The following is a 139,561-nucleotide window of genomic DNA, read 5'->3' as shown; positions in this document are numbered from 1 at the left end:
AATTTTTGATTTGTCTTTCCATGTACCCTTACTGATCATTATTTTTATTGCATTATGATCTGAAAAGTTTGCATTTATTATTTCTGCTTTTCTGCATTTGTTTGCCATGTTTTTATGACCTAGTACATGGTTAATCTTTGTGAATGTACCATGTGCCACTGAAAAGAAGGTGTATTCCTTTCTGTCCCTATTTCTCTCTCTCTCTCTGTCTCTCTGTCTCTCTCTCTCTCTCTCTCTCTCTCTCTCTCTCTCTCTCTCTATATATATATATATATATATATATATATATATAAGCTCTAATTTTTCTAAGATTTCATTCACCTCTTTTACCTCTTTCTTATTTATTTTTTGGTTTGATTTATCTAAATTTGATAGTGGTAGGTTCAGGTCTCCCACTAGTATAGTTTTACTATCTATTTCCTCCTTCAATTCCACTAGTTTCTCCTTTAGAAATTTGGATGCTATACCATTTGGTGCATACATGTTGATTAGTGATATTTCTTCATTTTCTATACTTCCTTTTATAAGGATGTATTCACCTACCCTATCCCTTTTAATCAGATCTATTTTTATTTTGGCTTTGTCAGATATCATGACTGCGACTCCTGACTTCTTTCTATCAGTTGAATGCAAATAGGTCTTGCTCCAACCTTTAATTCTGACCTTGTGAGTATCTACCCACCTCAGGTGTGTTTCTTGTAGACAACATATGGTGGGATTTTGGATTCTAATCCACTCTCCTATTTGTTTACATTTTATGGGTGAGTTCATCCCATTCACATTCAAAGTTATGATTGTCACTTGTGAATTCCCTAGCATTTTGATACCCTCTCCTAGTTCTGTCCTTTCTTCTTTTGCTATATCCTTTTAAACCAATGGTTTGCTTTGAATCAATCCCCCTGATCCCCTCCTTTGATATACTTCCCTTTCTAACCCCTCCCTTTCTGTACTCCCTCCCTGCTACTCCCCTTAGTTTTCCCTTCTCACTTACCCTGTAGGATAAGATAGAATTCAAGACCCCAGTGAATCTAGATGCTCTTCCCACTCAGAATTTATTTCACTGAGAGTAAGTTTTAAGTATTACCTATTAGCACTCTCTTCCTCTCCTTCTTATAAGAGTATTCTTCCCCTCCCCTTCCATGTGTATCTTTGTGTAATAAAGATTGTCCTATTTATTTTATTCTTCAAGTATCTCTTGGTGCCTTCTTTGATTCCCCCCACCCTTTTTCTTTCTTTTGCACATCATCTTATAGCCCTTAATGCCACAATCTCTTCCTGTGAGTGATTCTTCTAATTACTATAGTAATGAATACAATTTTGAGAGTTATAAATAACATTTCCATATATTTATATATATATACATATATATGTATATATATATATATATTGTTACAAGGGAATCACTTTAAAAGACTGATATATATTAATTTAAGGTCGCCAAGGAATTCAGCTATGTAATTCCTAAATGAAAACTCAAGTCAGCAGTAAATTTTTTATGGAGTTTAATTACAATAGGAGCAAGAAAGGAATTAGAGATAGAGAGAGAGAAAAAGGGAGAGAAGGGAATAGGGCTTAAATACCCCTTCTGTTTAGGCTGGGCCAAAAGGCCCAAGCCCTTAGATAGCTGGGGCAAAGAAAAGAGATCAGTCCCTATCACTCACGTGACCAAAATGGAGAAACAGTCTCAGAGGCCCCCACCTTCAGCTTCCTTCAGAGCAAGCTTCTCAGAGTCCACTGCAATCACTCCGACCAAATTCCTCAACCCTCCTCAAGTCTTCAGACCCTCCTATCTTTAAGGAAACCATCCAAGTTCCTCCCCTCAGTTCTCCCATCTACCAATCACTGTCCATCAATTTCCCTGTGCCAATGGAGGCTCTAGCTTAACCCAGGACCACCCAGAGGCTTTGCACATGTCTGTTGAAGGTCATATTTTCAAATGATTAAATCTTTGCTCCTTTGCTACAGCCCTTTCTAAATCCTGTTAACCTGAGTAGGGTAGAGATTGGAATAATTAAATTTTGATCTAGGCTGCAGCCCTTACTCAATCCTGTTAGGACTGAATAGGGTGGAGATTGATTCCAAGTATCTCCATTGTATCAATTCTAAAATCAATCATGACTCAAAGAAATTCCTGTTCTATGCTTAAGCATAGGTCAAAGTCCTTTCCATTGTTCAGCAAAAGGTTTCTGTCCTAAAGTAATCTTAAGAAGGGAAGAGAAGGAACCTCCCATGCCAATGGGGTTCCCATTCCAATAGACTATCAGTAAGAAATTTTCCAAGTATGAAATATCCCAATGGTGAAAATTCCAACATTTATAAGTCTAAGGAATTTTAAGGTTTACAATCCCCCCTGATGATCATTGGGAGACTAGTCTCCCCATTGATCATTTAACATAATCATTTTGTAGTTCTAAATTCACTTCTAACTAAAGATATACACAATATTCAATTTTCTAAGAGAAATTAGAATAGTGAAAGAGGAAATAGAAAAGAAAAGAAAGCAAAACCAATGTTTGCTAGGCACATTGACAGAAAGCCAAATTAGGGGCAGTCCCTTTTGGCATAAATGTGTACAGTTACAATAAATGTTCAATCAAAAGTTCAGTCCAATCAATCACATCCAAAGTTCATTCTTGATCTTCTTGATGAAGTGTATATATATAATTTGATCTAATTGTAGCCCTTAAAGAAGAGAGTTTGAATAAAAAATCATTTCCCCCCATTTTCCCTCTTTTTCTTATTTACCTTTTCATGTTTCTCTTGATCTTTGTGTTTGGATATCAAACTTTCCACTTAGTTCTGGTCTTTTCTTTACAAATACTTGGAAATCTTCTATTTTTTTGAATGCCCATACTTTCTCCTGGAAGCATATAGTCAGTTTTGATGGATAGGTGATTCTTGGTTGAAGACCCAGTTCTCTTTCCTTTCTGAATATCATGTTCCAGGCCTTGTGGTCCTTTAGTGTAGAAGCTGCCAGGTCTTGTGTGATCCTGATTGGTGCTCCTTGGTATCTGAATTGTCTCTTTTTGACTTCTTGTAGAATTTTCTCCTTAGCTTGAAAGCTCTGGAATTTGGCAACTACATTCCTGGGAGTTGTCTTTTGAGGATTTAGTGTAGAGGGTGTTTTATGAACTCTTTCAATGTCTATTTTGCCACCTTGTTCAAGGACATCAGGGCTATTTTCTTGGATGATTTCTTGTAGTATGATGTCAAGATTTCTGTTTATTTCTGGCTTTTCAGGTAGACCAATGATCCTCAAATTGTCTCGTCGTGATCTGTTTTCTTGATCTGTCATCTTGTCAGTGAGATATTTTATGTTTTCTTCTATTTTTGTCAGTCTTTTGACTTTGCTTTATTAATTCTTGCTGTTTTGCAAGATCATTGGTTTCTAGCTGCCCAAATCTGGTCCTTAAGGCCTGGTTTTCTATTATAATCTTTTGGTTTTCTGCTTTAATATTTTGAATTTCCTTTTTGGTTTGGTCTATCCTGGTTTTTGTGGCTTCCAGCTGTTTCTTCAATTGGGAATTCTTGTCCCTCAAATGGTTATTTTCTCTTTGAACTATTTCCCACTTTTCTTGCCAGAAGGCTTCCATCTTTTGGATAAGCTCCAATTTAAATTCTTCAAGAGTTTGTGGACAATTTCCATTTTTAAAAAAAGTTTTGGCTTTGTATGAATTTCCTCCTGTATTTCCTCTATAGCCTGGGTTTTTCCTCTGTAAAAATTTTCGAGGGTCAATGCCTTTTTTTTTTTTTGGTGGTAGATGGAGGTTGTGGCTCCTGGGCACAATTTGCCATCACTGTGGAGGTTTTTTCCTTCCCTTTTTAATCAGAGATCTGAGTGAGATGGGCCGGCTCTCTGTGTATGGAGTCAAGGAGCAAGGTTTTTGCCTGAGGCAAGCTCTCGAATCTCCCCTGCTTCTGATGTTCGCTGCCCTTCTCTATGCCTCCTTTCTGAGAGCACCCACAGTCTGAGCTCCCCCACCCACTGGGGTTTCAGGTGTAGTTGCTCTTAGGGGTATATCCTTGGTGGTTTTAGTCAGCTCCCAAGGATCTAGAGATGCCCCTTGCTCACTCCAGAGGTGTCCCTTGAATTTGGGTTTTTTTAGTCTTTTGAGGTGGTCTATATATTGGTAGGTGCTGAGGAGAGGAAGCGTCCTGCGTCTAGACTGATGCCATGCTTACCCAGAAGTTTGAGTAATGGTTCTTGTTTTCTGTATCTATGTCAATTACCTTGTGAAATGTGAATCAGACTTCCTTTGTCTAGCATTAGCAACTTTTAAATTGATCAACCAAAACCGAAAATACCCCTACTTAACACTTTGTAAGCCATCAAGTAAGAGAATTCACAAGTCACTTACTTGGAGAAGTAAGAGAATTCACAAGTCATGTATTTGGAGAGCTCCACTCTTTTAACCCAATCAATCAGAAACTTGTGAATCCTATGATAAGAGTTGACACCTTCACAGGATGAGAGGTGTGAATCCCATAAATACTGGCCCCCTGGGCAGTGCTAGGCAATTAGGAAGCTGTGATTGACCCCTGGGAAGAGGGGAAGGGACAAGGAAGGACTATAAAAGTCCTGAACTTCTTTGGCTGAGGGTCATGGTTGTCTTTGGTAGTAATCTTTGACTGATGACCTGACTCTTGGAGGTAACTTGGGCCTTGGACTTCTTCTTGGGTGTGTGAGTAGTTTGCCTTCCTTTCCTGGTGTCTGGAGAGAGATTGGTTTCAGAGAGGCCTTCCTTTCTTGGAGGAAGCTTGTGTGAGTTCTCCAGTGGAGGGTTAACAAGCCTTCCGAGTGAACAGTAGCTGACCTCACACTGGAAGAGCGAGGTGAGAGTAATTACCACATTTATGTAAGCAAAAGTAATTATTTTTTCTTTTATGACTAATCCTATCCCTTGTTTGACTATTGATCCCTTAAAATAGGTAAATCTGAAAGCTACTGATCATCACCTCATCCTAGAAATTCTTTCTTTGACTTTCATTACACTGATTTCTCTCTTGGTTCTCTTCCTACCTGCCTGCAAACTCCTCAGGCTTTTTCATTGATTAATTGTCTTTTTTGTACTCCTTAAGTGTAGCTATCTCAAAACTCTGTCCTGGACCATTTCTTCTTTCTGTGCCCTCTCTCCCTTGATTGTCTCATTCCCTTCTATTGGTCCATTCATCATCTATATGATTGCCTCTCAAATCTATATATTTAGCCCTAATGTTTCTCTTGAACTTCAGGGCTGCAACATCATGTTAAACATTTTCCTGGGTTGTCCTCCTGTATGACAACTCTATCATGGCATGCTTGCATGGGTTCTGGATAATGAAGAATGCTCTTTTGCTTTTCCAGGCACCAATGGAGTAAAGCCAGGTTGTGTGTTTGTTCCCATGGTTTTTTAAAGCCCTTGCTTTCTGCCTTAGAATTGATACTATCTGTTCCAAGGCAGAAGAGAGGTAAGGGTTAAGCAATGGAGCTCACATGACTTATGCAGGGTCACACAGTTATGCAGTATCTGAAGCCAGATTTGAACCTAGGATCCTCCCCTCCATCACCAAGTCTGGCTTTCTATCCACTGAATCACCCAGCTATTCCTCTCATGCTTTTTAGTATGATCTTTTCAATGATGCTATTGGACACCATCAATAAAAATGAAAATGACATCAGGGTCAGCCACTACACTGATGGTAAATTACTTAACTTGAAGAGGCTACAAGCCAACACTAAAGTGGAGGGATAGCTGGCACATGACTTACTATTTGCACATAACTATGAACTTAGTGAAGCATCTGAGATTGAGGTGCAACAGAGCATGGATCAATTCTCTGCTATTTGAGCTAATTTTGACCTGACAACACAAAGAAAACAAATTCTCCACTAGCCAGCACTGCACCATCCACAGGTAGAACCATTGGTTATAGCAAATAGACTAATTTTAAATGCTTTGGATAAGTTCATTTCCCTTAGGAATCTACTTTCCAGGGATATCCACGTAGATGATGAGGTTGATGCATGCATTGCCAGAGCTAGTTCAGTGTTTGGAAAGCTCCAAAGGAAAGTGTGAGAGAAAAGAGGTATTGGCTGCCTACTAAAATGATGGTCTATATCTGTTGTGCTGACCTCATTATTGTATGCCTGTGAAATCTGGACAGTATTCCGGCACCATTCAAGCAAACTGAAATGCTTCCATTTGAAATGTCTTAGGAAGATTTTGAAGATTGTGTGGCAAGATAAGGTCCTAGACATTGATATTCTCTCTTGAGCTGAACTGCCAAGCATTCAGACTCTACTACAGAAAGCACAACTCCAATGGACTGGCCATGTTGTTTGAATACCAAACATGCTTGCCTAAAATACTATTTTTTGGAGAACTCACATAAAGAAGTCAGAAGAAACTCTCAATACAAGGACACTCTCAAGGTCTCTCTGAAGAACTTTAGAATTGTGAGACATGGGAGACACTGGCACAAGACTATCTGGCATAGTATAATCAAAGAAGGTACTGTGCCCTATGAACTCAAAAGAATTAAAGTAGTTCAAAAGAATGTGAGATGCTCACATTTAGAGACCCCCTATACCAAGATAAGGTAACAAAATGATTTAGACATAAAGGATGATACTATAAGTAAATTAGGGGAATATAGAATAGTTTACCTGTGAGATCTATAGAAAATGGAAGAATTTATCATCTAAGAAGAGATAGAGAATATGACAAGATGTAAAAATAATAATTTTTACTATAATAAATTTAAAATTTAAAAGGTTTTGTACAAACAAAATCAACATAACCAAGATTAGAAGGGAACCAAACTGGGAAAAAACATAACAAAGTTCTCTGATAAAGGATTCATTTCACTGTCATATAATGGGGGCAAAATAGCTCCTAATTATTGCTTTAATTTCATTTCATCTTCATTGGTGGTAAATTCACTCTTTTAATTTTTTTGGTAAACCCTTACCTTCTGTCTTGGAGTCAATACTATGTATTGGCTCCAAGGCAGAAGAGTGGTAAGGGCTAGGCAATGGGGGTCAAGTGACTTGCCCAGGGTCACACAGCTGGGAAGTGTCTGAGGCCAGATTTGAACCCAGGACCTCCTGACTCTAGGCCTGGCTCTCAATCCACGGAGCCACCCAGCTGTCCCCTCACTCTTTTCATTTTTGATACTGGTAAAATATGATTTTCTTCTTTCCTTTTAAAAATAAAATTAAATCAATAATATGGAAATAGGTCTTGATCAATGACACATGTAAAACTCAGTGGAACTGTGCATTGACTATGGCTAGGGGAGGGAAAGAACATGAATCATGTAATCATGGAAAATTTTTCTTAATTAATCAATAAAATAAAATTTAAAAAATTAAAAAAATCAAATTAACCAATGCTCTATTACAAAAAAATAAAACCAACTCCAAGTCTTATCAGTTCAATAGTTCTCTTACTTTCAGTTTTATTAATTTCTCTTTTGATTTTTAGGATTTCCAATTTAGTCTGCAATTTGGGATTTTTAATTTGTTCTTTTCCTTGTTTTTAGTTGCATGCATTAATCTACTTTTTCTCCATTTTATTGCATTAATGAATAGCATTCAGAGATATAAATTTTCCCCAAAGCATTTCTTTAGCTGTATCCCATAAATTTTGATATGTTGTCTCTTCATTGTCATTCTCTTTAATGAAATAATTGTTTCAATAATTTTTTCTTTGACCCACCCTTTTTTAGAATTAAATTATTTCATTTCCTATTAATTAAAATTTTTTTCCATGAACCCTTGGTGATGATAATTTTTATTATTATGAAATATAATTATTATGAAAGGGATGTATTTATTATTTTTACTTTTCTGTGCTTGTTTGTGAAGTTTTTATGCCTCATCTGATGCTTGTTTGTGAAGTTTTTATGCCTCATCTGCTGCTGAAAAGAAGGTATACTCCTTTTCATCCCTAATCAATTTTTGTCAGAGATCTATTAGCACTAAATTTCTAAAATTTCATTTGCTTTCTTTAGTTCTTTCTTGTTTATTTTTTCATTAGATTTATCTAGATCTGAGAGGGGAAGGTTGAGGTCCTCCACTAGTAAAGTTTTACTGTCTATTTCCCCTCAAGCTCAAAAAAATTTGCAGCCTGTACCATTAGGTGCATCAAGTTCCCTACTTCTGTTGATGGTATCACCATCTTCTTATTTATTCAGGCTTTAATCTCAATCCATCTTTGACTCTTCTGTCTTTTTCACCCTCCACATAAAATCCATTTCCAAATAGGGTCAAATCTATTTCCACAATATCACTCAAATATGTTTACTTCTGCCCATGCACATTGATCACCTTAATCACTTCTAACTAGTACTATGACACTGGCCTCCTATTTGGTCTCTTTCTCCAGTCTCTCTCCTCTTCAATTCATCTTTTACAGAGCTTCCAGAATCATCTTCTAAAGTACCATACTATTCTCCTGCTCAAAAATCTTCAACTCTTTCCTATTGTTTCCTTAAAACACATACTCTCACAAACACACATACATGCACATGAATTTTATTGATATCTTTTTATTATTTGTTACCTAGATTTCCCCTTGTATCCTCCTGTTCTCCCTTCCTAGAAATCTGTCCCTTATAACAAATAATTTTTTAAAAATTCTTGATTTCTGTCTTCGTATTAATTCTAAGACAGAAGGAAAGAACTTTAAAAGAAATTAAAAATCCTTTTCATTAAAAACTGGTCTTCAATTACAGGTATGTAGATGTGCACTACATCTCTGATTTCACTGGTAGAACAAATACAAGACAGGGAAATAACTCCAGGATCTATCCACCATGCTACCTAGTTGTTTCAATAAAGAAATAAAAAAGGAGTCCTCTTTATTTCTAGTATAAAATATGAACTTTACGCGCATTTAAGGCCTTCTATAAAATTCCTATCATATAATAAATACCGATCTGTCTTTCCAGACTTCTCTCAGATAATTGACCTTCATTTATTCTACATTTCCTCCAAATGGAATAGCAGTTTTTCAAACTTGACATAGTGTTTCTCAGCTCTGTGCATTCCTGTAGTCTTGTCCCTTTTCCTAGAATGGGCTCCCTTCTGTTCCCTGGCTTTCAGAATCTTTATCTTCTTTCAAGGGTCAATGCAGGTACTTTCTTTTATGTAAAATTATTCCACTCCTTACCCCCCTGCCTCCAGCTGAAAGTAGTCTCTTTGTCTTCAGATTTTTCTATATGTTTTGTCTGGAATTCCCCTTTATTTTCCTAACTTGTTTTTGCTATAGCAATGAAATCAGAGATACAGTGTTCATCTATATCCTTGCAGATGAAGGCCAGTTTTCTTTTTCTTTTTCTTTTTTTTAAATCCTTACCTTCTGTCTTGGAATCAATACTGTATATTGGTTCCAAGGCAGAAGAGTGGTAAGGGCTAGGCAATGGGGGTTAAGTGACTTGCCCAGGGTCATATAGCTGGGAAGTGTCTGAGGCCAGATTTGAACCTAGGACCTGTCTCTAGGCCTGGCTCTCAATCCACTGAGCTACCCAGCTGCCCCCATGAAGGCCAGTTTTTAAGGAGAGAGACTGATTCACTTTTTTTTTAACCCTCACCATCTGTCTTAGAATCAATACAAGTATTAGTTCCAAGGTAGAAGAGAGGTAAGGGCTAGGCAAATGTGGTTAAATGATTTGCCCAGGGTCACATAGCTAGGAAGTGGTTGAGACCACATTGAACCCAGTGTAGCATCCCAAGCATATTCACATCTATACTCATACTCTCCTATCAAAGGGAGTATCATAGGGATTGCCTGCCCTATCCAACCACTGACTTGTCCATGTCTTTCATTTCCACCCTGGTTCTCGGTTCCTACCTCTCCTTGAGTCCCATCACAAAGGTGAGCCCCTTCCCTTGTGGGACCCTGCTGGTCAGGGAAGTCCATTAAGGAAAACCCCACACCCAGGACCTCTCATCTCCAGGCCTGGCTCTATTCAATGATCCATCTACCTGCCCCTCACTTTTCATTTTTGGGCACTCCTATGTGCCAGGCACTATATGAAGCTTTTTACAAATATTTTCTCATTTGATCTTCACAATAACTCTGGGAGGCAGGTGTTATTATTATCTGCCTTTTATGTTTGAGGAAACTGAGTCAGATAAAATTTAAGTGACTTGCTTGAGAGCAGATAGTAAGTGTCCAAGGTTGGATTTGTACTTAGGGTTTCCAAATTCCAGGGTGCTGGAGATAAATAATAAAGTTTATTATGAATACACATGAGAAATAAAAATAATGATTAATTTCAATTGGATAAGATAGTTATTTGTACCCCAGGTTTTGGGGACCCCCTGTCATAGAGAATTGCCTGGGTTTCTGAGAGGTTACCCAATCAGCAGTTTTCAGAACTCCATGACAAGCCCTCTGACTCCTACACCATAATGCCTCTCCTTAAGATATTATTCTCAATTCCATCTGGAAACCATGAAGAAGGAATTTGGAGAAAAGTATTTTCCTGGTGATTGTCAATACACAGCTGAGTTTCTATACTGATTAGTTTTCCTTTTCAAGAATCAGCCCAAAAGAGCCCAATAGCAGCTCTTTTAGTGACAGCAAAGCAATGGAAATAAAGTAGATGCTCATTGATTGGGGAATGACTAGACAAATTATGGTTTGTGAAGATTAAATTTAATTTTTTCCTGACTGTGATTATTAAATTGTGACCCCTGCCTATTTTTAGATTTTAATTCTACCCCTAGTAGCTGATGCCTCTTGGATCACAGATTTAGAGTCTTGGATCTTGGCGATCACAAAAACTGAAACCTTTATTTTACAAAAGAGAAAACTGAGGACCAGAGAAATTAAATTATTTGCCCAGCGTTATACAGGAAGGGCTAATATTTGAACCCAGGCTCTCTGATTCCAGAGCCACTATTCTTTCCATAATATCTGGCTGCTTTCTCAGTCTTGCTCCACTTATTATCTAATCTGTGCCAGCTAGGTGATACAGTGGATAGAGTACTAGGTTTGCTGTCAGGAAGATCTGGATTTAAATTCAACTTTAGACATTTATTAGCTGTGTAACTGAGCAAATCATTTAGCATCTTTCTTCCTCTGTTACTCATCTGCAAAATGGGGAGAATGACAGCACTTACTTCCCAAGGTTGCCATGAGGATCTTATCTGTAAATGCTTGGTAGTTAAATCTTTTTCTTTTCTATCTCACACCCCTATTTATGGGAATATTATTATTTTCCCAGTTTAACAGAAATGTCTCCTACTTCAGTTTCTGGCCATTGATGGTAACGGTGATAGGAGTCATAATTAGTTAATTTCAGATTTATTATGCCTCCCCTCTGTGCAAAGTATTATTTTGGGTTACAAAGAGGAATAAGACAGGGCAGCTGACTTAGGTAGAAGGAAAGCTAAGCCTTGGACTGAAGTACAAGGCAGCAGAGGCAGTCCCCAACTTGTAGATGCCCAATTTATTCACATTCCTCACATACCAGCAGCTATTTGAGAATGTGGCCCCATGGCCACAGGAACTCACTTTGAGTTCCCTCCTTGCTACTGTTAGCTGGAACTTTCTTTCACGTCTCCCTTGCTCTTGCCAAGTCTGATGTCATTTGTACCCCATCCCTTGTAAATCTTCTCACCTGGCTTAAGGGACAATCTAAACCAAGATTTGTAATGACAACCGTGGCAGGGAAGATGAAAGGGAAGGAGAAGGGGTAGAAGATACCAGGATTGAAATCTGAGGAACTGGATTCGAATTCAGACTTTAACCCTCCCTGACTATATGGCTCTGGGCAAATCACTTAACTTCTGTGGGCCTGTGTAGTCTCATCTGTAAAAAGTGATTGTAATAGCTGTCATTTCTATATCACAGACTTGCTGTGAAATAAACATGGGGTAAAACCTAAAATGCTATAGAAATGTGAGTCACTATTCTCCCCTCATCCCCATTACTGGCAGTGTCAATAGCTCCTGTCTCATCTCCTCAGCTACACTACAAGCCCAGCCCTGCTTTTAGCTTCTAGAAATACCCCAACAGCCAAGATTAAGCCCCAATGTGTATGGGCATGCTTTTAAATTAAACACTTATTTTTACTGAGTCTTGTTTATTTCTAATTCTACCTTTGACACGTATAACATCTTTCTTTATGGGGGTCTAAATGAAAGAGAGATAGACAGAGAGAAACAGAGAAAGAATATACAGAGAAGAAACAGAAAAATTTTCCTTCCTTTCTTCTCCACCCTTTCCTGGCGTGGTCACCTCTTTTTTGTTGATACTGAAAGGAAAAACCCTGAGGACCCTTTCAAAGATCTATGTCCTTGCTGAAGGAACAGGGAGAAACTGTGAGACTATTATAGCTCAGAAGTTAAATATCTCGGGACATCTAGTCCACCCTATCCATTTTATGAAGTAGAAAATTGATGTTCAGCAGTTTAAATGCCTTACACATAGGTCAAAAGCATCAGAGGCTCAGATTTTATTTTATTTTATTTTTTCAGATTTGGCACTATACTGTTTTATTAATTTAAAATTATTGTGAGAGGATGTGTTTTTGAAAATATGGCATAGGGATGGCAGAAAGGATCAGAGGCCTTAAAACCATACCCTCCAACCCTTTCATTTTATATATTTCTTTTTAAGTTTTGGGAAATTTTATTTAATTAATTAATTTAGAATATTTTTTCCATGGTACAATATTCATGTTCTTTCCCTCCCCTCCCAATTCCTCTGTGTTTTACATGTGTCATTGATCAAGACCGATTTCCATATTATTGATGTTTGCACTAGGGTGATCATTCAGAGTCTACATCCCCAATCATGTCCCCATCAACCCATGTGATCAAGCAGTTGTTTTTCTTCTGTGTTTCTATTCCCACAGTTCTTCAGAGGCTCAGATTTTAGATTCATGTATGTCCTCAGACTTCACAGCTGGATCCTTAACTACTACATCATATTGTCTCTCCTTTGTCCTTTAGTGATTCAGAGAAGACCTAAATCAGAAGCAGTAGGGGCTAGCTACTATTGGATGGGGAAAAAAGGAAACAAAAAGGACAGACTTCTGATTCTTATGTCTGATTCTTTTTTTTTTTTTAAAACCCGTACCTTGTGCCTTAGAATCAGTACTGTGTATTGGTTCCAAGGCAGACGAGCAACAAGGGCAGTTAAGTGATTTGCCCAGGGTTACACAGCTAGGAAATGTTTAAAGTCAAATTTGAACTCTTGGACCTCCCATCTCTAGGCTTGGCTCTCAATCTCCTACCTAGCTGCCTTTAGCATCTGATTCCTTGTAGCTCTTTATGCCTCCATCCTAGAGCCTCATCACCCTTTCTACTTCATCTCATCTCCCCATATTTCTCCATTCCACCTCCAGTCCCTGTCCAAGGCCAGGAGAGCTGTCTACCATCAGTGGCGCGAAGCCCTTGTCTTCTCTCCTTTTACTTCCATTCAAAAGGCTAAAATGAGTACAGATGTATTCCTGATTTCCCAACTTGGAACTCTGAGCACACATCCCCATGGAAACATTGCTATCCAGCAATATTATAATGGTGATCAACTGTGAAAGATTTAGCTCCTCTGATCAAGACGACAATGATCCAAGACATTTCCAAAGGACCCATGATGAACAATGTTCTGCTCCTCCAGAGAGAGAACTGAGGGATTCTGAATGCAGATCTAAGCATACTTTTTTGGCTTTCTTTCTATTTTTTGTGTTTTTCTTGTCTGTTTTCTTTTGCAACATGGCTAACATGGACATGTTTTGCATGACTTCACCTGCTTGCCTTCTCAACAGAAGGGAGATAATTTGGAACTTAAATTTAGAAAATATGTTAATATTTAAGGAAGAAAACACATACTGGGGGGAGGAGGGAGGGAAGCATTTCTTACTCATGCTGGTTAGATTGTATAGTACTTCATACTTCATTGTAGCAAATGCATTATGAGTTAAAAAGGGTTTTCTGACTTGGCCCAGGGAAACTAGTAACATAGTTTCTGTGGAAAAAAGTGTCCCAAGTTCCACAGGATCTACTTGTAGCAATCTAGTTCAGAAGCAAAGGACAATCTGTTCTTTTACATATGAGTAAAGAGATAGGCAGATAGATGTAACTCTTGCTCTAGGCAGCTTTCCCTTTCCCTAACCCCACTCCTCCCAAAGAACTGTGGGTTTTATGGCCAGAGCTCGGTCTAGGGGGTGGGGTTACTCCAAAGGGATCATTATGAATAAAGCTTAGTAAATAAAGCTCGTATTTATGCTCACCCCAAAGTAGGTGACAGGGTACTGAACACCACATAAGCACTCAGTGTAATATGGGTTTATAGCTGGGGGAAAAGGTGTTTGGGAATACCAGAAGGTGACGTTTCAGTTTTCTTTCCTACAGAACTGCTTTAGTAACTGAAGTCCCTGCTGTGATCCTGCCTCAATTTGTTCACTGTTCTTTGGGGTTCAGGAAATGCCAGGCACTGAACTTCTCCAGGATCTTTCTCTTGAGAGGATTTTGTGTCCCAGTTAACAATTCTTTTTATTTTATTAGTGGAAAAAACTTGATGGAATTGAAGTTTGATGACATAAGTTCAAATCTCAGCTCAGCTGTTTACTATCTATGTGACCATATACAAGTCATTTCATCATAGTAAGCTTCAGTTTCCTAATCTTTTCCAACTTGGGATCCTTTGATTCTTTGTGTATAATTCCAAGAATACTGAGCATTTGGAGATTGTTTGAAGCTTTTGGGGGATCAGAGGGTTGAATGTTAAGAATTCTTTAAAAAAATTTTTTTTAAACCTTTACCTTCTATCTTAGAATCAATATCACATATAGCTCTAGAACTATCACATATAGTTCTAAGGCAGAAGAGTTCTAAGGGCTAGGCAATGGGGGTTAAGTGACTTGCCCAGGGTCACACAGCTAGAAAGTATCTGAGGCCAGATTTGAACCCAGGACATTCTGCTCTAGGCCTGGCTCTCAATCCACTGACCAGCTGCCCCCTAAGTATTCTAATAGTAAAAGACCTGCTCTAGCTTTATCAGTAGTCAGTAGGCACCATTGTTCTTAAAACAGGGTGCTATATGGGAGCATCATATGATGTTACTGTTGTTCTCCTTTGTTTTCTAAGAGGACCAATGACATCTTGGTCTTGTTTATGATTGGATTTAAGTGAGGCAGAGTTGTCATCAGCCTCAATCTCTCTTCCACAGACATTAAATCCAATGGGAGACGAAAGTCAGGATGGCTGTCTGGGATGCCGTGGATGATCTTAGCATCTTTTATGTCTGAGCAAGCACTCCACAGCACCTACTTCAGCTGCCTTCATGGTCACTGGAACAAAATGTTTTCATCCACCCATTCTTCCACGGAAAGTCTTCACTTGCTTGAGGTAAACCTCTCCCTAAATTCACCCATGAGTTTGAGGTCTGTTGGTTACCCTCGACCTGGTTTAGTCCTTATCTGCCCAGATAGTTTTATTGGGGTGGTGGGCACTAAGCATGCTACAACTTCTTGGAGCCACAGGTGAGAGTTGGGTGAGCTGCCCTGAAAAGGATGCAACAAGCCTTTAGACCAGAGGTATCAGTCCTCCCTGAATACGCCCCATGACAGGGCAAAGGTAAGTGGGAGAAAAATTCACTAATATTCTTTCTCTCCTCTTCACAGCCTTGAAGACAGTGTTGCTTACTGAGGAGAGCAAGACTGAAGTAGTGGGAGTTTAGCATTGGAAACAGAAATAAAGGCCCAATGATAAGTTAGAGAACTTGGGGTGTGGTAGGTCAGGAGCTGATGCTATAGGAATAAATGATTAGAAGATAAAGTGGCAAGTATTAATAATAATAACTAACAGTTATATGGCACTTTAAGTTTTGCAAAGCACTTTATATATGTGTATATATATATATATATATATACACATATATCTTCTTATTTAATCCTTACAATGATAGGAGTCAGCTACTTTTATTCTCCAAATTTTACATTTGAGGAAACTGAAGCACTCAAGGGTTAAGTGACTTGCCCAAGGTAACTTGGCCAGTAAGTGTATGAAGCTGGGTTTGAACTCCTGGTTCCTTGTTTTTGCCCCCCTTTCTTTTGACTTTGTATACCCAAGCCTAGTACATTGCCTTGCATATAGTAGACATTTATAAATAATTGGTAAACTAAATTTGGTTTTCCCTGGTGTGTGTTATAGCACCTTGACTGGGGCATCTTGTAATCCATTCTTTTTTTAATTTATTTTTTATTTTTAACTCTTACCTTCTGCAAAGTTTAAGTGATGCAGCTAGTGTCAGAGACAGCATTCAAATTCAGCTCTATGTAATTCAAACTAACCTGCTTTTTCTACTACAACAATGAATGGATCCAGGCCATAAATTGAGGTGAAAGCAGAAGTTGCTGTGGAAGCAGTCACATTTCAGGCAGGAGCTGAAAGGAAAGAAGTATCTGGTATCTGACTCTTCCTACTATAGTTACTGACTTGGTGTCAGGCAGGGGTATGTTAGTAAATGTATTCTCCCCTCAAAGTGTACCTGTGACACTTAAAAAAACCCAACCCTTACCTTCCATTTTAGAATCAATACTATGTATTAGTTTCAAGGCAGAAGAGCGATAAAGGCTAAGCAAAGGGGGTTAAGTGACTTACCCAGGGTCTCACAGCTAATCTGAGGACAGATTTGAATTTAGAGCCTCCTGTCTCTAGAACTTCCTGATTCTTTTGAACTAGAACCTCATGACTCTCAATTTGCTGAGCTACCTAGATGCCCCGACCTGTGACCCTTTTAAGTTTGATCTGCATTATTAACATTTTCCTCATCACTCTCTTAAGTCTAGACATCCAGCAAAACAAAAAGAAAAAAAAAGTCCACCCTGGTCTGCAATGTGTGCTAACTTCAGAGGCATAAATATTCAAGGAGAGAGTTTAACAATTTGCTCTCCCTAAGTAAGGCCTGACTCTAGTGTATAAATGGAGATTTTGAACCTTTGACTTCATTCCCCAGAAGTCCTTAGTATTTCCCAAAATTCCCTATAATCTCTCCTGCATCTCCACATTGGCAGGATCACATTATTGGTATTTAAGTGACTGTATGCTCCTCCCACATCCTCTTTTTGGGCAACAATTAGCAGTGATGGTGGTGAGTGGGGATGGCTGAAAATGGCTAACCAGCCACGGGCATGTGGTTTTTATTTTTTATCCTCTTTATTCCTTGATTTCTAATGATCCTTAATAAACCTCATAAAATATAATCTTTTTATTATTAGAGATTATAAATATAATTTTTACACTAGCACACCTCTGGTTGTGACCTTGAGCAAATCATTTCCCCTGTCTTATTACTAATCAATCTCTTCCTTTGCCTGCAGTCCAGTCCAAAGTGATAGTATCAAGGGCAGCTAAATGGCTCAGTGGATAGAGTCAGGCCTAAAGATTGGAGGTTCCAAGTTCAAATTTGGCCTCAGAAACTTTCTACCTGTGAGAACCTGGGCAAGTCGCTTAACCTGAGCCCTTACAGTTCTTCTGTCTTGGAACTGATACTATAGATTCTAAAATAGAAGGTAAGGGTTTAAAAAACCAGCAAAACCACAAAGTGATTTGTGATTGATGGTAGAGCCCTTGAAGTTCTACAGACCTGATCAATGACTGGTTTCTATCTGGGTAACACTGAGACTAGAATATTTGGAAACCAGTTCTTGGAGTATCTGTGTCTCAGGATAGGGAGAAATTGGGGAAATTTCTCCTTTCTGGAATATAATTTCATAGTGTTTTGAGTTGAAAGGGATTTATAAATCATTTAATTAAACATTCTCCCTTTACATATGAGGAAACTGAGGCTGGAAGAAGGAAAGCAACTTTTCTAAGATCTCACAGTTCATAAGAAGAGGTAGGTTTTGAACCCAGGTCATCTGACCCATATTCCAGTGCTCTTTCCACTATAGCATCAACAATAATGCCTACTCATCTTTCCTTTCTCATAACTTTTTTTAACCCTTACCTTCCATCTTAGAATCAATACTATATATTAGTTCTAAGGCAGAAGAGTGGTGCGGGCTAGGCATGGATGATAAGTAACTTGCTCAGGGTCACACAGCTAGGAAAGTGTCTTAATAGCTGCCCCCTCCAGTTATATCCTCTTGCCCAAATGCAATGATTTTTAAGTTATCATCTTCTTTCATGTTTCAATTGTGTTTGATATTATTGAGCATACTTTCCTAATTCTCCCTTGAACTTTATGACCCTATTTACTGGTTTTCCTAGTTCTCTGACCAGCACTACTCATTTCCATTTTGCTTCTCTTAGTTTCATGTTTTTCTCCTGCTCTGCCACTCCTCACTTCTTCAAATCTCATTCTCTGCCCTCTGAAAATCTAAATGTGAAATTTTATTCATTTCCAACTTCCCTGTGACTATCAAGGGATCTACCTTTTTTATTGGCTCATTGACCTACAACCTGGAAATTTACTTTGAACCCAACCAGATTTTGCAGGCTCATCATCATTCATGTTCTACCCTTTAGGAATAGGGGCAGCCCAGGCTTCTGGGCCAGCCCCCTTCATCTGTCTCTACACTATCTTTGATGATTTCATCAGCTTCCCTAGATTTAATTATTGCCTTTAGGCAGCTGTCTTCTGAATGTGTATATCCAGCTCTCATATCTCCTGAATTCCAGTTGACACCTCCATCTTTCCCCCTGAACTCACTCTTTGTCCTAACTTTCTTATTTCTGTTGAAGGCACCATTATTTTCCCAGACATTCACACCTAGACATCATTCCTGCCTCTTCTGTCTCCCTCAGCTCCTGTATCCAATGATGGGCCAGAGCTTGTCAGTGTTTTATATTACAATATTACATATAACATATACAATGTTCCATAATATCTCTTACCAGTTCTCTTCTTCTCTACAACAAGCCTCAATACCACTTGCCTGGACTATGATATTAGCTTCCCATTTCATCTTCCTGTTTTTAGTCTCTCTTGTCTCACTTCATCTTCCATACTGCTGCCAAAGTGATATCCCTAAAGTACAGTTCTTACCCTTCATTCCACTGCTCAAGAAGCTTCAGTGGCTTAGCATAAAATGGCTTCTTTGCTACTTAAAGTCTTTCACAATTAGGCTCCAATCTATCTGTCTTTTCAGAGTGATTGAACACTTCTCCAGAAATCTAAACTCTAGGCCAGCGGTTCTCAACCTCTCAATTTGTAGCAATGAGAACACATAATGCATATCAGGTATTTACATTCTGAATCATACCTGTAGCAAAATTATAGTTTTGAAGTAGCCACCAAAATAATTTTTTGGTTTGAGGTCACCGTAACATGAGGAACTGTATTGCGGGGTCATGGCATTAGAAAGGTGGAGAACCACTGCTCTAGGCAAACTAACTTATTTACCGTTTCTTTTTTTGTTTGTTTGTTTTAATTTAATTTTATTTCATCAATTTAGAACATTATTCTTTGGTTACAAGGATCATATTCTTTCCCTTCCTCCCCTCCTCCCACTCTTCCCATAGCTGATGCACAATTTCATTGGGTATTACATGTGTCCTTGATCAGAACCTATTTCCATGTTGTTGGTGTTTGCACCAGGATGTTCATTTAGAGTCTACATCCCCAACCATATCTCTTCAACCCATGTGTTCAAGCAGTTGTTTTTTTTTCTGTGTTTCTACTCCCAGTTTTTCCTCTGAATGTGGATAGTGTTTTTTCTTGTAGATCCCTCCAAGTTGTTCAGGGTCACTGCATTGCCACTAATGGAGAAGTCCATTATATTCGATTGTACCACAGTGTATCAGTTTCTGTGTAAAATGTTCTCCTGGTTTTGCTCCTTTCTCTCTACATCAATTCTTGGAGGTTATTCCAGTTCCCACATGTAATTCCTCCAGTTCATTATTCCTTTGAGCACAATAGTGTTCTATCACCAACTGATACTACAATTTGTTCAACCATTCCCCAATTAAAGGGCATCCCCTCATTTTCCAATTTTTTGCCACCACAAAGAGCACAGCTATGAATATTCTTATATCTGTCTTTTTCCTTATTATCTCTTTGGGGTACAGACCCAGCAGTGCTATGGCTGGATCAAAAGGCAGACAGTCTTTTATCACCCTTTGGGCATAGTTCCAAATTGCCCTCCAGAATGGTTGGATCAATTCACAACTCCACCAGCAATGCATTATTGAACCAATCTGCTAGATATGATGTGATACCTCAGAGTTGTTTTGATTTGCATCTCTCTGATTATAAGAGATTTAGAACACTTTTTCACATGCTTATTAATGATTTTGATTTCTTTAACTGAAAATTGCCTATTGATGTCCCTTGCCCATTTATCAATTGGAGAATGGCTTGATTTTTTTAAAAACTGATTTAGCTCTTTATAAATTTGAGTAATTAGACCTTTGTCAGAGGTTTTTGTTATGAAGATTGTTTCCCAATTTGTTGCGTCCCTTCTAATTTTGGTTACATCGGTTTTGTCTGTACAAAAACTTTTTAATTTAATGTAATCAAAATTATTTATTTTATATTTTATGATTTTTTCTCTAACTCTTGCTTGGTCTTAAAAATCTTTCCTTTCCCAAAGATCTGCCATGTATAGTATTCTGAGTTCACCTAATTTACTTATAGTTTCCTTCTTTATATTCAGGTCATTCACCCATTCTGAGTTTATCTTAGTGTAGGGGGTGATATATTGATCCAAACCTCATCTCTCCCACACTGCCTTCAAATTTTCCCAGCAGTTTTTATCACATAGTGGATTTTTGTCCCAAAGTGTGGGATCTTTGGGTTTATCTTAGACTGTCTTGCTGAGGTACTTACCCAAGTCTATTTCACTCATCCTTCTTTCTGTCTCTTAGCCAGTACCATATAGTTTTGATGACCACTGCTTTATAGTAAACTTTGAGATCTGGTACTGCAAGGCCCCCTTATTTACCATTTCTTATATTCAACATTCCATCTCCTGCCTCCATGCCTTGGTGTAGGTTGTCTAACATGGCTGGCATGATCTCTTGTCTCACTTCTACCTCTTGGAATCCCTATCTCTGACAAAGGATCTGCTTAAGTGCTTAAGAAGCTTTTCCTGATTCCCTCTAGTTTTTAATGACCCCTTCCTTCCAAATTACTGAATTTATTTGGTATCGAACCAATATGTACTTATCTGTGAGCAACTTGTATTTCTTCCAGTAGAATGTAGGCTCCACGAGGGCAGGGAATGTCAAATTTTTAAAAAATTTTCAGTACCTAGCACAATGGTCTGGCATACAGTATGAATTAGTACATGGTTGTTAATCAAGACCTTACAGGTCTTAGGTCTTTCCATTTTGCATTTTGATTACCCAAGATGCCTTCATGTTTTTTGTTTTGTCTTTTTGCCTATTGTAGAGAAATTTGTTTATCCAAATCTCCAGCAAAACATATATCAGAGAAAGTATACATGGGAGAATATATACCAGAGAATATAAAGAAAAGACATTCCCTCCATTGGGAGTGAGGTAACAGTTCAATCCTTGGTTGAGAGAGTCCTAGATCTCACTCAAAGATAAATTCCTCAAAGTCTCTCCTCCAGAAGCCCTTACCATTTATTTTAGATTTAATACTACATATTGATTCTAGGGAAGATGAACAATAAGAGCTAGGCAATTGGGGTTAAGTGACTTGTTCAGGGTCATGCAGCTAGGAAATATCTGATTTGAACCCAGGATCTCCTTTCTCTAGGCCTGGCTTTCTATCCATGGAACTACCTAGCTGTTCCTCTTTTTGACTTCTTCCCAAAATTTTATTTTCCCTTCAGCAATCTGAAATGGGGTCAGTATCAAACTTTTTTACTCCTTTTTTTGATCCGATTCTTCCTGATTCAGTCCTTTCTAGCTACTGATAAACCATTTCCATGATGCCATTCTATCTCCACCCAAGAATCTATGGTGATTATCACCTATCAAACCCAATCCACAATTCTTAATCTGGCACTCAATGCCCTTCACCAACTAGCCACCTACATCTCTTACATGTTTCTACCATTCATTCTCACTGGTGGCCAAGTTAGTCCCTTCATCCCCATGGGTCATTCCCTTCTTTCCATCTTGCCACATATTATTTATTAATTGCCATTGTAGACTAGTGAGTTCATTAGCATATGCATTTCTCTCTCCCCTTTCTACAGACCCATGTCCTTCCCTCTCCCCTTATAGGGAATTTTCCCTTGATTTGGTTCACTCTATTACTATATCTCTTCAGTGTTTTTATACAGTTTGTATCATATCATGATACTGATGTGCAATATTACTTATTTCCCCTTTCTGTTGCCTCATTTTCAAAGCAAAAGTCTGGATGAGATGATCTCAAAGTTTGGACTATTAACCATCTTTTGGTTCTTTCTTGCATTTGTCAAAATAGTCAATCAACAAGCATTTATGAATGTGCCAAGTATTGGGGTACAAAAGAAAAGGTAAATTCCTCTGACATATTCTAGGAGAGAATTCAATTCAAACATTTATTGAATGTTTACTGTAACAGACCAAGAGTTACACTGAGGAAAGTTAATAAATTAACTAAAATAACTATTTATATTTTAATATTAACAATAAAAATAAAAGATATTGCAAATATGGACCTTCTTCATCCTAGTCAACCCATAGTGCCTTCTCCAAGGACCAATGGGATTAGTTCCCTCCTTTGGTGTCAGCTCGGGCACCAGATTGAGTTTTTTAGACTGTGCCCTGTCTCTATGTTGCTCCCAGGAAACTTTTATGGGAACCATGGGCTGCTTTTCATACAGGGTCTCTTACTTGCAAAGGGCAGGAAATGTAGTGCTGGTGATAGAAACTTAGCACCATAGCAACCTAATGAAAAAGTGTAGGTTGTGAGGAAATATACATCTCTTTAATGTAAATAGAGGGCCTCATTGCATTTTGGTTTGTTCTCATGGATATATTGCCTTACAACTTTTTTCGAGTTGTGTCCCGTTTCCCCAAATGGATTATAAGCTCTCTGACGGCAGGGACCAGGACAACTAGTGCCTCAGATGTGGTCTGAGGCAGTGGGATACCCACTGGACTTAAATCAGGTTAGATTCTAGTCTTGGCTTTGCTTGTTGTTGGGTGTATGGGGATGACCCTTCCTCTGTCAGACCCTTGGTTTCCCTCATCTCTAAAAATGAGGATAACCTATCTACCTCATCTACCTAACAGGGTTGTTGGTATTAAAAAATTATGTGAAAAAAGTCAACTCAATACATGTGTGTGAAATGATTACTTTGTAACAAGTGCTACCCCTTCCCCCAGCAGTTCCCATTTCTGTCTCTTCTCTTCAAGTTCCCTTGCTCTCCCGTAGTCTTTCAGCCTGACCTGAACTGCTATCATGCTTTTGATTAGGCTTTAATACAAGGGGACATCTACTATAGTCCTACTCTGAGGCCTTATTTTGGCGCAGAGGTGAGACTGGGTTCTTGACATTCTTGATACCAGTGTAATTCATTTAACTTTGGCAGGTCTCACAGATTTCAGTGCAATCTAACAATCCACCAAGACTGTTGCCCAAGAACCAACCTAATTAAGTGTAGAGGAGTTCATCATCCAAAGGTTGACAACTAGGTGAGGCATATTTTTGTGAGGGGCCACAGAATTGTCATAGGCATGGGTAATTTCTGAGCTAAATCACTGGAGAGAGCACCTAGAGCACTGAAATCACAGGGTTTCTATAGAATGTTTAGCAATCTGAAGGAATGTAAGTAACCAGAAAGGGATATCCTGACTTGCCTGTTTTCTTGGCTTCAAGTGAGACAAGGAGTTTGAAGGGAGGACTAAAGGACCCTTGGAAAGTCCTCTAGTCAATGTCTAGTGACCCCTAGGGAGGAGGGAGATCACACTGACAAAGTTGGGGATAGCTCTTCTGAGGCAACCCAGAGGAGAGGGTTCCTGGTGGCCACCAGAGCATCATGAGGTCAGAGAGAGAATTAAAGGGACGATGGTTAGTTATGGAGTGCAATTTCTGGAGGTGTTCTTGTGGTCTCTCTGTATTCCAGGAGGGGATCATCCCGAGTATTCAGTTCATCTCCCCAAGGTCTCAGAAAAGACCAGTGATTCCCAGCTATCCCTGAGACAGCCTCATCCAGCCTCTTAGATGGAGAAAGGTGAAGGGGGGGAACACCTCTCTACCCAAAAGGAACAGATTGCTTACTCTCTTTTGGGGAATACTCTTCCTTGGGCACAGGGAACCTCACCCACTCCAGGCCGGAGATACCGAGGGTGCTTAGGGGCTCTCACTCCACACATTGGCAATTTTCCTCTTTGAGGAAAGCCAAGAGAGAAGACATTTGAACCACAAGAAAATGGTTGCTCTGGGAGTCACTGGTTAAAGAGATGGCTGAAGTCAGACTCAGTTGCTCCAATCACAGGCCCTAATAGGTCACTCTGGCTGAGATAGGGGTTCAGTCACTTGGGGAGCATTTCCAGATTCCTTGGGGGATTCCTGGCTTATGGCAGTTGGGGAAGTTGCCTTGATTGTCGGCACAGGGACTCCTCCAGGCCCACAATCCTCATCTCCATCCTCCCCACCATGTGTTGCACGGTGCCTTAGCAGGTGAGAACTACGGGTAAAGCCTCGGCCACAGTGCTCACACCGGAAGGGTCGGTCTCCAGTGTGGCCTCGGTAATGTTGTGCCAGGTTGGAGCTATAGCGGAATCCACGCCCACAGTCTGGGCAGCGGAAGGGCTTCTCCCCAGTGTGAACACGCTGGTGCTGGACCAGCCCTGAGCTCTGACCAAAGCCCTTGCCGCACTGACTGCAGCGGTAAGGTCGCTCCCCACCATGACCACGCTGGTGGCGCCGAAGGTTGGAGCGGTGGCCAAAACCCTCCCCACACTGGGCGCATCGGAATGGCTTCTCACCACCATGCTGGGCTGCCCGATGACGGGCCAGTGCCAGAGCCTGAGGAAACAGTAGACCACAGTCTGCGCAGGAGTGAACCGGAGGAGGTGGGGGCGGGGGTCCCATGTGGTGGGCTTTTCGGTGTGCCACGAGGCGAGGGTGCTGACTAAAGCCACGGCCACACTCCCCACAAAGGTAGGGCGTTTCTCCAGTGTGTGTCCGAAGGTGGCGGGCAAGATTGGCGCTCTGAGTGAAGCGCTTGCCACATTCCTGACAGGGGAAGGGCCGTTCCCCGGAATGGGATTTCTGGTGGCGTATGAGGCTAGGGTGGCGGCCAAAGCCTCGGCCGCAGACAGCACAGATATAGGGACGCTCGCCTGTATGGACAGTGGCATGCTGCAGGAGCCCTGAACTCTGGGAGAAACCCTTTCCACACTGGCCACATCGGTAGGGGGGCTCAGGAAGATGTGTACGTCGGTGCCGGGCCAGGTGGGAGCCATGGCGAAAACTTCGGCCACACTGACCACAAGAGTAGGGTCGGTCGCCTGTGTGGGAACGTAGATGCAAAGCCAAGTGGGCCCCCTGGGCAAAGCACTTCCCGCACTCGGGACAAGGGAAGGGGCGCTCCCCAGAGTGGATCAGCCTGTGGCGGGAGAGGTGGGAGCGTCGAGAGAAGCAGGAACCACATTCCGGGCAGGAAAAGGGCTTCGGGGGTGGGGGTGGAGATGCTGGGGGCGGGGGCAGGGCTGTGCCACAGGCTGTAGCTGGTGGGGCGGAACCATCCAAGGCAGAGGGAGGATCAGGGACTGATTCTGCCTCCTCTTCTTCCTTGGTCCTTACGCCTGTGAGACAGTGATGAAATGATGAATAAAACGAAGGAATCACAGAGGAAGATGGTTCTGACAGGAATAAAGGAAGAGTATGGGCTCAATCCCTCTGGAAACTGCTCTCCTTCACTTCCTAAGAGCATTTCTGAAGGGATCTGGAGTGGATCTGGGCACCTCACAATGGCTCTTGGTATCCTTAGAAGCAAGAGGAGGAAGGAAGTGGGTGGGGGGCGGGACACAGAGGTTAGTTTTCTCTACTGCAAGAGAAGACCTTTGGTGAATCCTGCCACTTACTGGGGAGCAAAAGTAGCTGAAGATGGTGAGGTGTGAGGTAGAGCTCCATCTTGGGGGCAGACTGATAAAAGGGGAAGACTGGATTTGACTTTGAAGAACCTCACTCATACTCTTGACTCCTGCAACTTTCTAGCCATGTGGCTTTGGGCAAGTCAGTTCTCCATTCTAAACCTCAATTTCCACCTCTGTAAGATGAGGTTGGGATAGATGATTTCCAAAGCCCTTTCAAGCTCTAAATCCTGAACCTGGTGATCTCCACTCTTGAGGTATGAGGAGGAGGTGAAGGGTAAGGGCAAAAGACTCTTCCCTCCTGGTTACTTACTTGGGTAAGGATCTCTGGGGTCTCTTTCTTCTGACTCCTGAGGCCCTGGACCCCATGGTTCTGCCTCTTGCTCCAGATGAGTGATCAGTTCTGGTTTGGGGATTGGAAATCCTGGAGGAAGAAAAAACAAGCTTCATTATTCTGTCTTAAATATGTCCCCCTCCCAGCTCTCCCTCTAGCTGAATCCTAACAATTCTTCAAGGCTCAGCTCAAGTTTCTTCCTCAGTGGAGCCTTCTTTGATCACTCTTGATTGCTGTGATTTATTCCTCACATGTCCTAACACTGTCCTACCATCTGCTGCCTGGTATAGCTGCTATATACACTGCTCTATATTGTTAGCTAACTTTCTGTATGTCTCATCCCCAAATAGGCAATAAGATGCCTAGTGTGTGTTCTTGTATCTCTATATCTAGCACAGACACTTGCAAAGTAAAATAAATATCTGATTCCTTGGTTCAGGAGGATGCAGGGGATGGGGAAGCAGGGTGCCTGGGGGTGAAATGGGAGGAGAGAGGTAGTGACCTATAGGAGGGGCTGAAATGCTGGCATTCTACCTGAGGAATTCATAAAGGTCACCTCTCAATTTAACAATTCGGTTCACTTCCACCTCTCTGTAAAAATGAATGTCAGAATCAGGGTGTTTTGTTTTGAAGGGAGAAAGGTCATCTCTACTTACCCAAGGAGATGAGATTCCGGTAGCTCTCCCACATGACATCTCCAAAATATACAGCCATGTCTGCAAAAGTCACTGGCATAGGGACTGGGGGATCAAGGTGAAGTGCAGAAGACAATGATGGGGAAGGGGGAGAAAAGTGAGAAGTAGAGAGGAGAGGAGGATGGGAGGATGTAGGTGACATAGGAGTTGGAGAAGGGGAGGGACAGGGACATGGGGAGGAAGGGGAAGGGCAAGGGGAAAGGGTAATTGTGGGCTGAGCCAGGATGGAGTAAGAGGAGAGGGGTACCAAGAAGAAAGGAAGGGCAGTGGGAAATTAGGTCTGATGAAGAGGGAAGAAAGATTTGATGAGAAGTGGAAGAAGGATACTGTCTCTGGAACCAAAAGAGAAGAGATAAATTCTACCAACTGTCTCCTCATGCTTCTCTAATTCTTTTTTTCTTCTACACCCCCCCCCCTTTGGAATTTATTCCATTATAACCACAAAGTTAGCAAGATCAGACTGCTCTAGAGCACCAGAATTAGGCTGAGCAAGCAACACCTCAATTCTCAGACCAGTCCCATCCTCCCTTACCGAAGCATGCCAGAAAAACCACACCACCTAGATGAGGGACAGAGGAAAAGAAGACAAGTTGGGGGAGGCAGGAACAGTATGCCTGGGGAGGTAGAGAGAAGCCAGTTGCAGAATTAGAGGACAGGAACTTGGATGACTTGTTAGGAAGTCAGGGGACTGGGGAGGTGCTGCCTGGGTTTGATGTTGGGGGACTAGGAGTTATATGTGGTTATCAGAGAACCTTCACAGCTAGAGAAGAGATATATAGTATTTCAGGGTTCCAGGAACTATAGAAATTGGTGGTATTATGGTGGAGTTTGGGACACTGGGGCATTTGCAGGGGCTACAAGAAGAGCCCATGGGCCTGGGATGGTTCCCTGGCATTTTGTGTGTGTGTGTGTGTGTGTGTGTGTGTGTGTGTGTGTGTGTGAGAGAGAGAGAGAGAGAGAGAGAGAAAGAGAGAGAGAGAGAGTTATGGCTTGGTTTTCATACTGAGGAATCCCATAGACTGAGGGAAGGCACAAAAATCTAGGGGGAGATCTACAGTATTGAGGGTCCCAAGGGTCTTAATAGGGTTTTGGCATTGTGGGGCTCTCTGGACTGTTGGAAGATTCCAGTAAAGGCGCTGTAAATCCCTTGTGTTGAGAATCTGGGAATAAGAGGATTCCTGATATTGAAAATCCCCAAGGGCTGTGGAAGTGTCAGCAAGCAGTAAGAAGATGCCTAATATTGAGGTCGGAGGCTGAGCGAGTCCTTAGTATTGAAAATTACGAGTCAGAGAATGGGAGGGTATTGAGGGTCTGGCATATGTGGGAACAGAATACTGAGGGTCGGAGACATGTGAGAAGGGGCAGGGGCGGGTCTCTCGTACTGAGGGTTCCGTGGACTGGGGGAGTCCTCGGTACTAAGGGTCCGTAGGGTGGGGTCCACAGAATCGAGGACCTTTGGGTTCGGGAAGAGTCTCTACTATTGATGGTTCAGGAGCTCTGGAAAGGTGCCTGGTATTGAGGGTCCCGGGTGCGTGAGAGGGTCCGGAGACTATAGGAAGGTACCTGATATTAAGGGGTCCAAGGACAGTGGGAGGGTCCAGGGTATTAAGGATCCCGGGGATGTGGGAGGGTACAGGACAGTGGGTGGGTACCCAGTAAAGGATCTATAAGGGTGGGGGTCCGTGGGGTCTATAAGGGGGGAGGGTCCACCGTATAGAGGGTCTCGAGGGTGTGAGGAAGTCCCTAATATTGAGGATCCCGGTGGGGTGAGAAGGTCCAGGGGCTGGGGAGGACAGACAGCTGGGGTCCGGGTATTAGGGAGGGGGGCCGGGCGGGCCAATTACCTGCACCACCGACTCGTCTGCCAGCGAGACAGCGGACTGAGCTCAGCCACAGGAATTTTTTTTGGGGGGGGGGGATGAAAGGAGCAGCGGAAACAGGAAGTGAGGGGCAGAGTGCCCGAAGAAGGGGCGGGGGGCTCTCGATCCTTCCCGGCGCCGTCCCCCTTCTCCTCTCGCTGGACTTCCCGAAATCAGAGATCTACCCCTAATATCCCTTCCCAGCCCCCTGCTGGCCAATCCGTGTTCCGGGGCCCACATTCTACCCACCTGGTGGGAGGGAGAAGGAACGGATGATTTCCACGCCCCTAACTGTCTGGGGAACCAAAAACTACAACTCCCACAGGCCTTCTGAATGGCAGCATTCTAGGGCTGGCGATGCCCTGCCCTGAAGCCTCATGGGAACTGTAGTCCTAGGTCGGGCCCCCTCTTAGACGGTGTGGGAGGCGGAGCGCCGCGGAGCTGGAGCTGCGGCCAAGGACAAGGGACCTGAAACAGCGGCGCAGCGGCGGTTTTTGCTTGCTCGCTCTGGATTATTGGGGAGCTATTTGTATCTCTTCCACTTTGCTCCTTCCAGCTTTCAAATTGTATGTGACCTGATGCAATCCCCTCCCCCAAAAGAAGAGCGATTTTTCTCCATGGAGGTAGCAATCAAAAATTTTCATGGTCGCTATTTCTCCCCTTTCTTCTTTTCCCAATTACCCCATCCCCTAACACATAGACAGACACAGATTTGGAAGAAAAAAAAGCAAATGCGTTGTTGTTGGGGTAAAGGGGGGGATTTCCTCCCTCCACGACTTCCCCATTACAGAAGGGAGGTGACTGGTGAGTAGAAAAGGAAGGAGTTGGGGATGCACACCCCACTCTGTACAATATAGAAGAATCTGATATAGACACTTTGTATAAAAGCCACTTGTCCTCATCGGTGTCCTCTCGCCGGCCCGCCGGGCAGGGTGGGGGTTGGGAGTTGGGGCACAGATCTGGAGGCAGACTTAGGACATACACACAGAAGCCCTATGACCCACATCCCCTTGGGTCACTTGGGGTCCTTAGTGGGGGCATAGCACAGCTCCAGGGGTCTGGACACCTTCCAGAACTTCTCATTCACCAACTCCAGGGTCAGTGAGCCATTCAGGGTCTGGGGATATGGAATAAACCAGAAAGAAGGTAAAGGGGAGAAAAGATTGGTATCAGTAGGGAGAAAAGAAAAAAAAAAGGTAACAGAAAAGAGATATGAAGAAAAATATGCAAGTATATCAGGAGAAGGATGGAAGGAAAATAAGAATAAAAGGAAAGTGATAGGAGATAAATGGGAGGACAAGGAGAAAAGTGAGAGAACAGTGGACAGAAAAATTGATTAGTGGCAGGGTGGATGGAACATATTTTATCTTAAACTCTTCTCCTGTCCCCAATTCCTCCCCCACAATCATTCCCTTCCATCCTCTCACCGTGAAAGCTCCTCCCCCAGGTGCGATGTAGATGGTGTACTGCTTCTCACTGACACCCTCCAGGCTGGGCAAGGCTGGCTCCTCTGGGCCATCAGTTCCTCCAGTTCCTGGTGCCTCCCCCCCACCTCCCTCAGGTCCTCCAGCTTCTGGGACTCCTCCACCTGGTGCCCCAGGCTCTCCAGCCTCTTGTTGCTGCCTCCGCTCAAGTGCAATCCTTAGAGCTAAGTACTTGGAGAGGTGGTCAACTGTGGCATTCCCTGTTGTCTTCACATACCTGAAGAAATGGGACAAATGATGAGTGAAAAAAGAAAAGAGCTGGAGAAATGGGAAATCTGATATCTTGAAAGGGCCTAATAGTTTATCAGGGGATTTTTCTGTTTGGAGGCAATCATGATTTTGCATTAGGTATGTTTCTGAGTTGGAGGGAATCAATTACTAGATAGAATCACTGCTTCAGTTATGGAAAGGAAGCCCTTTGCCTTTGGCATATTACATTTGGTCCCTGGTTCCCCAGTTTTTAGGTTGCTAGTAGGGATATCTTCTTACCTTGTCTGACTGTATTCTCCTTTTTCAACCAGCAGAGGATGGGGCCGGAACACAAGCTCAATCTCTCCTCCTGGCTCAGGAGGACTGGGGGCCCCAGGTGGGCTTGGTGGACCCAGGGTCCCCCCACCCAGGGGAGCACCACGGTCTCCAGAATCTTCAGAGCCTGCTCCCCCACCCATTCCTCCAGTAGCCCCTCCCCCTGTCCCTCCACTGCTACTTCCCACAACCCCTGGTCGGGGTCGTTTGGGGGCAGGTCCAGGAGTGGAGTCCGGGGCTGAGTCTGAGCTAACATCTTCTCCATCCCCATCTCCCTCTCCCTCACCAGGCTCTCCCTCCCCACCACTCATTGTTGTAGTCTGGTCTGACTCTGGCATTGGCCTCCTTACACGCTGGGCCCTGTAGAAGCAAAGAACACCAGTTAGAAAATCAGTGGGTAGGAAAGTTAGGAAGTCAGAGGTCAAAGGTTAAGAGATAAAAAAAATCAGAAAGTGAGATTCATGAATTTCTGCCTTTTATATATGAAGAAACCTTCTAGAAATCAGCACCTAGCACTTCAGTATCACTACTTTCATACCTGTGCATTGCCTGCATTCGGAGGCCCTCCTCAATGCTGGAGCTCAGTGCTTGCTGGTTGTGAAGGCGGCTAAGTCGGATGAGGACCCGGTCCTGATGTGCTTCATACTCCTCTCGACTAGGGTAAATCTTGGAAATCAGTGCATCGAAGTTTGGATCAGGCCGAAGAGACCTTTTTGACACTAGCTTCTTCCTACAAGTGGGGCACTCCTTGTTCCTGAGTCAGAGGACAGAAACCACTTATGATATTAACTGGTAATTGGGGGTTCTTAAGTTTCCTACACTAAAACAGGACTAGGAAATTATCCATGAGGTTATAAGATCTCCACATGTAGCAAAGGCATGGAACCTATTTCTCCCTCATATTCCCCAACCCAGCACATGTCTCTCCAGATACCCGCTTCGAAGAGCAGTGACGATGCAGTCAGAGCAAAAGCGATGGAGACACTCTTTTGTAGTCATTGTATTCTTCAGCATGTCCAGACAGATTGGGCACATGAGTTCTGAATGCAGGGATCGAGGGGAAACAGCGATTTCTGTGCCATCCATAATGGCTTCCTGCAGGAGGGGAGAGAGAGAATGACATGCAGGGAAGGGGTGAGAAGGGCAGTGAGAGAAAGAGTTGAAAAGCATAGGAAAGATGCAATCTTTGGGGCTCCTAGGAAGGTGGTAATTCAGGTACAGGCAAGATGGACTCACAGGAGATAGTATACATTTCAGGGATGGAAGGCATGGGAGAGGGGTCCATGGGAGGGATTCCTCACCTGTGGGGTCCGATGCAGCTCATAGAGACTCAGTTCCCACGTTTTGCTGGCGCTCTGTGCATTCGCTGGTGTCGCCATGGTGACAAGGAGTCGACCACCACCCCCGAGATCTGGGGGCAGAGAGGGCCACTAAGGAGTAGCAAAAGGAATCCTGGGGGTGGGGATGAAGGGGGGGGGGGGAGTCAGAGTCCGCCCCGCTTCGCCCCGCCCCTTCTGCACGCGCCCCTCTCTGAGGTCCCGCCCCCTTACGTTTCCTTCCCCTCCCCCTCCCCTCCTCCTTTCTCACACCCCGCCCTCCCCCAGCCGCGGGTTCTCTTGGCGGGATCGCCCCGCCGCTGGCGACCCACCCTAACCCCGTGCCCCGGCGCCGTGTACCTCCCGGGCCAAGCTCACTCAGTCCCCGGTCCCTCCCACTCAAGACCCTGCTCCCGCCGCCACTGCCACCGCTCCCGCCGCCGCCATGGCCGGGGCGCTCGGGCCCTTGCGTCACTTCCGCCTCCCCATTCCCTCCCCTGTCTGACTCGGAACGATGGTTACGTCACCAGGCTGGTCGGAACGCGGGTGGAACGTGGAAAGAAGGGGGTGTCCCCCCCTCTTTCGCACACGTGACACGCCCTCCCCACGTGAGGGGACGGGCTAGCGCGGTGCTCTCTCCATCCACGTGGGGCTCCATCCTGCTGTTCCACGCGGGATGGAGACCGGACGGGATAGGGTGCACCATCACTGGCTTCCTGCATCTAAATGCATTGGGGGTGTGAGCACGTTCCTTCCCATCCGAGAGGCCTCTTCCTCCCGGAGTGGGCTGGAGCCTGGGTATCACCTGCCTCCCGTGGGAAGAAAGCAGAATGACCCCAGATTGCCTTACACGGGGGCCGAGAATTAGAAGGGCCGCCCGCCCCAAGCGCCAAGCCCTCTTGGCATTCCCAGCATATCCCCCCACCTTCATCCCCTTCGCCTCCAGTCCCTGAACCCAGGGTTCAGGAGCCCCCAGTCCCAAGGGCACGCCACCGAGTCCTCACTCCCAGCCCGCCCGCTTCGCCTTAGGGACTCCCCTCTTCTGAGTCAGGCTTCCTGAAGTCCCCGCGTCAGCCCTCCTCTGCGAGGCGTGGGGGCCGCGGCTCGGGATGTCCAGACCCAACTCTCGAGGGCCGGAGCCACGAGAATTGCGTTTGGACAATCAGGAGCCGCGGCCCGGGCCGGGGCCGGAGGAGGAGGAGGAGGATGGTTACCCGAGGGATGGAGAGTCCCACCTGTGGAGGGCCGGAGAGAGCTGTGACTGGGATAAGGGGGTCGCCCGGGGAGCTGATGGTACAAAGGGGAGCTGATGGACACCCGATCATATCTGGGGATGGGAGAGAGAGGGAGATGATGGGGAGGCAAGAACAAGGAGGGGGTCCAGGCTCTCAGGAGTGGGAGCGAGAATTCCCCAGGAGATGGAGAGAAGCTCGGCGCCGCGCCCGCCGGAACAGGTATACATGGACCAGAAACCTAGCAGGGGTTGAGTAGGGAAGATAGCTGGGGACAGAGCAGGGAATCCTTTGAGAAGGTGGGGGAGTTGTTTCTTCTTCCCCCACCCCACCCCCGTAGGCCACCCTTTTCTCCTCCCGGTTCCCCCTCCCTTCCGAGCCCCCCACTTTCCTGTCTTCTCCTTCCGTCCGTGGCCAGTCCTTAAGTGGGCTCCAGAGGCGATTCGCCCCTGGCCCCCTCCACTCCCCTCCTCATTACCCCTCCCTTCTTTTCAACTCCCCGGCCCCTCTTTCATCCCCTCCAGCCCCTTTCAGAGGCTGCCCCCCTCCCCTAATCCTGGCCACCTCCCCTAATCCCCCACCCCCCACCCCGACCCCGGGCCGGCTGCACTATTGTGAAGAATTGAGAAGGCGGGGAACAGGAGGGGGGACTGAGAAAAAGGATGAAGGTTGAGGCACCTGTTCCACGTTGTCCCCCTTTCCCAAGCCCAGAATTAGAAGTATGGCCAAGTGGACATCCCCTCCCCTTTCACCCTTGTGGGATACAGGGTGGGCTAAAGTTTGGGGGGAGGGGGAAGAGGACTGTGGATGCAGGACACTGGCCACAGGAATGGAGCTAAGACCCCCTCCTTCTGTCGGCACTGTATCCCACACTCTCCTCACACCCGGCGGCGGGGGTTGCCCGGGGAAACGAGCCAGTGAATGGGAACAATCCCACCAGGAGAAGAAGGGGAGGAGGAAATGGGGAGGAGTCTGAAGACTTCGACACAAGAAGGAGCCAGAGGGGGTAGGAAGATTTGGAATTTATTAGGGTCACAAACACTCTTTTCATATAACTTGTCTTCCCAATTTTCAATCGCTGGTCCCCCACCCTTTAACTGAATCTTCCTTTGCCAGACCATAGAGTTGCTTCAGGGAAGGGATGAGTTCTGGATCCTGGGATCCCGTGGGAATTACATGAAGAGACCTCCTGGGAAGGTCAGACAAGGGAGAGATAGAGGTATAGAGAAAAAGAAAAAATACTTGGGACAGGGATTTCTCTAACCTCCCACATCTTCCCTAGTCCCTTCAGACTTTCCCAGTCCCTCAAGAATTGTTTCAGAGTTTTCCATTCACTACCCCCTTTATTGGGTCCTGTTTCCAATTCTTTTTTCATCATACCAGTGACTTCCAGAGTGGCCCCTGTGATATATCTACTGCCATCTGATGCTAGGAATGCCACCACATCTGCCACATCTGGGGAGAGGGTTCAGAAGTCTGATCACTGCTGCCCTATGAATCCCAGGAATGTTCCCCACCCCAAACATATCCAAGGCAAGGAACACCAATAACATATAACTCCCACAATCTCACAAACATTCAAGATTTGGTACCTAAGGGCCTTTTTCAGTCTCCACTTGCTAGAACCCCAATTTCTATCTACCTCATCCACTCAGGGTTTTCCTCACTCTTGTTTCCTTACCCTCAGGAGCCCCCATATGGCCCATCGGGATAAGTGGAGTTATCTGAAAGTAGACACAATGGGAAAGGAAAGATTTTTTTTTAAATGAAGAAGTGGTTTCTCTGACTTGAACTTCCTCTCCAGAATTTTCCCTATGATAGGGCTTAATGGGGAGAAGGGGGAGTGTTAGATGACCCCCTACCTGATCCAATACTTTCTGTGGTACTTTTTCTGTCATGGGTGTTTTGATGAACCCTGGAAGGATGGAGTTGCATCGGATTCCATGTCTGTGAAGAGGGAGAATTACTACTAACCCTGGTAATTACTAAGCTGGATATCAATCAATTTACTATTAGATGATATGGAATCAAGCATTTCGAGGGACTTTGGTTACTTCTAAGGCTGTAAAATCTATTCAGTTTAGTGATCCCTCTCATCTCCCTGGCTAACCTTCCAAGTTCTCGGGCCACACTCCGGGTCATTCCATCCACTCCAGCTTTGGATGCTGCATAGTTCACCTGCCCCAGGTTCCCCACCTGTGAATGAGTCAGTCAGACAAGAAAGCCTCCCCTTTCTCCCATTTGTCTGACTTCTCCCAGACTGACCTTTCCTACTATGCTGCTGATGTTGATGATGGAGCCACCAAAGCCACTTGATACCAAGGCTCTAGCTGCAGCCTGAGTAATCAAAAAGGTGCCCTGAAAATGAAGGGAAAGGGTAGCAAAGGTAGTGGGTAGTCCCAGCAGTACAAATTTCCCTTGCTTTGGGCACTCCCTCCCATTCCCTCCTAGGCAGGTAAATCAGGTTGGAGTCAGGATGACCAGAGGACTTGAAAGATTCAGGGTCAAGACCTTGAGGTTGATGGCAATAACTTCATTCCAGTAATCCTCAGGCATACGGAGCAAAAACTCATCCCGAGTGATCCCGGCACAAGAGACCACCACTGACGGTGGGCGGGAGAAGTAGGCCTGAGGGAGGCGGGAAGGAAGCGAGGTTATTCTCTGAACACAAAAATGGACTGTGAGAAATAAGGCACACGAGAGCAAATAGCTTCTCCCTTTCCCACGTGTGGACTGTATAGTCTCATTCTCACCTGGATTTGCTCTATCAGCCCCTGCGCTGCTCCGGCCTCGGCCACATCAGCCTGGAAAGCAGCGTGACACCCGGGGCCAGTCCCAGTCTCACCCCCCATCCCCTCCAGCAGTCGTATTGTCTCCTCTGCTGCTGCCCCATTCCGGTCACTAGCAGCCACGAGGGCCCCTTCCTTGGCCAGGCGCAGGCTGATTGCCCGGCCGATTCCGCTGCCTGCACCTGGGCCGGGAAGGAAGGAGGAAACACGCCGAAATTATCTCTCGGTCCCAGAGTGCGGGCAGGAGCCGGAACACTTCATGACCCAACATTGGACACTTGGACTTAAAAGCCAGTGCAGAGGGGATGGGATCACAGGCATCACAGCTCTTCCCCGCGAAGCTCGGCTTCGTGCAACCCTCACGTGAAGTTATTCCGTCTAAAGTGCCTTTTATGTTCTGGGGTAAGTAGGTGGGGTGGGAGCGATCCCTAACCTGTGACCAAGGCGAGCGCGGAACGGAGCCGAAGCTGGGCGGCCATGGCAGGGACCTAGTGAGGGCTTCGGCTCCAGCCAATGGGAACAGAGAAAAGCGGGGCTGAGAACTTAGTAGCCAATCAGAAGTGAAGGGATGCGCAATCGCTCTTCTGGGTAACCAACAGGAATCCCGTAGGACCTAAACCCCAAGGTAGAGACGAAATTCTCCCAGGTCTAGAGGCCGGGAGAACATGTTCATCTTTTCTCCGAAATTAAGACGAGAGACCAGATAGGGTGAAAGAGCCGGGCCTTTATTTCCGGTCACCACCCATTTCCACCCCCCCCATGATATAAAAAAAAAAAAGGGGAAAAAACTAAACTTTTAAGATAACGACTTCCCTCCCCCAATCACTACACACGATTACCCTTTATCCTGACCCCGCCCCCTTCCACTCCCTACGCCCAGGCTCGGGCCTTTAAGAAAGGCACACTCCAAATGAGGAGAGATGGGGGGCGCAGCTGGGGGCAGCTTGGTCCCTTGAGAACAGGTAAGGTGGACACAGGTAACAGGAGTCCCTATTATGTGGCTCCCTCTTCCTTTCTTCTTGGGACCCGCTCTTACACCATGGTCACATTTAGCCTCCACACCTAAAACCCAACTCCATTGTCAATGAATTCTCAGTACTAAGGCCATTCTGGCACTTCATTCTCAAGCCTACTGCTCCCTGAGACCTTCAGGTCTGTAGGGCCAACTCAAGTTCATTGTCCCTCTAGACTTTTACCTTTCTGGGACCTGGTTCCTCCTTCCTTTGGCTAGCACCCCTCTCCTCATCCAAGTCACCCCAAACTACAGGGTAGAGAGGGAGGGGTCTCCCACCTCTCATTCGAGGTAGGCAATCAGTACCATCATAGCAACTCCACCCAACAGCCCTAGAACCTCCAGCAAGGACTGCAGGGGAGAAGCCTCCCTCAATAGCTCAGGCAATACAGACACTGTTGCTACATAGATGAAGCCACCAGCTGTAAATGGGAGGACCCATCCTGGGCCACTGCTACCAGCAGCACCATTTCCCTGGGACCCTCCTTCAGCCAAGAGTGCACAGGTTGTGCCTGCCAAGGCCCCCAGTGCAGTCAGCAGTTGAAGACGCATCGCCTGAAGTGGGGTAGGGGGTTTGAGGAAGGGAAAGAAAAAAGAGAAACCTTCAATATCACCCTTGGTAAGGAATAAAATGCAAGTTAATAACTTGGGGATTGTAGCATTAAGACAAGAAGAGAGACTGGAAGCAGTTTTTTCAGTCTACAGAGGCCAAAGAGGGAGAAACAATTTCTATATTAGTGAGAGTACAGACTCCTGCTTGAAACAAGAGACAAAAGAATATAAGGAAGCTAATTTCTTAGGGTTTTGGGGAGGTGATGTGGAGATGTGGGATTCAGAGACAGTGATAAGAAATGAGGAGCTGAAGAGTTCCAGGGGCACCTGGGAGGAAAGGATACCTGAGGAATGTTCATAATTCTCCCAATCACTGACCTGTCTCTTGCTGCAGCCAGACTGGACAAGGATGGCAAAATCCCCAACTTCATGGGGCACCTCATGCAGCAGGACTGTAAGTGTGGTCAGGATCCCTAGTCCCCGGCCCCCTCGGAAAGAGGCCCCAATTGCTAGACCATCCGTGAAGTTGTGAGCCAGGTCAGCAGCTAGGTTCAGGTATCCAGACACACGTAAGTCTGGACAGAAGCAGGGAAGGTGAACTGAGTAAGATTCTCCAAACTCCCTCAGTCACTTCTATAGCTCCCAAGTTCACCCTGAAATGACTTTTAGATAAACACTATCTAATCACAGTAACTGAATATTATAGTAAATAGACCCCTTCTTCCCTCAAGCAGTCTCCAAACCTTGTTGAGAATGTTTCAGACACTGTTCCTGGTCCCTCACCTGAGCCCCCTTTCTCCTCTTCAGATTTAAGCTGTTTCACTGGACCATCATTGGGTTCTCTGCCTGCTCCTCGCCTCCGCCTTGCCCCTCCAATCTCTTTCTCCTTTTCTTCCTCATCTGAGCTCTGTTTTACCTTGGAGGATTCTAAGGAAAGAAAAGAGTGATCAGAACATGGAGAACATATCTCGATATCATTCAAAGATAGAACCTAATCTGAGCCAGGAAGATTTAAACCCTTACCTTTCACCTTAGAATCAATACTATGTATTGGTTCCAAGGCAGAAGAGTGGCAAGGGCTAGACAGTGGGGGTCAAGTGACTAGCCCAGGGTCACACAGCTGGGAAACGACTGAGTGAGGTCAAATTTGAACCTAAGACATCCCGTCTCTAGGCCTGGCTCTCAATCCACTGAGCTACCCAGTTGCCCCAATTTCTGTATTTCTGCAACCACTCGCAAGTTCCCAAGGCAGTAGAATACATTATAGGGAAGAAGGTATTCTGAAATTTTACCATGTTGTCCATGATCATGTCCGTGTCCGTGCCCATGTCCATGTCCTCCCTTCACGTGGGTCACAAACTTCTCCACCACAAGAAAGGCAACAATTCCACCAAGAACCCAGAGCCCAACAGAGAGAATGGGGCCCTGGTCTGAGGATAGAGACAGAAGGAGGATACTGAGATAGAAACATAGTCCTTAGTCTTCTCCACATTCTCTGGCATGAAGTTGGGGGACATGCGGGAAATGGTCAAAAACCCTCCCCTCTACCTTGGACCCACACTTTGCCCCATTCCCTCCTCACGGTTATGGGAGTGTCCGTGTCCTGGCCTTTCCTCAAGTTGATGGTCCACATCTCCATGATGAGAATGAGGTTCTGAGGAATGAAGGTCAGAAACACAAAGCATGTGATATAAGCATTACAGCTAATAGAGGGACTCAAAGTAAGAGAGAGAGTAAGTTTGAAGGGAAAATAAGATTAGGGGTCAGAGGTCACTTACCCAGGGCATGAGGTATAAGATGAAGGAAGGCATCTCCCAGAAGTCCCCCTGAGGCAAAACTGAGCAGGATTTGCAGGAGTGATCGGTGTTGGGGGGAATTGGATTCCACAGGCACAAGGAAGAGGATGAAAAATGGAGCGGCTGAGATCAGCACCGTTGCCCCCAGAGCCTGATAAGTATAAGTTTGGGGGTTAAGGAAATAAGTCATGTGTGTGTGTTAATTATTATTTAATGATTGGATCCCATACCCCACAACCCCTTCCACTATTCCCACTATTCTCTGGGAACTCACATAAGCCCAGAGACTGACAGTGTCCAAGTCCTGCCCACTGCCTAGAATCTCAGAATCCCCAATGCCTCTAGGGTTTTGTCCATGATCATGAGTGTGACCTCTGTGGCTGTGTCCATTTCCTTCATGTGAATGCCTTTTGGGCAAGGGATCAGGATCATGATAAAAGCTCTCATGAGTGTGGCCATGGTGTCCTGGTGCATGGCTGTGACCATGATGGAAATCATCATGAAAATGTTCATGGCCATGATGCTGGAAATCTTCATGTGAGTGCCCATGGCCATGATGGTGGAAATCTTCGTGCAAATGTCCATGACCATGATGGTGGAAATCTTCATGTGAGTGTCCATGATCATGATGGTGGAAATCTTTGTGTGAGTGCCCATGGCCATGATGGTGGAAATCTTCATGCATATCTTCATGCAGGTCTGCGTGTTCCCCAAGTCCAGACACCAGCAGCTCGAGGGCAACCCAAGTCACCAACCCCACAGCTGCCCAGCATCTGGCCCCTGGGGCTCCTCGGGCCATTGCGATTATCTAGAAAGAAAAGAGACAGTGACCCTTCTCGGACCATCTAAGGGGTCTGTTGCTCATTTTAACCCATTATGGTTGCTTTCCCATTCACCCAAACGAGTCTCTCGTCACTTTCCTTTCAGATGCCTTCTCCCCCTCCTCTCCAGGCTCTCTGGTCCCTGGGACAGTCTTGCTTATCTCTTAGTCTCTCGGCTTGGTGTTCCCTCTGGGCCACCGTCTCTATGGTCCCCTGAGGGTATAAGGAGACTGGGAATGCAAAGGAAGGATGAAAACTCACCGGCACCGAGGTCTTCTTTCTCTCCCGGGTTCCCACGGACGGACGTGGCACTCCCGCGTTCCCGCTCCCGCGAGAAGAGGAAGTTCCGCCCTTTCTCCACCCCTTTCCTTTACTCGGTCAGCGGCTCTCTCAGCTGCAGTAACGGGGCACTTGTCCCTGATACGCATGCGTACACGGAGGAAGTGAACCAGCCGGAAAGAACGGAAAGGCCTCCTCCACCTTAGTGAAGGGCGGAAGATAGCTCAGCGGCTTCCTGTCTTTACCTAAATGGCTGCCACCATGGTGTTGCCATCTTGGTATAGGGCAAAGTGAAGTACCTTGTTCCGCCAGATCTGGCGCCCCATTCCAAGACCCAGGCAGTATCCTGCCCTCCTCTCCCGACCCCAAAGCTCTGTAGGTATCCTCCTCCCAGTCCTTCCACACCTCCTCCTAGGGGCCATGCCCTTGGCAGCTTTGCCCTCTCTCATCTATCCTTCTCCAGCTCCCATGCCGCGGGGCAGTGTGGGCCTGTGGGGGAGCGTGGCGCGAAGCATTGTGGGGCCGGGACCCGGTGGTGGCGGCGGCGGGTGGAGGTGGCGGCCGGAGAACAACAAGCCCCGGAGCCGGAGCCGGGGGGAGCGGGACGGGACGGGATGGGCGACAGCGGGCGGGGTGAGTGGTCGGCAGGGTAGGGCCAGGGTGGGCGGGCGAGCGACGGTGTTATCTGCATGTCCTCTTCCCCTTCTACATCCACCCACGGGTGTCTTTGCCTACCGCCTCCCCTCCCCCTTCCCTGCCAAACGCCCAGCTTAAGGGTAATCCGCACGCCGGAAGGGTCTTGCTCCTCATTAAATCTGGAGTCTGGAGTGGGTCGAGAAAGCATGGACAGCACTCTTCTTTGCTTGCCTCGGGAGGGATTGGAGAGAGGGAGGGCTGGGGGGCGGAGCACGTGTCAGGGAGGGGTCAGCATCTTCCAATCTCCCCCTCTGGGCTACCCTGACCTCGGAGTTTAGGCTAATATTGCTATGATGGAGGACTGGTTCGTTTACAACTCTTATGACCCCACCCACATTGAGACTAGGTAGGCTCTGGTCACTCCTAATGAGTTCAGATCCAAATGTCCATGATCATTATTCTATATCACCCATAGACTATTCTGCTGCTGTCTCATGCCTCCAACTCACCTCTGGGGAAAATGTAGTGGAGAGAGGAGACCTGGGTTCGAATGCTGGCTTCAACTCTTTCCAGTTGTGGGACGCTGAACAAGTCACTTTTCCTTTCTGAGCCTCAATTTCCTCATTTGTAAAATGAGGAAGGCTCTAAGGTCCCTTCAAGTTGAGTCCAAAATCTTTTCCCAGTTTAAGTAGAATAGACCAAGAGTTATCATTTTCCCCAACTTGGGCAAACAAAAATGATTAAAAGCAAATAAAGTGGCTTTACTTGGGTTGGAGAAAGTTTAAAGTCTCATTTTATCTTTGTACCTTCAGTGCCCACAATAGGGTCTTGCCCATAGTAGGCTCCAAATAAATGTTTGTTGAATTTGAATTGAAATACATAGTTGATTAGCTGAAAACTGATTATCTCTTTCTCTCTTGTTTTTGTCTCTACATCTTTGTCTCTATTTCTGTCTCATCTCTCTTCATACCCCAAGACTGTAGAAGCCCAGACAGCTCCTCCCTGAGCTCATCCCCACAGCCGCCTCCCCGGGGGGGCCCTCCCTCTTCTCCTCCTGGGCCCCCCCTGGCTCCCCTACCCTCTGCAGCTTCATCTCTCCTAGGAACAGGGGGCCCACCCCAACTCCCACTTGGCTCCCCCTTCCCTGTCATCAGCTCCTCCATGGGGTCACCTGGGCTTCCTCCCCCTGCACCTCCTGGACCCTATGGCCCTGTCAGCAGTCCCCAGGTGAGCTGTTGTGATCCCATGACCTTCTTGAACTATATGTGATCCTTGATCCTGGTTTGAACTTCCATATAATCTGGTGATCTTTCATGACACCAGACCCTGGTGTGAGCCTCTATTCTTTGTAACTTCTGATGTCTTGGTCCATGATATCCTTGGCCCTTTTTTACCATGATGAATAACCTCTGAGTCATTCTTCTAGAGTCAGTGATTGTACTTTTTTCCTTTGAGTTCCCCTACCCATCATCCTTAGACCTGTATTCAGTCTCCTCTCCCCTCTTTGCTACCTAGAGATAAAGATAGATAGAGACATATATCATAGAAGAGGTGGAGAGTAGATTTAAGTCCTTGTGACTATTGTCACCAGCCCTTCCAACAGGCATCCTTGTAATATCCCCTCAGATTAACTCCACAGTGTCACTCCCTGGGGGAGGGTCCGGCCCCCCAGAAGATGTGAAGCCACCAATGTTGGGTGTTCGAGGCCTGCACTGTCCACCTCCTCCGGGAGGTCCAGGGGCTGGCAAACGTCTTTGTGCAATCTGTGGGGACAGGAGCTCAGGTACGGTGTCATTGGGTCACTTGAAGCTCACAGTGAGGAACAAGGAGAGGGGCCAGGCCATATCTCACTTGTGGCAGTTGGAACTTAGATAAGTGACTGGTGGTTATCCAAGGGCAAAGAAGGGGCTGGGTGAGAGCTGGGTGAATGGGAGGATACATCCCACAGGTTACCTGTCAAGGTTAAGGAGGGCAGAGGAGAGGCAGCATGATGTATCTGGAGGATTGGGCTTAGAATCACTTGAGTTGAATTTGAAACCTGGTTCTATCACTAGCATTCTGAGTTGGGGCATTGCGCTTTCCCTGTATGTAGAGTCTATGTAAAATGGGCGTAATTGAATTGTACTTGGTTGTAAGCAAAGGGTCGATGCCCCTGTGTCCTGGTTCCTGTTCCTGTTTTAGGCACAATGAGGTGCATGTTTGCAGGGATTCAGAGGGGGAAGTGATTAGTCTCTCCACCCTGGGGTCTCTAAGCCACTTTATGTTCCCTTCCTCTTCTTCCCTCCCCATTCTAGGCAAACACTATGGGGTGTACAGCTGTGAAGGCTGTAAAGGCTTCTTTAAGCGCACCATCCGAAAGGACTTGACTTACTCATGTCGGGACAACAAGGACTGCACTGTGGACAAACGGCAAAGGAACCGATGTCAGTACTGCCGATACCAGAAATGCCTTGCTACTGGAATGAAGAGGGAGGGTAAGAAGTCAACTTTCTATATCTACTGAAGTCCCCCACCCCTCACCCCATCTGTTGGCCTTCTCTCTGACTTCTCCTTCACTGAGGTTGTGTGGGGGAAGTAGATTGAAGTACCCACTGGCCCATACCATACAACTTTAGAGTCAAGCCAGAAAGAGAGAAGAGAATCAGAATAAGGAAACCTTCCCATCTGCCTTTTTCTTCCTCCTTTGCCATGTGTTTTCTTTCCTCATTTCCCCTTGCAGTTGATCTCCCCCAAAGGTTCCCATCTGGCTTTTCTACCCTCTCTCAGTAGTTCTGTAGTGGTCTGTCTATCTCAGATTTAGAACCCCTTTGGAACCTGTCTTTGGCCCTTTCTGTGAGTCTGGCCTTTGCCACTATATAATTTATGGTCATAGTCTCTCTGACTTTCTTCTCCACTCTATGGTCTTGTTTCTTCTCTGGCCTCTAGTTCCTGACTATTTGTCTGTGATTCAAGGAGGAGCTCTCTCAAGCTTTTTTACGATGTTTAGGGGATTTTTCTATCCCCATGTCTCAATATAGGAATCTAAGTATGTCAGAACTGGAAGGAACCTTAGAGATCATCTAGTCCAACCTCCTTATTTTTACAGATGGGGACAAGTGGCTCATTAAGGGGCAAGTGACTTGCCTAAGGTCATACATTCAGTAAGTTGCAGAGCCAGAATAAGAACCTAGATCTCTTGAAAACTACAAATCTTCTAACATTTTTTTTCCCTATACATGCTGATCAAGGTTTAACATTTTTATAAACAGTACCAGGAATCACATACCCAAGTTTTAATCCTGGCTCTACCACTTACCAGCTACATGACCCTGTTCACTTAACTCTCAAAATGCTGGGCCTTAATCTCTCTGAGACTCAGCTTCATCCCCTATAAAACTGGGCCAACACTTGTCCTCATCTACTTCAGAGAATTATTGTGAGGACCAAATGAGATAATGAATGTGGAAGTGTTTTGTTATGATCTACTTAAGATTTCTCCGACCCTTTAGGTGACCCCTGTTTCTTCTTGACCCTCTCCTTCACCAAGTTCCCCACCCTAACTTATCTATATCTTCTAATTAATCACCTTGGTTCTTGGGTGTCATAGTCCCCTGCCATCCCCAAGAATATGACTGACCCCTGTGCTGATTCTCCCGTGAGCCCCTTCTGACCTCCCACCCATTTTTCTTTTCCCCCCCACCTCCCCAGCGGTACAGGAGGAGCGTCAAAGGGGCAAGGAGAAGGACGGGGAAGGGGAGGGGGCCGGGGGGGCCCCTGAGGAGATGCCTGTGGACAGGATCCTGGAGGCTGAACTCGCCGTGGAGCAGAAGAGTGACCAGGGCGTAGAAGGGCCCGGGGGGGCCGGGGGCGGCGGCAGTAGCGTGAGTGACCAGGGAGAGAACTGTCCTCTCACATGACACTGGGGGGAGGGAGTTCTTAAATATATGCCCAAGGTCCCCCAGCTCCCAATAATCCAAATAGTTATAATTGAAGCAGGAATAGTGTCCAAGGCAGGAATGCCCAAGACACATAAACAAGCCCCCCTCTCTTCCCTTACCCCAAAGGTAAGGGCCTTCCCTCCCCTCCCTTCCCAATAATCCCTTTCCCAGCAATAAGGGTTGGAACAGAAATGTAAGTGATGGGAAGACTCTACGCCCCCACCCCCCTTTGCTTCCCCCAGGGAGGAAGGGATCTGTTGGGAGGGGAGTGGCTTTTTCCCATAAGAGAGAGGGAGTGGGTCCTAATATTTCCCCAACCCTGTGTATCCTCATTCTTCTTCAGCCAAATGACCCTGTGACCAACATCTGTCAGGCAGCAGACAAACAGCTGTTTACACTGGTTGAATGGGCAAAGAGGATCCCGCACTTCTCCTCTCTGCCTCTTGATGACCAGGTCATTCTGCTTCGAGCAGGTTAGTGATTTCTGGCTTCTGGCCTAGGTGACCTTTTGACCCTGACCCAGCATGACCTCCTGGATTCCTGGAACCCTCAGTGACCTACCCTGAATCACCTCTAGGTGGACAGACTTTCCTGAGCAGGGAAGCTCACTGCCCCTACCCTTCTTCCCTTCTTCAACTCCAATAACTCCCAGCCTGGTCTCTGGCACCTGACCGAATGGCCTCTGCCTCTTAGGCTGGAATGAGCTCCTCATCGCCTCCTTCTCCCATCGTTCCATCTCCGTCAGGGATGGCATCCTCCTTGCCACAGGGCTCCATGTCCATCGAAACTCTGCTCATTCAGCTGGTGTTGGAGCCATTTTTGACCGGTCAGTGTTCCCTGGGGTACTCAGGGACTAGGTAGTTGGCTGGTGTAGAGGACAATGTGGGATGATCTTTTGCTGGTTAGTTTCCTGAGCTGGATAGAAGTGTGATTTCCATGCCTTTCTCCAGGGTTCTGACTGAACTAGTGTCCAAGATGCGTGATATGCGAATGGATAAGACAGAACTCGGCTGTTTAAGGGCTATTATCTTATTCAACCCAGGTAAAGGAGACCTACTTCTCTTTGAGATACCCCTACTCACCCCATATAACCCAGAGATTTCCCAAGTGACTGAATGACCTCTCCCTAAATATAACCCTCCTATTATAGAAGACGTGGAACACTACTTGCAGTAGTGGGAAGAACTTTGGACTTCAGTGACCAGTGGTCTTGGGTTCAAGTTATGACTTTACCAGTTATTTGTTGTATGACCTTGAATAAGGTCATACAACTTCTCTCTGGACTAAAATGATTGGATTAATACTAGATGATCTCCAATATCACTTCTATTCTCTAACATCCTCTATCCTTCCAAACTCACCATCTTAGTTTGGCATAGGAGTAGATATCCTGTTTCATAACCAGAGACTTTTTTTCCCCCTAGTGTCCTGGAAAGATAAAATACTATCAACACATGCAAAACAATGTTAAATGTGGAAATAGAGGATTCTTCCTGGGTTGAGAATGATGGGAGGTTGTAGGGGGGAGACCCTTGACTTTATTACTACTCTTCCTCTCATTTTCCTTTTTCATCCAATTGTTTTCTTCACCTAATCCTCTTTCATTCTGCTTCTTCATCCCCTCCTGCAGATGCCAAGGGCCTCTCCAACCCAGGGGAGGTAGAGATTCTGAGGGAAAAAGTCTATGCATCTTTGGAGTCATATTGTAAACAGAAATACCCTGAGCAGCAGGGACGGTAAGATGGGAGGGGGACATGGCAGGGAAGAGCCTTGGAAAGTATTTGTTGGTGGAACTAAAACCCTGGGGGTGGGGATGCGGGAAGACCTGAGTGATACCAGTAATGAGTGGCTTTGTGTGTGTGTGTGTGTGTGTCTGTCTGTCTGTGTCTCGTCTCCCTCTAACATCTCTGTCTCAGTCTCATACACACACATCACACAAACATATTTTTATGGAGGGGTTTCTGAAGTTCTCCTCTTATTTTCCTTGACCCCCTTCTTCTTCTCCACTCTCCCTCCCTCCTACCCCAGGTTTGCAAAGCTGCTTCTTCGTCTCCCTGCCCTCCGCTCTATTGGCCTCAAGTGCTTGGAGCATCTGTTTTTCTTCAAGCTCATCGGGGACACACCCATTGACACCTTCCTCATGGAGATGCTGGAGGCACCACACCAGCTTGCCTAACACTGAAAGATAGAGGGGGGAGGGTGACCTGCAAACTTGGATGGAGGCCTGGAGGGAGGCTGGAATGCAAGATGGGCCCCAAACCTTGGGAGATGAGGGTGGGGAAGAAGCTTCAGGACCTTGGATAGAGGACAGACCTAAACTGAAACCCCCAAGGGGTTTATACCAGTTCGTCTGATGCCATTATCAGAGGAGACCCTAGAACCCTAAGAGGGATGGGGTTGTCTGTTCCAGTCCTCGGCTCGCCTGGTTCTCTAACTTACAGGGGCTGCCCAAGTTTTGAACTGAGTTCTCATACTGGTAAAGGATTCCCCTCATCCTCCCATCCATTTCCCTCCAAACAGCACTGGGGATCTGCTGTGCTTCTCTCCCAGGACCCTGTTCCCTTATCTGGGAGCCATGAGCTCGTTCCTCTTCCTCCCCTCTTTTCAGATAAGACAGTTGAAATGAGGGCTCTGTTCTTCACCCTAAGAAATGGACTTTGGGGGGCAGGACCCCTCCACACAATGATGGACGTTGGCCATGGGGCTCACACCTCCTTCCCTATCAAGACATGGAAAGATTGTGGGAGATGGTAATAGTGACTGGGAGAGGAATCACTCTGAAATCTTCATAGCCTGGTTCTCACATAGCTCTTTTTATGGCATCTCCCTTTTTAATCAGACTGAAGGGGAGTGGGGTGTGTGTGAAAGGACAGACTGGCTTTCTCCTGGCCTCCAGTGTGCTGAGGGTTTACTGGGAAGAGCCAGAGTCTTAGTCTTAAGAAGAGCCTTAGTCTCAAGGGTCTTCCCACTGGTGAAAGAGAACTGTGTTAGAGGAAGGGTATAGGTTGCATCTATTCCTGGGGATCCTCAGCCTTTTATCTGCCCAGTCTACTTGGGCAACCAAGCCAGGGAGAGGGGTGATTTGGGTAGGGAGCTGTTTAAGAAGAGAAGTGCTTTTGAGATGATACGGTTATCACTGAAGCCGCCCCCTCCCCCTTCCTGATTACACCACCTCCCTCCATAATCATGTCTTCCTAGTACTCACATAAACCTTTTGCCTTGCCCTCCCTTGCTAGGGAAGCTCCTAGTTTGAGGAGGCAGGGTTGCTGCAGGGACTGGAGGTAGGGATCAATCCCAGGGAAAGGGGTGGGGGTGTCTTCTGGGGCCTGCATGATTCTATAGGTTCCAGCTCTCCCATAGAACTTTTCCAAAAAAAAAAAATGCTTTCAAATTAAACCGCTGCTTTTCTGGATGTGGGGGTCTCTGTGTGGGGGGTGGGTAGCAGGGGCAGAGGGAAAGGGTTACTGTGCTGGCTATATGTGTTGACTTCAAGAATGGGAGGGAAATGCCGCTCAGACTCCCCTGACGGTGCGACGGTTCCCTGGGGCTTGAGGGGCCGGGAGGACGTTTTGGGGGGGGAACTACAAGGAGCGCTTTGTCCGGGGGGGGGGGGGGGGTGTCGGTCGGAGGAGTGGAGGGTGTGAGTGTGGAGAGCCGGCTTTCAAAGGCTCCTTGTTTCCTTGCCACCTCCACCCCCCTCTCCGGCGGAGGCGGCGGGCGGGCGGGCGGGTGGTGTCTGCTCAGTCCCAGCTTTTCACCCGCTGCACCGAGGGCTCCGAGCAGACCCTGGGACTGCGCACGTCTAGTCCATGCGGAAGATTCAGGACAGCGGCACCTGACCACAATCCCAAATCCATTTCTCCCAAACTGGTTCTTCTCTGTCCTCTCGTGCCCTTCCCCCCCCCCCCCCCCCCCCCCATCTCTTCACCCTCTCGAGGTCCTGGAGCTGTGTGCCTGGCAGTTCTACTCTGCGGCTCTCAGACTTGAGTCCTCCGTACTTTCCATCCCTTAGTATCCCGGATTCCTCGGAGCCTCCGTCCCCTCCAGGGGCCCGCCCATCCCTATCTTTAGCCTCTTCTATAAATACCTGGACTCTGTAATTACCTCTGTGGGGAGGGGCGGGGGTGTGTATAATTATGGATAACTGATTATAGGGGAGACCCCTCTCCCGCAACCAGGACCCCGCCCCAAAAACTAGGGACTGGGAGTAGAATTCCTGGGTTCTCGGAAAGGAGAGAGAAGGGGAAACTGGCCACCTTGGAGTCCTAGACTCCATGATGGGGATTAGGGGAAGAGGACAAGATACCTAGGTCCTTTGAGAAGGTAAGGGTAGGATACCTGGGTCCCCGGAAGGCCCTTGTCCCCTTGGGCGGAGCAGGGATTTCCCCAGAGAAGGTATTAAAGAGGGGGGTGGGATTTTCCTTCTCCGGGTGCGGGAGGGGCGTGGGAGGCTGGACCGGGGGCGGGGTCGGGGGTTCTTGACTGGTAGGGTGGCCCGGGACACACAAGTGGCTGCAGCAGAGGAGGGAGCACCAGCCAGCGCAGGATCACTGACACCTTCCCTTTGGTGCATGGAATCTTAGGACTGAGAACTGCAGAGGTCCCCAGCCCTCAGCCATCCTCCCCTCTCCAGGGGACTCGGGAGTTCGAGCACCAAGAGCCTGCTGCTCCTTCTCCCAGAGTCAGGTGTTCTAGCACCTCCAGCTGCTCTTCCCTCCCTCCTTCCATCTCCGCTCCTTGGCTCTTCGGGACCGGGGCGTCCCGGTCGCCCAGCCATGGAGCGGTGCAGCCGCTGCAGACGTCTCCTTCTGCTGGTCCCGCTGGTGCTGGGGCTGAGCGCGCCTCCGCCAGTGGGAGCAGGTAAGTGAGGCCAGGTTATCGGACACCAGAGTTGGGAGGATGGGAGGAGCTTTGGATTTGGGGGAATCTGGCAGGATAAATCCCTGGATGGAACGAGGTTAGCATCTGGTGAGGATGGAGAATCCCCTAGGATTTCGGTCCCTAGATTTGGGTCAGAATACAGTGGTGTGTGAGGAGACACTTGGATCCGTGTCAGTATCCCTGGGGACGGGATGGGACATTCCTGCCCTGAGGAGAAGAGACAATGAGATTGAGTCTAGCTTTCAGGACTGAGAGGAGGGTGGACAGGGATACCTCTTTTACTGTCTCAAATTCTAACTAGCGGATGTTGGAATGGGTGAACAGGGTGGGTGCGTGCGTAGGTGGAGAAACTAGTCTAGGAGTCTAAAGACACCTGTGTTCTTAGAAAGGGAACGGAGAGAGACATCGCGAGTCCTCATTTAGAGACTTGAAAGTGGAGGCTATGAATGGGAAGTTTTAGCTAGGGGAACCGACTTATCCTGCTGAGTGGGCACGTCTTCTGGTATTTGGGAGTTCACGAACACCAGTGGGGGAGTCAGTACCTGCCTCAGTGCTTCTCTATTTTTTTTTTTCTTTCTCCTCTTGAAGTGTGGAATGAAGGTGAGAGAAACTGGGGAATGAATCAAAGTATCAGGGGAGCTTCTGTGATACACCCGTGCTCCATAGACAGTTCTCTGTTCCTATTCTCTTCCCGCACTGGTCTCCCCCCCCCCCCCCCCCCCACCTCTTCCTCCTGTGCCCTCGCTGCTGCCACGCGGCTGGCTCTGGAGAGCGCTGGGGCCTCTGCCAACGGCCCAGCCGGACGGGGCTGGGATCAGGTGTCTGAGATCGGAGCCAACTCTCTGCATTCCTGCCCCTCCCCTCCCCCGTTGCGGCCAGGCTTGCTCCCCTGGGACCCAGCATCCAAGACCCCAGCTCTCTCCCCCAGCTTTCAGGAGATGAGAATGTTCTAACCTGAAGGACCCACAGTGAGGGGAGGTATCTTTTCCCAGAAGAGGAGCCTGGATAATAGGACTCCAGGGTCCCAGGTGGTGGAAGGAGAACTAGGATCCCCTTTGAAGAGATTAGGTATCATTTGCAGTCAATGTGCATATTAACTTATTCTTTTTTCCTTCACTCTTTTTCCAAGAAGGAAAACAGGTCAGAAATTGCAGCATGAAGGATATCAGTTAGAGTACAGTAGTAAGACCCCCTCAGACACTATAAAATATGTGGTTTGTAAAGACCTAGTCATCTAATACAGTCCCTTCCATTTACAAATCAGGCAACTGAGGCCCAAGGAGATGAACTGTTTTGCCCAAGATCATAGATGATAATCATCAGAGGGAGTTTGAACCCATCTTCTGATTCCAGAGCTTTTAGGGATAGGGAATTTAAAGAGTAAGTTTCCTGTCCCTATCATTTAAGGAGTAAAAAAGCCTGCTTTTTTTCAGGATAGCAAGGAGAAACTGAAGGAGGGCCTAGCTGCCATGGAGAGGAGGGGAAGTCACCACACATGTGTTATGTATATATATGAGGTGCTCTACTAAGAGCCTGAAGTGGGGAGCAAGAAATTATACAGCTTTCTCTAATCATGGTTGCAATGGTGGGGTCCATAACAGCAGAGGAAAAACATTTGTAGTCTGTGAGGCGTCTATGGGGACAGACATGGGCAATCAAGGGGGGGGGGGAGAAGGAGAATCCCTGAGGTCAGCTGTGGGATGTTTGTAGAACCAGAAGTAGGGAGTACATAAGACAAAGGTAGTAATAAGTTTGTAGGAACATGTAGGTCAAATGTGAGGAACCCAAGGGACCAAATACAAGGATTCCATGCTTGTAGATATGAAGAGTCTCTGGCCAGATGTAGAGCATCCAATGGAATAGAACAGGGTTTTCCTGGGCATCTCTCTCTCTCTCTCTCTCTCTCTCTCTCTCTCATGCTGACTGAGAATCTGAGGTCTCTTGGGCTTGGGGTCTCTGTATGTGTCTCTGTCTCCCTCTGTCTCTGTGTCTGAAAGCCGCCCTTGTGAGTTGGTGTTTGCGGAGCCGCCACATGTGGGGGCCGGGGAGGGGGTGGGCAGTCCGTGGTTTCTCAAGCTCCAGGACTCAAAGGGCCTTTTCTCTGCCCCACCCCGCCCAGTCCAGCTCTCCTGGGCACCTCTCTATGTCTCTATGTCTCTCTCTGTGTCTCTGTACCTATCTCTGTAGTCCTGCCAATTTTGTTGGATCTATTCTAGGACTTTTTTCAATCTTGAGTCTGGAATGGATCAAGAGAAAGGGAGCAGGGAGAGGTGGTGTTTGTCTTCCAGGAGAATTTTGACAGCAGGAGCCTGAGTCTAGGAGCTGAAGGGGCTGGGTAGCTGGCTCCTGCATTTGAAGCAAGATACTTAGGTCCCAGGTATAAGGGAGGGAAAGCAATGGGCCAAATGGTTCCTGGGCAAGAACTCTCTGATCATTTCTGATGGGATCCCCAGATGTGTGTGGCTCAGGGCCCTGGATCAACTCAGACTTCATGTGGCAGTTCCATCGCCCCCCATCCCTCCCCGAGTCTTCCTTGTCTCCCTCTTCCCCCAATCTTTCCAGCATTGCTTAGAAGTGCCCACTCCCACGTCAAAGTGCAGAGTCCAAACAAACTCCCAAGACCTTTCTTTCTGGGCAGCTCCCTGTCCCAATTTCCAATGCCCCCTCCCCTCACACACATGCACACCTCCCTGTGCCCAGACTGATCGATTCCCCAGATGTTGTTTGTGTCAAAGCTGGGATAAAGGCCAGAGGCACAGAAAGAAAGATATGGAGAGGGGGAGAGAGACAGAAACAGAGGCAGAAAGAGGCAGAGAAAGAGACACAGAGAAGCAGAATGATAGAGATGGAGACAGAAGCAGGAACTAGGAGACAGATATAAATAGGGAGAGTGAGAGACACAGAGATAGGGCCTAGTGAGAAATAGAAAGAGATAAAACAGAGTGGGAACTTTTAATACACATTTATTAGATTGAATTGACAAGGAGAGGCAGAGATAGGGACAGACAAAGAGACTGTAACACATAAATGGAGACAGAAGGAAATTGAGAGAAAGGGACAACTTGGGAGTTTTGAGTCCAGGGAGGAATGCTAAGAACAGATCTGTGCTGATCCAAGTTATTCCCTCTCCCATCCTCCCCCTTCCCTGTGGCCTGTGACTCTAGAGCTAAATTATCCTCTCCGTGGTCATCCCTTCATTGGTACCCTTCTCATTGCCTCCTGATCTTCTGTTACTTCCAGCCGGTGCCCCTGTGGATGTGCTCCGCGCCCTTCAGTTTCCCTCACTCCCTGATGGTGTCCGGAGAGTTGTTGGTGTCTGTCCAGCTGATGTGGCCTATCGAGTGACCCGGCCTGCCCAACTCAGCGCCCCGACCAGGCAGTTCTTCCCAGGTATGGGTGTGATGGAATCTGAAGTTATTGGAGGTTACAGAAGAACCAAGGGCCAAATGTCCTAATGGTAGAAAACTCAGGCTCTGTCCGATAGAGATGTACTCTCTTCCTCGTTGTTCCTTTTCTAGGTGGATTTCCTGCTGATTTCTCATTGCTGTCTGTGCTCCGACCAAATCCTGGACTTCAGGCCCCTTTGTTGACCCTCTACAGTGCCCAGGGTGTCCGGCAGCTGGGGCTAGAGCTTGGCCGGCCCCCTCGATTCCTGTATGAAGATCAGACCGGGCGGCCTAGGCCCCCTGCTCTGCCCGCCTTTCGAGGAATTAGCTTGGCTGATGGCAAGTGAGTCACCGCTATCGCCCGACTCTTTCCCCCTCTCTGATTCTCTGGCTCCACTGACTATTGTCCTCTCTCCCTGGCCTGAAATGGACTACTTCCCTGACCCTCCAACTCCTCAGAGACTTGCCTGCTTGGACTCTCGGAGGCATTAAGCCCTTCCTTGCTCATTCTTCTCCTGTTGCTTCCTTTCTAAAAACAGGTGGCACCGCGTGGCCGTGGCCGTTAAGGGTCATTCTGTCACCCTGATTGTTGACTGTAAGAAGCGGGTCACCCGGCCTCTCCCCCGGAGCGCCCGTCCTGTTCTGGACACCCGTGGAGTCCTCATCTTTGGGGCCCGTATCCTGGACGATGAAGTCTTTGAGGTAACTGGGCGACGTGAGGCATTTCCTGCTCCCAGGTCCAGCGGTCCTCCTCTACTTCATGCCCCAGAATTCCCCTTTTGGCCTCATTGCCTTCAGTTCTTATCTCTAGGGCCTGCCCTATACCCCAGGCAATGCTGGTGATCTTCTACATGGTATGCCTTGGGGTTTATTATTTGGTCTTTTCTGCCCAAATACGGGTTCAAAAAGATCTGCTGTCACCTACTTTGTGAAATACATCATGAGGGAGGGAGGGTCAAAGATGAATAGGATGTGGTATGTTATCTAGTAGGAGGGTGAGTGCATTTTGAGTCTGGAAGTAATAAGTTCAAATACTGCCTCAGACATTTACTGTGTGATCTTAGATAAGTCATTTTTTAAAACTTAAATGTTACTTTTACTTTAGCATCACATAGCAAAATATAAAGTTAAACATTACATTTTATTATTTTTATTGGAAAATTTTATTTAATTAATTAATTTAGAATATTTTCCTGAGGTTACATGATTCATGTTCTTTCTCTCCCCTTTCCCCTCCCCCCATAGCCCACACGAAATTCCACTGGGTTTCAATGTGTCCTTGATCAAGACCTATTTCCATGTTGATGTTTGCAGTAGGTTGATCATTTAGAGTCTACATCCCCAACTATATCCCCATCAATCCATGTGATCAAGGAAATTTTTTTCTTCAGTGTTTCTACTCCCACAGTTCTTCCTCTGGATGTGGATAGTGTTCATCCTCGTAGATCCCTACAAATTGTCCTGGGTCATTGCATTGCTGCTACTAGAGAAGTCCATTACATTCAATTTTACCACAGTGTCTCAGTCTCTGTATAATGTTCTCCTGGTTCTGCTCCTTTCTCTCTGCATCACTTCCTGGAGGTTGTTCCAGTCTCCATGGAATTCCTCCAGTTTATTATTCCTTTGAGCACAATAGTATTCCATCACCAACATATACCACAAGTTGTTCAGCCATTCCCCAATTGATGGGCATCCCCTCATTTTCCAATTTTTGGCCACCACAAAGAGCGCAGCTATGAATATTCTTATATAGGTCTTTTTCCTTATTATCTCTTTTGGGGTACAAACCCAGCAGTGCTATGGCTGCATCAAAGGGCAGACAGCCTTTTAGCGCCCTTTGCAAGTAGTCATTTAATCTGTTTTTTCATTTCTAAAACGGTGTCAGACTCTGTTATCTCTGTGGTTTCTTCTAATTCTTAAAGCTATGAGTCTGTGATATAAATATCTCAAAAGGCCAAGTATGATAAATGCCACCTGAGTAATGAATCTCTTCTGGCTGTGGGGATCCGAGGAGGCTTCTTGGAAGAAGTGGCATTTAAGCTGGATCCTGAAGGAGGGACAGCTTTTCTAGAGGCAGGGATAGAGGGGAAGACTCTCTAAAAGAGAAGATAAAGGCATGAGCAAAGTACAACATAGCCAGGGAAGCCTAGGATTTGCTCAGGGGACACCAATAAAATGTAGAAAGGAGGAGGGGACCAGATTGGTACCAGATTTTTCAAGGCCTCGAATACCACCTGGAAGAGGAGCTGGATGAGTAGTGGACGGCCTGTTAAAGATCCAGCACTGACAGAGGCCTGGCAGAACCGTATCACTTGGCTGAAGCAACTGATTCCTATTCTGGGAACGTTTGGCATTTGGCTTTTTACATTTCCCAGCTTTCTGGCTTGAATCTGGAGTCCCCAGTGTAGACAAAGAGCCCCTAGGCCTTCCCAGGCCTTCCTAGCCCCCAGGCTCTTTTTAGGGGTCTGCCTGAGGGGCTAAGGATGTTCAGTGCACTAGAATAGCTAAAGACCTCAACTGTCACTTTCTCTTTTTTCAAACTCTGGCTTTGTCTTAGCATCATTTCCAAGAAAGAAGAGCCACAGAGGCTAGTCAGTCAGGTTAAGTGACTTGTTGGAGTCACATGACTAGATAGCTGGGACTTTTTTTTTTTTAATCCTTCCCTTTTGTCTTAGAATTGATTCTAAGGCAGAAGAATGGAAAGGTCTAGTCAAATGGGGTGACACGACTAAGAAGTGTGTGAGGTCAGATCTGTACCCAGGACCTCCCCTCTCCATGCCTGGTGGTTTCTTTCTCCACCGTGCTATTACTTAGCTGTCCCTAACCAGAATTTTCTTATCCAGACCTAGTCTAGTCCCGTTCTAGGCTGTAAAGAAATGGGAACATCCGGTCATCTTCCCCCTGTTGCTTTACTTCAGATTTCGCATGTTCATTTTTCTTTGGGAGAGGAATTTGAGAAAACAGTATTTGTGGTCTGTTGTGCGGAGAGAGAATGTGGAAGTAGAAAGATCAAAATGGAGGCTGGAAATGGTTCTGAGATCTGTGGCAGGAGGATCAAGCCTGGGAGATCTCTGAACCCAGAGAACCAAACTGGTTCCGAGGTCAGGGTCAAGAAAGGTTAGGAAGGAATATGGAAATATATTAATATGTACAAGTGCCTTCTTGGGAAAGAGTGGGAGGGAGAGACAGAACATAAGATTGCAAAATATCAAAAAACAAATATTAGAAAATTATATTGACATGTAACCTGGGAAAAATTATTATTATTATTATTTTCTAAAAAAAAAAAAGAATGGTTAGAAAGTGAAAAGGGCCTTAATGTTAAAGCTGAGGGGGCAACTTGGTAGCTCAGTGGATGGAGAGCCAGGCCTAGAGACTGGAGGTCCTGGGTTCAAATTTGACCTCAGACACTTCCTAGCTGTGTGACCCTGGGCACTTGACCCCCATTGCCTAGCCTTTACCACTCTTCTGCCTTGGAACCAATATATGGTACTGATTCTAAGATGGAAGGTAAGGATTAAAAAAAAAAGTTAAAGCTTCCCTGGACAGACTCTGGGAACTGTAGCTTGAATATGCTTTTGGCTCCTGACCTCCAAACTAAAAATTTTTGAGGAGGTAAACAATATAATCAGAACAATGCATGCGGAAGTTATTTGGACAGATAGATTGGAAGAGAGAAACTGAAGAGAGTAGGGAGGCCAATTGGTAACTATTATAATGATTCAAGCAAGAGATGAGGAGGGAAGATGAACAGAGAGATACCAGAAACCTTGCTGTCATTCAGTCATTTTTCAGTTGTGTCTTCATTTAGGGTTTTCTGGGCAGAGATACTGGAGTGGGTTTGCCATTGCCTTCTCCGACTCATTTGACAGATGAGGAAACGGAGGCCAATGAGGTGAAGTGACTTGCCATGGCTAGTAAATGTCTGAAGCTGGATTTGAACTCAGGAAGACAGGAAACCTAGAATGCCAGAAACAGCAGCCGTAGAAGGGGCTTAGAGATAATCTAGTCCAATATTGTCTCACTTTATAAGGGGTAAAACTAAGGCCTAGATAGGGCCAGCGACCTGTCCAAGGCTACACGGGGAGCGCTAGGACTCCACTTCTGTGCCTCTCCTTCCGCTGCCCTTTGCTGCCTGGGTAGAGAAAGGAGGAAGTCCTCAATCCCATGGCGTCTGACCTGCCCATCGCAGCCACTGACTCTTTGGTGAGAGGAGGGCTTATTTCAGGAAGGCTGCTGGGAAGCGGTGTTTGTGCTGTCCAGCTGGCTAGAACTGAAGAAGGGCTGCTGAATTGGGGAGCCAGAGACCAAGGAGGGCTGAAGAGGGGAGGAGTCTAAGCTCAAAGGGATTTCTCTGGCCTACTGATTAGCTCTCCATCATTTGGGCTCCATGAACCTGGTACAAAAGGTGGAAGTTGAGATGAGGCCTGAGTATGGGGCGGAGGGGAGGCAGGTGGGGAGCTGGGGTGAGGTGACTTGTTTCACAGTTTTCAGCTAGCCCTGTCCATCTTCCTGGGATAGAGTGCTGGGCCTGGAGCCAGGAAGACTCTTCTTCTAGGGTTCAAGTCTGGCCTCAGACGTTTCCTAGCTGTGTGGCTGTGGGCAAGTCATTTAACTCTGGCTGTCTAGCCCTTGCTACTACTCTTTTGTCTTAGAATTGATATTAAAGGGGGCAGCTGTTGAGAGCCAGGCCTAGAGTCGGGACATCCTGGGTTCAAATCTGGCCTCAGACACTTCCCAGCTGTGTGACCCTGGGCAAGTCACTTGACCCCCATTGCCTAGCCCTTACCACTCTTCTGCCTTGGAGCCAATACACAGTATTGACTCCAAGAAAGAAGGTAAGGGTTTAAAAAAATTGATATTAAGAGAGAAGATAAACATTTTTAAATGAAAAAATCAGAAGGCTTCAATTTTAGACTGGGCTTCTGATATACTAGCTATGTGACCCTCTATAAGATTTCTGATCTCTCAGTGCATCTGGACCCCTCTCTAAGGCGAGATGTTGGAGAAATGGTGATGATTTATAACTCCCAGATAGGTAGATAGATATTAATAGAATGTAGAGGTACCCATGTGGAAGAATGGAAAGAGTGGTCCTTGAGTTATCTTTCTGAGTTCAAATCTGGCCTCCAATACTCATTGGCTGTGTGACCCTGGTTGAGTCACTTCACCCTGTTGGCCTCAGTTTCCTCATTTGTAAAACGAGCTGGAGAAGGAAATAGGAGACCACTACAGGTATCTCTTTCAAGAAAACCTCAGATGGAGTCATGAAGAGCCAGACATGCCTGACTGACATCTGTCTTACTTCTTGTTCCAGGATTCCCCCTCCTACCTTCCTCTCTGTGCACCCTCACTTCCTCTTCCCCCTTCTGTGAAAGAGACAACAGGTAGGAGGGATACCTTGCTTCCTGTCAACATGCTTCTCCTCTTTCCTGTCCCCCACTTCCCTAGGGTGACATCCAGCAACTCCTCATCGTCCCCGGGGCCCAGGCCGCCTATGAATCCTGTGAGCGAAGACAGCTGCAATGTGAGGGGAGTCATGTGGAGAGACCCCAGAAACAAGAGCCCCACAAAGCCCGCAGACCCCAAACCCGGGAAATACACAGACTCCATAGGCCCCAAAATCAGGAACCACAGAGACAGGTGAGCAAGAAACACGGGCATCTGTAACCTACAGCAAATCCTGGAATGGGCAACTCCAGGCCTATCTCTGTGGAGTTTTCATCCAAACTGTCAGACACCCCTCTTGGATGAGGGGTTTCACTCCTGCCCATCCTGACCCAGCTTCCAATTTTATACTGTTATTCTCTCCTCCCTTAGCTGTAACATTCCTTCAAAAAATCTTTTAATTTTCATTTAAACATTAAAATGATTTTGCATTGAAGGAACGTGGAGAAACTGGAGGGTGAGGGCTACTTATCCCATCACCTTTCATTTCCTTCTTCTAGTTGAACACGTGCCCCTACCCCTTCACTGTGCCCTCACTCCCAAATTAAGAGATTGAGGGGGAAACTGGGTGGCTCATGGGATAGAGAGCCAGGCGTAGAGGCAGAAGGTCCCAAGTTCAAATATAATTTCAGATACTTCCTAGCTGTGTCATCCTGAGCAAGTCACTTAACCCCCATTGCCTAGCCCTTACCACTCTTCTGCCTTGGAACCAATATACATTATTGATTCCAAGATGGCAGATAAGGGTTTAAAAAAAAAGACTGGGGGAAAGAAGAAGTTGAGAGAAAAAGAATGGAGATATGGGGAAATAAGAGATGGAGAACTAGGGAGAAAGAAGCGGAGATGGGAAAGCACACATCCAGAGATAGTGATGGTGTTCGAGGGGCCTGAGGAGATGCGGATGAAGGGGCCTAGGTTATATGGGCCTGGAGATGTACGGCCAGATGAGCCTAGGAGGGGAGGGAGGGGAGCTGTAGCAGAAACTGAGGTGAGGGATGGTTAGGGCGAGGGTTCTGATAAAAGGTTGGGTGTTCAAGTGTTGGATCAATCTCTTAATTATGTTTGCTTCTGTCCACATGTGGACTCAATCTTAACTTACTTTTCTACTTCCCTTGCCACCTGCCTCTACCCATCCTTCCCTCCCCTTCCCCTCCCTTACTGCAAATGCCTCTTCCTTTCCTCACTTCTTCTAATTCCCCCTCCTTTCTTTTGCCCTCTCTCCTCATAACTTCCACATTCCCATCCCATCTCCGTCTGGCTCCTATTCCCTCCTGCCCTATTCTCAGTCCCCTGATTCTTTCTATTACGACTATGAGCCCCCCTATTATGACGAGATGACCACAGGGGCCACCCCTGATTACCAGGTAACCTCCCTGCCTCCCCCAGCCCTCTTTCTCACACTATTTACTTTAGGACTTCCCTCCTGAATGTGGTAGACATTTTGTATTGGGTGGTGGGAAAGCTCACTCACTCACACCCCTTCCCATGTCTCTTTCCTGCCACAGAGGCCTCAGAGACCCTCTAAGAGGGCTCCCCCTGCCTCCCTGGGACGCAGGGCACCCCCTCGCCCTCGCCGGCTTTCCCGGCCTTCCCCACCTGCCAAGAGACTTTCCCCACCTGCCAAGAGGTCAGCGGCCCAGAGGGCCTCCACCTCACCTGCCCGGCAGCCTCCCCGTGGTAGGGGTGCAGGGTCAGCAAGGGACCATGTTCCCCTATCCCGACGCCCTGCTCGACGGGCAGCTACCCCACAAGTCCGGGGTCCCCCTCGGACCAGAGGCAGCGGTTATCGGCAGGTAGAACAGGGGGATCCAGATCTCTGCCCTCTCCAATGATCTAAATTCACCCCTTCAATACTCTCTCCCAGAGGGGTTGCAAGATCTGAGATTTACCCCCACCCCCCAGCGCGGATAGGTTTTTCTAGGTGTATGGGGCCGGGTATCTGTTGCTTTGCACCCATCTACATTAATCTTCTTCCTCCTCTGCTTCTGGCTATGCTCTTTCTTCTCCCCCTCCTTCCCACCCTTCCTTGGAGGTCAGGACCCTATCCTAGGTGAAGAAGATGGGACTCAGGCGTCCAAACCCCTGCTACCCCCTGAGGAGGTAACTATCCCTGTCCCACCTTGGTGCCTAATCTGGACAGCTCTGACACTTCCCCATTTCATCTTGATGAATCATTTTCTCCTCTCCTGGCCAGAGGGCTATCAAGTATCCAGTTGTATGTCCATTCTTCTGACTACTTTAGGTCCATTTTCCTAGCAGCTTCTGAAGCTACATCTATCTTTGTCCATAGTCCCCCATATCTCTCACTATTTGTTGACTACTCATCCCTTCTACACCCACCAGGGTCCCTATTCATCTTTCTTGGCCACTTCCCAGACCATGGGATCACCCTTTCTTGATGTTCAGCCCTCTGACCACCCTGCCCCCTCCGTCTACCCTCCTTATAAATTTTTTCCCATTTGAACTCCCTTTCAGTTTCTGGTGGCTGTCCTTGCCCTTACAACAAGTGCCATTGACCCTTTAGAGGGGGGCAATTCCTTCCTCCGATGGCCCCAGACCCCATTAAGTGAAAGCCTTTATCCATTCCCTCTCCTACCCCCATCTTCTTGGTCAGATTCAAGAGGGAGAGGGCAAAATGTTCTTAGCTGCCTCCTCACTGTTTCCCCTCTACCTCCTCTTCCCATCCTGGGAAGGAGCAGACAGACCCCCAGGGTCCCCCCACCGCTGGCAGGTTTCGAATTGAGGAATATGGGGAGGGGACCACAGATCCCCCTCCAGGTCCCTACGATTACACCTATGGCTATGGGGATGATTATCGAGAGGAGACAGAGCTCGGGCCAGCCCTCTCTGCTGAGACCACCCACTCAGGAGCCGTAAGTGACGTGGGTCTCCTCTGCCTCTTCTCCATGAACCTCTTCCAGAGTTGTGAGCACCACTTCATGTTATTAATGCATCACTTCTTGTCATTATTACATTACTTTCTGTTGTTAATGCATCACATTCAGTTATTGCATCACTTCCTGTTACTAATGCATCATGTCCTCTTGTTAATGCACCACTTTGTTGTTATTGCATCACTTCCTATTGTCAACGCATCCCTCCCTATTGTTAATGCACCACTTCCTGGAGTTATTGCATCACTTCCTGTTGTCAATGCATTGTTTCCTATTGTTAATGCACCAATTTCTGGGATTATTGCATCACTTTCTATTGTTAATGCATCATGTTCTGTTGTGAATGAACTACTTTCTGGTGTTACTACATCAATTCCTATTGTTAATGCATCATTTGCTCTTTTTAACATATTACTTCTTGTTGGTTGTGAACTACTTCCTTTTGGTAGTTAGCCATTTTGGGGGAGGGGAAGGCCTATGTTGCTTCAGAAGCTCATTTCTATTTTCCATTCTGTTTGTCTGACCTGATGGAATTATGCATTTCCTTCTGCCTAGGGTGGCTGGGTTCTTTTTCTCCTGGGTCCATTTCCTGTTTGTTTTGGACACTTTCTGTATGTTTAGGCTGATGCATTCATGTTGTTCTGGGGAAATAAGCCTCTACTTTGTTACCAATTCCCAACTACTTCTTTATTCCTATCTTCATCAGTATCAACAGTTTTAACTTTCAGTGTCCTGTCACTTTTCCCTAGACCCATTTCCTGCCCAATAAGTCACTTCCTGTTTGTCTTAGTCATGGCATCCATCTTTATGTTGGTGTTGGCCCAAGAGCTACTTCTTGTTTGTGACTGATCATTTCCTATGTGTTCTGGCTGTAGTACCCATCTTGTCTCTTCCGATTTCCAGTGAATTATCCATTTCTTGTGTATGCCAGGCATTGCTAGTCCTGACGCTCTTGTTGTGAGTCTTACTCTTTGTGACTACTTCTTATGCATCCTGTATTTTTCTTAACATTTTTTCTAATACATTTTCTCCTCTCAAAAGGAACCATTTCTTATCTATCTCATATAACTTCCTTTTTCTCTTAGCTGTGAAAGTCGTATTCTGCCTAAAAAGCATCCCAAAGGCTCTTACTTCAATGGCAGCTTCTAGCCTATTGGTGTCATTTCCTGTCTATCTTGGCCACTTTCTGTTTGACTGAGTCATGACATATGTGTTTCTGCCAAATATACCTCCTTTTTTTGGATGTCTCTAACCATTTTCTGTCTGTTTTGGTTACTTCCTTTGTGTCCCAGTGTAGCCTGTTTATTGTGCTATTGGTTTTCCTTTGGGGCTACTTCCTTTGTGTCTCTTACTCCTTCCCTTTTGTTGTGGCTGTATCCTCTGTCCTCCTATTTAACATCATGGTTATTGTCTAATATTTCCACCTGTAGCTCCCTACTACCCCTTGCTTCCTCTGCTTTTGTCTAGTAATTGGGGATATACAGCGGGCTGGGAGAGTTTGGTCAATTGACCTTTACTATTTGTGAGGGAGAGAACTATTTGTTCCTGGGAATTCTGAAGACCTTGAAGGGGGCATCCAGTCTGACCTACTATTATTGTAGGAGTAGAATTGGGGAAGGAATTTTAAACAAAGACTGTGGGAATGGGAGGACTTAGAATAGTATGGAAATGGGTTGAGGTTCTGGGTTCAGAGTTGGGGTAATACACTCAGAGATTACAGGTACTGATGGAAGATGAGTTATGTGGGTTGTGAGGTAGTCCATACAGAAGGTGAGGAACTTGGGTCAGGGAACCTGGGAAAAGCAGACTGTGTGGGGCCTGAGTTTAAGGGATTGGTTGTCTCAGAGGAATTTGGGTTTGGTGGTCTTATGGGGTTGGCATTAGAGTAGGAAAGGAATCTGAGACATAAGATAATTTTTGTTGTTGTTGTTCTTTTATATGTTCCCAAGGAAGTAGAGAAAACTATTGGAGAAAAATCCTTGGGTAGAAAATTTAGGAGGATTGAGTTTGGGGAAAGATTGAGGAGGCCTAGGTGGGTCTTGGGGTTTTCTAGTTCAAGCCATCCATGCATTAAAGGATGTAGATGGTATTAGTGGGGATCTTTTTTGGGGTAAAGGAGCAAGGGGGCTGAGGATATCCTTGGGGTGGGTCTATTTGAGGGTGTTGTGGGGGGTTGTTGATGGGTATCTGCTGCTCACAGACCCCACTTGGGGTTACATGTGTGTCTCCCTCAGGCTGCCCATGGAGTCCGGGGGCTGAAGGGAGAGAAGGGGGAACCTGCTGTCCTGGAACCTGTAAGTCATTGCAGTTGTTGGCTCTACCAGGATTACTTGAGTGATAGGTTCTTGGGGGTCCTGGAGGGCAGGGGAAGTTATTAAGATGATATTGATCTTGACCTCACCTTCTCATCACAGGGTATGCTAGTGGAGGGGCCACCAGGCCCTGAAGGACCTGCGGTGAGTCTAGGCTTAGTCTTTCCTCTTCAGATCCTCCTCCTTTCCCCCATCCTTCTGATAGTCTTCCTTACCATATCCATTTACTCATTTTCCCCATATCTTCATATCTTCCTGTTAAAACCCACTCCCATAGTCCTCACTTTATTCCCATCCATCCCGTGTTGGATTTAAGGCAGGAAAAACTGAGTTTGAATCCTACTTCTTACATGACTTGGTTGAATAACTTCTTTGAGCCTCAGTTTCCTTCTCAGTAAAATGAGGATAATAATAGCTCCAATATCTACTTCACAGAGTGGTTAGGAAGCTTGAGTTAGATAATAAAAAATACTTTGTACAAAGTTTGCATATATGTCACCTACCCCTTTGAATGAAACCTGGGATCTCTTGAGAATTTCTTTGAAGATCCCCTTTGCTCCAGACTTGCCTTTCCTGTTCCACGTCTACCCACACCCCATCTTCCTGAACTCTTGCTCTCCACTTCTACATCTGAATCTCTTTCTTCTTCTGTCCTCACAGGGACTGACTGGCCCTCCTGGAATTCAGGGGAACCCTGGTCCTGTTGGTGATCCTGGAGAAAGGGTAAGAGAGTGGTCTGAGTAGAAGGATTGAGGTTTAGGCCCTGGGATACCCTTGGTATATACCTGTGATGGTGAACCTATGACATGTGTAGCCATTTTCGATGACACGAGGCCGCATGCGGGTCCACATACAGAGAAGTATGGAGCCACATGCCAAGAAGGATGTGAATATTGTGAAATTATGGTTTTTTTCTCAAAGTGACACATTACCAGTTATGCTGGTTTTTTGACAAATTTTGACACACCAAGCTCAAAAGGTTGCCCATCACTGGTATATACTATAAATATTTTCTGCTTTGTGCATTGATAAGGGAGATAGGATGCTTATCACCTGGAAGGGAAGATGAAATTCATATTCAAGGAAGAGATGCCTGGTATTTGCTGCCTAATTTCCCTTTGTGGGGGCTGGGAAGGGTTTGGAGGACACTTCATTTTATTTTATTTTATTTTTTTTAAACCCTTACCTTCCGTCTTGGAGTCAATACTGGGTATTGGCTCCAAGGCAGAAGAGTGGTAAGGGTTAGGCAATGGGGGTCAAGTGACTTGCCCAGGGTCACACAGCTGGGAAGTGTCTGAGGCCAGATTTGAACCTAGGACCTCCCATCTCCAGGCCTGGCTCTCAATGCACTGAGCTACCCAGCTGCCCCCTTGGAGGACACTTTAAAGAATCTTCTGACCCTTTTATTTAATGGTGGGATTCTTAGGAGTGATGTTAACTTTCCCCACCGTATCTCTGTTTTCCTTTCTCCCACCCTAATTCTATCCTTCTTCTCCTGTTTTCTTCCCTTTCTACCAACAGGGTCCCCCAGGCCGTGCAGGGCTTCCTGGCTCAGATGGAACCCCTGGGCCTCCTGGAACATCACTTATGCTTCCCGTGAGTTCTGTTTTGAAAAATCAGAAGATGGTGCTATTGGTGGTGGGCTAGCTAGAACCCAAGATATCAGGGACCCCAGGGGACATAACGGGGAAATTGAAAACAAGGAAGGCTAAATGGGTGTGAATAATCTGAAGGAGGAGGAATCTAGGCTAAAAAGGATTTCTCTAGGGGTAAGATTGGGATAACATGGGTCATCTAGAACCAGGAAAGAGATAATTTATTTAACAGAGAGATCCAAAGAAGAATGTATCCAGAGGAAAGATGAATATGACTGGGACTGGGGACAAATTGAGTCCAGGGACCCCAGTGTTGTTACCTAGAATTCAAAGGGATATTGAGGGGCAGACTTGGGTATTTAAGTGGTGTATAATCCTGGAGATTTTGTAAGAATGGCCATTTGGGTACCCTAGAATGGGGGAGAGGTGATGGATGGGTGGCTTCTGAGGCGCTGGATCACCTTGTTTCTCTTTTCCATTTTATCCTTGGTTCCACTGCTTCCCACATTAGTTCCGGTTTGGCAGTGGTGGTGGGGACAAGGGTCCTGTGGTGGCCGCTCAAGAGGCCCAGGCTCAAGCTATTCTGCAGCAGGCTCGGGTGAGCAAGGAGTGTCATTAGGGTGAGGGGGTCAGCTGGGTTTGTGCCAGATCCCCTTACTGGGGGGGGGGCGGATCTGGGGGAATTTCCCCTGTCAGGAGTGGGGATGAGGATGGTGGGGATCAGGAGGGGCTGGGAAGGAGTGAGGGCAAAGGGAGTAACTTGGAGGGCTGGTATGTGGAGGAAAGATTTAGGAAGAGGTCAGAAGTGAATTTAGGACAGAGGTTTTAAGACTTGGGAGATGAGATGGGGTGGTATAGATATTGGGAGAATATTGGGGGTTTTCTTCATCTTCTCAGTTCTAATATCTTCTTATTCTCTAGTTGGCTCTTCGGGGTCCTCCTGGCCCCATGGGATATACAGGCCGCCCTGGACCCCTGGTGAGTGGTGGGGAGGGGTATGTGTATGTATGGGCTGGGGATAGGGATGGGGATGGGAAGTGGAGAAGTTTTCTTTGTAGGAAACAAAAGGAAAGTATAGAAAGTCTTAGGGTATAGTGCTCTGCAGGGGAACTGGGTTAGGGATTAGTCCTCAAGGTTGAGATCCTTGGGAGAGAATTGTTGGGGCTTTATTCCCCACATGCCCTCCTTTTCTCTCCTATCTCAGGGCCATCCTGGGAGTCCTGGACTGAAGGGAGAATCTGGAGACTTAGGGCCTCAGGTAACAGCCCCAGACCTGACCCCTCGACTCCTTGATAAGTGACCCCATCATCTTCCTTTTGCACTAACTCCTTACATCCTATTTCTCCCTTGCACCAGGGCCCACGGGGTCCCCAGGGCCTGTCGGGCCCCCCAGGCAAAGCTGGCCGCAGGGTAAGTGGAGGGGCTAACGTGGGGGGGGGCTGTCAGGGGCAGATAGCCTCATGGTGGTGAGGGATGCGATGTGGAAAGAGTCTGAACTTTGCTGGAGGAGGGTATAGAGACAAGCCTGTGAAGGGAGTGATCCAGGGATGGGAATGAGGAGATAGGGATCTGTAGAGGATTGACCCTCTCACTTGTATCCAATCCCATCATTTCTTTCTGTTCCTTCAGGGTCGTGCTGGAGCTGATGGAGCTCGAGGGATGCCAGGGGAGCCTGGGGTGAAGGTAATAACATCAAGAATGCCTCTGTGACCCACTTGGTTGTTTTTTTTTAATCCTTAATGCCCCTTTAAACCCCTTAGTCCTCCAATTCCCCATTCTCCTTCCGGGGTGCTTCTTCCCTTAAATTTCTGCTTATTAGTATGTCCCCCCCTCAGGGATTGCCATTTGGGATGGGATAGGTTGGGCTCTCACACTCATGCCCTCTTCCTTCAGGGTGACCGAGGGTTCGATGGGCTCCCAGGGCTTCCAGGAGAGAAAGGACACAGGGTGAGTATTGCCTGGGTCTGGGGAAGGAGATTGAGGAGCTGATTGCCAGATAGAAGAGGGAGGGAAAGAGAGGGGACTCTGTGTCTGGGGAAGGAGCAGAGTCTCAGGGTCTGCCCATACCCAAGAATGAGTCCAAAAGGACCTAGAGAACCATTTGGACAACTCGAGTTTGGAGAAAATGTATGCAGGTACCCGATAAAGGGATTCCTAATCTTTTTTGGGTTATGGACCCAAATCTTTGGCAATCTGGTGAAATTGTGGACCCCCTTCTAAGAATAGTGTTTTTAAATACATAAAAAATGGGGTTGCAAAGAGAATTGATCGTATTATATAGCTATCAAAATATTTTAGAAACACATTCACAGGCCCCAGGTTGAGTCCTTGGTTCCTGGCTGGGAAGGAGTTGGTGTTTGTCTCTGGTCTGTATGTGTTGGGTGAGGGGTTGACTATGAGGTCCAAATGATACCTGTCTTCCTCAATTCCAGGGTGAGAGTGGATCCCAAGGCCTTCCTGGTCCTCCTGGGGAGGATGGAGAGAGGGTGAGTGGCAGAGGGGGCTGCTGGGTAGGAGGGAGAACATATGTGGCATTTGGGGAAGGAAGTTGAGTATGTGGGCTTTGAGAGAACTCCTTCCTCCTTATTCTTTCCCTGTTCCTCTCTTCCCACTAGGGAGATGATGGGGAAATTGGACCACGAGGCCTGCCTGGGGAGTCGGTGAGTATGAGGGAACAGGGAAAGGGGAGACAGGATAGATTGATGGTAGTTGTGGTACTAAGGATCCAGGGAGACCAAGAGATGAAAAGTCACAGTCCTGGGCCTGTTCTCTCTGATACATGTGTGCCTTTCATCTGCTCTACCTTTAACTTAGGGTCCCCGAGGTCTTTTGGGCCCTAAAGGTCCTCCTGGAATTGCTGGACCCCCGGTAAGTAGCCCTTCCTCACATCTTATCCTGCCTCTTGAACTTTTAAACCCCTGACCCTCCTAACTCTTATCCTTCTCCTGACCTCTTCTCCTTTCTCTCTTTCCCTTGGCTTCTAACTAACCTCACTGTTCTCTCATCATTTTTACACTCGGGTCTCAAATGACAAATTGTATAGTTTGCTGTCTGCTTTATGTGTTGCCAAAAAAAAAACCCTCAAGAAAAACAAAATGAACCCACAAATCCACAAACCCATACCCGGCTGGGAGCCAGGGCCTGGATCTGTTTGCTTAGCATTTGGGTGAATGGGGCACCTGACAGATGGAGAGGGCACACCCACACCCTGAGGTGAGACTCCCCACCCAGAAACCCACAGACCCTCCCCCAGTCCTCATCTCTCTGCTCCACTTTTTCTTCCTTCTATCAATCTCTTTTCATATTTCAGGGAGTAAGAGGCATTGATGGACCCCATGGCCCCAAAGGGAACTTGGTAAGCCTGGCACAGTGCCTAGCCCATAATAGGTGTAATATAGAAACATCATACCTATATGTTATATATAGATATATAAACATAAAATATTTAAATACATAAATACTGGTTGCTTTATGTACTTGGGGAGGTTCCCCTGATTGCTATCTCCACCCGTCAAAGTCCTCTTAACCTTGATCTTCCATGAACCTTTCTCAGAAGCCCCTTAATCTCCAGTTATGCTTATGGGTCCTAGAACCACAGAAGAAAACAGGAAGATACCTCAGAGAGAACCTTTCTTTTACAGAAAGGAAAACTTGAACTTAGAGAGGTCACATAGAGCATCTGGGGCTAGAACTCAGGTCTTCTGATTCATAGCCCAGTATTCCTCCATTCCATTCTCTCTGTTCTAGTGACATGGGGGTTTGTTCTCATATCACTTACCAAACTGACCCTTATATTATTCTCTGTTTCCAGGGTCCCCAGGGAGAGCCTGGCCCTCCTGGACAACAGGGCACACCAGGAACCCAGGTGAGTGGCCCCATTGCTTCATCTTCCAGATCCTGTGATCTGCCTTTACACACTTTCCCTTTCTCCCTCCTAAGTCCAAGCCCACACCTTTGGTGTTAGTTCAGTGTGAGAACTTATTATAGCCTTCCTGGTCACTGTGATGGGTTCAGTGCTAAGATTGGGGTGGGAGTTAGGGGGCTTTAACTGCTATAGCCCTTGTTATGAAAAGTTGGGGAGGAGGGGGAGGTGGTCAGAGTTATGAGGATAGAAAGCAAGAGCCTCCCTATCATCCTCCCATGACACTCTTCTTCTCCTATCTGTCAGGGTCTTCCTGGACCTCAAGGTGCCATTGGCCCCCATGGAGAGAAGGTGAGTGACAAGGATGCTGGGAGAACCAATCATATGGTAGTTAAGAAGATGGGGGTCATGGGAAACAGAGAAAAAACCACCAAGAAGACATATTGAGCCTTGGACAATGGAGTAGTGTGGGAAGAATGGGGACTTGAGGTATGCTGAAGGGAAGGGACTCTGCCTATCTATCTATATCTTTGCTACCTGTGTCTATGATCCCCTCACTGCCTCTTTCAGGGTCCTCAAGGAAAACCAGGTCTTCCAGGGATGCCAGGCTCTGATGGACCTCCGGTGAGTGACTTACCCTAACCTCTTGCAATTTCTGAGTCCCAACTTAGAATGAGCCCATAACCATCCTGGTTATAACCAGTCTCTAGATTTTCCCATTCACCAAAAGTAACTTTTTTACTTCTGATCCCCAAAGATCTCCCAGAACCATCATCTTGACTCCTCTCTTCTCCCTAGATCCCCCTCTCCCAACTTTTTGCTGTGAAAGGTTTCTAGCTATTATTCAATGAGGATCTGGTGATTGCTAGGTTAGATATGGAATTGCAGGGAAGTTACGGTAAGTAAGAGAGCTCATGGTAGGAGATCTCATTCTCTCTTCCCTCTCCTCTCCCAGGGTCATCCAGGAAAAGAGGGCCCAGCAGGAACCAAAGGAAACCAGGTAAGAGACCTTGTTCCCTCTCTTGAGTATCCTATGATCCTAAAGTCACCATGATATTCCAGAAGTGCTTATTGCTTTCTCCCTCCAGTTCTCCCAGCTTACTTTTCCATCTCCATTCCCCTGATTTCATGGAGACCACATTTCTGAAACCCTCCTGTGAACTCTCTTTTTCTCTCTCCATCCAGGGCCCATCTGGTCCACAGGGTCCTTTAGGATACCCCGGACCTCGAGGTGTCAAGGTAACATGTGGTCAAGAGAGGGAGATGGACTTGGGTGGGAATGGCTGGGAGAAGGATTCTTAGATTCCAGAATCCTATTCTCTAAATCTAGATTTTGTCTCTTGATCACTTTCCATCTCGCTTCCTAGGGTGTGGATGGAATTCGAGGCTTGAAGGGTCATAAAGGAGAGAAGGTAAGAGAAGAATCCCCCGCTGAATTTTACAATTTTCCCCCACTGCCCTCTCTGGGCAGCTTTACCCTGACATCTCCTATCATCTGAGCCCCCATCTCTTACCTCTTACCCTCTAATCCTTCCTATAAAATTCTTCCAATCTTTATCCAGAATTGTCACCATGAACCCCCAAGCTCCTAATTCCTGACCTCAAAACAAAATTGTTCACGCCTTACTATGGTTCTCCCATGCCTCTTCTAATTATTTCAATGCCCCTCTCAGGGAGAAGATGGCTTTCCTGGTTTCAAAGGTGACATGGGTGTGAAAGGTGACCGGGTACGTATGAGACCACTTCATGTACCTCTAGCCCCTCCCTTTGCCTCAAGTGCCCTGATAACATCTACTTTAGCCTTCCAGCCCCCTGAGTAGCTTCCAAGTCTCTAATCCCAAGCCTCTCAGCCTTCCCTCATACCTTAATTACAATGATCCCAATGTTACACTGCTGTTTATATCACCCAAACCATCTCAATATCATCTCGCTGCCTCCAGAGGAAGTCCCATGGAATTCTCTGACCTTCCTGAGTATCTCTCTCTTCCAAGAGCATACCTTCAGCATCCTATGGCTCTCTTAATCTTTTTTTTTTAAATATATTTTATTTGATCATTTCCAAGCATTATTCGTTAAAGATCATTTTCTTTTCCTCCCCCCCACCCCCCATAGCCGACGCGTAAATCCACTGGGCATTGGATGTTTTCTTGATTTGAACCCATTGCTTTGTTGATAGTATTTGCACTAGAGTGTTCATTTAGAGTCTCTCCTCTGTCATGTCCCCTCAACCTCTGTATTCAGGCAGTTGCTTTTCCTCGGTGTTTCCACTCCCATAGTTTATCCTCTGCTTATGAATGGTGTTTTTTTCTCCTGGATCCCTGCAAGTTGTTCAGGGACATTACACCACCACTAATGGAGAAGTCCATTACGTTCGATTATACTACAGTGTATTAGTCTCTGTGTACAATGTTGGCTCTCTTAATCTTTAGAGATCCCTGTCACCCAAGAGTTTCCCCGCCTGAAGCAATCCTTCTAAAAGCAAATGACCCCCACTCTTACCTTAGCTCTCAGCCCCCTATTGTGAGGTTCAATCTCCTGATCCTTGCATTCTCCTCACCCTGCAGGGTGAGGTTGGAGTCCCTGGTTCAAGAGGAGAAGACGGTCCTGAGGGGCCTAAAGGACGAACTGGACCCAATGGAGACCCAGGCCCCATAGGGCTTGTGGGAGAGAAGGTGACTGTGTCATGTGCTTTGGTTCCAAAAGAAAAATTGAATGTTTTGTGCCCTCAAAGAGCTTATATTCTGTTGGGGGAAACTATATATGTAGTATATAATAGGTAATGCTCTAACATGGTATATATCTTTATCTAATAATAATATAATGCAGATAATTATATATGTGAAAGTAAATACAGAGTATTCATGTAGTAAGTTTCTTTAAAACCCTTACTGTCTGTCTTAGAATCAATACTAAGTATTGGTTCCAAGACAGAAAAGCTAGGCAAATGGGGTTAAATGACTTGCCCAGGGTCACACAGTCAGGAAGTGTCTGAGATTTGAACCTAGGACTGGGTCCTGTCTTTAGGCCTGGCTCTCTATTCACTGAGTCACCCAGCTTCCCCCCATAGTAAATTTTTAAAGTGGTAAGTAGTCAGCTAGGAAGATTTGTCCCATATAGGAAGTAGCACTTGAGCTCATCTTTGAAGGAATCTCATGATTCTAAGAAGGCAGTGCTTCCCAGGCATGGACACAGCCTGGGAAAAAGCATGGAGAAGGGAAAGGAATTCTTGTATACAAGGAACAGCAAGAAGGCTGTGTGTGAAGAGAAAACTATACGTAGTCAACTTGAAAAAGTTTGCCAGAGCCAGACTGTCAGAGCCTTTAAACAAAAGAGAAAGAAAGAGAGAAAGGAAGGAGAGAGAGAGAAAGGAAGGAGAGAGAGAGAGAGAGAGAGAGAGAGACAGACAGACAGACAGACAGACAGACAGAGAGAAAGAGAGAGACAAAGAGAGACAGAGAGAGAGACAGAGAGAGAGAGAGAAAGAAACAGAGACAGAGAGATACAGAGATACAGAGAGAGAGACAGAGACAGAGACAGAGAGACAGAGAGAGAGACAGAGACAGAAAGAGAGAGACAGAGAGAGAGAAAGAGAGACAGAAACAGAGATAGAGAGAGACAGAGAGAGAGACAGAGAGAGAGAAAGAGAGAGACAGAGACAGAGACAAAGAGAGACAGAGAGAAAGAGAGAGACAAAGAGAGACAGAGAGACAGAGAGAGAGAAAGAAACAGAGACAGAGATACAGAGAGACAGAGACAGAGAGACAGAGACAGAGAAAGAGAGAGACAGAGACAGAGAGATAGAGAGAGAGAGAGAGAGAGAAAGAGAGAGAGACAGAGACAGAGACAGAGACAAAGAGAGACACACACACACACAGACACATCTAGTGTGAAATCTCCAAATTGGCAGTTAGTAATATGGCCTGGAGCTCAGGAGAGAGCCTGGGGCTGGATATGGACATCTGTATGAAACATACTTGAACCTATGTCCCGGAAGCTTGGGTTTCTAGGAGAAATAGGTAATAGTAGGGGGTCTGGACAACTTTGGCTTCCTACATAGTTAACTGGATGTCTTAGCCAATTAAGTCACTGGGTAAATACTGAGCTTGACACCATGCTTAGCCCATGAAGGGTGCCAGACATAGCTGTAGAAGAGCTCATGGTCTAGACTGATAAGACTAGATTGATGCAGATGAATTGACTCAAGAAAAATGCAAGGTTGCATGTAACAAATGAGATAGGTGGTAGGACAGATTCTAGGGAAGGAAGATGTCTTTGCAGTTGGGCTGACCAGGAAAGCTTTGACAGAAGAAGGGTGAGGTTTTGTATGAAGTTATAAAGATTTGAGGAGACATTGAGAGGATCAGCATAAGCAAAAGGCGAAAAGGGACACTGAGGCATGGGATGTTGGTGGAAGACCAACCTGACTGGAATGGAGGAAGTTATAGGAGAGTCATGGAGATTTGGGCTAGAGCATAGAGGACTTTGAAGATTAATCTAGGAATCTGGATTTTTTCCTTATAGTCAGAGGAAGGCATTGATGGATTAAGAACTGTGAATGATCTGATGAAAGAACTGTTTTAGGCAGGTTGGTCTAGTAGTGCATGAAGGTTGGGTAGGAAACGGAAGAGGCTAGAGGCTGGGAGACCAGTTAGGAGGCTGTGGAATATCTGTGACAGGAGCATCTGAACTAGGAGCAATAGAGAAAATAAGAATCTGAGAGATCCTAAAAGGAAGAATCAATAGGGCTTAGTGACTGTAATCTAAGGACAGGAAGGCAGCAAAGCCTTTAAAAAATGTATTCAAGAAAAAGAGAAATTGGGGAATTGAGCAGATAGGTCTGGAGAAGGGAGGATAGGGTTGGGAGACCTGGGTCCCTTGGAGGAAACAAGGTGCTAAGGGCTCAGGTTTTGGTGGGGTTGGGGGACTAATGCCAAAGGTCTGTCTCTGTGATGGCTTGGGGTCTCTGTAAAGGCTTGGCCCTTTTCCTCCTCATGCCTTCATTGCTCTTTTTGTTTTCTCCATAGGGCAAACTGGGTGTTCCTGGTCTACCTGGATACCCAGGACGTCAGGGTCCCAAGGTAAGGCTTAGGCTATGAAACCCATTTCTATTCTGTTTCCTTCTCCCACATCCCATGTTTCTCTCCCCTTCACTGACCCTATAATACCAGCCACCATTAGTCCAACCCGATCATTTTATAGAGGGGGGAAACAGGCCTAGAGAAAAGTGCACATCTAGGCAGAAGCAGAGCTGAGGCAAACCCCAAATCCCCTGACCCTTGATCCAGAGTTCTTTTCACTTTATTATACTTGTGAGAGATCCCCTAAGGCCTTTCTTTTGGTCTCATCTTTCACACCATGACTTCCATGTTTCCCTCTTTCTCCTCTCAGGGGTCACTTGGATTCCCCGGATTTCCTGGTGCCAATGGAGAGAAGGGAGCCCGGGTAAGAAGGGAAGGGAGGGTCTGTGTAGGAAAAAAAAAACTGGAAAGGCAGAATGTCTGATTAGGGACTGAGATAGGATGGGCCAGGGATAAAGAGTTGTGGGAAGAGTTTAAAAGTAGAGTTCTGAAGGATCTGGGAAGCAAGATGCTGTGGGCAGAGAGATGATGGGATTGAATGAAGGCTCTCTGGGGAGGAAATTGTAGAGCAGAGTCCTTAGATTTTTTGCATCATAGACTGCCTTGGCAGTCTGGTGAAACCTATGAACCCTTTCTCAGAAGAATGCTTTTAGATGCATAAAATAGAATGTATAGGATTACAAAGGAAACCGTTTATAGCAGAAAAAAAATCATTTTTTCCTTATCCAAGTTCATGGAACACTCCTACCCTAGATCCCATGACCAAGTTAAGAATCCTTGGTTTAGGAGGTTTAAGGAGCAGGTGATGTATTCAACTCCTACTCCCCTTTTTTTCCACAGGGCCTGTCTGGGAAGTCAGGGCCTCGAGGGGAACGTGGTCCCACGGTAAGTTAGGGGGAGAGAAAGTTGTATGGAGCGTGAAAGAATCCATACCTGGGTCTATGTGTCTCTGACCATCTTCCCCCCATATCTTCCTAGGGTCCACGAGGCCAAAGAGGCCCCCGAGGAGCCACGGGAAAATCTGGAGCCAAGGCCAGTGACATTTGTTTGAACCAAATATACTTCCCAATATTCTGATTGCATTACCCTTTGTCACTTGTCCATCCTTCAGCTTTCCCCACATCTTCCAATACTTATCTTCCTTTCCTTCTGCAAAAGAGGTCAGATGCCACTGACATTATCACTGTTTCTCTCCCACAGGGAACATCAGGAGGTGATGGTCCTCATGGTCCCCCTGGGGAAAGGGTGAGTCTGAACCAGTAACTGTCAGTCCAAATGTGTCTGAGCTAGAACTTGTCTTCTGCTGTGGAAATGAGGGATTCTGTTTTCCCAGGATCACACTTTCTCTCCTTTAGCCCACTGACTTGCCCATCTTATTCCTTTCTATTGTTTCTAGGGTCTTCCAGGACCTCAGGGTCCCAATGGCTTTCCTGGCCCTAAAGGGCCTCCAGTGAGTATAATCTTGATCTTTGACTTCTCAATCCCTTTATTCTGTGACCACCCCTCCTCACCAATTTCCCTCAAAGACCTACATCTTACATCTTGTGATCTTTCCCTTCTCTCCTTCTGGGGCACCTCCTTTTAACTTGTTCCCCCTCTCTTGTCCTCATATCTTTGACCTTTTGTTCCAGGGTCCCCCTGGTAAGGATGGGCTTCCAGGACACCCTGGCCAACGAGGAGAAGTGGTGAGTGGTTGTTCCTTCTTGACTTTCCTGTAACCATCCCCCATTACCTTCTTCCCTAGGTCCTATGACCTGTATAATCCCAGTTTTAGGTATTTTTGAATGGTTGAGCATAGCTTATATGCAACCATTTAAATGGTCCCAGTGGTGACTCCTTTTCCTTGTTGTACAGCAATGATAATTTGACAACTGCACATCTCTCTGATCTCTCTCTCTCTGTGTCTGTCTCTGTCTGTCTGTCTGTCTCTATTTCTCCAGGGTTTCCAAGGAAAGACAGGCCCCCCTGGACCTCCAGGAGTAGTGGGACCTCAGGTATGTCTTACCTTGGGGGATGATAGACCTCAAACCTAGGGATTTGTGTCTTATCACCCTCTCCCCCACCCCACCACTGCCATGCTTCTCTTCTTGTCTCTTTGTTGGAGAAGGGATGGAATGATTCCCTCTGTGGTTACTGGATGAGACATTGATTCAGGGGAGCAATTGGAGGTGGGAGGCCTTGGACAGTGCTTTGGGGGCAGAGCATTGTGGAACCCTCCACAACTTTCCATTCTGAATGACTTTACTGAGTTTCCCAGGGCTCTTGGAGAAAATGCAGTTTTTAGGGATAGCCACAAGATGGCACATTTATTAGTACACATGAGCATCCTCCCTAATCCCCTAAAGATAACTTGGTCCATTCAGGAATAGGGAGTCTCTTTAAAACCCCCATTGTCCCCAAGAAGATCATGGAATCAGAAAATGAGGGTGTTGGAGGATAGACAGTTTAGGGGGGATATTAGGAGGATCTGTGATATGAGATTGCTGTTCCCATCCTATAGGGAGCTTCGGGAGAATCAGGACCTATGGGGGAAAGAGGCCACCCAGGTCCCCCAGGTCCCCCAGGAGAGCAGGGCTTGACTGGACCATCTGGTAAAGAGGGAACTAAGGTAAGTATGAGGGAAGGAATGTGAAGAATGAGGGAAGGACAGGACTGGAGGAACCAGAGGAAAGGGAGGTTTTGAAGGTATAGGCATCGTGTCCCAGGTTTAGGGAGATACTGTTATCTATTTCTTACTGTATTCATTCCTATTTCCTGCATTTAGGGAGACCCTGGCCCCCCTGGAGCTCCTGGAAAGGATGGACCAGCTGGTTTAAGAGGCTTCCCTGGTGAAAGGGGCCTCCCAGGCACTGGAGTGAGTGTAACCCCAAAATATAATATACACAAATGCAAATGTCTCCAGCATCCTTAGTCCCTCCTCAGGACTAACCTGATTTCTGATTTCCCTGTTTCTTTGACCTTTTTACTTCTACCTTCATGATTACTGGCCTTCCACAGTCTCCTGCCTGATTCTCTGATACCTCTCTCAGTTTTTGTGATAGCCATTTTCATTTTCTCTGATTCTTAGTCTCCCTCACCTTTATCTCTTCCTTCTACAGGGAGGTGGTGGCCTGAAGGGAAATGAAGGTCCACCTGGCCCCCCTGGCCCTGCGGTGAGTTTGGGGTCTTTGAAGGAGAAGGAACTTGGGCTTGGGGAGTCCTGAGAAGATCATTGAGTCCTTACTTTGAATCCATATGGAAAAAGAGCCAGAAGTTGGGAAAATAGACTACTCTTAGACTCTTCAGAGTCGAGGAGCAGAGGCTTGTTGGATTGGGGTGGGAGGAAATTGGGTGAGTCTTCCCTAATTTTTAGGGAAGAGCAATATAGGTAGGTCAGGTCCTGAATCGTCTCCTTTAGGGAACTTCTGGGTCAGTAATGCCTTTTGCTGGCCCACATTTTACCCCTTCTCTCCCTCTAGGGGTCTCCTGGAGAGCGGGGTGTGGCAGGTACAGGGGGACCCATTGGCCCCCCAGGAAGACCAGGGCCTCAGGGTCCTCCTGGTGCTGCTGGGGAGAAAGGTGTTCCGGTGAGTATGTGTAGGAGATGAGATAGGGATGCTTGTGAGGTCTCTGTGTTGAAGGTGTTGAAGGTGGTTTGTGAGCTAAGGAATGGATGGGGGTGCAGCTAAATATATTACTTGGAGGAACATAGAGGTAGCTATGCTTGTGATTTGAGTAATAGTAGAGGTGAGGAAGTTTCGTGAGAGGAAGGTCAATGTGTCACCCCGATGTCTGACTTTCCCTTTCTATTTCTTCTTCTCACAGGGTGAGAAAGGTCCCATTGGCCCTACTGGCAGAGATGGTGTCCAAGGGCCTGTGGGGCTACCTGGTCCTGCTGGACCCCCAGGTGTGGCTGGAGAAGATGGAGACAAGGTGATTCACCCCAAACCCTGACTCTCTATCCCATTATCATTCTCAGGCTCTTCCAAAAGAGGAAGAATTCAATATAGAATTCATCTCATATATATATATATATACATATATAACATCAATAACTCATCTGTGGCCCTCTAACCCTTCTGTGTTAATTGTCTTTCATTTCCCACTTCATTACTTCATGTCTCCCACCCCTATATTTGACACATCTTCCTCTTCCAGGGTGAGGTTGGTGATGCCGGACAGAAGGGCAACAAAGGAAACAAGGGTGAACATGTGAGTAACTGTGACCTCTAATTTCTCTTCTTCATTTCTTTTTCAAGTGTACATTTTTATTGTTAATTTTGTTTTACATTCCTTACATTTCCCAGTGTTTTTCTCTTCCATTCTTTCAGCCATTTCTTATAATAAAGAACTTTTAAAAACAAGAAGAAAAAAAGTCCCATAAACTTAACCAACATATCAAAAAAATCTGATGTTATTTGCAGAATTCTATACTCATGGTTTTCCCCTCCCCACTATAAGAAGTAGGGAGGAGATGTCTTTTCCTAACTCTTGTCTGGGGATTGAGCTTGGCCATTATAATTTCACATATTCATTTCCAGTTGTTTTATTGTTCTTTTTCACTTCCATTCTTGCCATGGTATACAGTGTTTTTCTAATTCTACATTTTACTTTGCATCAGTTCACATAATTCTTCCTATGCTTCTCTTTATTCATCAAGTTATTTTCTGTTCAAAACCCATACTTTCCGCTTTACTAACAACTCTTAAGACAGAAAGCCAAGGATTAGGCAAATGGGGTTAAGTGACTTTCCCAGGGTCCCATAGCTAAGTAGTGTCTGAGGCTAGATTTGAACCCAGGCCCTCTCAACTCCAGGTCAGGTACTCTTATCTACTAAGCCACATAGCTGCCCTGTGTTCATCATTTCTTACAGCATATTTCATTACATTCTTGCACCATGACTTTTTTTTTTAAGCAATCCTCTAATTTATGGGCATCTATTTTGTTTCTAGTTCTTTATTGCTACAAATATATTGGTTTTATAAGGCCTATCTTTAGTCACTGACAATCCTTGGAGTATATACGGTGAACAGCAGAATCTTTGGGTCAGAGGGAAGGGACATGTTAGTCACTTTCTTTGCATGATTCTAAATTGCTTTCCAGAATGGTGGGATCCATTTACAACTCCATCAATAGTACATTAGTGTGTCTGTCTTTCCATAGCCCCTTCAACATCAACCATTCCCCTCTTTTGATCTTTTCCTGATCTCATTTCTGCTCTGCCTGTCTCTTTTTCTCTTTATACCTTCTGGTATCTCTGATTAAACTTTTCTTTCTCTTGCCAGGGCCCTCCTGGACCCCCTGGACCACTGGGTCCCCTGGGTCAACCTGGAGCAGCGGTGAGTGACCAGATACCACTGACTTCCCCTGATCCTGTCCAAATCCTTCCCCCCAAAAGTTTCCCCTATTGTGGGCTGTCATACTTATTGGCACATGTTTCCCTAATTCCTGTCACTTACTCGTTCCTCTTCAGAAGTACCTCCCTATTTTGTTTGGGAAACCCCCTCAGTTTCTGGATCTTGGACCTCTTTTCTTCCTTCCAGTGTGGTTCCTTGTGTATGTGTGTATGTGAGTGTATTCAACAATCCCTTCTCTCTGTGTTTAGGGAGTAGATGGAGAACCCGGTGCTCGGGGACCCCAGGGACATTTTGGAGCCAAAGGGGATGAGGGAACAAGGGGATTTAATGGCCCTCCTGGACCCATTGGCCTGCAGGTGAGCTGTATGTATGTGTGTGATGTTTGTGTAAGAGGTTAGAAATATGGTTAGTAAGGAATGAGGAAGAGATGCTTCCCTCCAATCCAACTCCAAGATGGAAGGCAGGAATGAGATGGGGGGGATGGAGGGGACGACTCCAGAGAGAAGTAAGAGGCAGCTTATAATTATCAGTGGGTGAAAGAGTTTGAGGAGAGGAGATGTTTTATTTGGAGGGAGTGGGGATGGCACCCAAGGAATGTTGGCACCTTGACCTTTCTTTAAGAAGGGCCCCCAGTTTTTTTCATCCTGTCAAGTCTCTGTGTGTTTGTCTAATCACAGGGTTTACCAGGTCCCTCAGGTGAAAAAGGAGAGACAGGAGATGTGGGCCCCATGGTGAGTGTGACCCCCACTCCCATTTCCTCTCTACTGACCAACCAATTCTAACCACTGACTTACTGTATTTTTTCTCTATTCTCCAATAACTCCTGTCCTGAACCAGCTGTGTCTCCCTTGCTCCTAAAGATGACTTCTATTGATCCCTGGCAATTTCCACTTTGGCCCCTTACTCTTTTTCTTAAAGACCTGATTTTCTCCATTTTGATCTCTTCCTGTTTATTTCATTCTCTGTATAGCTCTTTCGCTCTTTTCTTTCTCCCTCTGTTTATGTGTTTCTGTTTCTTCCTAGGGTCCACCTGGCCCACCAGGACCTCGAGGCCCTGCTGGACCTAATGGAGCAGATGTAAGTATTTCCTATCCCCCACCTTGATGTCCCTCTCGGGTCATTTGGCTCATCCTCCTGGGTCTCTTCAGTGATGAGAAATCTCCTTGGAATAAGAGTTATATCCTCCAGCCCCTTTATCCTCACCATGGAGGAATCCCTCCAACTCCTAATATTCTGCTGTGTCCTTAAAGGTCTCAGCCCATCTGTCTCCTTTCACTTCTTTATACTGTCCCCTTTCTGGATAATAACTCTTTATCACCGTCTCCCTCTTTTAGGGTCCACAAGGTCCCCCAGGAGGTGTTGGAAACCTGGGTCCTCTTGGAGAAAAGGTAACTGTAGGGAAAATGAACTGGGAAGCTGGGAAGGGAAAATCAAAAAGAGAAAAGGAGATGGGGGAATCCTCTTTCTGGTTGTTGGGCAAGGGTGGATGGAGTATAGTGTGAGAAAGAGTGAAGAGGCTGGCAGAGAGGGAACAGGCCTAAGGGGAAGTGAGATTGGGAGGGCCTATATTTAATTAACCACTGATTTCATTTTAGGGGGAACCAGGAGAGTCGGGATCTCCAGGGGTTCCTGGGGAGCCTGGAGTTAAGGTGAGTGACAACTCTAACACCCAGCTGATGCCCACCTCCCCCAAACCTTAACCCCAACCCCCAGGCACTGAAATCCAATAGCTTCCCTTACTTTCCTCCTATCAGTGGTTCTTTCTGTCATATTATTAGTTTTTTCCAGGGGAACTAAGGTGTTTGGGTCTGTGTGATGCCCTTCCCCTTCCACCTTCTTCCCTCAGGTGACTGACCATTAAGAGGACTGGGCACATGGGTTGTCTGTTATCTGGATCAATTTTCTATTTTCTGAACTCCTTTTCCTTCACTTCTATTCCTTCCAGGAAGGGGTAGGTTTGGGGTAGGGGAAAGAGCAAAGGTGTTTAAAAGCATGGGTTCTCTTTTATTTTGCCTTGATTATGACCTTCCATTAATCCCAATTAGTCCCATCCTCCACTTGTGTCTCTTCATCACCTTTGTCCCTTTCCAGGGCCCTAGAGGAGAAAGGGGAGAGAAAGGAGAGTCAGGGCAACCAGGGGAAGCTGGACCACCTGGACCTAAGGGTCCCACAGGCGATGATGGCCCAAAAGGAAACCCTGTGAGTATGGAGTAAGGGCCACCCAGAGGTTTGATGGAATGAGGATGGAAGGATGTGGGTCAGGGGAACCCACAATTACCAGACCTCAAGGTGTGGGATGGGGTACTGCAAGACGGGAAGGGAGGTCAAGGATTCTGGGAGGATGTTCTGTCTCTGGATGGGGGTGAATATGTGACATGACTGGAGTAAGTGTGTCAGAAATGGTGGCAAGGGGTGGTATGTGACCTGTGTGGGACTTTGACAGCTCCAGAGTGGGTGTTGAGCCTATACAGGGCCTTGTGACACTGAGCTCCTTTCTTTTCCTTTGCCCTCAGGGCCCTGTTGGTTTTCCTGGTGACCCTGGCCCTCCTGGAGAAGGGGGTCCTCGAGTAAGTTTCACTCTTAGGAAAAAGGGATAGGAATGAGGGGTAAGGATTTTGAAGAGGGATTATTTGGGGAGCTGGAATTATTTCTTAGGCTTTCATAGTCATAGTGATGAGCAACTATTTCATTCTTAGTATTTGCTTCCCTAACTTCTAAGCATCATGCCTGGCACAGCAAGCACTTCTCCTCCTCCTCCTCCCCACTCTCCTCCTTCTCCTCCTCCTCCCCCCTCTCCTCCTCCTCCTCCCCCCTCTCCTCCTCCTCCTCCTCACCCCTCTCCTCCTCCTCCTCCTCCTCCTCCTCCTCCTCCTCCTCCTCCTCCCCCCTCTCCTTCTCCTCCTCCCCCCCTCTCTTCTTCCTCCTCCCCCCCTCCTCCCCCCTTCTCCTTCTTCTTCTTTTACTTTTAAACATTATTTTTATTTGGCCAATTTCAAACATTATTCATTGGATACAAAGATCATTTTCTTTTCCTCGCCCCCACCTCCCCTCTCATAGCCAACACACTATTCCACTGGGTATCACATGTGTCCTTGATCCGAACCCATTTCCATGTTGTTGGTATTTGCACTAGGATGTTCATTTAGTATCTACATCCCTATTCATATCCCCTCGGCTCCTGTAGTCAAGCAGTTGCCTTTCCTCGGTGTTTTTACTCCCACAGTTTGTCCTCTGCTACAGCAAACACTTCTAAGTACTGGATTGACCGATTGGTGGTTAATTAAGGGAGCAATAGAATTGGAAGGATAGAAAAACTTAGGGGTATAATACTAGGAACAATTGAGGTCTTCTTCTAAGGTTCCCACCTTTCCATCTCTCCAGGGTCAGGATGGAGCTAAAGGTGACCAAGGAGAGGATGGAGAAGCTGGACAGCCTGTGAGTGATTGTGTTTCTCTAGCCTTTGATTACTGACCATTTAAAATTTCATACTCTTTAAATCCCAGCCTCCAGATTTGTCAATGCCCCCAACCTCTGGACTTTAGTGTAACTTTTCCTTAATCCTTCAGTTTCCAACCTTCCATTATCCCTTCATCTTTGATGCCTTCATCTCTTCCTTCTTTCCCCAGGGATCTCCAGGTCCTACTGGAGAGAATGGTCCCCCTGGACCTCCTGGCAAGAGGGTAAGTGGCACAGTGGCTAGAGCTAGACCTGTAGTCAGCAAGACTATCATTAGAGTCCTGTCTCATGTATCTACTAGCCATGTGGTCCTGGGCAAATCACTTGGGCTCTCTCAACCTGTTTGCTCATCTGCAGAATGAAGAATAATAGCACCTACCTCCCAGGGTGGCTTTGAGGGTCAAATGAGATAATATGCTTGAAGCACCATGCAGACTTTAAGGATTCTGTAAATACTAACTAAAAATGAGAGAATGGGTCTGGACGCTTGGCTCCCCCATGCCATCAAAGGGACATCCAGGTCCCTAGAGGTTTGGGGTTTGAGACGGGGCTGTCAGTGATGTTCTTATCCCTGGTTCTCTCCTTGTGGTGGTTGTGGAATCTCTGTGGGTGAAGTGTCCATTATCTTTTGTCTAACCTTTTTTCTTTTTTTTCTCACCCCATCCATCCCTCTAGGGTCCCGCAGGCACACCTGGCCCTGAGGGTCGACAAGGAGAAAAGGGAGCCAAGGTAAGAGAGAATGACTCTTGGAAGACTCTAATATTCCCTTCACCTCACCATAAAGGCTTTCCTGTTCCAAAACCCAGTCCACTACCCCCAGAAAATCCCTTGTGTCACCTCTAATCTTATATCTTAAAGTACTTTGGTTCAGAGGGCTAACTCCATTTCTACAGCCGACTTTTTCTTTTTTATGAATGATGGAAGTTTATCCTCTTCTTGTCCTCTGACATAGCCCCAGCCTTCTCTGATTCCCCTTTATGTATTTCAGGGGGAGCAAGGTGCTGTTGGAGCTCCTGGCAAGACAGGACCAGTGGGTCCAGCTGGAGCAGCAGGAAAACCAGGCCCTGATGGTCTAAGGGGAATCCCAGGCTCAGTGGTAAATCACAGGGGATTGAGGAGATTAATAGTGCCTGTGGAAATGGGGGATGGGAACCAAGGAACTGGGAGTTCAGTTGTTTGATGGGAAGGCATCTTTCTCTGATCTCTTTTGTCCCCCTCACCTCTATAGGGACAACAAGGACGACCTGGAGCCACGGGACCAGCTGGGCCTCCAGGTCCTGTGGTGAGTGACTCTGAGGGAAGGGTGTATGTGGGGGGAGAGCAGAACCTTGGGGAGGGGGTGATTCTATGGGTGGAGGACAATGGGACCTGCAGATATGGAAAAAAGGAAGGAGAATCTAGGGAGTAGGGAAATATGGGACTTCTTTCTGACCTTTATGCCATAAGGAGTGATCGTCTTTCTCTTTACAGGGACCTCCTGGACTTCCTGGCCTCAGGGGTGACCCTGGAGCCAAAGGAGAAAAGGTAAGAGATAAACACATTGGCATTCATCTTTGGATGGACTTATTCTCTCCTCATTTGGGTCATGGAATGCCATACCCTCCAACAAGATACAAAATATCCCCTCACCTCAGTGTTTTGGGGTCACTTGCCCTTCCATATGCTCTTTCAACATTTCTTTTGAGTAAAGGTCACTGACTCTATCCTTCAAACTTAGCCCCTTTTCTACCAAGGGAAGGAATGGGTCTAATGGTCATAGTTCCTGTCCTCCAGTCCCATCTTGTCCTCTCACCTCCCATTCCTACCCTATTTGTCTTATGCCATTGCTCCCGCTAGGGTCACCCTGGTCTCATTGGCCTGATTGGACCTCCTGGAGAACAGGGAGAAAAGGGTGATCGAGGACTCCCTGGTCCCCAAGGTGCACATGGACAGAAGGGGGAGACGGTGAGTGTGAGGCAGGGGTCTAGGATTTCCTTTCCCTAATTGCCCTGTGGGAATTGACCTTAAATGTGCTTGAGGGCTGGGAGAAGCAAGAAGGGAAGGGGTAGATGTAAAGTCTTTGGAGGGAAGACTTTGTTATTAGTGGGGTGTCTCCACTGTAGGGTAAACAGATTTGGAGGAGGCTTCAGGAAGGTGGTAGACAAAATGGGGTTAACTGGACTTTTTTTTTCCTTCTAGGGTATTCCTGGAGCATCTGGCCCAATTGGCCCTGGAGGTCCCCCTGGTCTTCCTGTAAGTAACTCTTCCCTATTACTTCTTCAAACAACCCTCAGTATTCCCCTTCTTCTCACCCATACATCTCAGTAATGTCCACTTTAGCCTAGTGATCTTCAATTTCTAGTTAACCACAGAATCTTGAAAATATTTCTTCATATTTCTGTAATACTCCCAATACCACCTCTTTTTTTTTTTAATCCTTATCTTCTAAGTAACAACTCTAAAATTGAAAGGCAAGGGTAAAGCAAATGGATTAAGTGACTTGCCCAGGGTCACATAGCTAGGCAAGATTTGAACCCAGATCCTCTGGACTCCAGGCTTGGGGCTCTATCCACTGTGCCACTTAGCTGCCTCCTACTCTCCTAAGTACCCCAGTACAACCCTCATAATTTCCCTCGCCCAAAAGTGCCCCTATATAGTCTATGTGACCCTGTGATCATTCCTATGCTACCTAATTCCTATCCCATCCCTCTCTATCTTTCCTTTTTACATAACTTGTCTCCCTTGTCCCCTCATTATAGGGACCTGCTGGCCCCAAAGGTGCTAAAGGAGCTACGGTGAGTAAGCCTTCCCCTGTTTCTCCCCAGCCAACCATATCCTCTGACCCCATCTACCACCCTGAGACTGCACATTTTTTTCTAGACATATTAGTAGACATTTTACTCCCAACCCTGGTATAAACAACACCTCTTAGAGATGGACCTTGATACCCCATACTTTAAGCTTGGTAGGACACCAACTCCCTGACTCTTCTGACCACCTGATAATCTGTGACCTCTTACCCCTCCCTCCCAACCACTCTTTAACCCGGACATGTATCATTCCTTTGAGTGACTTTTTGGAATCCTCTGACTATCTGATCCCTTTGTTGTTTCACCATGTCAGGGTCAAGCTGGACCCAAGGGAGAAAAAGGTGTCCAAGGTCCACCTGGACATCCGGTGAGTGAAGGATGTGTGTGTGTGTGTGTTCTCTCCATTTGTCTTATTTTTTCTTTCTGCCTTTGGTACTTTCTCTGCCTGTCTGTCTGGCCGATTATTTCTCTCATCCAAAGTTTCAGTCTCCATCTTTGCCTGCTTCTCATTACATTTTCTATCTTTCAGGGCCCTCCTGGGGAGGTGATCCAGCCACTGCCCATCCAGATGCCCAAGAAATCCAGGCGTTCAGTCGATGCAAGCCAGCTGGTGCAGGAGGATGAGGCGGCAGAGGTTGGGGGAGCCCCTGGGGCCAATGGTGGCCTGGAAGAGATATTTGGTTCCTTGGATTCACTCAGAGATGAGATTGAGCAAATGAGGCGCCCTGCAGGAACCCAGGAGAGCCCAGCCCGAACGTGTCAGGACCTGAGACTATGTCATCCTGAGCTGCCTGATGGTCAGTGGGAAGCATGAGGAGACAAACAGGGGGTGAGGGAGAGGCAGCGGGGAGAGGGTTGATATGGAAGTAGAGGAGGGCAGATACTAGACGGGAGATGGGGAACCAGAAGGTGAATGAACAGTCGAACACATAAAGGAAAAACTATTGAGAATTTACTGTGGACAGTGTGTGGTGTTAAACTCTGGGGGAATACAAGGGGGGGCCAGTCCCAGCTCTCGCATTCTAATGGGGGAGACAACACCCGCAATCCTCCAATAGGGGAGTGTCTATGCATAGGGGGCGGGGGTGTAATTTGAAGACAGGTAGGAGTGGGGGCCTGGGAATGTGGAACAGAAGGGGGAAGACAGTGGACAGGGGGTTGATGATGATCCTGACCCTTCCAACTCCTGCCCCAAACTAGGTGAATACTGGGTTGACCCTAACCAAGGCTGCGCCAGGGATGCTTTCCGTGTTTTCTGTAACTTCACGGCAGGCGGAGAAACCTGTGTGTCCCCCAGGGATGACGTCACACAGGTGAGTCCTCCCCCCCCCACGCCACTCTCCCCAACTCTAAACTTTCTTTCCCCTTGAGCCCTCCAGCTGGCTTTTTTCTCTATTTTCCTGGCTCCCCATCTTTTCCTCTCTTCTGATCCGCTCGTTCTCATTCTGCTGCCTCAAGTCGGCTGCGCTCACTGCCTCTAACCGTTTGTTTATCCTCCCGAACAAGTCCCCAGTCAATACTGACGGCTCCGCTCTGCTTCTTTCCAGTTCTCCTACGTGGACTCTGGGGGCTCCCCCGTGGGCGTGGTCCAGCTCACATTCTTGCGGCTGCTCAGTGTGTCCGCTCACCAGGATGTCTCCTATCCGTGCACTGGAGGGGCCCGGGATGGGCCCCTCCGCCTCCGGGGAGCCAACGAGGATGAACTGAGCCCAGAGACTAGTCCCTATGTCAAGGAATTCAAAGATGGCTGCCAGGTGTGGGGAGAGGGGAAGAAATGATGGGCTTTAATCTGGAAACCAGGAGTCCATGGTGATGGAGGTCAATGGGAGAGGGGGAGTAGTGTTTCTTCCTGGGCTAGCCCAAGAAGGAAGGGAAGGAGCCTGCACCTGTGGGGCGGGGGTTGTAAAATAGGGGCCCCATCGTTATTTTTATCTCTGTCTTTTTCTACCTTTCTCAAGACACATCAGGGTCGAACAGTGCTTGAAGTTCGGACACCCTTACTGGAGCAGCTTCCCGTGTTGGATGCTTCCTTCTCAGACTTGGGGGCCCCCCCTAGGCGGAGTGGAGTTATGCTGGGGCCCGTCTGTTTCCAGGGCTAGGACCCCTGCCTACTTAACCCTCCCAACCCTTCAAAAAGCCAGGATCCCCTATGGCCAACTCAGCCATTGCCTAAGAGAGACCCCCTTCACCATCTCAGGGGCCTGAGGCAAGGCAGAAAGTGTCCTCTATCCATGGGGGTCCCATGGAGGGAGGAAGTTGGGGGGGAGTCAATTCCTCTCACGTGATGGGGGATGGGGGGGCCTGTAGGCCCCTCCTTGAAGCCCCCTTTCCCATTGGCAATAAGACTTATATTTAAAATCATCCCCAAGCAAAGAGAAGAGGAGAAGAGAACGAACACTGTGTATTTTATATTTTAAATTAATTATATTAATTATTTAACAAGCGGAAACTAAAAAGAAAAAAGAAGCTCCAACAGAGAAACCAGACGCAGAAGATGGGGCTAATTGCCCCCACCCCTTAATTCTTCAGCACTCTCCTCTGTGACTGTAGGGGGAGGGGAGAGAGACCTCCACACAGGGTGGTATCTCTCCCTCCTCTACCCCATCTGTAGCGCCAAGGTGGATGTTGGAATATATTGTCTCCTTGTGTCCCTCGTGCTTTCAGTCTCTCTCCCATAGTCAAGGCCAGTTTCTTTCCTCCTCACCACCAAATACTTACTTCCCTCAACAAACCTTTAATGAATGTTAATCTTTGTAGGGTGCAATACTAGTCCTGGGCCTAGTAAGGCAACTTGGCATCTAATAACCATCCATGAATGTTTCTTCCCCCTCCCCCAGCTGTGGGGAAGAGGACATTATTGATTAGGAATCCAGGGCTGGACTGGGGACTAAATTTTATTGCAGCTTTAAACCAAGAGAATTGTGATTCCTGCCTCAGGAACAAACAGCCAATCACAGTGACCTCAGACTGGTGCTAGCCAATCAATGGCTTCCTCCTCTACCCCTCCCTCCTTCACTGGCTCAGGATATTAGCAACCCTAAAGAAGGAAGATGGGGCAGTGGTAGTTTGGGGGTTTCTGACTAAGTAAGGGTCTTGGTTCAAACACAAGGACACCCTAGGGTATCGAGAGAAGAAATGGAAGACAGATCCTGCCCTCTGGGAGCTTACAGTCTAATTCAAGAGATGAACCCGAAGGACTGTGGCAAAACAGCTTGTTGACAAATGGAAAATTATATCATACACAGTGACATTCTGGGAGTGCCCAGTAGTCTGTCCTGTCTAGTGGTCTGTGTCTTTAATGTGTGGGCAGACGGTTTGCGGGAAGGTGTGGCCCTTCCTGACCTCAACCGCAAGCATCTCTGGATTCCTCTTGGCCCAGCCAAGCTTACATTTCTCTAGGGTTTTACTGTCACAAAGCACTCAAGCACACACAAACATTCTTTGGTCTTCCCAAGAACCCTGTGAGTCAGGACAGTGTCTGAATTCAATCTCAAATATTACACATGTGGGAACTGATGCTCAGAGACATAAAATAACTTGTTCAAGATTACAAAGATAGTGACAGAATCTGAATTTGAACTCAGATCTTCTGACCCAAAGCCCAGTTCTCTTTCCATTATGAAAGGCCTTCCCTTACACATCTCCAACCCTCCCTGTTTCTACTTTCAATTTAGGATTAAGGACCTTGAGCAGAAAGGGTCCTCAGGCTATTTAATCTAACTGCTTCATTTTAGAATTGAGGCTCAGGGAAGTTGTTTATTTGCTTAAGGCTGCACAGGTAGTATCAGAAGCAGATTTTTGAAACCAAGCTGTACTTATGTTAAGAGTTGGTGCTAGAGACAATCTACCACTCCATGTCACAATAAGAAGAGGGTAAAACTACTGGCCCTCAGTTTATTCATACATGTTGTGTTGTCATTGGTAAGTGACTGCCCTCCTTCAGTTTCCTCCTTTGTAAAAAGAGGAAGCTGGAATAGACATCTCCAAGGTCCCATCCAACTCAAAATCCTAGGATCGAATTATTTTATGTTAAAATGTAAAGCCTTTGTCTCTTCAGTAACAGTCCTTTTCTCTCCTTCCAATGCCCCTCTTCTCTCTCTTAGTGGCACCTCCGGGGCACCCTCATATTTCCCCATCTCTATTAACATTACATTGAAAGGAGAAAACTCCTAGAGAGCTCTACATCGCAGGGTAGTAGAAAGAATGCTGGACTTGGGGTCAGGGGAGCCCTGAGGCCTAATGCTAACCCTAGGAAAAGTCATGTGGTCAACCTCTGTCTAAGCCTCAGTTTCCTTATTGATGAAATGGAGATTTTTATTTCCCACCTCACATGGTTGGAGAAAGTGCTTTATAAACCTAAAAGCACTGTAGAAATATGAGCTACTATTAGTGCAGGCAGCATGGGCTAGTGGTTAGAGAAAGTCGTAGCCTTGTTCTCTCTAGAATGTAGCCCCCTTAGCCCCCTCCAAGACATGGAAATCCTGCTGTTCTTTCTCCTCCTTCCTTCCTCTGATCCTTCTAGCATCTTCTTCATCTTCTTAACTTTCAGTTCTCCCCCCAAAACTAAAAAGGAAATGTGAAAGGAGACCCTGACTCTGCTTTTTGATATATACCTCTCTTAAAGAGGCTGGGGCCCTAAGGAGGTGGGCAGAAGGGGCAGAATCAGGAGACCCAACCTAGCAACCTCAGGGAATCTTGGTCCTTCAAGGCAATAATATTTTTGAGTCTCTGTTTATGAATCTGGCACGGTAGTGGGCACTGGGAGGGAATAGGAGAGGAGAATCAGCCTCTGCTTTCTAGGAGCTCTCCGAGTAACAGAGACCAGATGTAAACAGAATGGTGAGAAGCAGTATATAATCCAGAGCTGGACAAGATACTCTAAATTCTATTGGCATCCTTTACTGGACAAACTGTTTTCTGCCTCAGAGGCAAGCAGCCAATCATAGTGTGGCGGATGCTAACCAATCAGGACATTGTGCCCTCTCCTCTTTTTCCTCCTCCTTTAACCCCTCCTCCTCCATCTCTAACCCCTCCTCCGATTTCTCCAACCCCTTCTCTTCCCTCTTCTCCCTCTCCAAAGACTAGGGATATTAATAGCATCCCAGCTGCAGGAAGTGAGGGGGGCAAGTTTATGAGTGAAACACGTCCTTGCTTTTTGGCCGTTCTATTTCTAGCCAATGCACAGCCTCTGGGGAGAGGGTGGGGTGGGTTAGTTGAGTGGAAATTAATTTCCAAGAGAGTCCACCAAGGGCCCTGGGCTAGTAAGGGGGAATTGGTGCTCAGGAAACCAGCTTTTTATACGTTTGGTAGAGAAAGCACGTCTCAAACTTGGAAAAGCAAGGAAGATTCAGAACCATGAGAAAGGACCTCCAAACCAAAAAAAGAGAAAGATCAGACCAGTGGAGGACTTGGGGGAATTTCCCCAATCCTAAAAAATAATAGGAAACTGAAGAGAAATGTGGAAAAGGGAATCCTCTCAAAACTAAGGAAAAGGGAGGGAAGAGAGCCAGGCAAAAGAAACTACCTGGTGCTTGAGGAGTGATGGGAAGAAGAGAATCTGAACTCAAGGGGGAAGGAGGGAGAGAACAATTGTTTCAGATAACAGATAGGCAAAGGATGCTGGAGCCACAGAAAGAAGGTAAAGGATGTTGGGGCCACAGATAAGACAGGTAAAGGAAGCTGGAGCCATAGAAAGCAGACAGACAGATAAAGGATGTTGGGGCCAAAGATAACAGGGACTATTGATGCCAAGCTGAGAATGGGAAGGAGTAATCCCTCAGTAGCTATAAAAACCTTCATTCTATCATTCTTTCAATCAACATTTGTTCAATACCCCATGAGTGCAGAACACTGTGTTAATCCCTGGGAGAGATTTTGATTAAGTCTGACTAAGATCAGGTCCATCCCTCCTTGAGCTTGAAGTCTGGTATATATCCTGTATTTCAATCACCTTGAGCATAGTATGACTTGATAACATGACAAATTCAAAATAGGATCTGACATGAGCACTGAAGTGTTACAAAGTTCTATGGGAGGTCTGAGAAGGTCATTACTTGACAAAGGAGGATCACATAGCATTTGAGTTAAGCTTTAAAAGAGATCTAGGGGAGAAGCTAGATGGCTAAGTGGATTGAGAGTCAGACCCAGGGACAGGAGGTCCTGGGCTCAAATTCCGCCTCAATTACTTCCTAGCTGTGTGACCCTGGGCAAGTCACTTAACCCCCATTGCCTAGCCCTTACCACACCTGTGCCTTGGAACACAGTATTGATTCTGAGATGGAAGATAAGGGTTTTTTAAAACCTAGGAAGTCAACAGGTGAAAAGAGGGAAAAAGGGAGAAAAGACATTCCAGGTACAGAGAATGTTGTAAAGAAAGATATGAAGGTGAGTAAGTAGTTGTAGGATCGGGAGTTTTGATGGAGTAGGGAGGAGGTGGAAGAGAGTAATATGAAAAGGCTGGAAAGACAGGCCAGTACTGGGTTGTAAGAAGTCCTAAATGCCAGGCCAAGAAGTTTGAACTTTACTTGTCAGACAACAGGAAGTCATTTGAGATTTTGATCAGACATGATCAGATCAATAAATAAGAAAGATTAATTCAGCAGAAGAATGAATGACAGATTGAAAGAGGAGAATAGAGACAGTAATATCTATTAGGAGGCTATTTGCAATGGTCCAACCAGGTTGCATGTAGCAACCAGGATCTGAAGGTGGATGCCAACAATGTGGGGAAAAGGAAATGGATGAAAGTGATGTTAAGGATATGGAATGATTAGAAATTGGTGGCATCTTGAATATAAAAGATAAGGGAGAAGGAAGAATCTATCAAGATTTGGCAAATAAAGATGAGCTGAATGGTTATTGCCCGGAAAATAAGGAGGCAGGTCTAACAAGGCAAAATAGGTTTGGTTTGAATATTCATTTACAAGCATTTATTAAGTACCTACTTTTATTATTCAGTCACTTCAGTTGTGTCCTAATCTTTGTGGTTCCATTTGGAATTTTCTTGTTAAAGAGACTAGAATGTGTTACCATTTCCTTCTTCAAGTAATTTTACAGATGAGAAAACTTAGGTAAATGGAGTTAAGTGACCTGCCCAGGGTCACACAGCTAAAAAAGTGTCTGAGTCTGCATTTGAACTCAGGCAGATGAGTCTTTCTGATTCCAGACTCAGCGCTCTACCAACTGTGCTGCCTATCTGCCCTTAAGTACCTACTAAATACTAGTTATTGTACTAAGCTCTAAGGATAAAAAAAAACAATCTTCCCTCAAGAAGCTGGCATTCAGTCAAAGAGAAACAATACATTTACATGTTAAATTTGAGGTGCCTGTGGTATGTCCATGTGAAGTTGCCTACTGGTTGTTGAGGATGTGAATTTGGGGCTAGGAAGAGAGGTCATGACTGGAGACACAAATTTGGAAGTTGCTTGAATAGAGGTGAAATTTGAAGTCTTGTGAGTGAATGAGAATGACAAAGGAGAGGAGAGAGAGAGAGGGGAAGAGAAAGGGGAGAGAGAGGAGGAGAGAGAAGGAGAGAGAGAAAGGGAGGGAAAGATAGAAAGAGGAAGGGAAGGAGAGAGAGAAAGGGAGGGAAAGAGAGACAGAGAGAAAGAGGAAGGGAAGGAGAGAGAGAAAGGGAGGGAAAGAGAGACAGAGAGAGAGAGGGAAGGAAGGAGAGAGAGAGAGGGAGGGAGAAACAGAGAGGGAGAGAGAGGGGGGGGAGAGAGAGAGAGAGAGAGAGAGAGAGAGAGAGAGAGAGAGAGAGAGAGAGAGAGAGAGAGAGAGAGAGAGAGAGAGGAGGCCAAGGACAGAACCTTGGGGGAACATTTACCTTAAGGAATTATCAAGAAAATGAGTTAGTACAGAAGTGATTATAACCAATACAGAAACAAGAGTATCTCTAAAGTCCAGGGAATGATGAGTGTCTAGTAGTTAGGATTACTCAACAATATCAAGCATTGCCAAGAGGTGAAGGAGGCCAAAATGGCCTTTGGATTTGTAAATTAGTGAAAAGTCATTAGTGACCTTAATATTGTCTAAATTCTTACTTTCTGTCCTAATAAGAACTCTAAGGTAGAAGAGCAGCAAATATAAGGCAATTGGAATTAAGTGACTTGCCTGGTGTCATAAGCTAGGAAGTGTCTGAGTCCATATTTTAACCCAGGACCTCCTATCTCCAGGCCTGGTGCTCTATCCACCATGCCATCTAGCTTCCTTGATAAACCTTTTTAGGGGAATGGTGGGGATGAAAAGAGAGCAGTGGAAAGGACATATGAAATTCACATGAAAGTAAGATTCCTGTGAGATATACATGGAATAATTCCTGAAGCAAAATCCTAGAGAAATATGAGAGAATAGGATCTGAAGAACAAATAAAGGGCTGAGACCAGAATGAGGATATCACTTTTTTTCATGAATAGATGGAAAAAGTGAAATATGACATCCTTGTGGAAGAACTTCTGGGGTGAAAACTCTCTTTACCAATGCATTTTGATAACTTGTCTATAATTTATATCCTTATAGATTTTCCCTGGGCTCTGAGAGGTTTAAGTAACTAGCCCTTAGTTGCATAGTGTGAGAAGTAAGACTAGAACCCACGTTTTCCTGACTCCAGTTTCTCTCTTTACCATAAATTGTTGAAGGTGAAATCAGCTGGATTTTGTGACTTTAGCAACATTCCACAACCCTGGAACATCAGCAGAAAAATCAGATGATGGAGTTTCCCAGGGTTGAGGATTAGCAAATTCAGCATGGCAAAAGATCATGGAAGCAATCCTTTCTAGTATAGTGTAGTAGTGAGTGGCACATTATGGTAGGTGATAATGTAAAGGCTGGGTGTGAATGGGAAAAAAAAAACAGTTTGAGAGAAACTCACTGGAAAAAGAATGATTGTCCCAAGAATTAGAAATTATTACTATATTCCCACATATGATAGCTATCCTTCATGCAACAGACATATGAAAGAGGTGTGATCTGAGGTAGATTGTCAATCGCCTTGAGCATTTCCTTTTTCTATTGCCCTTAGGTTCTATGTAAGCTTGCTTATCAATCATTGGTTTCATCCTATCCCATTGGAAATGCCTTTTTTTTTTTAATTGGATCCAACTGTTGTTTTAATCACTTAAACCTCAACATCATAGGCAAAACAAAATAATTAAATTAGAGAAAATGCAGAATAATATCAAAAAACCATCAACTGGAGTTTATGTAACCTCTATAGCCATCAGTTCACTTTAACCATAAGCTTTGCTCTCCTAATTAGAAACATATCTCCCCAATGAAATAAATGCCAGAGGAGTTCCCAAAATCTTTCCACAAATATTTTCGTAAACAGTACTACGATTAGAAGACTTTAGGTATTTAGACTTGCTATAGACACTGGTCATGGAAAATTTATCTTAAAGTTGAATTATTGACACTTTTTACCTTGGTGACAGCCAAGAGAACCTTTAAAACCCATAACCTCCTACCTTTGTGGATGTGGGGAAGATCAGAAATGAGTTGTTATGGCTGCAGATAAGCATCTTCTCTAGAGATGGACAGTAACATTCTTATCAAGTTCTTTCTGTTTGCCTCAGATCCCTCATCTGTAAAATAAATGGAGAAGGAAATGGCAAACTACTCCAGTATCTTTGCCAAGAAAATCCAAAGAGTCAGACACAATTGAACAACAAAGAACACTGGGCCTAATCTAATAAAATTATGTTTAACTATGACAAGTGTCAAGATGTATAGAAAATAACAAATTTAAAATTGGAAACAAACATTCAGGCCTTCTAGTCCAATCTCTTCCTTTTACAGATGAATAAGAAAGCAGTTAAGTGACATGCTCAAGATCCCATAAGGATTTGGGAGGAGATAAAATAGGTAAGAAATTCATATCTAAGATAGTGATATTCTATAATGGGGACTGAGTGACCAGTCTGACAGGAGAAAGATTGGTATAGTATTCCCAGCAGAATTTTCAGTGTTGGGCTGGCAGAGTTAATGTAGCTCGGGACATTTAAGATGGAATTTGAAAGTCTAGTGTTTTGAAATATGTGTGACTATCTAAAATCTTACCAGTTTTGACAGTGAACCCCCTAAACTTCCACGTGGAGAGTTACTATGTACCTTGGGCTATTCACATGGGAACAAGTAATACTGCCGGAGGAATCTAGAAATTGCTAAGGATTATGAAACGTTGGGTGAGAAACTAAAGTATTTTGGGACATAGGTGTTATTTTCATCACTATATTGAATTTGAAAGCAAGGGTTTTTAAGAAGAAAGGCAGATTTAAGAAGTGAATGCTTTCAGTCTCCTCTCTCCTGCCCACTAACCCTTCTTTTTTTTTTTCACTTTAAACATTATTTTATTTGGTCATTTCCAAACATTATTCATTGGAAACAAAGATCATTTTCTTTTCCTCCCCCCCCCCCCTTTCCCACCACCTCTCCCATAGCCAATGCACGATTCCACTGGGTATCACATATGTTCTTGGTTCAAACCCATTTCCATGTTGTTGGCATTTGCATTAGGGTGTTCATTTAGAGTCTCTCTTCAGTCATATCCCCTCCACCCCTGTAGTCAAGCAGTTGCTTTTCCTCGGTGTTTTTACTCCCATAGTTTAGGCTTGTGGATAGTGTTTTTTAGATCCCTGCAGGTTGTTCAGGGACATTGTAAAGCCACTAATGGAGAAGTCCATTACCTTCGATTGTACCACAACGTGTCAGTCTCTGTTTACAATGTTCTCCTGGTTCTCCTCCTCTCACTCTGCATCACTTCCTGGAGGTCGTTCCAGTCTCCATGGAATTCCTCCACTTTATTATTCCTTTTAGCACAATAGTATTCCATCACCAATATATACCACAATTTGTTCAGCCATTCTCCAATTGAAGGGCATCCCCTCATTTTCCAATTTTTTGCCACCACAAAGAGCGCAGTTATGAATATTCTTGTACATGTCTTTTTCCTTATTATCTCTTTGGGGTACAAACCCAGTAGTGCTATAGCTGGATCAAAGGGCGGACAGTCTTTTATCGCCCTTTGGGCATAGTTCCAAATTGCCCTCCAGAATGGTTGGATCAATTCACAATTCCACCAGCAATGCATTAATGTCCCTACTTTGCCACACCCCCTCCAGCATTCATTACTTTCCTTTGCTGTCATGTTAGCCAATCTGCTAGGTGTGAGGTGATAACTCAGAGTTATTTTGATTTGCATCTCTCTGATTATAAGAGATGTAGAACACTTTTTCATGTGCTTATTAATAGTCTTGATTTCTTTAACTGAAAATTGCCTATTCATGTCCCTTGCCCATTTTTCAATTGGAGAATGGCTTGATTTTTTGTACAATTGATTTAGTTCTTTATAGATTTGAGTAATTAGACCTTTGTCAGAGGTTTTTGTTATGAAGATTGTTTCCCAATTTGTTGCTTCCCTTCTAATTTTAGTTACATTGGTTTTGTTTGTATAAAAACGTTTTAATTTGATGTAGTCAAAATTATTTATTTTGCATTTTGTGACTCTTTCTAAGTCTTGCTTGGTTTTAAAGCCTCTCCCTTCCCAAAGGTCTGACATGTATACTATTCTGTGTTTGCCTAATTTTCTTATAGTTTCCTTCTTTATGTTCAAGTCATTCACCCATTTTGAATTTATCTTGGTGTAGGGTGTGAGGTGTTGATCTAAACCTAATCTTTCCCACACTGTCCTCCAATTTTCCCAGCAGTTTTTATGAAATAGTGGATTTTTGTCCCAAAAGCTGGGATCTTTGGGTTTGTCATATACTGTCTTGCTGAGGTCTCTTACCCTGAGTCTATTCCACTGATCCTCCTTGCTGTCTCTTAGCCAGTACCAAATTGTTTTGATGACCGCTGCTTTATAATATAGTCTGAGATCTGGGACTGCAAGGCCCCCTTCCTTTGTATTTTTTTTCATTATTTCCCTGGATATCCTTGATCCTTTGTTCTTCCAAATGAACTTTGTTATGGTTTTTTCTAGATCAGTAAAAATTTTTCTTGGAAGTTCCATGGGTATGGCACTAAATAGATGGATGAGTTTGGGTAGGATGGTCATTTTTATTATATTGGCTTGTCCTACCCATGAGCATTTAATGTTTTTCCAATTGTTCAAGCCTAGTTTTAGTTGTGTGGATAGTGTTTTGTAGTTGTGTTCATAAAGTTCCTGTGTTTGTCTTGGCAGATAGATTCCTAAGTATTTTATTTTGTCTAAGGTAATTTTGAATGGGATTTCTCTTTCTAGTTCTTGCTGCTGAGCTGTGTTGGAAATATATAGAAATGCTGATGACTTATGTGGGTTTATTTTGTATCCTGCAACTTTGCTAAAGTTGTTGATTATTTCAATTAGCTTTTTGGTTGAATCTCTAGGATTCTTTAAGTAGACCATCATGTCATCAGCGAAGAGTGATAACTTGGTCTCCTCATTGCCAATTTTAATGCCTTCAATTTCTTTTTCTTCTCTAATTGCTACTGCTAGTGTTTCTAGTACAATGTCAAATAATAGAGGTGATAATGGGCATCCTTGCTTCACTCCTGATCTTATTGGGAATGCATCTAGTTTATCCCCATTGCAGATGATATTAGTTGATGGTTTTAGATATATACTGTTTATTATTTTTAGGAACAACCCTTCTATTCTATGCTTTCTAGTGTTTTTAATAGGAATGGGTGTTGTATTTTATCAAAGGCTTTTTCTGCGTCTATTGAGATAATCATGTGGTTCTTGTTGGTTTGCTTGTTGATGTGGTCAATTATGTGGATGGTTTTCCTAATATTGAACCAGCCCTGCATCCCTGGTATAAATCCTACTTGATCATGGTGAATGACTCTTTTGATCACTTGCTGGAGTCTTTTTGGTAGTATCCTATTTAAGATTTTTGCATCTATATTCATTAGGGAGATTGGTCTATAATTTTCTTTCTCTGTTTTTAGCCTGCCTAGCTTTGGAATTAGTACCATGTTTGTGTCATAAAAGGAATTTGGTAGAACTCCCTCTTTGCTTATTATGTCAAATAGTTTGTATAGTATTGGGGTTAATTGTTCTTTGAATGTTTGATAGAATTCGCTGGTGAATCCATCAGGCCCTGGGGATTTTTTCTTAGGAAGTTCTTTGATGGCCTGTTGGACTTTTGTTTCTGATATGGGATTATTTAAGAAATCTATTTCTTCTGTTAGTCTAGGCAATTTATATTTTTGTAGATATTCATCCATATCACCTAGGTTGGTATATTTATTGCCATATAATTGGGCAAAGTAGTTTTTAATGATTGCCTTAATTTCCTCTTCATTGGAGGTGAGGTCCCCCTTTTCATCCTTGATGCTGTTATTTTGCCTTTCTTCTTTCCTTTTTTTAATTAGATTGACCAGTACTTTGTCTATTTTGTCTGTTTTTTCAAAGTACCAGCTTCTAGTCTTATTTTTTAGCTCAATAGTTCTATCACTTTCAATTTTATTAATTTCTCCCTTAATTTTTAGGATCTCTAGTTTGGTTTTCTTCTGGGGGTTTTTAATTTGTTCGTTCTCAAGTTTTTTGATTTGCATTTCCAATTCCTTGATCTCTGCCCTCCCTAATTTGTTAATATATGCACTCATGGATATGAATTTTCCTCTAAGTACTGCTTTGGCTGCATCCCATAAGGTTTGAAAGGATGTCTCACCATTGTCATTTTCCTCAATGAAATTATTAATTGTTTCTATGATTTCTTCTCTAACTAACCAATTTTGGAGTATCATATTATTTAATTTCCAATTAATTTTTGATTTGGCTCTCCATATACCCTTTCCGATCAATATTTTTATTGCTTTATGATCTGAAAAGGTTGCATTTATTATTTCTGCTTTCCTGCATTTGAGTTCCATGTTTCTGTGACCTAGTGTATGATCTATTTTTGTGAATGTGCCATGTGGTGCTGAGAAGAAGGTGTATTCCTTTTTGTCCCTATTTATTTTTCTCCATATGTCTATTAACTCTATTTTTTCTAATATTTCATTCACCTCTTTTGCCTCTTTCTTATTTATTTTTTGGTTTGATTTATCTAAATTTGATAGTGGTTGGTTCAAGTCTCCCACTAATATGGTTTTACTGTCTATTTCCTCCTTCAATTCTCCTAGTTTCTCCATTAAAAATTTGGATGCTATACCATTTGGTGCATACATGTTGATTAGTGATATTTCCTCATTGTCTATACTCCCTTTTAACAGAATATATTTACCTTCCCTATCCCTTTTGATCAGGTCTATTTTTGCTTTGGCTTTGTCAGATATCATGATTGCAACTCCTGCCTTCTTTCTATCAGTTGAGGCCCAAAAGGTCTTACTCCATCCTTTAATTCTAACCTTGTGAGTATTGACCCACCTCATATGTGTTTCTTGAAGACAACAAATGGTAGGGTTTTGGGTTCTAATCCAATCTGCTATTTGTCTACATTTTATGGGTGAGTTCATCCCATTCACATTCAAAGTTATGATTGTCACTTGTGGATTCCCTGGCATTTTGATATCTTCCCCTAGTGTAAACCTCAAAATTCCTTAGACTTATAAAAGTTGGAAATTTCACCATTGGGATATTTCATACTTGGAAAATTTCTTACTGATAGTCTATTGGAATGGGAACCCCATTGGCATGGGAGGTTCCTTCTCTTCCCTTCTTAAAATTACTTTAGGACAGAAACCTTTTGCTGAACAATGGAAAGCACTTTGACCTATGCTTAAGCATAGAACAGGAATTTCTTTGAGTCATGATTGATTTTAGAATTGATACAATGGAGATACTTGGAATCAATCTCCACCCTATTCAGTCCTAACAGGATTGAGTAAGGGCTGCAGCCTAGATCAAAATTTAATTATTCCAATCTCTACCCTACTCAGGTTAACAGGATTTAGAAAGGGCTGTAGCAAAGGAGCAAAGATTTAATCATTTGAAAATATGACCTTCAACAGACATGTGCAAAGCCTCTGGGCGGTCCTGGGTTAAGCTAGAGCCTCCATTGGCACAGGGAAATTGATGGACAAGGATTGGTAGATGTGAGAACTGAGGGGAGGCAACTTGGATGGTTTCCTTAAAGATCAGGGGGGTCTGAGGACTCAGGGGGTTTGAGGAGTTGATCGGAGTGGTGGCAGTGTACTCTGAGAAGCTTGCTCTGAAGGAAGCTGAAGGTGGGGGCCCCTGAGACTGTTTCTCCATTTTGGTCACGTGAGTAATAGGGACTGATCTCTTTTCTTTGCCCCAGCTATCTAAGGGCTTGGGCCTTTTGGCCCAGCCTAAACAGAAGGGGTATTTAAGCCCTATTCCTTTCTCTCCCTTTCTCTCTCTCTCTCTCTCTAATTCCTTTCTTCCTCCTATTGTAATTAAACTCCATAAAAGATTGACTGCAAACTTGAGTTTTCATTTAGGAATTACATAGCTGAATTCCTTGGCGACCTTAAATTAATATATATCAGTCTTTTAAAGTGATTCCCTTGTAACACTAGTTCTGACTTTTCTTCTTTAGCTATATCCTTTTGAACCAGTGATTTACTTTAGGTCAGTCCCCCTAGTCCCCTCTCTTGATACGCTTCCCTTTCTAGCCCCTCCTTTTTTATGCTCCCTTCCCCTCCCCTCTCTCCTTCCCTCCCTTTTTATACTCCCTCCCTCCTCCACCTCCTTGATTTTCCTTTCTTTCTTGCCCTGTTGGATAAGATAGAATTCAGGATCCCACTGGATCTAGATGTTCTTCCCTCTCAGATTTGATTTCACTGAGAGTAAGGTTTAAGTAATTCTACTTCACGCTCTCTTCCTCTCCTTCTCATATGAGAGTTCTTCCCCTCCCCTTCCCATGTATATCTTTGTATGGGAAAGATTATTCTATTTAGACCCCCCCTATTTCTTGAAGTAAATGTTAGTATTATCGACGATTCCCCCCTCCCTTTTTCTTTCTTTGCCCCCCATTTCACCAAATCTTCTTGATGCCCCAATCTTTCCCTATGCATGGTTCTTCTAACTACTCTTATGGTGCATACGATTTTTGAGAGTTACACGATACATTTTCCCCACATATTAATATATATATAATTTGATATAAATGTTTTCCTTATAGAAGAGAATTTGACTTAAAGAAAAAGATAAGATTTATCTCCTTTTCCCTTTCTTTCATATTTACCTTTTCATGTTTCTCTTGCTTTCTGTGATTGGATGTCAAATTTTCCACTAAATTCTGGTCTTTTTTTAGCAAATGCTTGGAAATCTTCTATTTTGTTGAATGCCCATACTTTCTCCTGGAAGTATATAGTCAGTTTTGCTGGGTAGTTGATTCTTGGTTGGAGACCCAGCTCTCTTGCCTTTCTAAATATCATGTTCCATGCTTTGCAGTCTCTTAGTGTGTTAGCTGCTAAGTCCTGTGTGATCCTTATGGGAGCCCCCCTATATCTGAAACTCCTCTTCTTGGCTTCTTGTAGAATTTTCTCCTTTTCTTGGAAGCTCTTGAATATGGCGATTACATTCCTGGGGGTTGTCTTTTGGGGATTTAGTATAGAGGGTGTTCTATGACCCTTTCTATTTCTATTTTGCCCCCTTGCTCCAGAACATGTGGGCAATTTTCTTCTATAATCTCCTGTAGAATAGCATCGAAGTTTTTGTTTATCTCTGGTTTTTTGGGGAGACCAATAATTCTGAGGTTGTCTCTTCTTCCTCTGTTTTCCAAGGCTGTGACCTTTTCAGTGAGATATTTCATGTTTTCTTGTAATTCATTAATTTTTTGGCTTTGCTTTATTGATTCTTGCTGTTTTGTAATCTCGCTGTCTTCCATTTGCTTAATTCTGGTTGTTAGGGACTGGTTTTGCTTTTCAGCTTTGTCTGCCCTTCTATTAGATGCTTCCAGCTCCTTCTCCAATTGTGAAGTCTTGTGTATCAGACTGCTGTTCTCTTTCTCCCATTTTTTTTCCAAAAGGTTTCCATCTTTTGGGTAAGCTCCAGTTTGAGATCTTCCAGAGCTTGTGGATAGTTTCCATTTTGGGAGGCATGTTCTGATTTTGTTTGGATTTCATCCTCATTCTCTTCTTTTCCTAGGGTACTCCCTCCATAAAAGTTTTCAATAGTCACTTTTCCTCCCCTTTCTTCTTGGAGGCTTGATTTTGGGACATGTGAGCCATCCCTTTGGTGGTTTTATTCTACTTTCTTTTTTTGGTCTGGGGTCTGGGTGATATGGGCGGGTTTTCTGTGAATTTAGGTTGCCTCAGACTAGTTCTTCCCAGCCTCCGAGGTTTCTTAGAGCACGGAGCCCCTGTGTTCAGCCCAACCACCCAGGTGATCAGCGCAGCCCGCCCAGGTGTTCAGCTCTGCCCAGGTGCTCAGCACAACCACCCTGGAGTTCAGCTCCACAGCCCCCAGTGCTCCACGCAGGATTCTCCCATGAAACCTCCCTGAGAGGTCGTTTCCTTGCAGTCTTTAGATCCCAAGGACCCTGGTGCACCCCCCCCCCCCGACAGAGATGCTCCTCACTCACTCGCTGTCCCAGTGAGCGCTCTGATAGCTTACTCTGGTTTGGGGGGGAGGGGGGGATCAGTTCACATTTTTGTGCAAGCTTTTCCTCCTCCTTATAGTGTGGAAATGTTCAAACCCCACGTACCTTCGTTTCTGTGGGGTACTGGAGAGTCCCTCCATTCTTCCAAAGGTGATTTTTATGCTCTTTTGAGGTAGTCTATTTTGTTTGGTGCCGGGGAAGGGAAGCGAGTCGTGTCTAGATTGCAGCCATGTTTACCCAGAAGTCTAACCCTTCTTTTATAAATCTATATCTTCTATCTTAGAATCAGTACTAAGTATCAGTTTCAAGGCAGAAGATCAATAAGGGCTACGCAACTGATGTTAAATGGCTTGATCACACAGCTAGAAAGTGTCTGAGGCCAGATATGAACCCAGGACCTCCAATTTTGGAACCTGGCTCTCTGTCCACTGAACCTCCTAACTAATCCTATAATGAGCTTTGGTTAGTCATTTTTAAGTTTTATCCAACATTTCATGACCCCATTTGAGGTTTTCTTGGCAAAGATACTGGAGTGGTTTGTCATTTGCTTCTCCAGCTCATTTCATAGATGAAGAAACTGAGGCAAATATGGGTAAGCGACTTGCCCAGGATCACACAGCTGGGACATGCCAGAGGCCAGATTTATGAGTCTTCCTGATTTCAGGGCTGGCAGTTTATCCACCGTGACATCTACCTACCTTAAGTTAGCTTTTACAAAGAGATATTTACTGAGAATTATATCAAGACTTAAAATACAAAAAACCCTCCAAACTGGAAACCCATTCTCTTTTATTCTCTCTGTCCCAGAGGACTGTGGACTCTGATTTAAAGGGATAACTCCCGACCCTCCTGACCAGATTCCCTTGAGGTGTGGCATAATGGATGGGTGAATTTCTCCCTCAAGGGCAAGACTGGCTTTTGGGCCACTAGGTTGATTCCCTTCTGGGCTGGATCTAGCTGGTAGATCCTTAGACCTGGCACCTTAACTGCCTGGGCTGCTGTGGTTAAGGAAGATGTCAACAGGCTGTAATTGCTGGACCTTCCAGAAGCTCTTTTGATCTTTTTAAGTTCACAAAGTTGTGATCCGTCCTGGTCTCTCTCTGATATTCATTCATTTAACACCAAGAAAGAACAGGAGAAGAAACAGGTGGCCAAGGGTTTAGGGCTACATGGTAGCCTGGATGGGGAGACAAAGCGGTCAGGAACCAGTAAGACAGGAGGGAGATTGGTGTAATATTCTCACCTATCAGAACTTAAAGAATAATGGTTCAGGGGCAGCTAGGTGGCTCAACGGATAATGTGCTATCCCGAGAGACAGGAGATTTCTGAGTTCAGATCTGGCCTCAGAGATTTCCTAGCTGCATGACCCTGGGAAAAACTAGTCCTTACCACTCTTCTGCCTTGGAATCAATACTTATATCGATTCTAAGACGGAAGATAAGAGTTATTTTTAAAAAATAGCAAAGAATGCCTGGAAACGGATTCATTAAGTCTCAGTGTGAGTTGTCAGGAAGCAGAGCACATTTCAGATGCTGTAAGTTCTGGCCCCTTATTGGTCAGTTCCTCACTACATAAGTTTGCTTCATCTTATAGTTATGAAATATATATATATATTTGGTACCCCAGTGGAAGACTTTAAATTTATCTTTATTAAATGTCTTCTTTTTTCCATTTTATTTTTCAATTAGCAAGCATTTTTTTTTCTCCCTTCCACCCCAAATTTAAAAGAAGAAAAAAATAAAATCTTTGCAACAATTATACATAGTCAAGCAAAACAAATTTCCATATTGCCATGTACAAAAATGTATGTCTTATTCAGTATTTTGAATCCATATGCTCTCTTATTATATTTAGCCCAGTGTTCTAGCCTGTCAAGATCCTTTTGGATCCTGACTCCAATCCACTGTGTTAGCTGTACCTCTTAGCTTTGTGTTATTCATAGATTTTATTAGCATCTTATTGAAGCCTTTATCCTAGTCATTGATGATGATGTTAAACAGCACAGGAACAAATTCCTGCAGTCTTCTACTATAGAGCTTCTGCCACCTTAACATGGAATCTTTAAGAACTTCTCTTGAATTTGGCCATCCAACCAGCCCTGAATCATTCTGATTGTATCATCTTTTTTTTTAAACCCTTACCTTCTATCTAAGAATCAATACTAAGTATCAGTTCCAAGGAAGAAGAGCAGCAAAGGATAGGCAAAGAGAATTAAGTGACTTGCCCAGGGTCACACAGCTAGGAAGTGTTTGAGGTCAGATTTGAACCCAGGATCTCTAGATCCAGCTCTCTATCCACTGAGCCACTTAGTTCCCTCTTATCATTAAACCTTATATTTCTGTTTTCTCCATATGAATAATATATGACTTTAATAAAAAAACCTTTGATAAAATCTAGGTAAACTATATCCGTAGCATTCCCTCTTTCTACCAGGAAATGATGTTAATTTGGTATCTATGCTTGATGAAGGCAGGTGGGCTTCTTATAATCACCACTTCCCTTAATAGATATTTGCCAACCATCTCTTTATAGATATATTCAATAGTTTTCCTTGGAAGAGAAGTCAGACTCACTGAACTGTAACTGCAGGCTCTGCCTTCTCTCTTTTGAAAATCAGGATAGTGTCTACCTTTCTCCAACTTTGTAGCACTTCTTTAGATTTCCATATCTTAAAAATACCACTGACAATGACATAGCAATCACATCTGCTACTTTTTTTCAGGACCCAAGGATGTAGCTGTTTTTTGGGGCCAGGTCACTTGAATTTGTCAATTGCAGCAAGGTGCTCTCTTACTATCTCTTTACTTATCTTGAAGATCAGCACCATCTTGGTAATTTCTGTTCTGTTTTCTTTTTCTATTGTAAAGGCCATTTTCCTATGCAGAGAAAAAGAAAATAAAGTTTGAGTTCCTTCTGTCTTCTCTCTGTTGTCAGTTATCATCATTCCATCTACTCTAAACCAAAGTTCTTTACTCCTTTTTCTCCTAATATATTTTTTTAATATAAAGAAGCAATCATTTCGTCTCCCTTTCCTTTGTCAAATCCATCTCTTTCTGAACTTCACTGTTCCTGAAACTATTGTTAGAGATTCAAGTTTCACTCTTAAACAGTATTTGATCAGTTACTTGGCATTGATTCCATCCTTTAAAATCTATGTGAATCCTCTCTGCATCCAGTAGGTACATGTCAGTATTTTCTGTCAAGTCTCATTTTCCCTCCTCACTAGAGTTGTTTTCCTTTGTGTCTTCAGAATTTCTTTCTTGAGTATTTCCAATTCCTCCTGCACTGATTTCTTGAAGCAATTGAGTCCGTTGGCTATTACCTGTCTTTTCTCTGGACCCTCTGAAATATGCTTTCCTAAAATCTATAATATAGGAATGACACTTGCCAAGGGAAGATTTATACTGTCTTATAAATAAGAAGACTCTAAATTCAAAAGGAAAGGAAGAGAGGAAGGGCAAAACTATCTATGTATATCTGCCAAGCTGCATACCATAGATAGAATAGGAAGAAAAATAGCAGCAGAGACATCAAGAAATTCATAAGAGCCTAAAATTAATGGGTGGAACCAACAATAAAACCTGTAGCCTGTGACAAGGAAATCACTTTAAAAGACTGATATATATTAATTTAAGGTCGCCAAGGAATTCAGCTATGTAATTCCTAAATGAAAACTCAAGTTTGCAGTCAACCTTTTATGGAGTTTAATTACAAACAGGAGGAAGAAAGGTATTAGAGATAGAGAGAGAGAGGGAGAGAGAAAGGGGAGAGAAGGGAATAGGGCTTAAATACCCCCTTCTGTTTAGGCTGGGCCAAAAGGCTCAAGCCCTTAGATAGCTGAGGCAAAGAAAAGAGATCAGTCCCTATCACTCACGTGACCAAAATGGAGAAACAGTCTCAGGGGCCTCCACCTCCAGCTTCCTTCAGAGCAAGCTTCTCAGAGCACAACCTCTCAGAGCAAAACCTCTCCAACCAACCCCCCCTCGTCCTCAGACCCCACTATCTTTAAGGAAACCATCCAAGTTCCCTCCCCTCAGTTCTCACATCTACCAATCACTGTCCATGTCTTCCCTGTGCCAATGGTGGCTCTACCTTAACCCAGGACCGCCCAGAGGTCTGTGGCTTTGCACATGTCTGTTGAAGGTCATATTCTCAAATAATTAAATCTTGATCTATGCTGCAGCCCTTCCTAAATCCTGTTAGGACTGAGTAGGGTGGAGATTGGAAGTTCCAAGACCTGGTTCTGTCATTCCAAGTATCTCTATTGTATCAATTCTAAAATCAATCATGACTCAAAGAACTTCCTGTTCTATGCTTAAGCATAGGTCAAAGCCCTTTCCATTGTTTAGCAAAAGGTTTCTGTCCTAAAGTAATCTTAAGTAGGGAGGAGAAGGAACCTCCCATGCCAATGGGGTTCCCATTCCAATAGACTATCAGTAAGAAATTTTCCAAGTATGAAATTTCCCAATGGTGAAATTTCCAACATTTATAAGTCTAAGAAATTTTAAGGTTTACAAGCCTCTATTCACAAATGTAGACTGCGGATAACAAGAAAGGGGACATTTTGTTGTTGTTCAGTTGTTATCAGTTGTGTCTAAGTCTTGGGACCCCATTTAAATTTTCTTGGCAAAGATGCTAAAATGGCTTGCCATTTCCTTCTCTAGTTTATTTTACAGATGAGGAAACTGAGGCAAACAAAGTGAAGTGATTTGTCCAGGATTACAAAGCTAGTCAGTTTCCGAGGCCATATTTGAACTCATGAAGGTGAGTCTTCCTGATTTGAAGCCCAGTGTTCTATCCGATGGGCAACCGAGTTGCCACCAATGAAGGGCATACCCTACTTAATTTAAAAATTTTTTAATGCAAAACTCACTTGGTCATTGTAAGAGCACACTCACACAAAACCAAAACCCTAAAGTAAAACCATAAATATACTTCTGTGAAAGATGGTAGTCTTTGATCCATATCCATTCAACTCCACCAGTTCTTTATCTGTAGATGGATAGCATTCCCATCATTAATCTCCTAGGATTATCCCAGATTATTGTATTGCTGAGAGTAGCCAAGTTTTTACAGTTGATCATCATACAGTATTGCTGTTACTGTGTACAGTGTTCTCCCGGTTCTGCTTATTTCACTCTGCTTCAGTTCATATAGGTCTTTATGAAATCATCTTGCTCATCATTTCTTATAAAACGATAGTATTCCATCCCCAACATGCACCACAATTTGTTCAGCCATTTCCCAATTAAGGGGCATCCCCTCTGTTTCCATTTCTTTACCACCACAAAAAGAGCTGCTATAAATATTTTTGTACAAATAGGTCCTTTCCCCCTTTTTATTATCTCTTTGGGATAGAGATCCAGTAGTGGGATTACAGGATCAAAGGGCATACCCTACTTAAAAGAAATAGTTTAAATTTAAAAGATGGTGGTGATTGGGATGGAAGTATATTTCAAAGTATCAGTGTAATCATGGAAATAAAATTAAACCTCAGTCTTTCCTCACCATTCAGTCTTTGGACATTTGGGTCATGTACATTCTGGCTCAGGGCTGGAAGATTTGATATTTTGAGATGATATGGAAAACTCTAAGTATTCCCTTGTTTCCTCATTGTTCCCACTTTGATGGCAGATGCATCTGGTTTTTAAAGTTTTTTTTCTAAAGGTATTAAATTTTTCCAATTATATGTAATAACAATTTCCCACATACATTTTCTGAAGTTTCATGATCCAAAATGTCTCCCTTTTTCCTTTCCCTCCCCTTTCCTGGAGCTGGTAAACAATTTTTTGCAATTAAAAAAAAAAAGAAAACAGAAAGTAGCACCCAGAGGAGATGCTACTACATTTTCATACTTCAGTAGAATGGAAGCCCTTTGAGGGCAGGCGCTGTTCTGTTTGCATCTTTGTCTTTCCTCAGTAGGTACTTATTAAATTCTTGTTTTTATTAAATAGAACAACGCTACCATTAAAGTGACCATCAGGTTTTAGCTAGTAAACCAGGAGTTTTTTTAGAAATTTACTTGAAAACTTTAGAAAAGTCTCAAGTTATTCCATTACACATGAGCAAAACCTTTGGAGTCCCAAGGGTAAAAAGACTTATTTCAAGTGTAAACTTTGAAGTTTGAAAATAAGAGGAGAAAAGCTATTTCCCCAGCATAGAAAAAAAGACTACTCTAAAGTGCTGAAAACTAATCAGAATTTCAAAGAGCAATGATCCCTCACTCTGCTGCCAACAGTCCTAGTCAGCAATGAATTCCCAACACAATGTCTCCTTGTCTCTCTCTTAATTTCCTTTCCTTTTTTCTCCTGTTCTTTATTGCCTTCATTCCTGCTTCCCAAACAGACCACTACATAGGATTCAAATCAATGTCATTTGGGGGGAATAGTTTTGTTTCTTAACTTTCAAAGTGGGTGAATAGACTTCTCTAAAAATCATTCATTTGTTTAAACTTGTGACTGGTCCTTGGCTTATTTTTGTCTTGTGGGTCAGAACCTTCAACAGAGAAAATGTTTTTCATTCCTAGGGTAAGGACTGCCCATTTCAATTAAATACATGCCAGTTAGAGTGAATTTTTAAATGGGGTAAGATCTGCTCCTGGGTATTTATAATCTGATTGAGAAGATAAGTGTGATGGGTGGCTCAGCACTCTCCCCTAACCTTTCCCTGATCAAGAAACTACTGACTGGGCTTATCCTGAGCAGGGCTGATGCTATAAAGAAGTTGGGTAGGTCAGGTTTCACTCAGCCACTCTGGGTCATCATGTCCCCTTGTGGCTGAATTGTTTCAGTCATATGTGACACTGTATGGCTCTATTTTGAGGTTTACTTAACAAAGCTACTGGAGTGGTTTGCCATTTCCTTCTCCTGTTCATTTTATAGATGAGAAACTGAGGCAAACAGGGTAAAGTGACTTGCCCAGGGTCATGCAACTAGTAAGTGTCTCAGGCTGGATTTGAACTCAGAAAGATGAATTTTCTTGATTCCAAAACCAAGGCTCTCTATCCACTGTGCCACCTAGTGCCAACACTACTCACCTAACTATGGACCATTATGCCCCCACCCTTTAGTAAAATTCCAAGGGAAATCTGTTAAACAAAGCTTAGATATGATATGTGTCTAACATCTCCCTGAAAGAGATTGGTAGGATTCCTTCTAGAAAAAAATTCAGTGGAAAAAGTAGATATCAGGTATAGGACAGCTTTTGTTTTCTTTGACACAAAATAGATGCTTAAGACACAAATAACTCATAATCATGCATTGACAAATTGTTAAAATGATAAAAAAAAAAAGGGGGGGGGGCAGCTGGGTAGCTCAGTGGATTGAGAGCCAGGCCTAGAGACAAGAGGTCCTGGGTTCAAATTTGACCGGAGACACTTCCCAGCTGTGTGACCCTGGGCAAGTCACTTGACCCCCATTGCCTAACCCTTACTGCTCTTCTGCCTTGGAACCAATACACAGTAGAAGGTGAGGGTTTATTTAAAAAAAAGGTAAAAAATTCTCCAAATCTCTTAAAATAATAACCTATCAATAGCATTCTACTCTCCAGAAAAGTAAAGGTAAAGGCACTTTGTGCAACTCTTATTTTGCTTTCATTCTAGATCTGCATTGTCTGGGCAGCTGACAAGGTCCAGAGATCCTGGCTAACTAGAACATAGTTTGGGCTTTTTAGCCCTTTTACTCGCCACATCCTTATGGCAAATGCTTCTCTTCCTCCTGTTCATTCTTGTTCCAGGAAGTGCTTTCCACTCAGCATCTGGCACCTCATGAACCTGGGAACCCAAACTCAAGAAGTGGTCACCAAGGTTAGAAATAGTCACTCTGGGTCGATGGGAAGCAATAAAAGGCAGAAGAAAAGGACTGGAACTCAGGCTCGCCCAGGAAGCACATACTGATTTCTATTTTCCTGTGGTAAGCTGTGGGCCACCATTGCCCCAGTGGAGGGGACCACAGAATGGAAGATAAATCTCTCCTTTCTTGCTGGCAGGAAATTCAAGGAAAAGGAAATGCTGGAAGAGTTTCAAAGAGAAAAGCAGAGCTTTTCTCCTCATTCCTTTCATAGCCTACTGAGTGGAATGCTTTTCTTGTTTTGGAAGCAACCTCAGTCTCATGGGACCAAATCAAGAGTTGCTGGGTTGGGAGCAGCTGGGTGGTTCAGTGGACTGAGGGTCAGACCTAGAGACCAGAAGTCCTGAGTTCAAATGTGACCTCAGACACTTTCCGGCTGGGTGACCCTGGGCAAGTCACTTAACCACCATTGCCTAAGCCCTTACCACTCTTCTGCCTTGGAACCAATACACAGTATTGATCCTAATACAGAAGGCAAGAGTTTAAATATATAATGTAATGTAATGAGATATGATATGATATATAATTAATATATAATCTAAAACATAATACAACTTCCAGTTCTAAAAAATTATTTTAATAGCACTAATGATAATAAAAGATGAGAAAAAGTAGTCAGATGAGACCAAGAACAGATACACAAGAACCAAACAATAATCAATGTGATCATTAGGACATTTCAGGGTTGTTTAATTCATGATATATCTGTAAGAAAGAGAGGAAACTAAAGATGGAGAAATTTCAGACCTTTTTATACTAAAAAGAACTGCTAGGTGTCACAGTGGATAGAGCACTGGGCTTGGAGTCAGGAAGACTATTCTTTCTGAGTTCAAATCCGTGCTACCCTGGGCAAGTCACTTTACTCTACTGGCCTCAGTTTCCTTCTCTGTCAAATAAGCCAGAGGAAGAAATTGCAAACCACTACAGTATCTCCAAATGAGGTCATGAAGAGTCAGACATGACTGAAATAATTGAATAACAGTTCATACTAAAAAGAGACAACTGATAAATCATCACAACTATTGATCTACCTACCTTCATCTATGCAAAAAATTTTGAGACTTAGCCACGCACAAATCAAGGGCATCCTTATTGAGTGAGAGTATTACTAGGTGACAACCAGATCTTTGCCACTGAAATTCTTTGATGGCTCTGATTTTTATGATTCAATTGACTGAAAGATATAGAAAATGTAAGATCTTACTATGCTTATTGTTGGTTATTTAAGAAAAAATTTTTTTAATAAAGTAGAGCAAAATATGTCCCTAAAGGCTCTCTTCTAACAATATGTCCCTCAAGTCGCATCTCAAGATCATTCAAGATTCCTTAAAAGAGAAAAGAATAGAAAATCCTGTATAGGGTCTTCAGGGAAGAGAAAGGACTTTCTGAGACCTTTCCAGCAGATGGACTCAAACGTATTGAGGATAATCAGCAGTGAGTTAGGAATGTATCTGCACCAACCGTGTGAAGACTTTGCCTGGCTAAATGGGGGGTGAGGACAATTTGTTCTAATAGTCATAAAGGTGGCTGAAGCTGGCGAGTGTTTAGAACTTGGTCAAACTTTGAAGACATCAAGATCATCCACACTGACCCCTGGGTGGTCACTGGTCATCCTGACTTTTGTCCTGCCACTGAACTTGAATGATTCTGGAAAAAAAGAGCAACTTTGTGCTACTTTGCTTCACTTAAACTTAACTCTTATACAAGTCAAAATATTACCCATTATTCATTATTTTACCTCAACATTGTGATGTCACTGATTCTCTTTGAAAACAAAAGAGGAATTATAACAATAAAAAACTCCATTGGAGGCAGCTGGTTGGCTCAGGGGATTGAGAGTTAGGCCTAGAGATGGGAGGTCCTAGGTTCAAATCTGGCCTCAGACATTTCCCAGCTGTGTGACCCTGGGCAAGTCACTTGACCCCCATTGCCTAGCCCTTACCACTCTTCTGCCTTGGAGCCCATACACAGTATTGACTCCAAGACAGAAGGTAAGGGTTTAAAAAACAACAACAACAAAATCCGTTGTTCTAGAACAGTTTAACTATTAATAGGCCTGTTCAGGGATTCAATCTCAGGAATGGATTCAATGAAACACTTAAGAAACTTAAAATTTTTTAAAAATTACTTACGCTTTAAAAGGATAGAATTGGCCGTTAAAATAGGTATTGCTTTCTCTGCCTTTGAATTAATCTCAGAGGTCATGTTTTGTCAGAAAAATGTCCCGGCGGTAGGAATTTCACCAAACATCAGAAATACCAACTGCTTTTCGTCTGTAGTTTCAATGACTCAGGTAACAAGGAAGACATGCCAATTGCTCCAGCCAGAGTGAGTCAATCAATAAACATTATAAAGCCCTTCCCTCATTTCAGGCACCATGCTAAGTGCTGGGATCACAAAGAAATGCAAAGATAGTCTGATCTCAAGGAGCTCACAGTCTAATGGAGGAGACAGCATGCAAACAACTGTGAAAAAATAAGATATGTATATGTAAATATAGACACCTGTATGATATATTGGAAAATAATCAATAGGGAAAAAAAAGCTGCTAGAATTAATGAGAATCTGGAAAGACTTCCTGTAAAAGGTGGCATTTACTTGGGACTCAAAGGAAGTCAGAGAAGCCAAGAGGCTGAGCCCCTTGGCCCCTTCAAGAGAAACCAAGGGACAGCTAGGTAGCACAGTGACTAGAGCTCCAAGCATGGAGTTGGGAGGACTTAGGTTCAAATCTGGCCTCAGACACTGGCAGTGTGATCCTGGGCAAGTCACTTAATTTCCATTGCCTACTCCTCATCACTTTTCTGTCTTAAAATTGACACTGAAACAGAAGGTAAGGGTTAAGAGAGAGAGAGAGAGAGACAGAGAGAGAGAAGGAGAAAGGGGGAGAGAGAGAGAGAGAGAGAAAGCAGCATAAGATATGCCAATAATCAATAAACATTTGCTAAGTTTTTTTTTTTGTTTGTTTGTTTTTAGTGCCAGGCACTGCGCTAAGCAGTGGGAATGGGAATACACATACAAAAAAGAAAGAAAGCCCTTCAAGGAGTGGATACTCTAATGGGGGAAAAGCAGTGGGAGTGTGTAGGGTGGGCTATGGAATGGGGTAGATGGGAAAGGAGATGTCTGCGCACATAGATCTGTCTCGTTTCCTCCCCTTCTGTGGAGGTGTTTATGGTGACACCCTCCCACCGGAGAGTCAGCACCCAGAAAAAGAAACAAGGATGACTGGACTCTAAAATGATGGGATTCCCCAGTGATGACTTCATGGTGAAGAGATCAAAGCAGGAAAAAAGTAGTGCAGCCAGGCTGGAAATGAGGAGACATCCGAGAAGACATATGTACAGCAAATGTCATTCCTTTCATACCTGTCTCAATGACTCTCTTATCATACGCAGCAGAGGCATAAAACAGGGACACATGCCCTTGGTGAAGACCTTCTGCACCGTGGTGGAAGAGATCCGGCTCAGATTTCAAATGGAAGAGAAATTCTTCGTGGATGGCAAAGTCTTCCAGATAGATGTTCCTGTTTGCAATATCATCGATTAGCTGCATCAAGACAAAGGATGTTGCAGAGACTACAGGAAGAGATCTGTAATCATTTGAAAGAGTTTGCCCCTTCGCACAGGAGAAATTGCCTTATTGTCCATCAATATGCTCATCTGAGACAGATAGTAGAAATGAACTATAATTTGGGTCTAGAATTGAATAGGGGCAGCCAGATGACCCAGTGAATAGAGCCGAGGGCTTGGAGTCGAGTTCAAATCTGATCTTAGATATTTACTTGTTGTACGGCCCTGGCAAGTCGTTTCTCCCTGTTTGCCTCAAATTTCACATCTGTAAAATGAGCTGGAGGAGGAAATGGCAAACCAACTCCTGTATCTTTACCAGGAAAACCCCAAATGGAATCACAAAGAGATGGATACATCACCTCCCAAGGCCATCCGTTATGAGCCCTTCAATCTTGGCTGCTCTGAACTCAAGGTCTTCTAATCAAGGGTAGCAGAAATGGGAGGTCCTGGGTTCAAATTTAACCTCAGATACATCCTAGCTGTGTGATCCTGGGCAAGTCACTTAACCCCTATTGCCTAACCCCTACTGCTCTTCTGCCTTGGTACCAATATACAGTATTGATTCCAAGAAGGAAGATAAGGGTAAAAAAAAAAAAGACCTTCCAGTCTTCACCTGTTCTCTCTCCTTTGTTCCTATCTAGAGAGCAAGGTAACCCTGTCTCCTTGTAAAGGCCAATCCCCTCTACTTGGGACCTTGGCCTTGTTTACTCCTGCCCTCTCCAAAAGCATGCCCAAGAGATCACCTCCCTCACCTCCTCAATCTCTAGCTATGTGTCAACATCTTCACTCCCTGTGCATTTGTGTAGATCTTTCTGATGTTTGGGTTTTTTTAAAAAAATACCTTGACCTCTCCATCGTCTCAAGCTTTGGTTCTATATTTTTCTTACTTTCAATGCCAAATTCCCAAAGTCATCTGAACTCAGTTTCCATTTTATCACCTCCTACCACATCCTAGCCCTTGCAGTCTGCTTTCTGAACCCAAACATTCCTCTGGGGGCAACTAGGTAACAGATAGAGTGTCAGACTTGGAGTGGGGAGGACCTGGGTTCAAATATGACCTTGGACATTTCCTACCTGTTGCCATCCTGGGAAAGTCAATTAATTAATCACTGATTGCTTAACCTTTGCTACTCTTCTGTCTTAAAATAGATATTGACAGAAGGTAAGGATTAAAAAAAAAAGAAAAGAAAATGCTTCCTCCAAGCAACAAAGTTGCTAATACTGGTTCTTATTTTCATTTTTGGCTTGACAAATAACAATAAACATGAACATTTCCATAAATAAGTATAACAAAAGTACAAAGTGTTCACGACGATTCTGTGGCTACTGTCAGTCAATCACACACTTGTTCATTTGTTTCTCAGCCATGTCCATTTTGGGGGATTTTCTTGGCAAAGATACTGGAATGGTTTGCTATTTTCTTCTCCAGCTAATTTCACAGATAAGGAAACCAAGGGGCAAAAGAGGTAAGTGACTTTCCCTGAATCACATAATGTGGAGAATTATCTATTACAATAATTATCTAATACAAATTATCTAATACAAATAATTATCAATTACAACGCCCGGGGCCAGATTGGAACTCAGAAACGTGAGTCTTTCTGACTCCAGGCCTGGTGCTTTATCCACTGGTCCACCCAACTACCATAACTATGGGCATATTGAAGCTACTATGTACTCGGCAAAGATAAGGAACAAAAGTCGATTGCAGCTATGTGACTCTGACTTCTTGAGGTTATGGGTTCAATCTGCAACTCAAGACTAGAGCATGCAGCTCAGATCAAGGATCAACCTGTGATTTTGTTGCTGTAAACCTAAAGAACTCTCAACGGCTGGGAGCAGCAGCAGACTACCCAAGCACCAGTTGGGAGCAAGTCTATAACTGTGTCACCCAGATCCAAATTGGGGTCAGGAGTTTGCAGAGTTTACATAAGAAAAGAAGTGATCAAATTTTGCCCTAAATCAAACCCACTTATGTAGAGCATGCTAAAAGTCTACAGGTCCCCTGCATCACCACTCAAATCCTTTTTTGTTTTAAAATCCTTACCTTCTGTCTTAGAATTGATTGAAAAGTAGAAGAGAGGTAAGATCTGAGCAGTTAGGTGACTTGGAAGTATCTGAGGTCAGATCTGAACTCAGGACCTGGCTCTCTATCCACTGAGCCACCCAGCTGCCCCATCCTTGATATTCTTTTAAAAAAAATTTTCCATGGTTACATGATTCTTGTTGTCTCCCTCCCCTGTTTTCTTCCCACTTCTGGAGTTGACAGCAATTTCATTGAGTTCCACATATATTATCATATATTATTCATTTTTATAATAGAGTGATCTTTTTTTAACCCTTACCTTCCATCTTAGAATTAATACTTGTATATTGACTCTAAAGTAGAAGAGTGGTAAGGGCTAGGCAATGAGGGCTAAGTGACTTGCCCAGGGTCACACAGCTAGGAAGTGTCTGAGGTCACATTTGAACCCAGGATCTCCCATCTCTGGACTTGGCTCTTCACTGAGCCACCCAGCTGCCACCTAGAGTGATCTTTTAACCCCCCCCCAATCATATACCCATATAAACAAGTGATAAATTATATGTTTTCCTTTTGCATTTCTACTCCTACAGTTCTTTCTCCAGAATTGTCCTGGAGCATTGCTTTTAATAGCAGTCTATTACTTTTGGTCATCGCACAATGTTTCAGTTACTGTATACAATGTTCTCTTGGTTCTGCTCATTTTACTCTGCATCAGTTCATTGAATTCTTTCCAGTTCTTATAGAAATCAAGCAGTTCATTATTCCTTACAGCACAATAGTATTCCGTCACCATCATATAACACAATTTGTTCAGTCATTCCCCAATCAATAGACACCTCTTTGTTTTCCAATTTTTTGCCACCACAAAGAGTGTAGCTATAAATATTTTTGTACAGACAGATCCTTTCCCATTTTTTTATCTCTTTGGGATACAAACCTAGTAGTGGTATTGCTAGATAAAACTGTATGCAGTCTTTTAAAGCCCTTTGGGTATGATTCCAAATTGCTTTCCAAAATGGTTGAATCAATTCACAACTCCACCAGCAATGCATTAGTGTCCCAATTTTGCCACATCCCCTCCAGCATTCATTATTTTCCTTTACTGTCATATTGGCCAATCTGCTAGGTATGAGGTGGTACCTAGGGTTGTTTTGATTTACATTTCTCTAATCAGGAGGAATTTTGAACATTTTTTCATACGATTGATAGTTTTAATTTTTTTCATCTGAAAACCAAGGCATTGGGTATGAGCTTTGAAAAGTCAATAATAAAAGGAGCAGAACCAGGAGAACATTATATACAGAGCCTGATACATTATGGCACAATCGAACATAATGGACTTCTCTACTAGCAGCAAAACAATGACTCAGGACAATCCAGAGGAACTTGGGAGAAAGAACGCTATCCACATCCAGAGAAAGAATTATGGAACCAGAAATGCATTAGAAAAATAGATGATCGATTGATCACATAGTGTGATAGGGACGTGATCAGGGTTTTGATGTTAAAGAGTCACTCTACTGCAAATATGAATAACATGGAAATAGGTTTTGAACAATGATACATGTATAAACCAGTGGAACTGCTTGTTGGCTTTGGGAGAGGGGATGAGAGAGCAGGGGCAGGGGAATCATGAATCATGAAACCATGGAAAAATATTCTAAATAAAAAGAAAAAAGAAAAGTCATTAATAGTTTCCCAGCTTGGATTTTCCAATAAATAATAAAGGGGCCCATGAAAAGGTTCCCCGGTGGATTCTTGGAAAAAAATACCCTTGGGAGGGCAAAGGTAATATCTAATTTGTCTTTTTTAAACCCTTACCTGTTAAAGCCCCCAGGGAGGGGCAGGAATGAGACCAGGGTTCCACAGGTAAGGAATGAGGAAAATTATAGAGGAATAACAAAGGTAGAAATTATAGGGACCTTGCCTGTAAGTAAGGGCAAGGGAAAAAATAAGAATCAAAATAATAACAGACAGTGTGAGGTTGGAAGGGTTTTTGCCCACTGATGGTGGACAAAATACGGTTTATTGCAGGCAACTAAGGGTTTTTAAAGGTACAGATCACAAAGAATGAAGTCATACCATTGAGGCGGGTCCTTGGCAAAGGGCTGAGACAGTCTTTGGGAAAGTACAACAAGGATGGTAGATATGACACCTGGTGCAGGATAAGGATTCCAGGAATTGGGGTGAGAGAATATTTTCAAGAAATGTGGATAGGCACTTGGGTTAAGATTATGACTCAAACTCCATCCAAGATTTATGGAAAGGTCAGCAACATCATGTCTTTGTCAGCAACAGACATGTATTACTATGTTACCTAAAGAAGGGGAGGGAGAGGGCACTTGGGCTCACTCTCTCAGACAGACTCTGAGTTTCAACCTCTTGACAGAGGGCACTCAGATCTATATCTAGATGAGCTCCAAGTTATCAACCTCTGACATTTACCTTCCATTTTGGAGTCAATATTATGTATTGGTTCTAAGGCAGAAGAGCAGTAAGGGTTAGACAATGGGGGGTTAAGCCCAGCTAGGAAGTGTCTGTGGCCAGATCTGAACCTGGAATCTTCCACCTCCAGGCCTGGCTCTCAATACATTGAGCCACCTAGCCTCCCATGGTCATTTCTACTGTTGAATCACAAAGTTTTCACAAAGTGACTCCTCCTCCTCCTTCTCTCTTATCTTTCTTTTCCTGTCTATATCTCTTCTACCAATATTCTGCACCTGTATTTTGAGGGTGTATCCCTCAGATGCTTATGGCTAGGTGCTATCTGGATTTCCTTACTTTAATGCAACTGAGATGTGATTGGGATGAAGATGCTATACCAAGGAATCAAGGGGAAAACAAAACAAAACAAAATCCAAAAGTCATAGAATCGCCAAATCTCCAAAGATATAGAAATCTTTGTTATTATTTCATCTGATCCTGTCTAGGAAGCTATTTTTTCCCTCACCATTTATAAAAACATTTTAACTGATTTGTTTTATATTTACATAACTGTCATTTCTGAAAACATGCCTCTCTTTCTTCTTCTACCTTACCTAGTGAGCCACAACTTGTAACAAAAAATTTTTTTTTAAAGATAAGAAATAAAAGCATTTCAGAAAAATTAACCAAGATATCAACCATGTTTGATAAGATAGAAAATGTTCCATACCCATAGTCCCCAGACTCTGCACAGAGGGGGTTTCAATTCCTTCATCTCTTCTTCAGGGAGCTGTTATAATTATATAAAGTTTGGTTTTTAAATTTACATAATCATTTTGCATATTGTCTTCCTGGTTCATCACTCAACATTAATTCATATAATATTCCTTTGATTCTCTGAATTTCTCATATTTATTATTTCTTATAGCATACCCATTCCTATTCTACACATATGCCAAATTTTTCATGTTCAACTTTTTGTGATCCCATTTGGTTTGTGGTGTTTTTTGTTTTTGTTTTTTTGACCAAGATACTGGAGTGGTTTTTTCAGATGAGGAAACTGAGGCAAACAGGGTTAAGTGACTGGCCCAAGATCTTATAACTAGTAAATATCTGAGGTCAGATTTGAACTCTGGAAGATGAGTCTTCATGACTTCAGGTCCCGTACTCTATCCACTGTTGCCACCTAGCTGCCCCTAGAAGGGGCAAATACAAATACAAATATAAATTTGTTTAGCCATTCTTTTGTTTCCAATTCTTCGCTACTCTAAAAAGTGCTACTATGAATATTTTGATATCCTTGGGAAAGTTCTTTCTGTCTTTGACTTCCTTGGGGAATATGCCCAGCAGTGGAGTCTCTTGGACAAAGGGTATGAATATTTTAGTGATTTTGCTTGCATAATTTCAAATTGCTTTCCAAAATGATTGGATCAGTTCACAGCTTTACACTCTACTCTGACTATTTCTATTGTTTGAGTCTTATCAAATAATTTTTGAGGGGATTCACACCTGCAATTTCAATTTGTATCAATGCATCCTTCCCCATCCCCCCAAACCCTCACCGTATGTCTTAGAACTGATATTGAATATTGCTTCCAATGCAGAAGAAGGATAAGGGCTAGGCAACTGGGGTTAAGTGACTTGCCCAGGTTCATACAGCTAAGAAATGTCTGAAGTCACAGTTGATCATCATATACTTCTATTGTTACTGTGTACAATGTTTTCCTGGTTCTACTCACTTCACTCTTCATTGCTTCATATAAATCTTTCCAGTTTTTTTTTTCTGATCATCTTGTTTTGTCATTCCTTATGGCACAGTAATATTCCATTACAATCATATGCCACAATTTGTTCAGCCATTCAGGATGCATTATTAAATGGATGGCTTGTAGTACCTGGAAAGGGAAAATCATTCTGTCATATTACCAGAGATTTAGATTCTTTTTTTTTTTAAACCCTTACCTTCCGTCTTGGAGTGGTAAGGGCTAGGCAATGGGGGTTAAGTGACTTGCCCAGGGTCACACAGCTGGGAAGTGTCTGAGGCCAGATTTGAACCTAGGACCTCCCGTCTCTAGGGCTAGCTCTCAATCTACTGAGCTACCCAGCTGCCCCCCAGAGATTTAGATTCTTAAGAGGCTTTTTGAATTATGGTGAATTCACCAAGAACAAGCTATGCCGAATTAATCCCATTTCCTTTTTTAAATTTTGGTGTTACTTGATTTATAAGTCAGTTGAATAATGTAAACATTATATAAAATAATAAAGTGAATATTATATATAATATAAACATCATTTATCCATATATATATCCACATATATCCCTTGATTTCAGCAGGCAGAATCTCTCATCCTATTCTTTAGACAACATGGAGAGATACAGACTCCATCCTAACAGTTAGATGAATTTGCAACTGATTGAATGACCAGATGAATTATCAGCGAATTAACTTTTACTTTGAGAGAAATCTCTCCCAGAGATCTGTCCTTGGTCCTGTTCTCTTCAAACTTTTTATCAATGACTTGGAGGAAGACCTATTGATAAATGTCAAATTTGCAGGTGAAATAAAGCCGAAAAGGTAGCTAATATGTTAGAGGACAGAACTCAGGACTCCAAAGCACTTTGCAGGCCAGAATGATGAATGGAATTTACTAAGATGAAATTTAAAAGGGACAAGTATAAAGTTCCATGTGTGGGTTCAGAAAATCAGCCCCTCAGGTACCACTTGGGGAGGCAGAATGTGATAGTGGTTCATGTGCAAATAAGTAGGATATGGGAGATTTTACTGGTTAGTCTTAGCATATGGCAACAATATTTCATGACAGCCAAAAAAGTTAGTAAAAATAGTCTAACTTGAGGAGGCCTATAATTTTGTCCTGTTCTTCTTTGGTCTGTTCATCACTAGGCTATCACATTTAGTTCTGGGCACTACAGGAGGAACTCTGGCAAACTAGAATGTTATCCTGGATGATCGGAGGACACACACCATTCCAGATGAGGAATTGTTCAAGGAGTTATAGTGGTTTGGCCTGAAAAAGAGAAGAGGAATGGGGACAACACCTAATATTAGATTGCCTTTAGGTATCCGAAGGGCCATCCTTTGGTAGAAGGGTTAGACATATTCTTGGTGAAGGCAATGAGGTCCTGGCCTTGAGACAGAAGGTCCTGGGTTCAAATCTGAATTTAGACACTTCTAGCTGTGTGTGACCCTGGGCAAGTCCCTTAACCCCTATTGTCCAGCCCTTATTGCTCTTCTGCCTTGGAACCAATACACAGGGTTGATTCGAAGACAGAAGGTAAGGGTTCAAATTTTTAAAAATATTCTTGGTCTTTAAGGGCAGAATTAAAAATAGTGGATAGAAGTTACAAATGGACAGATGTAAGGAAATACCAAAAATACATTTAAAGCTATTTCCTTTTAAACAACATTCCTTGCTTTTAAACAGACAATTTCTACCCCCAATAGGAAGGACTGTTTCTCATAATGCCAAAAGACAAGGTTAAGTCTTTCTCTTTTAGATTTTCCCCACTGGTTTTAAGAGGGCACTGAGGTGGCAGAGTGGAGAGAGTGCCTGGCATAGAGTCAGGAAGACTCATCTTTCTGAATCCAAATCCAGTCCCAGACATTTCCTTGCTGTGTGACCCTGGCAAGTCATTTAATGCTGTTGGCCTCAGTTTCTTCATCTGTAAAATGTGCTGGAGAAGGAAATGGTGAACCATTCCAGTATCTTGGCCAAGAAAATCCCAAATGATGTCACACGAAGAGCCAAAAATGAGTGAACAACAGCAACTGTCTTCGAGCATGTGCCCTCCGTTAAAGGGTGCTCTTTGGGTCATTTTTTGTTTTGTTTTGTTTTGATTTGTCAGTTGAAGGCTCAGACCTCCAAACCACCACAGTCTCCCGGGGGAGGGGGGGAATGGGCTCTCTTTCCAAAGAAGCCCCAAACGAGGCAGGCACGTCTCTGCACATGCGTAATCAAAGGTCACGCCAGCCTTCTCGGTTACAACCTTTCCCATAAAATCCCCATTCACAGGTACACAGAAGACCCTGTGTGCTCCTTTCAGGCCAGTCCAAGAGTAGCTTGGAACTAAGCCTCCAGTTCCCAGGCAGATAGGAGGTGAAGAATTTGCATCACAATAACGAGACAAAAGGAGAACTTTATCCAGGATCAAGCCTTCCTGGGGGGAGGTAAGTGGGGAAAAAAATGCTTGTAGTCTGTAACTTTTAAAACTGTCTACACAAGAAGCAATTGAAAATCAGGGCCCAAATGTTCACACTTTTTGACCCAGAGATCTCATTGCTAAGTAACCCCCCCAAAGAAATAAAAAATAGAAAAGAAAATCTTCATCTCCTCCAAAATATTCGGAGGAACACTTGTGATAGCAGAGAAGTAGGGGATAGGAGCCCCCTGACTGGAGAAAGTCTAAAACAAAGTGTGGCAAGAAAATGATGAATGGTAAGGATGGAGGTGTATATAGTGAAGTAGAAGCAGGGAAAAGAGAGACACAAGGGAAAAGTTATGGAGATGGAAAGTGGCCCAGGGGATAGAGCCCTGGAGTCAGAAAGACCTGAGTTTAAATCCAGCCTGGTCACTTACCAGGTGAGTGACCCTGGGCAAGTCACTTGACCTCTGTTTGCCTCAGTTCCCTCAACTATAAAACAGGGATAGTAATAGCACCGACCTACCAAGATTGTTGTGAGGCTAGAATGATTGTAAAGTGCTTAGCACAGTGCCTGGCACCTGATAAATACTATCAATATCATTATTATTATTATTATTATATCACCAAATTGCTATTAAGTGTTATTTTAAAATATATTTTATTTTAATTATTTTTAAAAATAAAAACCTTTTCCTTTGTCTGATTAAGTGATACTAAGGATTGGTTCCAAGTAGAAGAGTAACAAGGGCTAGGTAATTGGGGTCCAGTGACTTGCCCAAGATCTCACAGAAAGGAAGTGACTGAGGCTAGAGTTGAACCCATGTCTTCCTGTCTCCAGGTCTGGCTCTCTATCCAATTGACCACTTAATTGCCCTTAAATATTGGGTAATTTTAATAACTAAGCAGCTAAGTGGTACAATGGTTAGGGTATCAGACCTGGCATTAGGAAGACTAATCTTCAGGAGTTCAAATCTGGCTTCAGACATTTACTATCCGTGTGACCCTGGGCAAGTCATTTAACACAACCTCAGTTTTCTCATTTGTACAATGAGCTGGAGAAGGAAATGGTAAACCATTCCAGTATCTCAGCCAAGAGAACCCCAAATGGGATCATGAAGAATTGGACACAACTGAAAAAGAAATTGAACTACAAAAAATTGAATGGCTAAATTTTATGCCAAAGAAGAGATGTGAGAAGTTGTTTCCCTCCTTTCTTTGCAAATGTTGGGGACTATGGGTGGGGAACACTGGGTATACTGTTGCTTTTGTTATTGTTGTTCAGTTGGGTCCAACTCTTTATGACTCCATTTGGGGTTTCTTGGCAAACATACTGGAGTGGTTTGCCATTTTAGCTCATGTTATAGATGAGGAAAAGGAGGAAAACAGAGTTAAATGATGTGCCTAGGGTCACACAGCTAATAAGTGCTTGAGGGCAAATTTGAGCTAAGGTCTTCCTGACTAGATCTGGCATTTTATCCAGTGTTGTCTATTACCCCTGCCTATATTGTGAGACTTGGATGATTTGGGAGTTTGTTTTGCTAAACTGATTCCACTTCCCTACTTGATTTTACCCTTTGTTTTAAAGGATGGTTAATGAGTGGGAGAGAGGAGGGGAAGGAGATGCACAAAACAGTTTTAAAAAAGAACAGTTTATAGTTTCTGAGCTTTTTCTTTACCACTATGGGAGTGACTTTGGATTCTCCTATAGCTCCAATTCCTTCTCCCTCAGAATCCTTCCCTTAGGTTGTCTCCCCAATGGGATTCATGCTACTGCTCTTGGGTCTAGAGAGACACTGATTGAGTTTAGAAAATTCTCCCCCCCCCCCCATCCTAACTTACTTTCTGTCTTAGTAACAACTCTAAGATAGAAGGGCAAGAGCTAGGCAATTGGGATTAAGTGATTTGTCTAGGGTCACACATCTGATGCTCATCTTTTCCTTTTTTTTTTTTAACTTTACCTTCTGTTTTAAAATCAATATTGTTTATTGGCTTCAAGGCAGAAGAGTGGTACAAATATTGGTTAAATGACTTCCCCACTGTCACACAGCTAGGAAGTATCTGAGATCAAATTTGAACCCAGGACCTTGGTCTTTAGGCCTGGCTCTCAACCCACTGAGCCACCCAGCTGTCCCCTATTCTCACCTTTTCTAAACATTTCTCAATCTTTCATTCTATCGGCCCATGCCTTTCTGACTACAGGAAGTTCACTGCTTATGGAGCCCTGCATATTCTTTTTTATTCTACCAGTGACACAATTATATTAGCCTCTGGGGAAGCTTCTGGCTGACTCTGGACTCCCAGTAAAAACTTAGTTTTGGATGTCCCATTTTCCAAATATCAATGCTTTGGGGGAATGATGTTTTGTCTGTAATGCTGACTCTCAGGGCTTCATGGCCTCTGACATAGGCATGACTGAGACAATAGGGAAGGACTCAGAAAGTATTAAGGATGTCACATTTCCTGAGTTGGTGACATCCGGTCCTTCCCTGTACTTTATGTCCAAATTTCAGGAAGATTTCCAGCAGCCAGATACAAAACTTTGCCATGAATACAAACAACATGGCAAATCCAGCTGAGTGGTGGGGATTGCTGGGGTGGCAGGGAGATTTGTGAGTAGGGAATGGGAGTTCAGTATGGCTCTGGGAAAATCTGACATGGATGTAGATTATCTTCTATTCCTCTATCCTTTTCCCTTGACCTCTGCTACTGGTTTGCATCTTCTGTCCCTTCTCCTTTATCGGTGTTCTTATTTCCTCCTAACTCCCACAGTCTGTGGACCAGTTGGGAGTTCCCCTGCCCTTTCAGCCATGGAAGAAATGTGGCCCCTCTGGATGCTGATGCCTGGTTGCCTTTCTTTACTTATTCTCGATCTTGTTCCTATCCTATCCCTGTGAGGGTGGGTAGGATCCGGAATCCCAATGTATATCTGGAAGGAAATGGCTTACGTTGGCAAGAGAGGCAGGAAAGGAGAGGGAAGGGAACCTACCGAGTGCCAAGTGCTAAGTGCTTTTTACAAATGATCTCATTTGAGGTGGCCCCGTGGACAGATACAGTGCTTGGAATCAGGAAGATCTGCCTCAGAAAGCTCCTCGCTATCCAGCCCTTGGTAAGTCAATTAACCTATTAGCCTCAGTTTCCTCATCTATAAAATAGCTCTGACTTATTGTGAGGATCAAGGTAAGTATTTTTCAAACCTTAAAGTGCTACATAAATTGTTATTAATTATTATCATTAGCCCATTGACCTGCAATGTATTGTCCATGCACCTGTGATCAGCTATTGTTTATTGAGCATTCACTTTCCCCAGCATCAGGAAAACAAAGCCCAATATAATAGACCTGGCTTCAGCATCCTGCCTTCTGTTTGTGTAGCTCTTTCTTCCTGTCATTCTTTGGAAGGGCTGGTTTGTGTTAACAGCCACTCCAAGTATTCCCTCAGCTTCCTGTAAACCAGCCAGGAAGCACAAAACTGCTAGCTGTTGGGTCTTCTTTTTTTCCAGAAGCCCATCAACCTGTAGTCTAAGCTTAAAGTCATGTCCCCTGGGAGCTATTCCTCTGTTGTAAGCAGAGGTTGCCAACCTCACAGTGCTAGAGGTTTTTGTTTTGTTTTATTATCTATTTATTGTTTTTTAATTAAAAATTTTTTTACAATGAACAAGTATTCAAGTATTTATTTTCTCTCCCTTCTGTCTTCTTACTCCCATCCCTTCCCCTCAGAGGAAAAAAAGAAAAAAAAATTCTTGTAACAAATAGACATAAACAAGCAAAACAGATTCTCATATTATCCATGTCCAAAATTATGTGCCTCAGTCTGCACCGATGTATCTTGCTACATACAGCATCAGTCCCCTGGAATTATGGTTGGTCATTGCATCAATCTTAAGCTCTTAAGTTTTGCTAGGTGGCTCAGTGGATTGAGAGCCAGGCTTAGAGACTTTAGGTCCTGGGTTCAAATTTGACTGAAGACACTTCCTAGCTGCATGACCCTGGACAAGTCACTTAACCCCCATTGCCTGGCCCTTCCTGCTCTTGGAACCAATGCTCAGTACTGATTCTAAGACAGAAAGTAAGGGTTAAAAGAATAAATTCTAAAAAAGAATTGTTGGTACAGTACTGTTATAATATAAATTATCCTCCTAGTTCTGCTCCCTTCCCTCTGCATCAGTCATGCAAGTCTTCATTAGTTTCTCTGAAAATGTCTCTTTCACCATTTCTTATAGCACAGTAGTTTTCCATTTTATTCACATATAATTTGCTCAGCCATTCTCCAATTGATAGGGAACTCCCTCACTCCTGGCCTCCAGTTATTTGTCACCACAAAAGGAACAACTATAAATATTTTTGTGTATATAAATGCTTTTCTTGAGAGAAAACCATAAGATCTGGCAAGGGAAGGCCTGGAGTTGGGACAACCTAGGTTCAAATCTGGCCTCAGACCCTTCCTAACTGTGTGATCCTATGTAAGTCTTCATTGCCTAGCCCATACTTGCTCTTCTGCCTGGAAATCAATACACAGTACTGATTCCAAGATGTAAGGTAAGGGTTTTTTTAAAATTCACTGGGAATAGCACCAATTGTATGAGAAGTCAAGATTAACAGGGAGGCTGGAAGGAGGGGGTGCCTCTGAAAGAAATAGAGAAGTCAGAGAGAGTGCTGCATTTCTGGAGAAAAGCTAATGCTTTTCCTACACTATTCCTCAGTAAAAAATGAAAAGAGTGTTCATGCATGTGTGGTTATTTTTGTATATGTGTGTGAGGAGACCTTATTTATTGGCTTCTGTCCTGGAAAACTGAGCCCTCATGCCAAGGAGCACCTTGGCAGCCAGGAGATCTTGGGTGGGGAGGCTTGGAGGAGGAGATGCTGGAGATTATTGGCAAGAATTTTTCCCAGAGGAAAATGTTAGGGGCTATCACATGGGAGGCCAGTGGTGGGAAGAGGCGGATTGAATGAGGTTGGAAGGAGTGGTTGGACACAAAACCATGATGTTGGGAGAAGGGGAGAAGGAGGGACATTTTCCTACTTTGCTGAGTAGCTGATCACACACTTCTTGGGGGCAAGCCATGATCCTCTTGAAATCATCCCATGGCCCCTCAAGAGGCCCTTGCCTACACCTTGGAGATCATGATTTCAGACTTTAAGTACTGAGTCATACTTATGTGCCAGTACTCTTTTTGATAGGGGCACCAAGAACTAGTTAGTGACATAGCACGGTTGTGTGAAGGGTGAAATCCGAAATAACTGAGGCAACAAAGGTTCAAGGCTTCTAGGTATATAGATGTATTCAGTAATGAATGCCAACTGCATAAATCAGGACCAGACCTCCTCAGCTTGGCACTGGACCCTGAACACAGGAGAAGACAAGTTTTTTATGTATTAAAAGAAAATAATTAATGGGGCATAAACCAGGATAGTGATCTGATTAATAATTGGACGAAATAATTGGACGAAAGATCAGAGGTTCTCCAAGTTGGGAGAGGGAGAGTAAACAGGTGAAATTCCGTCCATTTTTGAAATTAGAAAAAAGAAGTGCCCCCCCCCAATGTATTTAGTCAAAGGAACAAAGAAACAGTAACAGATTGACCACTACTGGGCCAGTTTTCAGATTAGACACGTGGGTTGCTTGAGTTGTATAATTGTGAGAAAACTCCTTGCATCAATCTTCAGATCTGACTGAGTTTCTGGTCAGCATAACCTAGATCTTAGTTAAGGGTATCTAAGCAACAAATAGAGGTGGTCTAGTTTCCCAGTCACGCAGGGCTAGGCTCAAACAATACAATAAGGTTTTCTCATAATTCCCATAATTGAATAAAGTTTTTTTTACAAGACAGAAATTGAACTAGACCCATAATTGAATTAGGGAAGTGAGTTAGATCCAAAATTCAGCCAAAAGATGGAGTCATTGTGGTCCATTTAATTCCCACAGTTGTATACTGTGAAGTCGACTTCACAAAATTAAATCCCTGCCCCTGATAGCCTAAATTCTGCCTAATGATCCATTATGGACCTATAAACACATATAAATTAATCTCTAAACTGCTTGTAGTTTCTACTTATATCTTTTCTGTAGTTGTGTGTCTCATAAATTTACTCATTGCTGCCCAAAGCAATGTTTCTTATTCTGTAACCCATTTCCATGTCCAACTTCTCCATGAGGCTTGGACTAGAAGTATGTGTTATACACAGAGCTCTGTTGTTTGGGGAAGTTGACATAAACTGGGTGGGAGCAAGGTATGCATGCCTTTGGAAGAACTCCTGAGATGCAGAAGAGGGAGAAAAGGGAAAGGAAGAAGAATGAACAAAGAAACAGGAGAAGAAAAAGGGAGAGAATAGCACAAGGGAACTAGAGACCTCTTCATTTTGTAAGAACAAAGAGAGTCTTTTTGGAAATTTTGCCTGGGGGCCAAAATTTAACCTTACCCACTAAGATAACAGGAGAAAATTTTGAGGGTACTTAGGATCAAACACCTTAACTGACCCTTAAGCCAACCCTCTGGTTTTTTTTTTAATTATAAAGATATTTTATTTTACCAGTTACATGGAATAACAAATTTCCACATAAGTTTTCCAAAATTATATGATCCAAATTGTCTCCCTCCCTCCCTTCTCTCTCCTCTCTCAGAGCTGGCAAGCAATTCAATCAACCCTCTGTTTTTGTAATAGTTTTACCGAGATTGCACTTATTTCTGTTTAGATTTTTAAACATTTCTCCTTGTTTTTACGTCTCTTTCATTTCTGAATATATCGCTCTCCCCTACCCTGCTCAGCAAACCATTCAAGAATAAAAAATGAAAAAAGCAGTACAGCAAATATTAGCATATCAAATGAAACCAACAAAATATCAGAGGCTGGTTGGTGCATCTTTAGACTCCCATCAGCTTGCTCAACTGATGCAACTTCTCCACATGGAGAGGCTGGGAAGCCTGCTCCTGGGAATGTCTTGATGAAGGGAAGCATCCTGGAGAGACTGAGAAGCATAAATAGATATTCTAGAATGTTGGTTTTTGGTAATTGGTGCCAATGGTAGGTAGATGGGAGGAACCTTTTTTCAGTTGGCTTTGTAGTCAGAGTGGGGATATCTTCAAAAAGATAGAATAAGGGGGTAGTTAGGTGGCTTAGTGGATTGGGAGCCAGGATGGGAGGTCTTGGGTTAAAATCAGGACTCAAATATTTCCTAGTTGTATGACCCTGGACAGGTCACTTGACCCCAAATGCCTGGCCCATATCCCTCTTCTGCCTTGGAACCAATACACAGTATTGATTCTAAGACAGAAAAAAAAAAAGATCAGAATTACTTGTGACTGGCTCTTTCCTTTATTGGATGACTCCTTTGCTGACTGCATCCAATGAGAGACCATGTCATACAGAGAAAGGACCTGGAGTTCTATCAAGGCTATGGAACCCTTTGGCCATCATGTTTGTTCTTTTCCATTCTGGATCAAAGGGAGTGGAGCCTATGTTATCTGGTGAAAGGATCAGAGAAGACCTTGGTATCTTGGAGTTCTAGAGTTTAGGGTTTGTAGTCAGTAGTGAGGAACAAGAAGACCTTTGGGAGTAATGTTGGGGATCCCAGCCCGCACTAACAAAAATGAGGACTCATTTCTGGATGGGTGTCAGGACTGGTAGTCATGTTGTATATGGACTTGAGGAAACCTTCTAAGACTGAAGCTTGTGGAGGGAGTTGAGAGGAGATGAAGTGTCTTGTTTCAGCCACAAGTGTTAGGAGTATCTGCTGGTACTACATGTATGCTCTTGGTCTCACATAAATTGCCTTTCTTCATATGCAATCTAAGTGATTTGTTAACACTGGATCTGAGAGGAAGTAAGGAATTTCCTGGGGGACGGAAGCCCCAAAGAGAGTATCTAGAGAGAGCCTGAGAGTAAATTTCCACCATAGAGACTGAATATCACACCATTGGAAATGATTTTGGAACCATGTGTCAGCTATGGAAGAGGTGGTGGGAGGGGGAAGGAGGAGGAAAAGAAAATGATCTCTGTTTCCAATGAATAATGTTTGGAAATGACCAAATAAAATATTGTTTAAAAAAAAAAGAAATGATTTTGTTTGTTTTTTAAGCTGAGTTGAATTATACCATGGATTAATCCATGAGAAGAGAACCAATGTGCTATAAAAGAAGCCAGGGTTAGTTGGTCAGAAGCAGGCTCAAATAAAAGGTCCAGCCTACCTAAGTAGACTGAGTAAGAATTGACTATTAATTACAAATAATAAATGACTTTTATGGTTATTTATTTGTTTTCAATTAGGTCCAATTCTCCATGACCTCATTTGGGGTTTTCTTATTAGAGATATTGGAGTGGTTTGCAATTTCCTTCTTCAGTTTATTGTACAGATAAGAAAACTGAGGCAAACAGAGTTAAGTGACTTGCCCAAATCGCCCAGGATAGTTAAGTGTCTGAGGCTCAGGAAGATGAATTTTCCTGACTCCAGACTTGGCATTCTATGTACTTTAACACCTAAGGCAATAATCATTGATTAAAAATTGTCCATTATAAGTTGACTAGTATATTTTCTCAGGACCAATATATATTTGGAAAGGCCAAGACATCTCTTGTGGCCTTTTCAAATGGGCCAGTTTTCCACACTAAGTGATCTTACCAGATTTTGCCTTTGTTTGGTAATTTGGGAAGAGACAGCATGGTCCAAGATAAAGAACATTGCCACCTGGAGACTCTTATTACAAGATAAGATGATTAGACCAGATCAGAGAGGTCTTTTCTGAATTTAGGATTTATTGGGATATTACCTGCAAACCTTTAGGGCAGTCACCAATAAAACCAACCAGGCAATTCACAAAATAACCAGCAGATAGAGGTGTTACTCCATGAAAGTATTTTGCTCTCTCCATATCATGGCATGTCCCCACCTTCCAGGTAAAAAAAAAGATGTGGGTTAAAAAAAAACAACAACTATCCTTATTTTCTGCCCTGGTATCAATGCTAAGACATAAGAGTGGCAAGAGCTAGGCAAATAGCACTTAGTGACTTGTCCAAGGTCACATATCTAGAAAGTGTCTGAGGCTAGATTTGAACCCAAGAAGATGTCTTCCTAATTTCAGGCCTGGCACTTTATCCACTGCAGCCACTTCCTCATGTAAACGTGTAAATAAATTCTAACTAGTTCTGACAGTGTTCACCAATGTTTTTCCTCCAGAGTACTGTAATTCTTCCAAATTCCCCTCTCTGGGCCTCTTTTCTTACCTCTAATATGAAGGAGTTGGACTCGCTGGTCTCCCTCGAGATTCCATTCAGTTTGAACATTTGGTGATTCTGTTCAAACACCGAGGCTGGATTACTAGAAGCACCCACTGATTTGTCTCCACACTGAACATCTGGCTGGAAAGGAGCCATATTTTCTGTAGAGGTATCACATGTGTCTCTAAGGTCCCCTCAGGATACAATTTAGTCAAAGTGTCTGAAGGTAGATTTTTTTTAATGCCTCCCTTCATGTTGGCTTCCCCTGGATTTTATTCCAACTTTTTCATGGACTTTCTCCAAACTCCACTTCCTTCTCCTCACTTGCCATGTTGTTATCCCTGGGAAACCTCTATCCTGGGGCCCTCCTCTCCTCATTGGTGCCCTGGGACAACCATTTTGGTAAAGACCTCAAGCACACTTTATGTCACACTCCACTTCTGTCTCACTGGCGGCAGCAATTACCCTTTGTCCTACACCCCTCTTTTTCCAGCAACCTTCTATGTGTTCCCTTTATGTGTATCGACTTCTCCTATTAGAATATAAGTTCCCTGAGAGTGGGGAATGTCTTGCTTGCTTATATTTGTAAACCTAGCATTTATTTTATTATTTTTTTGGGATCGAAAGTTTTTATTTAATTAATTAACTCTGAATATTTTCCCATGGTTACATGATTCATGTTCTTCCCTTCCCCTCTTCCCCCTCTCCACCTGTAGCCTACGCACAATTCCACTGGGTTTTATATGTCATTGATCAAGACCTGTTTCCATATTATTGATAATTGCACCAAGGTGATCTAAACCTAGCATGTATCACAGTGCCTGGAACATAAAAAGCATTTAATAAATGGGTCTGTCTATCTGTCTATCTACCTATCAACATATGTCTATCTGTCAACTGATTTGTCTGTCTATCCATCTGCCTATCTGTTTTGTCTATCTCTCTCTCTATCTGCCTATCTCTCTATCATTCTATTTGTCTGTCTGCCTATCTGTCCATCCGTCCATCTGTCTGTCTATCAGTCTATGTATCTGTCTGTCTATTATCTATCTGTCTGTCTATCTATGTTTCTGTCGGTCCATCTGTTTATCAGTCTATGTATCTATTATCTGTCTGTCTGTCTAGCTACCTCTCTCTTTCTATTTGTCTATCTGTCTGTCTATCTATCCATCCATCTATGAATATCACAGGAGTCCACGTCAACTGCGGCATCATGATCACCTGTCCCAGTCCCGCAGTGGTGCCTAAGCCTGGGCAGATGGAAGGAAGGCAGAGAAAAGAGCTTTCTTTTCTTTTCCCTATCGTCGGCATTATCATTCCCTTTATTATCAATGGCTTTCCAACTCAAGCCTAACCCTCTTTGAAAGGGGAACTTTTAGATTTCTCCTAAGCCATTCTAGATTCCACGTTCTCTAGAAAGCTGCTGGCTGTAGCCCATGCTAGCACAGGCCCATTGCACACAGATCCCCTCCATTTCTAGGTGCCTGTGTTTCTCATCCATTCACCAGACAGTCCACATCCCACAGCTTGGCTATCCCCACTCCAAATGCCAGAGTTCTCCTGTCAGGCTATTTTGCACTTAGGACTCCAGGCCATCCTCCGGTTCATCTCCATCCCAAATGCCCCCTCCTGCCCTAACAAGAGAGCTCTTGTTCTCTTTAGCCCTGCACTCCTGCTAAGTCCCCACATCCTTCAGGCTTCCTTTTCCCTCCTCTTTTCCTCAGGGACCAAGAACTGTTGCTAATAACTAGGGGGCTGAGGAATGGGGTGGAGAGTTTGAGGGAGGGGCAGAGAAGAGACAAAAATTTACCAGGAAAGTTATCCTGGGAAGGGCTGGGATGGAAGAGATGAAACTTTGGGATATTCACGAAAGAAAAGGAAGTATCATGATTTGAGGCAAGGGAGGAGGCTCTTCCTATTGACATTATATCTTCCTGCTGCCCCAAATTTCCATCATTTTCCATCCCCTTTCTCCAAAGGGTGAGACAGCTAGGTAATGAAATGGAGTTCGAATATGGCCACAGACATGTCCTAGCTGTGTGACCCTGGGTAAGTCACTTCACCTGTTTGCCTCGTTTGTAAAATGAGCTGGAGAAGAAAATGGCAAAAACAAACAAAAAAAAAACAAAAAAAAACATTGGGGTCACAAAGTGTCTGACATGACTAAAAAAAACGAATAAACAACAACCCCTATAAGGCACCTTCATTCCCCTCTCCCCTTCTATTTTCAGCTCTCTTTTATTTGTTGTCTTCCCCCATTGGAATTCAAGCTCCAGGCAGGCAAGGAATGTTTTTTTGTTTGTATTTCCAGACTTAGCACTGGAACATAATAAGCACTTAAGAAATTCTTATTAATTGCTGACTTTTAATTCTAGGTAACTGGGGTTAAGCGACTTGTCCAGGGTCACACAGACAGGAAATATCTGAAGTCAAATTTGAACCCAGGACCTACTATCTCCAGGCCTAGCACTCTACCCACTGAACCACCTAGCTGTCCTAGTACCTAATTTTTTTCATTATTACTACTTTTCAATATAGTTTGAGACCTGGCACAGTTTGTTCCCACTTCTTTTCATTATTCCTCTTGAGATGTTTGACTTTATTTTCCCTCCATATAAATTTTATTATTTTTCTAGTTCTATAAAGTAGTCCACTGATTGGTATGACATTGAAAATTAATTTAAGTCATACTCACATCTTTATTATATTGGCTTGTCCTATCAAGGTCTGTAATTAATGTTTTTCTAAGCATTTATAACTGTATTTTGGTAAACAATGGTTTGTACATGTCTTTATGTAGTTCCTTTGTATTTGGACTCTCTAGGGAGACTCCCAAGTATTTTATACATTTTATAGTAATTTTGAATAGAATTTCTCTTTCTATCTCATCCTGCCGCATTTCACTGGCATTATATAGAAATGCTAATAATTGCACAGATTTATAATACATTCTGAAAGTTTGCTGAAATTATTCATTGCTTCAGTTAATTTTCAAGTTACCTTTTTAGAATTCTTCACCATCGTATAATCTGTAAAAAATGATAATTTTTGTTCCTTTTGTAACTATGATTATTCTCTCTAGTGCTATGTCAAAAAGAAGTGGTGACAATGGGCATCCTTGTCTCACTTCTGAATTTGTTGGAAAGGAATTATCTCCATTACAAATAATGGTAGTTCTTGATTTTAGATATATATTATTTATTATTTTAGGAGGTGGTCAATTTATTCCTATGATTTCCAGCATTTTTTAAAGCAGAAATGTATTTTGTCAAAAGCTTTTTCTATATCGATTGATATAATCATATGATTTTTGTCAATTTTGTTATTCTATGGTTAAGTTTATAGTTTTTCTTATATTAAACTGATGCTGCTTTCCTGATATAAATCCAATAAGACTAAAAAAATAAGATAAGGGAATAACCATCAGTAAAGAATGTAGCATACCAGGCATCTTAGCATCTTGGAAGTATGATTGATGCATTGATATTGTATCCTGTATATTCATTTACCAGACACATGGTCAGATCATTATATGGAAAGGGACAGTCCAAAGGACTAGCAAATTCCTGGGCTGGGCGTTGACAGACACAGTGTCCTGGCTCGGACTACATTCATTTACAAAGAGCGGGTTCAATTAATCTCCTCCTCTGTGATTCCATCATTGTCAATGCTACCAATGTAAAAACCTATATCATGTGACGTATTCATTAATCACCTCCCACTTGACATTCCTAAGGTCCCCAATAAAGGCTGGGGAACATGTGCGAGCCTCCTCTTCCCTTCTCTTCTCTTACACCTCTTGCTCTCACAGCCCTTGCTCTTGCTCTTGCTCCTTGTGCCTCTTACAACCTTGATCTTGCTGTGGCCTATTATGTTCCTCATGTCTGACTGACTTATGCAGCGGAGCTGCCCTGCATATCTCCCATTAATCTCTTGACCACCTGGTCCATGGGGGATATCCCAGAGTCCTCTGCTCCACACAGGTTCTCTTGTTTCTTATACTTATAATTTCTCCGCTTGCTTTCTCTTTCTAGAGAAATAATTACGGAGCTCGCAATTCCCCAGGTGTTTTAACTTGTGGTCTCTGAGTTTTTATTCCTGACTGCCTTATCTATCTCACAGCCATATTCCACCATACACCACCCACAGATAAATTATATAGGAGCTGCTGGAGGATCCTATAAAGAAGAAACAAAATTATGATATTATAGCACACTTAAAGAACCCTAGAGGCAACAAAAAATTCATTAAAATAACTTCAGCATACTTATACACTGTTGGTAGAGTTGTGAACTGATACAACCAGTCTGGAGAGCAATTTGGAATCATGTCCAAAAGGCTAAAAAACTGTGCATTCCCTTTGACCCAGGAATACTACTACTAAGTCAATATCCCCATGAGATCAAAGAAGCAGGGAAAGGACCTCTTTGTACAAAAATATTTATAATGGCTCTTTGTGTGATAGCAAAGGGTTAGAAACTGAGAGGATGTCCATCAGTTGGGGAATGGCTGAACAAATTGTAGTGTATGATTGTAATAGAACACTGTTGTGCCATAAGAAATAATAAACAAGATGATTGCCAAAAAACCTGGAAAGACATACATGAAATGATACAAAGCAGAACCAGGAGAACATAGTACCCAGTGACAGCAATAAAGTACAATGATCTACTGTGAAGGACTTAACTATTATCAACATTGCAAAGATCTAAGACAATTTCCAAGGGAAAATGCTATCCACTGCCATAAAAGGAACTGATTGAGTCTGAATACAGATCAAAGCATACCATTTTCACTATATTTCCTTCATGAGTTTTTTTAATGTGAGATGTATCTTCTTTCACAATATGATGAATATGGAAACATGTATTTTACATGATAGCATATGTATATATCACATACATATATACATACATATATAGCATATGTATATATAAATAATATATATTATTTACATATATATGTAAATAATATATCATATTATTTGCTATCCAGGGAAGGGGGAGAGAATTTAGAATACAAAATGTCAGAAAACAAAGGTAAAAAACTGTTTCTATATGTAATTGGGAAATAAAAAATACAATTAAAATTTTAATAAAAAACTTCAGCAAACTTGTAAGATAGGAAATAAATTCCCACAAATTTTCAGCTTTTGAATTACTACCCTTCAAAAAGATGTTAGCAGTAATTACTTAAATTTATACGGAACTAAATCAATTGTACAAAAAATCAAGCCATTCCCCAATTGATAAATGGGCAAGGGACACGAATAGGCAATTTTCAGATAAAGAAATCAAAACTATTAATAAGCACATGAAAAAGTGTTCTAAATCTCATATAATCAGAGAGATGCAAATCAAAACTACTCTGAGGTTTCACTTCACACCTAGCAAATTGGCTAACATGGCAGAAAAGGAAAATAATAAATGCAGGAAGAGATGTGGTAAAATTTGGACATTAATGCACCATTATTGGTGGAGTTGTGAATTGATCCAACCATTTTGGAAGACAATTTGGAACTATGCCCAAAGGGCACTAAAAGATGACCTGCCCTTTGGCCCAGCTATAGCACTGCTGGGTTTGTACCCCAAAGAGATAATAAGGAAAAAGACTTGAACAAGAATATTCACAGCTGTGCTCTTTGTGGTGCCAAAAAATTGGAAAATGAGGGGATGCCCTTCAATTGGGGAATGGCTGAACAAATTGTGGTATATGTTGGTGATGGAATACTATTGTGCTCAAAGGAATAATGAACTGGAGGAATTCCATGTGAGCTGGAATGACCTCCAGGAATTGATGCAGAGTGAGAGGATCAGAACCAGGAGAACATTGTACACAGAGACTGATACACTCTGGTACAATCGAATGTAATGGACTTCTCCATTAGGGACAATGTGGTGATCCTGAACAACTCGGAGGGATTAATGAGAAAGAACACTATCCATATTCAGAGAAAGAACTGTGGGAGTAGAAACACTGAAGAAAAACAACTGCTTGATCACATGGGTCAATGGGGATATGATTGGGGATATAGACCCTAAATGATCATCCTAGTACAAACATCAACAACTTGGAAATAGGTTTTGATCAAGGACACATGTAAAACCCAATGGAATTGTGCGTCAGCTACAGGAAGGGGTGGTGGGAGGGGAGGGAAAGAATAGGATTCTTATAACCAAGGGAAAATGTTCTAAATTGAATAATTAAATAAAAATTTCAAAAAATAAAAATAAAAAAACAAAAAAGATGTTAGCAGATTTTTTTTTTACTTTACATATACTCCTGAAAGACAAGATAAATAGATACAGCTACCAAGAAAAGCATAAATAAGGAAATAATTTGGCCAAGGGGGTTTTTTGTGGGGTTAAAAACAATCAGAACAATAAAATAACAGCAGAAGGACTATTAGGAGATTTCTTTTGTAAAGTACTCCAGGAGATGGAATGAAAGATGAAAACAGAATTTAAATAGAAGTGATGATGGAGGAACTGGCCTGAAATACCATGGACTCTAGGTGACTCAGTGGATGGAAGACTGGATCTTGAGTCAAGAAAATCTGAATTCAAATATATCCTCAGAAACTTATTAGTTGTGTGACCCTGG

At 44.1% G+C, this 139,561-nt stretch overlaps 6 protein-coding genes and 1 non-coding gene across 23 annotated transcripts; 2 read left to right on the top strand and 5 right to left on the bottom strand.

The window, feature by feature from the left end:
• Positions 1-22,416: 22,416 nt before the first annotated feature.
• Positions 22,417-29,414, bottom strand: LOC103098524 (zinc finger protein 436-like). 2 transcript variants are annotated; one of them, XM_007483671.3, is made up of 4 exons: positions 28,822-29,414; positions 26,939-27,309; positions 26,262-26,372; positions 22,417-25,660 (listed from the first exon to the last, which is right to left on the bottom strand). In XM_007483671.3, the coding sequence occupies exons 2-4, from the start codon at positions 27,117-27,119 to the stop codon at positions 24,357-24,359; spliced, it is 1,596 nt and encodes a 531-aa protein (XP_007483733.2). In that variant the 5' UTR covers positions 27,120-27,309; positions 28,822-29,414; the 3' UTR covers positions 22,417-24,356. The 2 variants fall into 2 exon arrangements, with proteins under 2 accessions (XP_007483733.2, XP_056673982.1); XM_056818004.1 differs by having other exon boundaries at positions 26,939-29,414.
• Positions 29,415-29,547: 133 nt separating this feature from the next.
• RING1 (ring finger protein 1) lies at positions 29,548-32,685 on the bottom strand. 3 transcript variants are annotated; one of them, XM_016430992.2, is made up of 7 exons: positions 32,522-32,685; positions 32,147-32,297; positions 31,780-31,940; positions 31,384-31,599; positions 30,810-31,205; positions 30,264-30,537; positions 29,548-29,953 (listed from the first exon to the last, which is right to left on the bottom strand). In XM_016430992.2, the coding sequence occupies exons 2-7, from the start codon at positions 32,222-32,224 to the stop codon at positions 29,852-29,854; spliced, it is 1,227 nt and encodes a 408-aa protein (XP_016286478.2). In that variant the 5' UTR covers positions 32,225-32,297; positions 32,522-32,685; the 3' UTR covers positions 29,548-29,851. The 3 variants fall into 3 exon arrangements, with proteins under 3 accessions (XP_016286478.2, XP_003340414.3, XP_056673983.1); XM_003340366.4 differs by having other exon boundaries at positions 32,147-32,256; positions 32,522-32,681; XM_056818005.1 differs by having other exon boundaries at positions 29,548-30,537; positions 32,147-32,256; positions 32,522-32,669.
• A 581-nt stretch (positions 32,686-33,266) lies between these two features.
• Positions 33,267-33,326, bottom strand: MIR219-2 (microRNA mir-219-2). The gene has a single exon (NR_127473.1). It is a non-coding gene; the product is annotated as a microRNA mir-219-2 (primary transcript).
• A 1,074-nt stretch (positions 33,327-34,400) lies between these two features.
• HSD17B8 (hydroxysteroid 17-beta dehydrogenase 8) lies at positions 34,401-36,874 on the bottom strand. 7 transcript variants are annotated; one of them, XM_007483666.3, is made up of 9 exons: positions 36,616-36,847; positions 36,147-36,364; positions 35,905-36,021; positions 35,659-35,751; positions 35,504-35,589; positions 35,256-35,340; positions 35,075-35,117; positions 34,774-34,848; positions 34,401-34,582 (listed from the first exon to the last, which is right to left on the bottom strand). In XM_007483666.3, exons 1-9 carry the CDS (start codon positions 36,659-36,661, stop codon positions 34,566-34,568), a joined length of 780 nt encoding a protein of 259 aa, XP_007483728.1. In that variant the 5' UTR covers positions 36,662-36,847; the 3' UTR covers positions 34,401-34,565. The 7 variants fall into 7 exon arrangements, with proteins under 7 accessions (XP_007483728.1, XP_007483729.1, XP_056673981.1 ...); XM_007483667.3 differs by having other exon boundaries at positions 35,504-35,571; XM_056818003.1 differs by lacking the exon at positions 35,905-36,021 and having other exon boundaries at positions 35,504-35,571; positions 36,616-36,874.
• Positions 36,875-36,886: 12 nt separating this feature from the next.
• Positions 36,887-40,341, bottom strand: SLC39A7 (solute carrier family 39 member 7). Its single transcript, XM_001369382.5, has 7 exons — positions 39,817-40,341; positions 39,525-39,693; positions 39,329-39,400; positions 39,039-39,176; positions 38,530-38,673; positions 38,125-38,321; positions 36,887-37,749 (listed from the first exon to the last, which is right to left on the bottom strand). Exons 1-7 carry the CDS (start codon positions 40,339-40,341, stop codon positions 37,477-37,479), a joined length of 1,518 nt encoding a protein of 505 aa, XP_001369419.1. The 3' UTR covers positions 36,887-37,476.
• A 554-nt stretch (positions 40,342-40,895) lies between these two features.
• RXRB (retinoid X receptor beta) lies at positions 40,896-48,607 on the top strand. 5 transcript variants are annotated; one of them, XM_056818000.1, is made up of 11 exons: positions 40,903-41,017; positions 41,754-41,937; positions 42,255-42,505; positions 42,905-43,061; positions 43,573-43,752; positions 44,966-45,138; positions 45,539-45,668; positions 45,889-46,021; positions 46,146-46,237; positions 46,826-46,931; positions 47,224-48,607. In XM_056818000.1, the coding sequence occupies exons 3-11, from the start codon at positions 42,440-42,442 to the stop codon at positions 47,369-47,371; spliced, it is 1,185 nt and encodes a 394-aa protein (XP_056673978.1). In that variant the 5' UTR covers positions 40,903-41,017; positions 41,754-41,937; positions 42,255-42,439; the 3' UTR covers positions 47,372-48,607. The 5 variants fall into 5 exon arrangements, with proteins under 5 accessions (XP_056673977.1, XP_007483727.1, XP_056673978.1 ...); XM_056817999.1 differs by lacking the exon at positions 41,754-41,937 and having other exon boundaries at positions 40,896-41,017; XM_056817998.1 differs by lacking the exons at positions 40,903-41,017; positions 41,754-41,937 and adding an exon at positions 41,146-41,275.
• Positions 48,608-49,137: 530 nt separating this feature from the next.
• Positions 49,138-89,482, top strand: COL11A2 (collagen type XI alpha 2 chain). Of its 4 annotated transcripts, XM_056817995.1 has the most exons (67): positions 49,138-49,518; positions 49,779-50,055; positions 53,317-53,466; positions 53,595-53,805; positions 54,002-54,164; positions 58,914-59,105; positions 60,197-60,274; positions 60,948-61,010; positions 61,604-61,783; positions 64,039-64,098; positions 64,219-64,260; positions 64,777-64,839; positions 65,638-65,712; positions 66,223-66,309; positions 66,633-66,689; positions 66,916-66,969; positions 67,068-67,121; positions 67,341-67,394; positions 67,605-67,658; positions 68,144-68,197; positions 68,327-68,371; positions 68,526-68,579; positions 69,022-69,066; positions 69,523-69,576; positions 69,880-69,924; positions 70,144-70,197; positions 70,529-70,573; positions 70,759-70,812; positions 70,941-70,985; positions 71,247-71,300; positions 72,138-72,245; positions 74,598-74,651; positions 74,962-75,015; positions 75,492-75,536; positions 75,630-75,683; positions 75,852-75,896; positions 76,048-76,101; positions 76,283-76,336; positions 76,592-76,645; positions 77,152-77,259; positions 77,416-77,505; positions 77,750-77,803; positions 78,110-78,217; positions 78,456-78,563; positions 78,789-78,842; positions 79,916-79,969; positions 80,236-80,343; positions 80,665-80,718; positions 81,011-81,064; positions 81,322-81,375; positions 81,583-81,636; positions 82,079-82,186; positions 82,501-82,554; positions 83,369-83,422; positions 83,614-83,667; positions 84,119-84,172; positions 84,432-84,539; positions 84,672-84,725; positions 84,914-84,967; positions 85,280-85,387; positions 85,622-85,675; positions 86,182-86,217; positions 86,546-86,599; positions 86,762-87,029; positions 87,433-87,545; positions 87,780-87,986; positions 88,191-89,482. In XM_056817995.1, exons 2-67 carry the CDS (start codon positions 49,971-49,973, stop codon positions 88,329-88,331), a joined length of 5,214 nt encoding a protein of 1,737 aa, XP_056673973.1. In that variant the 5' UTR covers positions 49,138-49,518; positions 49,779-49,970; the 3' UTR covers positions 88,332-89,482. The 4 variants fall into 4 exon arrangements, with proteins under 4 accessions (XP_056673973.1, XP_056673974.1, XP_056673972.1 ...); XM_056817996.1 differs by lacking the exon at positions 49,138-49,518 and having other exon boundaries at positions 49,681-50,055; positions 61,610-61,783; XM_056817994.1 differs by lacking the exon at positions 49,138-49,518 and having other exon boundaries at positions 49,681-50,055.
• Positions 89,483-139,561: the final 50,079 nt, after the last annotated feature.

Source organism: Monodelphis domestica, chromosome 2, assembly GCF_027887165.1.
Source record: "Monodelphis domestica isolate mMonDom1 chromosome 2, mMonDom1.pri, whole genome shotgun sequence".
Lineage (NCBI taxonomy): Eukaryota > Metazoa > Chordata > Mammalia > Didelphimorphia > Didelphidae > Monodelphis > Monodelphis domestica.
The sequence above is the reverse complement of the archived record's forward strand: the minus strand, read 5'-3'. Positions and strand labels throughout refer to the sequence as shown.

What these genes read in the sequence shown, in the direction of transcription:
- HSD17B8 (XM_007483666.3), bottom strand. Translation starts at nt 36,661, where the DNA reads ATGGCCGCCCAGCTTCGGCTCCGTTCCGCGCTCGCCTTGGTCACAG. An exon ending in CGCGCTCGCCTTGGTCACAG is followed by an intron (nt 36,365 to 36,615) that starts GTTAGGGATCGC and finishes TTCCCGGCCCAG; the next exon opens with GTGCAGGCAGCGGAATCGGC. An exon ending in CACAGAAAGTATTGGATCAG is followed by an intron (nt 35,118 to 35,255) that starts GTAGGGGGTCAT and finishes GTCTACTTTCAG; the next exon opens with ATAACTCCACTTATCCCGAT.
- RXRB (XM_056817998.1), top strand. An exon ending in CCGGGGGCGGCGGCAGTAGC is followed by an intron (nt 45,139 to 45,538) that starts GTGAGTGACCAG and finishes ATTCTTCTTCAG; the next exon opens with CCAAATGACCCTGTGACCAA. An exon ending in TACCCTGAGCAGCAGGGACG is followed by an intron (nt 46,932 to 47,223) that starts GTAAGATGGGAG and finishes CTCCTACCCCAG; the next exon opens with GTTTGCAAAGCTGCTTCTTC.
- RING1 (XM_056818005.1), bottom strand. Translation starts at nt 32,224, where the DNA reads ATGGCGACACCAGCGAATGCACAGAGCGCCAGCAAAACGTGGGAACTG. An exon ending in GTCACTGCTCTTCGAAGCGG is followed by an intron (nt 31,600 to 31,779) that starts GTATCTGGAGAG and finishes CCTCTGACTCAG; the next exon opens with GAACAAGGAGTGCCCCACTT. An exon ending in CGAATGCAGGCAATGCACAG is followed by an intron (nt 31,206 to 31,383) that starts GTATGAAAGTAG and finishes TTGCTTCTACAG; the next exon opens with GGCCCAGCGTGTAAGGAGGC.
- SLC39A7 (XM_001369382.5), bottom strand. Translation starts at nt 40,341, where the DNA reads ATGGCCCGAGGAGCCCCAGGGGCCAGATGCTGGGCAGCTGTGGGGTTG. An exon ending in TCTTATACCTCATGCCCTGG is followed by an intron (nt 39,401 to 39,524) that starts GTAAGTGACCTC and finishes TTCATTCCTCAG; the next exon opens with AACCTCATTCTCATCATGGA. An exon ending in CTGGCTGCAGCAAGAGACAG is followed by an intron (nt 37,750 to 38,124) that starts GTCAGTGATTGG and finishes ACCCCACTTCAG; the next exon opens with GCGATGCGTCTTCAACTGCT.
- COL11A2 (XM_056817995.1), top strand. Translation starts at nt 49,971, where the DNA reads ATGGAGCGGTGCAGCCGCTGCAGACGTCTCCTTCTGCTGGTCCCGCTG. An exon ending in CCCTGCTACCCCCTGAGGAG is followed by an intron (nt 61,011 to 61,603) that starts GTAACTATCCCT and finishes CATCCTGGGAAG; the next exon opens with GAGCAGACAGACCCCCAGGG. An exon ending in ATGGCCCAAAAGGAAACCCT is followed by an intron (nt 82,187 to 82,500) that starts GTGAGTATGGAG and finishes CTTTGCCCTCAG; the next exon opens with GGCCCTGTTGGTTTTCCTGG.
- LOC103098524 (XM_056818004.1), bottom strand. Translation starts at nt 27,119, where the DNA reads ATGTCACCTACATCCTCCCATCCTCCTCTCCTCTCTACTTCTCACTTT. An exon ending in CCGGAATCTCATCTCCTTGG is followed by an intron (nt 26,373 to 26,938) that starts GTAAGTAGAGAT and finishes TTCTTCCTCCAG; the next exon opens with GATTTCCAATCCCCAAACCA. An exon ending in CCCCAGAGATCCTTACCCAA is followed by an intron (nt 25,661 to 26,261) that starts GTAAGTAACCAG and finishes ACTGTCTCACAG; the next exon opens with GCGTAAGGACCAAGGAAGAA.